At 40.4% G+C, this 144,179-nt stretch overlaps 1 protein-coding gene and 1 non-coding gene across 7 annotated transcripts; both read right to left on the minus strand.

Moving 5' to 3' along the window:
• Window positions 1-392: 392 nt before the first annotated feature.
• On the minus strand, window positions 393-76,254 carry LOC118914656 (interferon-induced very large GTPase 1-like). 6 transcript variants are annotated; one of them, XR_008999230.1, is made up of 5 exons: window positions 72,607-76,241; window positions 67,689-67,833; window positions 46,780-46,854; window positions 43,029-43,203; window positions 393-4,871 (listed from the first exon to the last, which is right to left on the minus strand). XR_008999230.1 is itself a non-coding variant. In XM_036889765.2 (3 exons), exons 2-3 carry the CDS (start codon window positions 67,708-67,710, stop codon window positions 51,731-51,733), a joined length of 7,317 nt encoding a protein of 2,438 aa, XP_036745660.2. In that variant the 5' UTR covers window positions 67,711-67,829; window positions 72,607-76,250; the 3' UTR covers window positions 51,581-51,730. The 6 variants fall into 6 exon arrangements, 2 of the variants coding, with proteins under 2 accessions (XP_036745660.2, XP_036745650.2); XR_005025708.2 differs by lacking the exon at window positions 393-4,871 and adding an exon at window positions 11,204-11,599; XR_008999231.1 differs by lacking the exons at window positions 393-4,871; window positions 46,780-46,854 and adding an exon at window positions 8,999-11,599 and having other exon boundaries at window positions 72,607-76,254.
• Window positions 76,255-97,940: 21,686 nt separating this feature from the next.
• Window positions 97,941-98,046, minus strand: LOC118914923 (U6 spliceosomal RNA). Its single transcript, XR_005025803.1, has one exon. It is a non-coding gene; the product is annotated as a U6 spliceosomal RNA (small nuclear RNA).
• Window positions 98,047-144,179: the final 46,133 nt, after the last annotated feature.

Consider the following 144,179-nt stretch of genomic DNA (forward strand, 5'->3'; position numbering starts at 1 on the left):
TGGAACTCCTACATTTTATTCATTGACCTCCTTAGGTGTCTGTGACTTCTATCTTAAGAACAGCTGATTATTGTGTAGGATAAATTCTAGCCGGAATAAGCAGGCAAAGAGAGGCAACAAAGGGCCAGGTAATTTATTTAAATACCCCCGGGTGAGGTTCTATGGCCTTCTTGCCAGAGGTCAGAGAAGTCACACCCGGTTAGGGAGGTGGGGCGCTTATAAGGGATTAGGAGGGGGAGGAGTGGGCAAACTATCTTAGGGGGGTGTTGAGAGGTATGATTGGCCAAAGGTGACATAATAGTCAACTAGAAACTTTTTTCCTTCTAAGAGGGAGGAGGCTGACATCCGGGTCTTGGCACATCAGGATGGAATTCAAGAAGAGCTGTCCCCTTTCCATATACGGCACGGACTTTGGGGTCTGGTCTGTTCTCCCCCTATGGCATCTCTCTGTTCTGTTTGCATGTCCTTGTTTTTCCTTTCTCCAGCCTAACATTGTACAAGTGAGAAAATGAGGAAGGCCCCTGTGAAAAAAGTGAAAAGAGCTCTATTTTTAATTTCAAGTGTAGCTTAGTAGTATCAAGTCAGCAGGGCTGTTAGGGGAGTTGAGTTGGTTCTCCTCAGTTCCTGTTGCTGCCACAACAAAGAATTGAAGGGCAGACACACAGTAGTGAAGTGGAGTAAGTTTTATTTGAATACACTCTATGGGAGGAATGGGCCAGAGTCAAGGCAGACAAAGGCAGGTTTACTTGAATAAAGCAGAGAGGAAGGGGAAACTCATTGACAGGGACCTGTAGGCTCAAATCAGAACTCTGAGTAAACCTTACTTACTTATCAGGAGTAGGACAGAGAGAGTGAAGACTTGTGCTTAAAGTCTGGAAAATAGAATGGAATGGCAAAGTGACAAAGACACCCCTGGAAGAGCACAGAGACAGAATGTAGTAAGTTGAGCAGTAAGAAGTCTTTTAAAAATACATACTCCAAAAAAGGGTAGTGCAGGCAACCTTAGAGGAGGCATGCTTAAGGGCTTTTTAGGCTTTCAAGAATGGGGCAAAGGGCAGGGGTGAAGGTTGTTGGGTGTAGGCTTGACTTCTGCTCTCATGATGTCTCTCTTTGGTGAGAGACAGTATGTCATTATCCATAGTCAGTCCTCCAGATAATTCCATAGGATAAACTTCTTGTTAGCTAAGATAGTGGCTACTCCCAAGCACTGGAAACATATCAGTTAAGACTGCTTGCCTTGCCTTAAGATAGATTGTTGGCTTATTACCAAAGAATATGTTAGGAATCTAACTTCTCAACTCTGCTTTTAAAATGGAATCTTAGTCTTAAGATGGAACTCTTCTTACTATGCTATTCATATCTCAGTATTTTTCATTATAGGAAGGAAAAGTTAATCATGATGCTTGTCCCATGTCTCTGCCCTATCTTATCTGTATTAGAGTAAATCTCAAGGTCAGCTCAGATTCAGAGCATGGGGAATGAACTCACATTGCAAAGGGCATTAACTCTGAGTGCTTTCTGGCTCTCTCGCTTTATCTGATTAACTCCAAGTTCTTGGTGGACCCCTTCCTTTCACCCTGCTCATATTTGTCTTCCTAACAGGTCTGGAGGGGAAAAGATTACAGGTTTTGTAGGCATCAGATACAATAAAATTGGGGATGAGAACATGGATCAAGATGGCATGATTAGGGCTTATCCTTAGTCCATCAGAGGCATTCATTTGTCAGGAAGGAGATTAGATTTTTTTTTTTACAAAAGAAATGTAGAAACAACAGTGAAATAATATTAGTTTTTGATATCCAAAATGGATTTTACCATGTATCAACTTTAGAACTGAGTGTAACTCCTGGGAGAAGAAATCCTGGGGCAAAATACCTCTAGAACTGAAATCAGTCAAAGGGAGAAATAAAATTTTAAACCCATTTATAACTTACAAACTGCAGTCGGGGGCTGTCTCTTTACTGCTTGGTTAGAAGCAAGCAAGACCTCCCTCTAACCTCTCAGGTTCAGATAAGCCTTGGTTGCTCAGGTAATTATCCATTGATATGGAAATGAGCTTGTCTCCACCCCTGAGGAATGCCTGTTGATATTCAGATGCACTAAAGTCAGGAGAGATATTCTGAAAATATTACAGTTTTACCCACAGGCCACCCCTCCATAAATCTTGCCTTAAAATCTACTCATTCCCCCTCCTCTGCAATGGTCCCTGGGTGAGAAAACTGAAGCATTATGACCAGACTAATGACATACAATAGCAACAGCAATAAAATGATGATAATCCTCAAGCCAGAGGATTCAGCTAGGTTCAAAGTTCTATGCAGGTTAAGTCTGTAGCTTGCCCATTCCATAGGCAAGCAATAGCTTAAGAGCAATCATCATGTGGCACCTGCCCCCAAGGGGTGCATCTAGACCACAAGGACTGTAGAATAAAATAACCTTAAGGGTGATAACATACATGTTTTAATGACACCAGCATAGGGAAATCTTGTCCATCAGGTAGGATACATGCAAGAGAGTGGTCCTGTAATAAAACAGTGGCAGGAATGGGATCTCATCTTGGTCTAGTATATCAGACGTTCACCTCCTTCCTTGTGGGAGTTACAGATGGATCAATATATAGGGCTATGGGAGGTACATGCACTGGCTATAAAGATAAAGCAAAACTTCCCCGCAAGATGCTCTTACCTCCTTTTGGGTACACTACCATGATCTTTGGGGGCCACTCTGCTGTTACTCCAGGAATACACATGAGGCAAGCTTCCAGGCCTTTTCCCCAAGGTGCCAGAAGGGACAGCCATCGCTGGTCCATGTGTCAAAATGTCCAGGGCCACGTCCATCGAACAGTGTCTCCAGGGTTTAACGTAGTAGGGGCTGGCAGCAGGATGTTGTGCTGGCCATATCCTGGCTTCAATAACTCCTCTTTGGTTTGCACATACAATTGTATAGGAGATGCAGCAAGGTGTATGAGCATACCGACATGGCTCAAAGCTCCTTTATGTGGCTTCTAATTCAAACGCCATAGCACTGTCCATAAGTGAACTGACCAGCCCCATAGACTCTTGGTGTCCAACTTCAGGCCACATTTCAACAAACCATTGGACCTCTCTGTCATGCCTGCTCTGGTAGGATTATATGGTACGTGAAATTTCCACTTTATTCCTGATGGCAGCACCCATCCTTCTAACGCATGTCCAGTAAGGTGGGTTCCTTGATTGCTCTCAATCACCTGTGGCTGGCTATAGGCTGCAAAGAGATGCTCTAGGCCCCTCTTGGTGGTTTGCTGATCTGCATGATGTGCAGGAAAAGCAACCAATAGTCCAGTAGCCATGTCCACCCAGGTCACGGCATATCAACATTCTTCTGATATGGTCAGAGGCCCAATATAGTCCATCTCCTACCTGACAAGAGGTATTGGCCCCTTTACTATTGTGCCATGTTGCTGCTGGACTTGGCGTAAGTCCCTCTTAGAGCACACGAGGGACTCCTTCCAGGCTCGGCTGACTTCTTCAAAGGTCAATGGCAAGCCCCACTGACGGACTACAGCCCACACTGTCTTTTGCCCCATGTGCAACAAGCACTGATGTAGCCATTGGGCCACATCAGAGGCAGGCTATCCTTCTAGCCAGCGCACCTGGGCCAATGTGTCTGCTTCATCATTCCCTGAGGATGCCAAAGGCAAATGGCCAGTCATATGATATACGGTAACAGTCTTAATATGACCAGAGGCCCATACATAGGTCTTGCTACAATTCTTGACCCCAAAGGGGCTGGTGACCAACCATCCAGTTGGCATGGTACCATGTCGGTAGCCACAGGGTCAAGCCCCAATAGAAAGCCCAGCTGCCAGTGCAGACAACTATAGGGGAGGGCTCCTGGGTGATCACGAGCCATACTGCCTGCAACTCAGCCCATTGGCTGCTCTTCCCCTCTCCATTCTCCATCCATATTGTTTCAGTCTGAGGATGGAAAGCTACAGCCCTCCACTTTGGGGGCTGCCCACAGCTGGAGCTATCTGTATACCAAGCATCTTCAGGTATAGGGGCTTTTCCCTCTTGATAAGGACTCTTGGCTACCAATGGCTCTAAAGCAAGTTCTTCCTGCTTTCCACTGGTATAGGTCACTGGCTCCAATAAGCATTGGAGTTCTTCACTTAAGGGGCTAGTATAGAGGGCACTGTGCTGCTGTAAACATGTACTCCATTTGGCCAGTGTAAGTGTTTGTGCCATGCCACTCCATGGCCTTTGGGTCCAGTCTCGCACCCACCTCACAATGGAATAGGTGGTTATTACCTTGGTTGGAGCTGTTCTGGCAATGGGCTCTGTAGCCAGCAAGGCGTGGTACACAGCAGCCAGTTGCTTCTCTATCTAGGTGTACTGGACCTCTGCTCCTTTCCATAGTTTTGACCAGAATCCAATAGTTTGGCGTGTCCGTTAAAGCCGCTGCCAAAGACAAAATATGTAACCATCTTCAGTTACATGAACATCAAGTTCACAGGGCCTTGATGTGTCCATTATATTCAAGTAATGGATTCTTGGCAGCAGTAAAAGCAGCTGCACATGTCTCATCCCAGTCTCACCTGATGCCCTTTCATACCAACCGGTATAAAGGCTTCAGAATTTGTGCCAAGTGCAGGATAAACACTCTCTGGTAGCCCAAAAGACCCCAAAACTCTTGTAATACTGCCACAGTGGTAGGGGTGGGGAGAGCCTGGACCTTGTCTGTGACTGTGTCAGGAACAACTTTAGTTTTACTCAACCAGACAACCCCCAAGAGTTTCACAGACAAACCAGGTCCCTGAACCTTGGTGCTGTTCACAGCCCATCCTTTTTCCCGTAGATGTTGCAACAGTCTAGGAACGGCTCCTTCTAAATCTGAAAGAGAATCAGATGTGAGCATAATATCGTCAATATAGCAATACAACCGCACCATTTGTGGTTTCTTCCATATGGCCAAGTCCTAGGCTACAAGTCCATGACAGATGGTGGGACTGTGGAGGTTTCCCTGTGGAAGGGCAGTGAATGTCCACTGCCAGCCTTCCCACTGAAAGCAAACTGTTCCTGGCTTTCCTGTGCTATGTCAATAAAGAAGAAAGCATTAGCAAGGTCTACTACATAATGATAGGTTCCCAGCTCATGGCTGAGGGTGTCCAGAATGTCTGCTACAGAGGGGAAAACAGCATGCAAAGGGGTTGTGACTTTATTCAATTCCCTGTAGTCCGTGGTCATACGCCAGGAACTGTGTGGCTTTTTCACTGGCTATACTGGGGAATTAAAAGGACTATCAGTGGGCTTTATGATGCCCACCTTCTCCAACTCCTGTAGTTTCTCCAATTTCCTTGTGCCCCCCAGGCAATTTATACTGGTTAGTATTTGTCACCTGCCGAGGTACAGGCAGAGCAACAGGTGGGTGCTTAGCATGTCCCCTCAGAACCGCCTTTACCACACGTACCCTCAGTCTGAATTCAACTGCAGTGGTCTGTAACCACAGGTCCTGCAGGATATCCACCCCCCAAATATATTCAGGGATGGGAGAAATGTTCGTGGTATTCTTCTTTCGGGGTAAATGCCTAATCCCCAGTGAGACTTGGGCTCTCTTCCCTCTAATTGCCTTACCCCATAGCCATCTATTACAGCAGGGGTGCCGGGAAACCACTCAGGGTTGCCATGAATCACAGAACACTCAGCTCCTGTGTCCATCAGTGCCAGGACACATTGTACATTCACAGGGGACCAATGAATTGCTAATTCTACACGTGGCCTCTGGTCCCCACCATGTCCCCCAAGGTGGGGATCTTGATCCTCCCCTCAGTCGAACCACAATACCCAATTGTCCTCCTGTTGGGGTGAGGGCCCAGGCAAATCCTGAGTACCGTCTCCCAAGAAGTTCTGCAGGGACACAGGCCAGGCATGAGGCCTTGACTCTGGTCTCTGTGTCCTGGACCTCAGTGGCTGGAACTGCTGCTCTGGCTTTCATTGGTGCCACAGTTCTAACAAGATTTTATTGGGCTGCCCATCAATTTTCCTTTCACTACCTGGGCCTTTATCAAATCAACCCACATCTGGGTCCGCAAGACCTTCATGGGGCCTTTTGCACCTCTCCTTTCAGTTGTAGCCTGTGCTTCCTTCTGTGCCGTTATTGTTTCATCCTCCCCCAGATCTGCTAAAATATGAGTAGCCTTACTTATGGGTTGCCCTATGTGGGGGTCAAAAGTAGCCACTATGGACCCTAAGAGAGATGTGGGAGCTGTATGCAGCATCAGTTTTCTCATTCCTACAGTGAACACCTCCTCTTCTGGGCCCTCGGGGTCCATATTATAGATGGTATTTTTCATACCTAATTCCTGCAGTACCTGTTGGAGCTCTGCATATATTTTCTAACTACTGGGTAAGTATGGTTAATTACCCTGATTAGGCCAAACTACCCTAATGGCATCTGTCAGGCATTCTAGGAGTATCTGATTCCCTGAGGCGTGATGGGCATTTTGCAACCGCTGCCAGAGGGAAGGGTGAGTTGTCAGGGAAGCCATTCTACTCATCTCAGTACCTAACATAACAATGTTTTCCACCCTCATATCCCAGAGACATCAAAGCCATGTAGGCAGAGATTCCAATGGCTTCTGCCTATACCAGATGCTCATGTCCACCAGCTCATCCTGGTTATAGGGATGGAGCATGGAGTGCTCCACAACCTGGGGAGGGGGCGGCTTCTCCCCCTGAGGAGCCCACAGTTGTTTCATTTTTATTTTCTTAATTACAGCTGGGTGGGCCTTTAAAACAGGAAAGGATGGTACCTCTGGTGGTGGCCTGGATAGCAGATCTGCCCATGGCCCCATATCCTCTTCTTCTCTCCCAGGCTTCTCCACCACGTCCGGGGCTGAAGGCACCACTCTTCCCTCCCCCTTCCCTACAGCCTCCTGCAACGCGGCTTGTCCTGCTGCCTCCCCCCTTGCTGCTGCTAAGGAATCTTCCAGAAGCGTGACCTGTCTTTTCAATAACTGCCTCTCTTCTTTACCAGCATCCCATAGGTTATTGCCCAGCTCCTCCAGGCAATGCGGAACTGTATCTCTCTCCTGCCTAAGTCCCTCTCTCTCCTCACTAACCCTCTTGATAATCGTCTCTTTCTCCTCAATAACATTTTCTACTATCTTGGTGAAAAGTGACCCTACAAGCCAGCCACTACACGGCCACCTAGGGTCTCCAAGCAGTCTTCCAACTCATGGAGGACTAAATCTGCAGGTTCCAGTGTTTCCACCCTTCCCCAGTTCTGGGGAATGCCCCAGCCCTCCAGGAGGTACTTTACCCTAGACTAGTTCCCCACTAGGGGTTCCCAAATTGGAAGCCCCACAGCTGGGGGGATAATAATAGGTGAAGCTGCACTCTCTGCTGCTGCAACCACTGGGGCTTCCCCACCATCCATAGGGGGGATTCCAGGCATCTCCCCACCAACTCTAGGGGCAGCCCTCCCAAAGGTCACATCCATTTTGACAGATTTTGGGTTCAGAGGTCCTGCCGGCTACCACCAGATGTAACTCCAGGGAGAGGAAAACCTGGGGTAAAATACCTCTAGAACCAAAATCAATCAGAGGGTGAAATAAAAGCAATTTATTGTTTACAAACTGCAGTCTGGGGCCATCTCTTTCCTGCTTGGGCAGAAGCAAGCAAGACCTCTACCTAATCTCTCAGGTTCAGATAAGCCCTTGGTTACCCCAGTAATTACCCATTGATATGGAGATGAACTTGTTTCCACCCCTGAGAAATGCCTTTTGATTTGCAGATGCACTAAAGCCAGGTGAGATATTCTGGAAATATTACAATTTTACCCACACTCAGTCACAGAAATGTAGTATGGAGTTGATGCCGGGGTTCCTGTTTGCGGAGTTGAAGAATGAACTTAGCAAATACTTAAGGGAGGAAAGCCAAGGAGAGGCTTTTATTTAAAGGTAAACTGAGAAGACAGAGCTCCTGGCTCATGCCAGGAGGGGACAAGGAATCCCAGGGTGGTGTGTTGTCTAGGGGATGGTGCATTGTCTAGGGGATTTATAGGCAGTTGAAGATTTTTGGGAATGTGATAAAGGGCTTAGGGATGTGGACTTTTTAAAAGTGGTCTTAGAGTTTGTCCTTGGTGATATATTTAGTCCCTTTTAGCATGCTAAAGTGAATCTTACACATGATTATAAGTGATTAGCATAATGAAAACATTGGCTGTGCTGAGATACTTTCCTTTATCTGGGGAATATTAACTGATCCCACTGAAGAATGATTCTAGAGCTTAATGTTTAATATGGAGTTTTTTAATAGGGGGTTTCCTTGCGTGTTGTTACACTGCTCTGACTGTAATTATCTTGCCTTGCTTTTTCCAGAGGCTCTCACCCTACTCTGACTACACTCACGGTCCCTGTCTTATAGTCACATGGTTGAATAGAGTGAGGCCCTGGGGTTTAATTTTACAAAGATGCCCTGTGTTTTTATATGCTGTGGACGCTCAGTTGAAACCCACTGGGCTGCCACAGTGTGTGGACTGCTGGGTCGACCTTCTCTGTGGAGGATGTAGAAATATACTGAAGGTTCTGCAGTTAGCAGAATCCTTGGTACATCAGTAGCAGCTCAGGAACATGGTCCTTGCCGAGAAAGTGTAGACTCCACATTAGCCAGCTCAGCAGCAGTATCCTGTGGTGTTTGGCAGGTAGATACACAAAGGACAGTGCTCCAGGGTCCAGCAGGTGGCAGCCACGACAACAGGAAAAAACAGCTTGAAAGATCTCTTAAGGCCAGAGATTGTAGGAGCAAGCACATTCTTTCCACTATACTTTTTGGAGAGAGATGCAGGAGAAGGAGAGGCTCTGGAGGTCCAGAAGGAAAATCCCGGAGTAAAGTACGAATGAAAGTGAAATCAGTCAAAGGGAGAAATAAAGTGGGAGAAACCCATTTATTTCTTACAACCAGTCGTCCCACGTGTCAACAGGGCTGCTGAAGAATAGAACCCCACCCAACCTCTCTTGTTTAGATTAGCCCTGCCCGCCCTGTAATTACCTATTGATATGGAGATGACTACTTCTCTCCACTCCTTGGAAACACCTATTGATATGGAGATACACTAAGGCCTGGCCAGAGATTCTGGAAATATTGCAATTTTACCCACAGGCTCTCTGAGTTATCAAGCATTATTTTGTCTACAGGGACCAAACAGTTCCTAAAAGTATATTTAAATTGTCAGAGTGGATTAACTTTAAACTAGATTGAAATTTTACTTTTTTTGTCTCTTAACCACAGAATGGGGATTTGGGAGAGATTAGATTATAGGCTAAAATAGGGAATAAAATATTTCTCTACCTCATTTGAGTTGTAGTATAAGCTATAGGATTCATCCTAAATTGCCCTTCTGCAAGGTCATTCAGATTTCTTCTTTGGATAAGCTTTTCAGAACAGGAAAGAGGACGATGGTGTGCATATCAGCTTTATTATTCTTCCCTCTCTTTCCTATCCTGTTTCCTGGTTTGTCCCCTATTTGGGAAAGTTGGGAGGGAATTTACACTTATTTCCACAGTCCACTTGCTCCTATGTAATGGCTTTTCTCTCTTGAGAATGCTCTCAAAGGCAGGAAAGTTTCCAAAAAATAACCCCATTCAGCAAACCTTTACTGAAGATTCAGTGAGTATAAGGTCCTGAGATGAATACAGGGTTTGTAAAGAAAAAAACCTATCCCTGGCTTACACACAGGGAGCAGAGGAAATAGGGAAATAAGTATTTAAACAAATCTGAACAATCATTCGAAGAAAAAAGCTGACACTAACTTATACTGACTCTTTCTTGGCCCATGTCTGTGAATCTCCGTGACTCCCAATCACTTATATTCTCTTCATCTTTTTGAGACAGAGACCATGGGCTTAGACAGAATAGGGTGAGGGCCTCTGGAAAAAGCAAGGCAGGATATTTGCAGTCAGAGCAATGTAACTACATGCAAGGAAATCCCCTACCAAAACTCTTGTGTTAAGCATTAAACTCTAGAGTCATCGTTCAGTGAGATCAGTTAATATTCCCCAGATAAAGAAGAGTAGCACATGTTTTCTTATTATGCTAATCATTTGTAATCATGTGTAAGATTCACTTCAGCATGCTAAAAGGCCCAGGCCTATGTGCTGTCTTTCCTCCTCCAGATCTGATGAGGTGATTTTGCAAACTGGGCAACTAATTTAGCATGCAGACCCAGCTGTAAACAACATAGTAAAAGGCAGGAAGGATTCCACCTTAAAGATAAGATTGCATTTTAACACCCAGAAAGTTTAAGAAGTAAGATTCTTAACTTTTTAGCAAACAGACAATACCTCAGCCCACCTTGGGGGCTGGGCAGGTGACCTTTTGATATGCTCCTAGACCAAGATGCCAGTATCCCAGGGAGAAATCAGAACAGTAAATTTCTTGTGTTAAGTTAATTTTTAATATTCAGGGACCACTTAACAAGTCCACACCCCTAAGCCTTTTATCTGGTTCCCAAAAATCCTCAACCGCCTGTAAAACCCCTAGACAACGTATAACTATGGGCTCACTTGTCCCCTCCTGGCTCACACCAGGAGCTCTGTCTGTCTTCTACTGTATCTCTCAGTGAAAGTCTCCCTGGCTTTCCTACCTTGACTGTTTGCTAAGTTCATTCTTTGACTCCGCAAACAAGAACCCTTTCATCATTTTGCCAACATTTCACTTTGCATTTCCATGTCACTTGTCACATTTTATTTTATCCTGTGGTCATTTTTCCCTACCAATCTGTGTACTTCTTTGGAACAAGATCAACATCTAATTCACTTTGTAAAGCTCTGGAGCCTGGCAAAACTTTCAATACACAGAAAATTGAGTGTGAAACAGTGTTAGTCTCAGGCTGTGCAAAGATGTACGTTTGAAGATGTTAGTTGCAATGCTATTTATTATAGTGAAAATTTAGGGACAGGTTTCCTACCAAGGAGACCCCTGGTTATTGCATATGAAGGGATACTGTAAGATAAATTCTAGCTGAAATAAGCAGGTGACAAGAGGCAACAAAGGCCCAGGCAGTTTATTTGAGTGCAATTCCCAGGTGATGTTCCCCGGTCTGGGTACTACAGGCCGGGGAAGTCACATCCGGTCAGGGAGGTGGGGGCTTATAAGGGGTTAGGAGGGGGAGGAGTGGGCAAGCTATCCTAGGGGGCATGGAGAGGTATGATTGGCTAAAGGTGACATAATAATCAACTAGAAACTTTTTTTCCTTCCAAGAGGAAGGAGGCTGACATCTGGGTCTTAGTTGGCACATCAGAAGGATGGAATTCAGGAAGAGCTGTCCCCTTTCCATATAAGGCACGGACCTTGGGGTCTGTTCTGTTCTCCCCCTATGGCATCTCTCTGTTCTGTTTGCATGTCCTTGTTTTTCCTTCCTCCAGGCTAACATTCCAGCCTTTTGGTCATAATGGGTGACGACTCGATCTGGCTACTTCTGGCTGACAAGGGGTGTCATGGGGGTTTGAGACTGGTATTAGGCTGAAGGAGGGGGTTCAGTGGGAAGAGGTGTGTAACGGTGAAGTAACATCTGGTTGGTGGCGACTTGGGTCATCTGGGTTAGCCACTGTTGGAGGAACCTGAGGACACAAGGGGCAACTAAGAGTAAACTACAAACTGTTATTAAGGGGCCCGGTAGGGGCATAAGCCAGGCTATTATGGGGGACTGGAATTCTGGATCGAGTTTACATCTCAATGACTAGTATTGGTATTTAGTATAGATAAGACTGCATTATTGAAACAATACTTTTCTCTAAAATCACCCTCATTTTTATTAGAAGTAGCCAGATTAAGAAAATAATTAATACTTGGCTCTATTATTTGCATAAGTGCAGCAAGAAGAGCGATTGATTACATAGGCTCTTTTAATATGCTTTACTGGAACTTTTTATAAGGAATTTCAGATTGGACTTTTAAAGGCTTCTTGAGGCCAGAAAGCTAAGCCAGACTTGCCATAGGTTGTGCCTGCAGTACCTGTACATTTGGGAGAATTTTTCTCTTCTTGAGGTTCCCAAGACATTCCTGAGGTTCCTGCACCTGCCAGGAAGTGACCTTCCTTACTCACCTGGTAAGGCTGCTGGGAACTCTGTAAGCAAGGTACCAGGCCAGTTCTTCTAAGGGGCTTTGTTGGCTTTATAAAGTCAGTCTTAGTTCCTTAAAGCTGTCTGTTCATATCTGAGTTTGCACACGTCTCTCAGATATGACGTTCCAGTCAAAGCCTTGGTAATATAACCAGTGTTTTTAATTGGTCCTCTTACAAGGAAAGAAGATTCTTATTGAACTTGTGCAAATAAACATACTGCCATGAAATATAAAAATAGTCACTGAGAGTTTTTAAATTCTGGAGGGATCAGGTAGAGAGAAAGATAAAGTTTCAATTCTGCTTATAAAGGCAGTTATTTACTAAACTGTTGTCAGTTTAAGAGAAAAAGCTTAAAACACTTTATCAACAACATTTGACAACAAAAAGCCACAAAATCATCTTCCTTAGTTTACTTAACCTATGTAACTAATACCTGTTCTGCTGAAATCTAATTTCTTACTAGTTTAGGAGTAATAAACAGTGAGTATAGATGACAAAAGATTTACAAATGATAATGGTTAAAGATCTGATGAGAGCTTACTGTAAGACAGTTGTCATAAGGAAATTTGGATATTTCTGTAACACAAAACATTCAGTAACAAGGTTTAGCATCATTCTTTTTGACAGTGCTTTTTAGGTAAATATATATCAGATAAATAAGCCAAATTAGCTAAGTATTTTCTCCAATGAGAAAAAGTTCCTCTGACATGTTCTGTGGGCCCTTTGGAAAATATCAGTTAACTAGAAGTAAAAGTACCTTTTTGAATTTGATTTTGGGAAGTTGTCAGAAGAAAGTTTCTTTGGCACTTGCTTAAATAGGATTTTAGGTTCCCATGAAGCAATACTTATCTATTTAACTAGAATGACAACAAAGTAGTTTAAAGGTAAATAAAGAAGGTTACACAGTTGTTAGCAAAGTTTAGTTTTTAGTCCTTTTAATATTAAGATCTGATTTTCTTAAATACTCCGACAACTCACTGAGACTTTAAGCATGAGAAACTACTTTGATTAAACAATTAGAGAACCCATTGCAATCTTTCAATATTAAGAGCAGACTAACAGTTAAGAAAACTTTGTCTTTTTTACCTGAAAATAAAATTCTAATTTTGCTGTGTACTTGATGCTGAGACTCATTTGCTTTAATTTTATATAGCATGACCATATTAAATTCTTCTACAAACTTTCTATACCTTTCTTTTTTCATTTAGAGTTCTCTCTGTAAAAACAGCTATACTTTAGAACAAAGTTATTTTCTTTTATCAAAAGACATATTCTTTAGGATGCAGAAATGTTTTCCTTATTACTTTAAGTAGTTTTAATTAGAACTTAAAACCATTAGGTACCTTAATTTTTAGTGAACACTGAGAAGCAGGCTATTGTAAACTGTTACATTAGCATTCTTTAGATTGACAAATCTATGAACATTTTATAATTTCTGTAACTATGAGCTTTACAGCACAATCTCTTACTAAACACAAAGTATATCTTCTTAACTTAGCAAAACTTTAAGGTTTTAGGTTACTACAAAGATTCTCAGGCTGTAGGTAGGTATATACACTGTAACACACAATTGAAAAGGTGTTCACTTGCCACACTTATTTAGTTCACTCATTTGTAACAACTATGCTAGATTACTTACAAGACCTTTACTGAATATTAGACAAAGCTAAGCTTTTAAGCATTTTATTCTTAAAAGATTTAGCAGATAACATCAACTTAAATGACCTTAGGTAAACTTAGGCAGCTGATAACCACAAGGACATGCCCACCTTAGCTAAACCCAAATTAGCATTAATGCTTAACTTTTTAAATCAGATTTTCTGGAAGTTTTAGAATGCCCAATTTTCACAAGTGCTTGTTTTTAAATCAATTTTTATTACTACCATCCAGAGGTAGGAAAATATTTTTCATCCACACACCTAGACACACAAACATGCAAACTGAGACACAATGACTGCAGTCAGCAACACCTCCTACACAAAAACATACACAGACAGACAAACCGATATAAAGACTTGAGACACTGATATCTAATTGCCTTCCCTCTCCTCAGCTTCCTGTCTGTGGCTTCTGGAACCAGAGGGTGGGAGGAGCGTGTTCTGGTGGGGAAAGAGGGCAGTGAGGGTGGAAGGAGAGGGGGTGGTGCAGCCACCGGAAGAGGAGAGCAGGACAATGGCATGGTTGAGAGTATAGGACTTTAAGATGGTGGTGACAGGTGTGAAGACAAAGGACTTAAAGATGCTGGTGGAGAGAGGGGGAGGGGATCACGAGCTGAGGGAGGTGGGTGACTGAGGTCTTCTGGTGGATCTGAAAGGGAAGAAGGACTGGGCAGAGTAAGAGACTGACAATTCTTAACTGGAGATCAGGCCAGGAGAACCTGAGTCATTGAACACTTAACATAAAGGTCTGGGCGGGAGCGCAAAGTCTAAAAAGCCTGCACATATGGGATTTCACCCTGCTCTCCACTCCGGTGGCAATAATTTGAGGAGGCCAAAATCGAAAGTTCCCTCAGGGGGCCAGCGAGATTGATTGTCCAAGGGATACTGAGGCCCAGCCTCAGAGCAAATAAAGACTAGCTTCCTTTTGCAAGCTTCCTGGGACAAATATAGAGTAGCCAAATTAGAAATGAGACCACACAATGGGGTCTGAGCCTCCGCTTTTGAGGGCTGGTTCCCCAGGGCTGTGCTACTCCTCAACTAATCCCGTTGAGAGGAGCGCCCAGTGTCCCAAGTGCACCAAGTCAGGGGAGACATCCTGGGGCCTGGATTAAGGATGTCTCCCACATGCACTGCAGGGCCAGGGGTGGGCCAGATGCCCACAGAGGGTGGGCCTGATGCCCAGGGGGCCGGATGCCCCAACCTGGATGTATCTACCATTTCTAATGGACTAGGTGAAACGGAGTTAGGAAGGGAAACAGACTGGGGGAAACTGAGGGACTCAGTGGAAAATAGTCCACACAGCAGAGAGCAGGCTGAGGTCCTGGGTCGGGGAAGGAGGGGGCAGGGCTGCCAATGGCTGGTCAGGGTCCCACGCTCACACTCCTTCCCGGGATTTCAGCACCAAGTGTAAGATAAATTCTAGCCGAAATAAGCAGGCGACGAGAGGCAACAAAGGGCCAAGCAGTTTATTTGAGCACAATTCCCAGGTAATGTTCCCCGGTCTGGCTATCACAGGCCGGGGGAAGTCACACCCGGTCAGGGAGGTGGGGGCTTATAAGGGATTAGGAGGGGGAGGAGTGGGCAAGCTATCCTAGGGGGTGTGGAGAGGTATGATTGGCTAAAGGTGACATAATAGACAACTAGAAACTTTTTTTCCTTCCAAGAGGGAGGAGGCTGACATCTGGGTTTAATTTGGCACATCAGAAGGATGCAATTCAGGAAGAGCTGTCCCCTTTCCATATAAGGCATGGACCTTGGGGTCTGGTCTGTTCTCCTTTTATGGTATCTCTGATCTGTTTGCATGTCCTTGTTTTTCCTGCCTCGAGCCTAACAGATACTATGCAGGCATTAAAATTATTTATTAAAATACACCATATTGTTGATCTTGAAAGATGTCCATAGCAGATTTTGAGTGGAAAAGGAGATTATAGGACAGTATGTATACTATACATACTAATGTTTGCAAAATTGTACATATTTAACTATATGTTCATACAACTGGAAGGATTGTATTAAGATGTTCACAGAAGTTCATCTGAGTGGTGGGATTTGGTGGGTTTTTAATTTCCTTTTTTATGTTTCTCCATATTTTTGAAAAATTTACATTGAATAAATGTTATTTTTTAAAACAACCAACAGTGATACATATACAAAATAGAATATTATTCAGTCATAAAAAGAAAATAAATCCTACCATTTGCAATAATGTGGATGGAGCTAGAGGGTATTATGCTCAGTGAATTAACAAATGACTTCGCTCATTTATGGAGTATAAAAACAAAGCAAAACTGAAGGAACAAAATAGCAGCAGACTCATAGACACCAAGAAGGGACTAGTGGTTACCAAAGAGGAGGGGTTGGTGAGGGTGGGTGGGGGGAGAGAGAAGGGGATTAACTGGCACTGTAATTTGCAATCACAATATAGGTAGGTCATGGGGAAGGCAGTACAGCATGGAGAGGACACGTAATGACTCTATAGCATGTCACTATGCTGATAGACAGTGACTGCAATGGAGGAGAGGGGTGAAGACTTGATCACATGGGATGGGTGAATGTTGAAACCACAATGTTGTTCATGTTCAACACTTATGGGCTTGAATGAATTGTGCCCACTTCTTTAAGTGACAACCTTGTGCAACTTCTTGGTGCCTAGGTGTTTGGAAAAGGGGACACACATCCCAGACTCTGGATGAGGATAGTTTTGTGACAATAGTGACTTTTACCCTACCTCTGTCCTTCCTCTGAAAGGGCTTTTGGTGTTAACCTGGGCTCAAGGCACTGCCCGGTATTCTGGTTATCTTCTCTCAGTAGGCTTGAGAGCTCTCTTGTTTGATGATCACTATCCTATCACTTAGGGATTTTCACATCCCTTCCAGAGTCACCTTTGCCTACCTTTTGTCTCCTTTCAGCCTCCTATGTCTCTATACTCACTAATCTGTGTCAATTCCATAATATAGTCCCTGCTGAAATGGAGCCTACAATGTAGCTCCTCAACTGTGCGGGTACATTAGAGTCACCTGGGAAGATTTAAGAAGTCCAGGTTCCCAGGTCCAATCTCAGAGATTCTGATTCAGTGGGCCTTTGGTAGGGCCCAGGAAACTGTTTTGTGAAGCTGGGTGGTTCTTGAAAGGGATAGAGGGAATAGATAAAAGAGGGAATAGATGAAAGAAAAAGAGGGGATGTGAACTCAACAGTCCAAGCAGGTTTGTTGCTGAACCTGAGAGGGACCCCCTCTGTCCTGACAGCAGAACAAAGGAAAAAGGGTCTCTAACAGGTCAAGAGGCTTTTTGTTGCCAGGGTTTTTGGCGGGCTCTTTGAAGGGAGGGGTGAGGGAAAATGTGGGCTTGTGGCTTGCTGACATGACCTCTGGAGAATGCTTGTAGCCTAGGGAAGATGACACCTAGGTCTCTCTGAGATGGTGGGTGGGGCTTATTCGAAAGTTGGTACCCAGGTCTGGATTCTATCAGTTCTAGTGTGTATCTAGGGTTGAAACCCAACGCAAGTGGGCAAAGCCAAACAATGAAAAAGAAAACAAAAAATTACAAAATGTAATAAATAAAAAAAGAAAACCAACAAAACTTAAAAAAATTCCACCAGAATCTGATTCTCTTTCTCTCTCCTATTCAAAACCTACAGTGTCTCATTGCATAGTGAGTGACTCCAAGGAATGTCTGAATGAATTTTTGGCAGGATATTTGGCAATGTCTGAATGAATATTTGGTTATAATGATTTCAAGGAGTGCTACTAGCATCTATTGGGTAAAGGCTAGCAACTCTGTGCTAAACATCCTGTAATGCACAAGATTACAGCCACAGCAAATTGTCTTGCCACAGAAGTCAACAGTGCTCAAGTTGATAAATCTATCAAAATTATTCTGGTAAGGCTCTTTACCACCATCTGGTGGTAAGAGAAGGGCCTGCAATTTCCATCTAGTTTCAGCAGGAATTTAGATGATTGAGCTAGGGCTTCAGAAACTAGGGCCGCCTTACGGATAGCTGCAGTTAGAATGGGAGGCAGGGCAAGAGTAGGGAACATTTGTGGTTGAGATGGTCTGTGATGCTCTTAGTAAGACCAGTAGTTGCTTGTGAGACTACCATTCTGCATTTGTAAATCATACATTAAGACTCCCAGTTTCCAGTTTCACTGTGGCTCCAGAGGTCCAGAAAAACTAGGTACTGAGGCAAGAAAAGCTTTGAGTAAACTATAGGTTTAACTTGGCAAATAGGGGTGGGGGGATCTGTAGTTTCACCCATCCGAGCCTCCCCACTGCATAGGATTATAAAGCTGCTTGGCTAGGAATAATTATAGCGTAGAGCACATGGGCCAAGGCAGTGCTCCTAGTTTTGGCTCTCATTGATACCTCCATCTCACTCCTCCTAAGCAATCTACCTTCAAGGCCTAGGCTTCTTTATTTGACAACACCCTTCTCACCTCACCTGCAAGGCCATGTAGAAAAGAAAACATTTATTCTTGCTCTGCTTATCTGTTCTACCTCTCTTTTTTTCACCTTTCGGTTGTTAAATTACCACTCAGTAATGACCTGCCCATTTGGCAGCTATGTCTCATGTTCCTCTCTACTGCTTGCAGCAGAGCTATGGGCCATTACTCATTTTTCGGCCTGCTGGTCATCTCTGGAAGGCTTGCATTCTTTCACCCCTTGATAGGCTGCTGCTCTCTTCTGACCAGTGCAGGAATGTTAGACAGCTCTTACTTCCTTTTTGCACTGTTGTTTTATTCTCCGAGACCCCATTGTTCAAATTCATTTAGATGTAGCAATCTTTAGCAAGGCCTTGAAGAGTGTTGCAGATTGCTTTCTTCAGAAGCAGATGCTGAAACAGTGTGAGGTGCCAGATGTTTGTTAGGGATCAACCTCTGTGACCGGAAGAGGTTGGAAGCAGATTTGGCACAGGAAGAAGTTGAACTGTGATTCAGGTCCCACCAACTTTTGTCAGCCAGGTGGTATGTGATAGGCAAAGAAGTTCTAGACTCTTCTTTTATATTTTCTGCCCCAGACTTGGAATCAGATATTTTTTGAAGAAGCCCTGGTTTCTTTCAGTGGAAGTTGGTATTTTAAGACACCAAGGCCGCAATCTGGGAACTATGCAGTATGAACCCATACTATTATGCTGGCACTAGGAGAGTGAAAGAGCAATAAGATTTGAAATATTTGGAGCCAGAAGCTGACCTCTGGAAAGTTCTTCCAATGTGTAAGAGTTATTAGCACAGGATTTGGTTCTCATTGATACTTAGTCAAAATGGAAGTTCTCTTATGTCAAGAATACACCTGAGAAAGTAACATTTAAAATGCATCAGACTTCTTTTTATATCTTTTTTTTGTTGAGAATCATGTGCAAGAGAATTCTTCAGAATTTCTGTGTATACAGGGCACACACACATTAGTGCTACAAATAATACAGCTGTATGAAGCCACATGCTTGTATACATTCCAACTATCACTAATAACAAATTTAAATACCATGATAGAAGAAGTACTATTTTTCTATCCTCACTATAGAAATCAATACAAAATCATTGATGTGTGAAAAGTATATAGCCAAAAATGAAGGCAAAAATTTCAGAGATCTACCAATCAGCTAATTAACACAAATACACTATTTTTGGATTTTATGGCTTATAGTTGTCAACTTTTTAACATATGTTGTTATAATTCCTTTTCTTCTAAGAGTATTTTTTTTTCTAAAAAAATTCCCTTTTGAAGCTACTTTTGGATTTATAATTATGTTTTCCGTTTTGCAAAAAGAGTCTTCTAAATTGTATACCCTTCAGACCCCTAAAATCTGTATCTGCTGTTGCATGTGCAGAGGCCTAAGTCTTGGTATGTCAATTTTTTTTCCAGTGACCTTTGCCTATATCTGCACCTTTATCTTTTCCTGTTGTTCCTTACTTTTCAAGTTCTGATGACACTGATTTCTTTGTCATTTCCAACCTGTAACTATCTGGCAGCTTCATTATCTTCCTTAACTTCCCTTCTTGGCCTAGAAATCATTTCACATCTACTTATCTTTCTGACTCCCTCATCTTTCAGGTCCTATCAGTCTCTTTTTCCCTTTGGATCTCCAATGTCCCTGCTCATTTTTCAATCACAGCACTTATACATCAGACTTATCTATGGGTTGGTTATCACACTAGACTGTAAGACCCTTGAAGAAGGTGACAGCAGCTGCTGCTTTTCCTTCTACTTTTTTCCTTCTAAAATATCTAATTTTACTCTCTTCTGTGTCACAGCCAGGAACTATTCTATTTGATTTTACAGCAATTACCTAATTTAATTTTCCTAACAACTCCCTATTGTAATACCCATTTTATAGTTGAAGAAATTTAGAGTTAGAGATATACCTTGCCCATACCCCAAAAGTAGTAAGTGGAAAGGGCCAACATTCAACCCCAGACCACCTAACACTAGAATCTAAGCCTTTAACCACTACCATGATGCTGCTTTTTCTTAATAAATGTTCACCTTTATTTCATTCTCTTGAAATCACCTTTAAATCGCAACATCTATATCATAAAATCTATAAATACTAACATCATGAGGAGACTTACCTATGATTTTATTTTGATAAGAAGGGACTAAGATGATTACTAGTTACTGTTACTAAGATCTGCTTCAGCCCACAGGACACTTATGACAAATGTATGGATTTTCCACACCAAGCAATTCTCTAATTCTCTGTGGATAACAAGTGGTGTCCTATAATTTAATTTAACTCTGACGCTAAGTATCTGGATTTAAAGCAGACCCCACAGGTTAAGGGTTTAGTCCCACAAGACTGCCTTCCATTTCAGATGCCAATTGCAAGTACAGTTGACCCTTGAACAACAAGGGTTTGAACTATGCAGGTCTATTCATGTTGGGAAGCATTTGGTTTGGAGATGCAGGGAAGTTAGAGAGCAAGGTGAAGAAGGAATTCATTAAAGTGAGAATAGCAGGGAATGGAATCTGCCTTGCAGGCAACAGAGAACAAGGGAGAACAGAGGGAGGAAAGGGAAGCTCATCAAACTCTTTCTCAGCATAGGGCAATTCTCTTGCCAACTCCTAAAGCCAGGGTCACTTGGCATCCAGTGTCCACTTGAATCTGCACAGTGTAGGAACTAAGTCTCTATGACCCCAGAATTTGGGGGTGCTGCAGAGCACTGGATGGAGTGAGATTATGTTCTGAGAACTTCTCAAAGGCAAAGAAAGGAGATTTTTAGGCAGGCTACTTAAGAGCATGATCATACAGCTGCAGTCCTGTCCAGGTCACCCAGGAGATGGGAATTTGTAAGCCCCAGTCAGAGTTCTCAGCACCTCTTCCCTACTTAATTGGTGTAGAACAGAGAGAGTGACACACTCAAAAGAAGAATGCAGGGAACTTCAGAGAGGAGTTAGACTACTAAATTATATATGGATCCTAGTCTATTTTATCATTTACTACCATAAAATCAACAGTAGGCTATTTGTAATTAAGTTTTGGGGGAGTCAAAAGTTAAACCCAGATTTTTGACTGCACAGAGGTCAGTACCCCTAATGCCTGCATTGTTCAAAGTCAACTGTAGTAGGTCTCTAGTTACCCACACTTCTGTCTGACTTGGCTTCAAATTGGGTTTTCCCAGGACCTCCTCCTCAGGTTCACATATTTGCTATAATGGCTGACAGAACTCAGGGACTCTCCCTACCAGCTCATTATAAAGGATATTAGGCTACAAATGAACAATCAGATGAAGAGTTACATAGGGGGAGGTCTGGATGGGTCCCAAGCACAGGAGCTTCTGTCTCCATGGAGTTTGGGGTGTACCACTCTCCTGGTATGTGGATGTATTCACCAACCTGGAAGCTCTCCAGATCCCTTTAGTTAAGCTTTTTTTTGGAGGTTCCATGACCTAGCAATGATCAATTAAATCATTGGCTATTAAATTATTGGCTACTAATAGCCTCCTGTTGATTTTATGGTGGTAATAAATGATAGAATAGACTAGTGTAACTCCAGGGGAATACACCTTCCCAGCCCTGGGCAAAATACCTTTGAAAGGGAAACCAGTCAAAGGGAGAAACCCGTTTATTGTCTTCAAGCAGTTGTCCACTTCTGCTCACCCGTCTTTCTCGTGACCCAGCTGCAAAAAAGGGCCCCGTGCAACCTCTCTGGTCTAGATATGCCCTTGCTCTTCCTTGTAATTACCTACTGATATGGAGATGGACTACTCTCCACCCCTTGGAAATGCCTATTGATATGAGGGAGATGCACTAAGGCCAGGTGATTGATTCTGGAAATGTTGCAATTTTACCCACACTAGTATATACATATAGTTAATGTATTCATAACATAGCTAACCTTTTCATAATTTTTTTTTTGTTATTTCTAGGCTATGTAGATTATCTGTGAGAGTTTTCAAATTGTTGCAAATCAGCATCCAGGTGGCTTTATGAATCCCTTTAAGTCAGGGTTATTTCAGAGGTTCCATGACCTAGGCATGATCAATTAAATCTTTGGCCATTGGTGATTACCTCAATCTCCAGTTCCTCTTCCCAGAGGTGGCGAGGAGGAAGCTGAAAGTTCTAACCCTCTAATCACAGGTTAGTTTCTCTGGCAGCGAGCCCCAGTCCTGAAGCTATCTAAAGGCCCATTCAGAGCCACTTATTAGCATCAACTCAGATATAGTTGAAAAGGGCTTGTTATGAATAATAAAAGAATCTCTTCTCACCCAATCATTCATGAAATTCCAAGGGTTTTGGGAGCACTGTGCCAGAACCTGGGCAAAGACCAAAGATATATTTCTTTTTATATCACAACATCTCACTAGTTTATAGCCAGATATAATTGGAAATTTCTCCTGGAAGCAGCCCATGATGCACCTCAAATACTGCCTCCTATTTCCAGCGGTGATTTATCTGTGTGGTCTCCTCCACTTGACCCTCTTCCTCCTTCTCTTTCTTTATCTGTGTATAACCTGTTCATGGAATGAGCTGGACCCTGTGTACATCATGCCTAATGCTGACCCTTACTCTAAAAAGCCCTATAAACCCCAAACCTTGCATCCTTAAGTGCACTTCCTCTCTGAGGTTGCCCACACTCGCCTTTCTTCGAGTGTGTCACTCTTTCTGTCCTACTTCAGATAAGTAGGGAGGGGCTACTGAGAGCTCTGATTTGGGCTTGCAAGTTCCTGTCACCTGGGTGACCTGGACAGGACTGCAGCTATAGATCTTATATAATCATTATATTCTTTTGTTTATCTCCAGCCTCTGCCTGCCACCATGTTATTTCAGATCTCCCTTCCCCATTCCTGAAAATATTCTTGGAAGGTACCAATAACTTGTCTAGTCACTTTGTTAGGCAGAAAAACAGTAAGTGCGAGTAGAAGGAGAATAAGGCCAGTAAGCCCACTAAAAGACACTCAAAGAGTTAACCAGATAAAACTAGAGAGCCAGAAAAGACTTACAGAGTTAATGAGTTAATCAGTTGAAGTTCTAAAGGCCAGGAGTAACTTAGAATGTCCAGATACTCCCCAGATAAAAAGTATCTGAGCACAACCCGTCTTCATTGTATCAATTAGATGATGCCATTGTAAAATTTACTTTAGCCTGTGAAAAGGTCCACCTTATTCTTTAACTTAACCTCTATGCTGTTTTTACCTCTTCTTCCAGCTCCTTAATCAAGTAACTTTGTAACCAGGGCAGGAGACAGCCCTGCTAAGTGTAAATAAACCTATGTGGACAAAGAATGTTGAAGTCTCAAATGAACATAGTCACCTAAATAACCCTATTTTAAGGCAAAACTCCAAAAGAATTATAAATCACCTGTGTACATCATGCCTTATGCTGACCCTTACTCTAAAAAGCCCTATAAACCCCAAACCTTGCACCCTTAAGTGCACCTCCTCTCTGAGGTTGCCCACACTCGCCTTTCTTCGAGTGTGTCACTCTTTCTGTCCTACTTCAGATAAGTAGGGAGGGGCTACTGAGAGCTCTGATTTGGGTCTGCAAGTTCCTGTCACCTGGGTGACCTGGACAGGACTGCAGCTATAGATCTTACAGATCAGCTTAGTAGCCTGCCTGAAAATCTCTTTTCTTGGCCTTTGGGAAGTTCTCAGAACAGAATCTCACTCCATCCAGTGGTCTGTGGCTCCCCCAAATCCGGGGGTGGTAGGGACTTAGTTCCCATGCTGTGCAGATTCAAATGGACATTGGACATCAGGTTACACTGGTTTTTAAGAGTTGTCAAGGGACTTGCCCTTATTCTGAGCAGCAATTCAATGAGCTTCCCTTTCCTCCCTCTATTTTCCTTTCTCTCTACTTTATTCAAATAAGCCTGCCTTTATCTATGTTAACTCTAGCCCACTCCTCCCTTGGAATGTATTCAAATAAAACCTTAACTCTTCTCCACTACTGTGTCTCTGCCCTTCAATTCTTTGTTGTGGTGGGGATGAGAACTGAGTAAAATAAACTCACCCATTGCCCCGAACAACTTGAGTGTTAGACTATCTAATGTCTTAGGCATTAAAGAAAAAGTACAGTCCAATCTAATATCAAAACTTCTGTCCCTCCTCAAATCCTAAGCTGCTCTCTTTGGTCACCCCTAACCACCTCCATCAAGTTCAGGCTTGATTCACAATTTTGTAGGATGGCAGTGGGGAAGGATGTCATGGCTTGTTTTCTTGTTTCACTGCTGTATTTCCTTTCCTCTTTCCAGTTTCATTATTTGGTTTGGGGGGGATGAGAGGTAAAGGGCAGCTGTAGTTTTTCTCTTAGCTGTTGAATAGTCCATGCCAAGGATACTCAAATCCTGCCTCTTGTGGTGTGCTTTTGTGCAGTCTGCAGAATGTCCCCATAGTCTTAATGACTGGACAGTACACTGTTTGCTTGTGAGTTTCCCTTAACCCCTTCTGACAGTACATTTCCAGTTGTCGAATTTCACCTAAAAGAGGTGACTCTTTTAGGCAGGATTCTTCAAAAGGATCCCATCTGTATCCCACATACCTTGGAGAGACTCAGTATCTTTGCTGAGCAAATTTCTGAAAGTGTGCTAACTTGTTCACCCTCCATGCTGGTGGCAACACTAAATGGACATGTGAATGTCTATAGCTCAATAAACCTGGGAGAAGGGAGAATGTCAATCGTTCCTCTGGCAAGGAAGCCCAGTCTGTGTATGTGGTTCTTTTGATCATCCTTTCAATTAAATAGAATATGGAAGTAAGAGGAGGAACCCTGTAGCAAAACTTGAGAGTCCCATTTTAAAATCATGCTACATACAATCTTATATAAATATAAAATTGAGAGTTATATCCTTACTTTTGTTGTCTACTAGTAAGTTTTATGGATGTGCCTAGCAGCTCTTGGGAATATTGGTATTTGTCCCATGTTCTCAGTAGATAGTGATGTTCTTCAGGACAGGAGTTAAATTTGTCTTTCTAATTTCACCATGCCTTGAATGGGGGAGTTTGTTTAAGAACATCTAATTTCACTATACCTTGAGCGGAGAAGGTTTGTTTTCTTACCTATGTACCCTCTCTTCCAAAAAAAGAAGTTGCCAATGGGTAGCAACAGTTCAGTGCTGGCTCAGTACACTGAGCTCTGTCTCCCTTTCATTAACAAAATGTATAGATATAGATGATTCCAGTTACTTATGAGTAGAGAGTATACATGGCATGATTTACATGAGTTAAGAATAGGGATTTTCTTAAAAACAAATAAACAAATCTACAGTTTCATGTTATAATAGTAAACTCATGTCTGTCAGTGTTCATAGTTTTGAACAATTGAAACTGAATGATTAAAGCAGATAAACCTACTGACTGGATCTTAAGAAACTCATAGAATCTTTAGGGTGTCTGGGAAAAGAGAATGGGCAGAAGAATGGGTGGCTGTGCAGCCAGAATCACAGCAAATATCTGCAAAAACAAAGCAAAACAAAAAACTGGTCTACCGGTGACAGTGCTTACGTTTACTACTGAATATGAGAGGCTGTACTTGCTCTGTGGATATTGCCTGTGCCACTGCTGCAACTGGCCCCCAGAAAATCGAAAGTGGCGCCACTGTTGATACTTTTTCAAGAAAAACATTTTCTACTGCATCTGCCTCTTTGAGTCACTGGATTCTGATACAAAAATCCCAGGTGGGGGCATCTGATTGGCTAATCCTACTTTATGTGCCAAGCCCTAGCTGGCAGGGGAGGTAGGAAAGTTAGTTTTTGACACTTTCTCTTCTAGGGGAAGGCAGGTTGGTCTTGCACCAAATACCTGAAGTAGAGAATTCCTGGAGCCTAGAAAAGAGACTCAGATTCAGATTCAGATTCAGACGCTGATTAGGTAAAACAAAACAAAACAAATATTCATTTTAAACTACTTAAATCTGAAGGAAATTTGACTCCAAAATAAGCATTTGGAATATATATTAAAGGATCATTTAAAATAAGTCTGAGTCTTTATTCAGAACAGGATTTGAAGAAATTATTAATAATAAAAGTTACCATTTACTGGAAAAGTTATTAAATAATTCTTAGATTGTCTTGTAGCACTACCATTACCATTACCAAGATAATTGTATAGGTTTTCTCTTTGAGTCTTTTAACATAGGAATTTATATGAAGGTACCCACTATTCTTGCTTTAAAATTCTGCTCTATTTTTCTTTCCAATTTTTTTAAAGCAAATTTTTCTGTATATGGGAGAGATGTGTGTGTGTTATTGTATGCTAGACATCCTTGTTCAATTGGGGTATCAGTTGAGGCTTATGGAATGAATTTGGAGGCCTCCATTCTTTTCTATTCTCCTATATAAAAAACCAATAGAAAGAAATTGCTTTAAATTTTTGTGGGCCTGATAGAAATTGCTTCAAAAACTACCTAGGCCTACTACCTTTTTTGTGAAGTGATCTTTGACTTTCCATTCTTTTCTCTGTTATTGGTCTCATTAATCTTTTTAAACCAAATTTTAAGCCCTATTTTATAATTTATATTTTCCTTGAAATGTATATATTTCAGATTCTAACCTATAGTATTATATCCTATCTCTCATTCCTAATATTTATATGTATTTCCCTTTTATTTTGTTCAGATTTTCCAAAAGATTTAGTAAGTGTATATTTAGTTTTTTCAGTGATGCAGCTTTTATTTCTGACACAGCTTTTAATTATATTCATTTTATTACATTAAAAATTTTTAAAAAAATAATAAATATATTTTATTATTTGAAAATCTTATCTTTATTTATTTATATAAATACATCTTCTTTATATATCTACAGGAACAAAATTTCCTGAGCTATCCTTCTATAACCCCTATATTTTGTGATATACTAAATGTATAATACTCTAGTTGTCAATCATTTATAAATAGTCTGTGGTTTCAGTTTTGATTTCTACTTTATATAAAGAGATATTTTAAAGTTTCCAAGTTGTTAATTGTTTTGGGGAATTTATTCTTGATGTTAGATAATGTAGCATCTACAATTTCTACATTTTGGGGCATATTGATATTTTGATGGCTTATTAATCACTTTTTCTTTAAATAGCTTTTTTATTATATATGAGATATAATTTATATACCATGAAGTTTACTTTTTTAAAGTGCACACTTCAGTGTTTGTTAGTATATTTAGTGTTATGTAACCATCATCATAATTTAATTTTGGATAATTTTCATCACCTCCAAAACAAACATCTATGTATAAGTTTTTGTGCAGCCATGTTTCATTTCTCCTGGGTATCAATGGAGGAATGAAATTGCTGGATCATATGGTAGCTCTTTAACATTTGGAGAAACTGACAAACTATTTTCCAAGTTACCAAAAATTCCCATTTCTCTGGGAAAACTACATTAATTTTACTTACTTTACAATCTTCTGCTTTAGCATTAACTGTGTACTTGGGTTAGGTCTGTGTTCAGCTTGGTTTCTTTCTTTCTGTTTGTTTTCTGCACCTATTTTGGTTACTTTCAGTTGGACTGACCTGTGCTGATAGATGGAATGATTATCCCCAGGGTATTCTCCCAATAGCAAATGCAGAGGCTAATTATGAGAAGGCAAGTGTACTCAGGTTGGCTGCTCTACTGTTGCCCAGGTACTTAGATTCTCTGTCATTGTGAAGGCTGGAGGTTAACCCTGATGCTGCCTCTGGAAGTTTTTCTTATAACTCTCTTTCTCTAATGAGAGAATTTTTCTTGTGGCTTTATCCCAGAATCAAATGCCACAGGTCTGATCACTGAGACTGGTTCAGAGCTTTTCTGCAGTTCTTTGATTTCCACCCTGAGCATACCAGGAGCACTCTTAACTCCGTGATCCAGCTATCTTTGATCTTAGGGTTTTTCAAGGTATTGTTGGGAAAGTTTACTTTAGACAAAACATCCTCTTCCATGTAGGTAAGTTCACATGTCTGTATATGTATCAACATATCTATATTGCATATATGCTGTGTTGTCAATACTTTACATTGCATAGCTATTTCTTAGACTTTTTAAGCCACTGGAAATCTTGTTCTAAATGCAGTTTGTTTGAGCCATATATATTAAAGAGATAGAAAATCTAAATAAAATAGTTGGCATGAAATAAATAGAGAAAGTTGTCAAACATTGCCTCTGTCTTTCTCCTCCTCTTACAAATGGAGTGGAATAATAAATTAATCAGGCTCAAGATTCAGGGAAAAATAGCACCAATGATAGAAGGACAATTTCCAAGTTAAAAAGAGAAGGAAAACTTCTAATTATTTTTACAAATACTATAGGTTAAAGTTTAGGGGCATTGGAATTAGGCTGCCTGGATTCAAATCATGGCCTCATCATCTAGTAGCAGTATGATATTAAACAAGTTATTTAACCTCCTTGTGCTTCAGTTTCTTACTTGTAAAGAGGGGATAAAGCTGTTGTCAGGCATAAGTGAGTTAATACATCTAAAATCCTTTGTTTGGCACAGATTAAATGCTTAAGAGATGTTTGATACTGTTACTGTGGTTGCTATTATTATTATTATAAGCTGACAAAGTCATTAAAAATATACATATTAATTTTACAAAAAATTAGGTCAACATTCTAATTACATTTAGCAAATAGAATCTGAAACATTAAAAAATAAAGTACACCAGAGCCAAATATGGCTTGTTCATTATTAGGAAATACTAATATTATTTTCTCCATGGGTACAGAAGATGAACTTCATAAAATTTATATACATTTATGATTAAAATTCTTAATAAAGTAGGACTAGGTAGATACTTTCATAGTATGGTAAAAATACATTTTTCACATAAGAAACTCATGTTATCTTTAAGTGAAAAATCAAAAGCATTTCCGCTAAAGCTAAGAAGACAAAGATACTCCCTACTTTACTATGATACTATGATCATGTATTTAACATTGTTATATTTACAAATTAATGAGATTTTCTAAGAAAAAAATGAGTTACACAAATGGAGAGAGAATGGGTGCCATGTTTACAAATGCTAAACTTGTAAATCTGTGAAAGCAATAAAATCGATTGAGAATTACTAGAATAAATAAAGCTATTCTGTTATTGCTTTCTAAAGTTAATATAAAAAACAATGAGTTTGTTATGTACAAACAATATCTGGTCAAAAAGCATAATAGAAAAGAAAATATCATATGCAATGGCAACTACAGAGACAAGAAGTTGAAATAGACTTAATGACAAATGTAGAACTGATCTGAAGGAATCTCTAAAGCTTTTGTGTGGTATATAAATGAAGACTTGAATAAATGAGATGTTTTTCTTAAGAGGCTTCATTACTGTAAAGAAATATATTTTTCTTAAATTTAATGTACATTTTAGTCAATCTCAATAAATATATCAAGATTGTTTTTGGAATTAGGTAAGTCTATATATTCAGAAAAATGCATGAGTAGTCAGAAAATTATGAAAAAGAAGATATGCAGGTGTACTAGCCTTGCCAGATAGTCACGAATAAAAGAAAACTTCATATTTAAAAAGAATTTGGTGCAGGTTCATTAATAGGCAGAGTTGGAAGTTCATAAAAGGATTCATATTTACTCAGTAATTAAACTGTTATTTAAAATTAGTGGCAAATAGATGGATTATTAAAAAAACACATGGCCACAATAAAATAAAATAATTTGCAGAAGGGTCAAATTTTAAACTCAAAAAGTTACTAAATGTTCTAGAAGAAAATAAGATCATTTATTATTATTCTTGTTGTTAGTGTTATTGTAACTGAGTGGAGAATGCCATTCTAAGCAATAAACAAAACCATATGCCACAAAGAAAAAGACCTATATATGTGATGATGTAAAATTTCTTTCTTTTTTCTTCCAGTTTTATTGAGAAATAATTGATATGCATCACTGTATAAGTTTAAGGCATACAGCATGATGGTTTGATTTACATATATTGTGAAATGATTAACAAAATATGTTTGGTATTTTATCTCCATAAAATAAAGTAGGACTCTATTTTATCCATTATCATGTATACATATAATAAAAAGAAAAGAAAGAAGAAAAAGAAAAAAAATTCTCTTCATGATGAGAACTTTTAGGATTTACTCTCTTAAGAACTTTCCTATATATCATAGAATTAATTTTGACTGATTATAGTTATCATGCACATTACATTTCTAGTACTGATTTGTCTTTTTTTATTTTTTATTTTTTATTTTTTTTATTTTTTATTATTTTTTATTTTTTTTATTATTGAAGGGTAGTTGACAACAGTATTGCATTACATTAGTTTCAGGTGTACAACACAGTGATTCAACATTTATATACATGATAATTCTAGGTACCAGGTATCACCATACCAGGTTGTTACAATATTTTGACTATATTCCTTATGCTATACATTACATCCCGGTTACTTATTTATTTTACAATTGGAAGTCTGTTTATATATATATATATATATGTATATATATATTTTGTGAGGGCATCTCTCATATTTATTGATCAAATAGTTGTTAACCACAATAAATTTCTGTATAGGGGGGTCAATACTCAATGCACAATCATTAATCCACCCCAAGCCTAATTTTCGTCAGTCTCCAATCTTCTGATGCATAACGAACAAATTCTTACATGGAGCACAAACTCTTACATAGTGAATAAGTTACATGGTGAACAGTGCAAGGGCAGTCATCACAGAAGCTTTCGGTTTTGTTCCTGCATTATGAACTATACACAGTCAGTTCAAATATGAATATTCATTTGATTTTTAAACTTGATTTATATGTGGATACCACATTTCTCTATTATTATTATTTTTAATAAAATGCTGAAGTAGGTAGATACGAGATAAAGGTAGAAAACAGAGTTTAGTGTTGTAAGAGAGCAAATGTAGATGATCAGGTGTGTGCCTGTAGACTATGTGTTAATCCGAGCTAGACGAGGGCAATAAACATCCATGTATGCAGAAGATTTCTCTCAGAACAGGGGGGGTGAGGTTCTAAGCCTCACCTCTGTTGATCCCCAATTTCTCACCTGATGGTCCCCCTGTGACTGTGCCTGTCTTAGGTTGTTCCTCCCTTGAGGAATCTTACCCGTCTCTGGCTAACCAGTCATCTTCCGGGGCCATACAGGGAAATGTTAAGTTGGTAAGTGAGAGAGAAGCCTTATTGTTTGAAAAGGTTAGCTTTTTACTTCTTTGGATATTTATGCCCTGTGGCTTCTATGCCCAGCATTTGTCTTGAGGTGTCTTTACCACTTGGAAGAATTATGATACTCGGTAAATTCGACATGTGGTACGAGTTCTATTTAAAGGTTGTGATTAGGTAGGAAGAAGAAAAGCTATAGAAGTAGCAGGCAGAAGAAAACCTGGGAAGATTGATTATTTCTTTGACATATCTTCTTGTAGAGTAACTTCAGCATGGATAGGTTTTAAACTACTAATTAAATTGTGCACACACATTAACATAATAGGAATATAGTTACCTAACCAAAGCATACCTGTAATTACCAGCCATCTCCAGTGAAACCAAGAAAACCAGTTAGGCACCTTAGGCATTTGTGAAAACTTATCTATGATATGGTGGACATTGTCCGACTGAACTTAAACAGTCTGAGAGAATTCAGATAAACTAGAACAACCCATTCCTGGGGACTGTTCATATCCCATATGTTCTTTTAACGATAAATAGTCTGTGGTTGTAAGATTTTGGAGTGCTACAATTTGCACTTCTCCTAATTCTTGGTTGAGTTCCAACAGTATAGATCCAGTCCAATTTTTGTTTTACTGTATGCACAGGCCAGCTTAGATATCTCCTTCATCATTCCCATGGCAAGTCCAGGAACTGGTGGGATGAGTGCATCTACACCTGTGACAGTGCGTGGATCTTTGTTGGAGTTTTTTTTTTTGCTGATCATCTTCTGTCATGAGTCTTCCTGAAAGTGCTGATGTTGGAAGTTCTTTTTCATATCGTATCTTAGTTCATTTTTGGGGTAGCCAAATTAGGCTTTGATCCTCTGTATAAACACAAACAGACCCTTTGCCTACACTTTTATATGCCCTTTATATCATTGTGTAGAACTCATTAGAGGTCACCACATAGGAACTGCTTTTTTTTTTTTTTTAATTTTTTTTTAAAATCATTAATCTACACTTACATGACGAATACTTTGTTTACTAGGCTCTCCCCTATACCAGGTCCCCCCTATATACTCCTTTACAGTCACTGTCCATCAGCGTAGCAAACTGTTGTAGAATCACTACTTGTCTTCTCTGTGTTGTACCGCCCTCCCCTTTCTCCCACCCCGCTATGGATGCTAATCTTAATACCCCTCTTTTTCTGCCCCCCCTTATCCCTCCCTACCCACCCATCCTCCCCAGTCCCTTTCCCTTTGGTACCTGTTAGTCCATTCTTGAGTTCTGTGATTCTGTTGCTGTTTTGTTCCTTCAGTTTTTCCTTTGTTCTTATATTCCACAGATGAGTGAAATCATTTGGTATTTCTCTTTCTCTGCTTGGCTTGTTTCACTGAGCATAATACCCTCCAGCTCCATCCATGTTGCTGCAAATGGTTGGATTTGCCCTTTTCTTATGGCTGAGTAGTATTCCATTGTGTATATGTACCACATCTTCTTTATCCATTCATCTATCGATGGACATTTAGGTTGCTTCCAATTCTTGGCTATTGCAAATAGTGCTGCGATAAACATAGGGGTACACTGGTCTTTCTCATACTTGATTGCTGCATTCTTAGGGTAAATTCCTAGGAGTGCAATTCCTGGGTCAAATGGTATGTCTGTTTTGAGCATTTTGATGTACCTCCATACTGCTTTCCACAATGGTTGAACAAGTTTACATTCCCACCAGCAGTGTAGGAGGGTTCCCCTTTCTCCACAGCCTCGCCAACATTTGTTGTTGTTTGTCTTTTGGATGGCAGCCATCCTTACTGGTGTGAGGTGATACCTCATTGTAGTTTTAATTTGCATTTCTCTGATAATTAGTGATGTGGAGCATCTTTTCATGTGTCTGTTGGCCATCTGTATTTCTTTTTTGGAGAACAGTCTGTTCAGTTCCTTTGCCCATTTTTTAATTGGGTTATTTGTTTTTTGTTTGTTGAGGCGTGTGAGCTCTTTATATATTCTGGACGTCAAGCCTTTATCGGATGTGTCATTTTGAAATATATTCTCCCATACTGTAGGGTTCCTTTTTGTTCTATTGATGGTGTCTTTTGCTGTACAGAAGCTTTTCAGCTTAATATAGTCCCACTTGTTCATTTTTGCTGTTGTTTTCCTTGCCCGGGGAGATATGTTCAAGAAGAGGTCACTCATGTTTATGTCCAAGAGGTTCGTGCCTATGTTTTCTTCCAAGAGTTTAATGGTTTCGTGACTTACATTCAGGTCTTTGATCCATTTTGAGTTTACTTTTGTATATGGGGTTAGACAATGGTCCAGTTTCATTCTCCTACATGTAGCTGTCCAGTTTTGCCAGCACCACCTGTTGAAGAGACTGTCATTTCGCCATTGTATGTCCATGGCTCCTTTATCAAATATTAATTGGCCATATATGTCTGGGTTAATGTCTGGATTGTCTAGTCTGTTCCATTGGTCTGTGGCTCTGTTCTTGTGCCAGTACCAAATTGTCTTGATAACTATGGCTTTATAATAGAGCTTGAAGTTGGGGAGTGAGATCCCCCCTACTTTATTCTTCTTTCTCAGGATTGCTTTGGCTATTCAGGGTCTTTGGTGGTTCCATATGAATTTTTGAATTATTTGTTCCAGTTCATTGAAGAATGTTGCTGGTAGTTTGATAGGGATTGCATCAAATCTGTATATTGCTTTGGGCAGGATGGCCATTTTGACGATATTAATTCTTCCTAGCCATGAGCTTGGGATGCGTTTCCATCTGTTAGTGTCCCCTTTAATTTCTTTTAAGAGTGACTTGTAGTTTTCAGAATATAAGTCTTTCACTTCTTTGGTTAGGTTTATTCCTAGGTATTTTATTTTTTTTGATGCAATTGTGAATGGAGTTGTTTTCCTGATTTCTCTTTCTGTTGGTTCATTGTTGGTATATAGGAAAGCCACAGATTTCTGTGTGTTGATTTTGTATCCTGCAACTTTGCTGTATTCCGATATCAGTTCTAGTAGCTTTGGGGTGGAGTCTTTAGGGTTTTTTATGTACAGTATCATGTCATCTGCAAATAGTGACAGTTTGACTTCTTCTTTGCCAATCTGGATTCCTTGTATTTTTTTGTTTTGTCTGATTGCCATGGCTAGGACCTCCAGTACTATGTTAAATAATAGTGGGGAGAGTGGGCATCCCTGTCTAGTTCCCGATCTCAGCGGAAATGCTTTCAGCTTCTCGCTATTCAATATAATGTTGGCTGTGGGTTTTTCATAGATGGCCTTTATTATGTTGAGGTACTTGCCCTCTATTCCCATTTTGCTGAGAGTTTTTATCATGAATGGATGTTGAACTTTGTCAAATGCTTTTTCAGCATCTATGGAGATGATCATGTGGTTTTTGTCTTTCTTTTTGTTGATGTGGTGGATGATATTGATGGACTTTCGAATGTTGTGCCATCCTTGCGTCCCTGGGATGAATCCCACTTGGTCATGGTGTACGATGGTTTTGATGTATTTTTGAATTCGGTTTGCTAAAATTTTTGTTGAGTATTTTTGCGTCTACGTTCATCAGGGATATTGGTCTGTAGTTTTCTTTTTTGGTGGTGTCTTTGCCTGGTTTTGGTATTAGGGTGATGTTAGCTTCATAGAATGAGTTTGGGAGTATCCCCTCCTCTTCTATTTCTTGGAAAACTTTAAGGAGAATGGGTATTATGTCTTCTCTGTATGTCTGATAAAATTCCGAGGTAAATCCATCTGGCCCGGGGGTTTTGTTCTTTGGTAGTTTTTTGATTACCGCTTCAATTTCGTTGCTGGTAATTGGTCTGTTTAGATTTTCTGTTTCTTTTTGGGTCAGTCTTGGAAGGTTGTATTTTTCTAGGAAGTTGTCCATTTCTCCTAGGTTTCCCAGCTTGTTAGCATATAGGTTTTCATAGTATTCTCTAATAATTCTTTGTATTTCTGCGGGGTCCGTCGTGATTTTTCCTTTCTCATTTCTGATACTGTTGATTTGTGTTGACTCTCTTTTCCTCTTAATAAGTCTGGCTAGAGGCTTATCTATTTTGTTTATTTTCTCGAAGAACCAGCTCTTGGTTTCATTGATTTTTGCTATTGTTTTATTCTTCTCAATTTTATTTATTTCTTCTCTGATCTTTATTATGTCCCTCCTTCTGCTGACCTTAGGCCTCATTTGTTCTTCTTTTTCCAATTTCGATAGTTGTGACATTAGACCGTTCATTTGGGATTGCTCTTCCTTTTTTAAATATGCTTGGATTGCTATATACTTTCCTCTTAAGACTGCTTTTGCTGTGTCCCACAGAAGTTGGGGCTTAGTGTTGTTGTTGTCATTTGTTTCCATATATTGCTGGATCTCCATTTTGATTTGGTCATTGATCCATTGATTATTTAGGAGCGTGTTGTTTAACCTCCATGTGTTTGTGAGCCTTTTTGCTTTCTTTGAACAGTTTATTTCTAGTTTAATGCCTTTGTGGTCTGAAAAGTTGGTTGGTAGGGTTTCAATCTTTTGGAATTTACTGAGGCTCTTTTTGTGTCCTAGTATGTGGTCTATTCTGGAGAATGTTCCATGTGCACTTGAGAAGAATGTGTATCCTGTTGCTTTTGGATGTAGAGTTCTGTAGATGTCTATTAGGTCCATCTGTTCTAAAGTGTTGTTCAGTGCCTCTGTGTCCTTACTTATTTTCTGTCTGGTGGATCTGTCCTTTGGAGTGAGTGGTGTGTTGAAGTCTCCTAGAATGAATGCATTGCATTCTATTTCCTCCTTTAGTTCTATTAATATTTGTTTCAGGTATGTTGGTGCTCCTGTATTGGGTGCATATATATTTATAATGGTTATATCCTCTTGATGGACTGAGCCCTTTATCATTATGTAATGTCCTTCTTTGTCTTTTGTTACTTTCTTTATTTTGAAGTCTGTTTTGTCTGATACCAGAATTGCAACACCTGCTTTCTTCTCTCTGTTGTTTGCTTGAAATATCTTTTTCCATCCCTTGACTTTAAGTCTGTGCGCGTCTTTGGGTTTGAGGTGAGTCTCTTGTAAGCAGCATATGGATGGATCTTGCTTTTTTATCCATTCTATTACTCTGTGTCTTTTGATTGGTGCATTCAGTCCATTTACATTTAGGGTGATTATTGAAAGGTATGAATTTATTGCCATTGCAGGCTTTAAGTTTGTGGTTACCAAAGGTTTAGGGTTAGCTTCTTTACTATCTTACTGTCTAACTTAACTCGCTTGTTGAGCTATTATAAACACAGTCTGATGATACTTTATTTCTCTCCCTTCGTATTCCTCCTCCTCCCTTCTTCATATGTTGGGTGTTTTGTTGTGTGCTCTTTTTAGGAGTGCTCCCATCTAGAGCAGTCCCTGTAGGATGCCCTGTAGAGGTGGTTTGTGGGAGGCAAATTCCCTCAACTTTTGCTTGTCTGGGAATTGTTTAATCCCTCCTTCATATTTAAATGATATTCGTGCTGGATACAGTAGTCTTGGTTCGAGGCCCTTCTGTTTCATTGCATTAAGTATATCATGCCATTCTCTTCTGGCCTGTAGGGTTTCTTTTGAGAAGTCTGATGATAGCCTGATGGGTTTTCCTTTGTAGGTAACCTTTTTTTTCTCTCTGGCTGCCTGTAATACTTTGTCCTTGTCTTTGATCTTTGCCATTTTAATTATTATGTGTCTTGGTGTTGCCCTCCTTGGATCCCTTGTCATGGGAGTTCTGTGTACCTCTGTGGTCTGAGAGGCCATTTCTTCCCCTAGTTTGGGGAAATTTTCAGCAATTATTTCTTCAAAGACATTTTCTATCCCCTCTTCTCTCTCTACTTCTTCTGGAATACCTATGATTCTTATATTGTTCCTTTTCATTTGATCACTCAGCTCTCTTAAAATTCTTTCATTCCTGGAGATCCTTTTATCTCTCTCTGCATCAGCTTCTCTGCGTTCCTGTTCTCTGTTTTCTAGTCCATTAATGGTCTCTTGCATCTCGTCCATTCTGTTTTGAAGTCCTTCCAGAGCTTGTTTTATTTCTGAATTCTCCTTCCTTAGTTCTTGCATATTTCTCTGCAAGTCCATCAGCATGGTTATGACTTTTGTTTTGAATTCTTTTTCAGGAAGACTGGCTAAATCTATCTCCCCAGGTTCCTTCTCAGGGGAAGATGTAGCAGATGCCGAAGCTGTCTGGGTTAGTCTTGTCTGGATCATATTTTTTTGCCTTTTCATGTTGACAGGTGCTATTGACTGTCAGCTGGGAGGGCCAAAATTTTCACTTGCTACTGGCCTTTCTTTACTGGGACAACTGCGACCCCTAGTGGCTTGTGTTGGGTAATTGCGTGTAGAGTGGGTCTTTGTGTCTTGCCTGGCCGGAAGGGAGAAATTTCCCTTTCTGTGGGCGGAATTTGTCTCAGGCTGCTTCTCTGCTTTCGCAGCGCCCGGTGGGGTAATGGATGGGGGGCTGCTTGACTGTTTGCCTCCGTGAGGGGTCTCAGAGCTGTTGCCCAGGGGTTTAGTGCACCCGGTTTTCCCTGTAATTTCCAGCTGCTGTACTGTGACCTGGGTTGTTTCCGTCAAGCTGTTAAGTCCCTGTCCCTTTAAGACTTTCAAAAAGCCCCCGCTTTTCTTTGTCACAGGGGCATCAGCTTCGGCACCCGCTCAGAGGTCTTACTCCCTGTTTCCCCAGTATCCAGGGTCCCCTGGGCACGTACTGTGTCTGCGCTCTTGCCCGGATGGCTGGGGCTGGGTGTTCGGCAGTCCTGGGCTCCGTCTCCCTCCCGCTCTGCCTATTCTTCTCCCGCCGGGAGCTGGGGGGAGGGGCGCTCGGGTCCCGCAGGGCCGGGGCTTGTATCTTACCCCTTTCACCAGTCGCTGGGTTCTCGCTGGTGTAGCTGCAGTCTGGCCACTGTCCTGCGTCTTCTGGTCTCTCTTTTAGGGCTAGTTGTGTTTGTTGTATTTTCAAAAGTATATATGTTTTTGGGAGGAGATTCCCACTGTCCTACTCACGCCGCCATGTTGGCTCCGCCCCCTGATTTGTCTTATAACAAGAATTTTGTACCTTTTGATCACCTTCTTCCAATCCCCCTGCCCCCACTGTCTACACATAACCACAAGTCTGATCTCTTTTTATATGAGTTTCATTTTGTTTTAGATTCCATCTGGAGCACTGTAACCGACTAATAACATACAATTACAACAGCAATAAAATTATGATAATCCTCAATCTGGAGAATTCAGCTAAATTCAAAGTCCTATGCAGATTTAGTCCATAGCTCACCCATTCCACAGGCAGTCAGTAGCTGAATAGGTAGGGAGTTCAGAGCAGTGATCATGCAGCAGCTGCAGCCAGGGGCCACAGTAGTAGGGGTTGGGAAAGCCTGGCCCTTGTCTATGTCTGCTTCTGAAATAACTTCAGTTTTACCCAACAAGACAACCCCCAAGAACTTTACTGACAAACGAGGTCCCTGAACCTTGATGCTGTTCACAGCCCATCCTTTCTCTTATAGATGTTGCAGCAGTCTAGGAACTACCCCTCCTAAATCTGCAAGAGAATAAGATGTGAGCATGATATCATCAGTGTAGTGATACAGCCACATCATTGTGGTTTCTTCCATGTGGCCAAGTTCTGGGCTACAAGTCTGTGACAAATGGTGGGACTGTGGAGGTATTCCTGTGGAAGGACAGTGAATATCTACTGCCAGCTTTCCCACATGAAGGCAAAATGTTCCTGACTTTCCTGTGCTATGTCAATAGAGAGGAAAGCATTAGAAAGGTCCACAACATAATAATATGTCCCTGGTTCATGACTGAGGGTGCCCATAAGGGCTGTTATAGAGGGGACAGCAGCATGCAAAGGGGGTGTGACTTTATTCAGTTCCCTGTAGTGCATGGTCATACACCAGGAGCCAATTGAAAGGACTATGAGTGAGCTTTATGATGCCCACTTTCTTCAACTCCTGTAGAGTTTCTCCAATTTCCTTGTGTCCCCCAGGCAATTTATATTGCCTACTATCTGTCCCCTGCCCAGGTACAGGCAGAGATAGAGATAGGTGCTGAGCATGTTCCCTTAGAACTGCCTTTACCACACGTACCCACAGTCTGAACTCAACTGCAGTGGTCTGTAACCACAGGCCCTGCAGGATATCCACCCCCAAAATATATTCAGGGATGGGAGAAATATACACGGTATACTCCTTTGGGGTAAATGCCCTATCCTCAATGGGATTTGGACTTTCTTCACTCTCATTGCCTTACCCCATAGCCATCTATCACAGCACAGGTCCTGGGAAAACGCTCAGGGTTGTCATAAATCAGAGAACACTCAGCTCCTGTGTCCACCAGTGCCAGGACACATTGTACATTCACAAGGGACCAATGAATTGCTAATTCTTCATGTGGCCTCCGGTCCCCACCTCATCCCCCAAGGTGGGGGCCTTGACCCTTCCTTAGTCAAACTGCAACATCCAATATCCTCCTGTGGGGGTGAGGGCGCAGGTGGATCCTGAGCACTGTCCCCCGGGAAGTCTTGCAGGGACACAGGCAGGACATGGGACTTTGCCTCCAGCTTCAGTGCCCTGGACCTCAGTGGCTGGAACCGCTGCTCTGGCTTTAACTGGTGCCACAATTCTAACAAGATCCTATTGGGCTGCCCACCAAGTTTTTCTTTCACTACCCAGCCTTTTTCAAATCAACCCACATCTGGGTCCTCAAGACCTTCACAGGGCCCTTTGCACCTCTCCTTTCAATCGTAACCTGTCCTTCCTTCCGTGTTCTTATTGTTCCAACCTTCCCTAGATCTGCCAAAGTACGAGTAGCCTCACTTATGGTTTGTCCTATGTGGGGGACAAGAGTAGTCACTAGGGACCCAAAGAGAGATGGAGCTGTACGGAGCACCAGATTTCTTGTTCCGACTTTGAACGACTCCTCATTGGGGCCCTGGGGATCTATATTATAGGCATTTTTCATGCCCAACTCCCGTAACACCTGCTGGAGCTCTGCATAAATTTTTCAGCTAGTGGGTAAATATGGCAAATCACCCTGATTAGGCCAAACCGCCCTGATGGCTGCTGTTAATCAAGCCAGAAGCACCTGATTCCTTGAGGTGTGATGGGCACTTTGCAACTGCTTGAAAGAGGGAAGGATGAGTCATCAGGGAAGCCAGTCTATGCATTTCAGAACCCAACATAACAATGTTTTCCACCCCCATATCCCAGAGACGCAAAAGCCATGTAGGCAGAGGTTCCGACAGCTTCTGCTGAAACTGGACCCTCATGTCTATCATCTCATCCTGGGTATAGGGGCAGAGCATGGTGCTTCACAACCTGGGGAGGTGGTGGCTTCTCCCCCTGAGGAGCCCATGGTTTTTGCATTTTTATTTTCTTAATTACAACCTGGCAGGCCTTTAATACAGGAGAGGCTGGTGCACCTGGCTGTGGCCTTGGCAACAGATCAGCCCTCTGCCCCACCCCCTCATCCTCTTCCAACACCTCCTCTATCGTCTCTGGGGCTAAAGACACCGCTCTTTCCTCCCCCTCCCCCACGACCTCCTGCAACACGGATTCTCTGGCTGCCTCCTCCATCACTGCTAACTTATCTTCCAAGAGCACGACCTGTCTTCTCAATAACTGTTTCTCTTTCTTAAGAGCATCCCATAGGTCATCACCCAGCTCCTCCAAGATGCTGAAGTGTGTCTCTGTCCTGCCGAAGTCTCTCTCTCTCACCTCAGTAACCCTTTCCAATATCTCGAGAAACACATCCCACAATCCCAGCTGCTACATGGCCACTCAGGGCCACTAAGCAGTCTTCTGTCTCACGGAGGGCTAATTCCACAGCTTCCAGTGTCTCTATTCTTCCCCAGTTCTGGGGAAGGCCCCACCCCTCTAGGAGGTGCTCTACCTTAGACCAATTCCCCACTAGAGGCTCCCCAATTGGAAGCTCCACAGATAGGGGGTTCCTGGGTAAAACTGCACCCTCCACAGCGGCAGCCACTGGGGCCTCCCCACCATCCACGGGGGAGTTCTAGGTATCTCCTCACCATCTCTAGAGGTAGCCCGCCCAAGGATTGCACCCAAGACAGATTTTGGGTTCAGAGGTCCTGCTGACTACTGCCAGATGTAACTCCTGGGGAAATATATTTTCCCAGCCTGGGGCAAAATGCCTATGAAACCAAAATCAGTCAAAGGGAGAAATAAACTGGGGGAAGCTGTTTATTTCTTACAAGCAGTTGTCCACTTCTGCTACCCCATGTCTCTCGTGACCTGGCTGCAAAAAGGGACCCCAGCCAACCTTTCCAGTCCAGCTATGCCCTCTCTCTCCCTTGTAATCACCTATCGATAGGGAGATGCACAAGGCCAAGTGAGAGATTCTGGAAATACTGCAATTTTACCCACACTCTCTTAACAACTTTCCTATATATCATAGAATTAATTTAAACTGATTATAGTTATCATGTTGTACACTACATTTGTCATATAACAGTAATTTTGTACCTTTTGATCACCTTCCTCCAATCCCCCTGCCCCCACTGTCTACTACATAACCACAAGTATGACGTCTTTTTATATGAGTTTTGTTTTGTTTTAGATTCCACATATAGATGAGATCACACAGTATTTGCCGTTCTCTATCTAACTTACTTCCCTTATCATGCCTTCAAGGTCTATCTGTATTGTTGAAAATGGTAGAATTTCCTCATTTTTTATGGCTGAATAATATTACATTGCATATTATCTATATATGTCTCACAACTGAATAGATGGTTGGGACTGGGTACTATATTCAGTAGTAGGGGCAGCGAGATGGGACCCAGGGATATATGGAGTGTTCACGGACTTGAATCAGGCAAGATTGTGTACTGAATTCCCTGGTCAGGTGAGGCCACCAGTTCTGCTTTGCAGTTGGGGAAGCAATACTCTGTATTCTCTGTTCAAGTGTATGTAAAGCTGTTGAATGGGTTATGCAGCTTCTCATGTGCTCTGGTTAGGTCCATGGTCAAACAGGCAGAAGGCTGTATTCAGCCATGAATGGGACTATGAATTAGAGTCCCTGCCTTTGCTCAGTGGGAGAAGCAGCTCTAAAGCCAGTACAGCTGTTTGTTGTCTTAGCTTAAGCTAATTGAATAGTACCAAGCTCTCTGACTGAACAGGAGCACTAGCATTGCTCTGCAAACTATCAGCTCTGCCCAGCTGCCTCTCAACTTGAGTTCTTCTGGGCCACACAGCTTCCAGGAGTTGTCACCAGCCCTTCTAGTCAGATGGGACTAGAAGACACTCTCCACAGTGGATGGGGCTGTGAGTCAGCTTCTTGCTGGACATGGGCAAACTAGACTCTACAGCTGGCAAAAGTCCTAGTTTGAGGATCAGAATCAGGTAGATCTCCACCTCCCTAGTTTCCTGCTCAGTGTGCCACCTGTTGGTTCTGCAGATGAGCAAAATCACTGGTTGGGATTATCACTTGGGCACTGCAAGTATGAGTCAGTCAGCCAACATCTATGTCCTGGTTGTCACAAGCCCCTTGCCTCTTCTCTGTCACAGATTCCTAGTGGTTGAAGATTCTCCTGAAATCCCCATGGAGCAAGGTCAGAGTGGGCCTTTCCACAAAGTGACCCACAGTGCTGGGGGCCTAGGTTGCTGGCTGTCTCCCCTGGATTTTCTTTCCCCACTGGAGGAAGCAGAGGCTCAGGGGAGACCTCATCACGTGGTGTGGCACTGGCCTGAGGGAGGGGCAATGTGGTCAATGTGTAGTATTTCTCTTACCTTTGTGATGTGGTCTGTTATGGTCTCTATGCTGCAGTGGGGCGTGGGTGTGTCAGCTTCACCACTGTGTTCTAGGATTACGTCAGGAGTGTCTTGTTCTTCTTGTGATGGGGAGTGAAGTCAGGAACACCCTATGTCACCATCTTGATGATGTTACTTCCCACAAACTATATTTCTGAAAGTTAAGAAGTAGAATATGAAAGTCAAGGGAAAGTTGTCAAATGGAAGTTAATATTTGTAACCTCTATGTGAGATAAAGTACTAATTTCTTAACATAAAAAGGTCTTACAAATAAATAAACAAAACCCCCCACAATGCAATAGAAAAAGAAGCAAATTACAAGAATGGTCAGTAGAAAGGAAAAGAGAGTATAAATAGCTTGTCAGTAAGTGAATGGATCCTAATACCATCAACAGATGACACATTTTAAAATGTGAGATTTTATTTTAATAAATTTGATAATGTAGTGGGGTTGGCGAGGGTGTGAAGAAACAGACAAAGGCAGAGTGTGGTAGATACTGCAATATCTAAAAAAAAAATTACTTACCCTATGATTCAGCAGTTCCACTTAAATGAAAACTGTTCTTCAGATATATTAATCATTGCAGTACTCTTATTTTTGTAATAGTCAAATTAGGAGATAGCCCTAAATCTCCATCAGTATCTGGTTAAATAAAAGTTTGTATATCACTGAAGCAATGAATAGAATAAAACAGCTATGTGTGTGTTGATAATGAGAGATCTCCAACATATTTTAACTAAATAAAAATGTAAGGGGTAATATCTGAATTCAGCGAAGTTGCAGGATACAAAATTAATATACAGAAATCTGTTGCATTCCTATACACTAACGATGAACTAGCAGAAAGAGAAATCAGGAAAACAATTCCATTCACAATTGCATCAAAAAGAATAAAATACCTAGGAATAAATCTAACCAAGGAAGTGAAAGACCTATACCCTGAAAACTACAAGACACTCTTTTAAGAGAAATTAAAGAGGACACTAATAAATAGAAATTCATCCATGCTCTTTGCTAGGAAGAATTAATATTGTCAAAATGGCCATCCTGCCTAAAGCAATCTACAGATTCAATGCAATCCCTACCAAAATATCAGCAGCATTCTTCAAGGAACTGGAACAAATAGTTCTAAAATTCATATGGAACCACAAAAGACCCCGAATAACTAAAACAATTCTGAGAAGGAAGAATAAAGTAGGGGGGATCTTGTTTCCCAATTTCAAGCTCTACTACAAAGCCACAGTAACCAAGACAATTTGGTACTGGCACAAGAACAGACCCATAGACCAGTGGAACAGAATAGAGAGTCCAGATATTAACCCAAGCATATATGGTCAATTAATATATGATAAAGGAGCCATGGATATACAATGGGGAAATGACAGTCTCTTCAACAGCTGTTGTTGACAAAACTGGACAGCTACTTGTAAGAGAGTGAAACTGGATCATTGTCTGAGCCCATACACAAAAGTAAATTCAAAATGGATCAAAGACCTGAGTGTAAGTCATGAAACCATAAAACTCTTAGAAAAAAACATAGGCAAAAATCTCTTGGACATAAACATGAGTGACTTCTTCATGAACATATCTCCCCAGGCAAGGGAAACAAAAGCAAAAATGAACAAGTGGGACTATATCAAGCTAAAAAGCTTCTGTACAGCAAGGGACGCCATAAGTAGAACAAAAATGCATCCTACAATATGGGAGAATATATTCATAAATGACATACCTGATAAGGGGTTGACATGCAAAATATATAAAGAGTTCATACACCTCAACAAACAAAAAGCAAATAATGCAATTAAAAAATGGGCAGAGGATCTGAAGAGACACTTCTCCAAAGAAGAAATTCAGATGGCCAACAGACACATGAAAAGATGCTCCACATTGCTAATCATCAGAGAAATGCAAATTAAAACCACAATGAGATATCACCTCACACCAGTTAGGATGGCCACCATCCAAAAGACAAACAACAACAAATGTTGGCAAGGATATGGAGAAAGGGGAACCCTCCTTCACTGCTGGTGGGAATGTAAATTAGTTCAACCATTGTGGAGAGCAGTATGGAGGTTCCTCAAAAAACTAAAAATAGAAATACCATTTGATCCAGGAATTCCACTCCTAGGAATTTACCCTAAGAATGCAGGTATCCAGTTTGAAAGAGACGTATACACCCCTATGTTTATTGCAGCACTATTTACAATAGCCAAGAAATGGAAGCAACCTAAGTGTCCATCAATAGATGAATGGATAAAGAAGATGAGGTACATATACACAATGGAATATTATTTAGCCTAAGAAGAAAACAAATCCTACCATTTGCATCAACATGGATGAAGCTAGAGGGTATTATGCTCAGTGAAATAAGCCAGGCAGAGAAAGACAAGTACCAAATGATTTCACTCATCTGTGGAGTATAAGAACAAAGGAAAACTGAAGGAGCAAAACAGCAGCAGAATCACAGAACCCAAGAATGGACTAATAGTTACCAAAGGGAAAGGGACTGGGGAGGATGGGTGGGAAGGAAGGGATAAGGGGGAAAAAGGGGCATTACTATTAGCACACATAATGTAGGGTGGGGGGCATGGGGAAGGCAGTACAACACAGAGAAGACAAGTAGTGATTCCACAGCATCTTACTACACTGATGGACAGTGACTGTAATGGGGTATGTGATGGGGACTTGATAATGGGGGGAGTCTAGTAACCATAATGTTACTCATGTAATTGTACATTAATGATACCAAAAAAAAATGTAAGGGGTATGCATGAGTTTGGTTCTTCAAGAAGCAGGTATCAAGATGGGACTAGATATATGTAACTCCAGGGAGAAAATCCCAGGGCAAAATAACCTTTGAAACCAAAATCAGTCAAAGGGAGAAATAAAGTGGGTGAAACCTGTTTATTCCTTACAAGTAGTCGTTCACTTCTGCTCACCCATGTCTCTCATGACCCGGCTGCAGAAAAAAGGGACAGGGACCCCACCCAACCTCTCCAGTCCAGATATACTCTTGCTCCCCCTTGTAATTACCTACTGATATGGAAATGTATACTTGTCTCCACTCCTTGGAAACACCTATTGATATGGAGATTCATTAAGTCCAGGCAAGGAAATCTGGGACTGTTGCGATTTTATCCACAACATGTTAAGAGATTTATTTGAGGAAATGCCTGTGAAGGATACAGGGGGAGAGAGCAATAATAGGCAAAGAAGGCCTTCAAACAACATTTTAAGTCTGAGAAAGGAGAAAGGGAAGGAAGTACTGGGTAAAAAGAGTGTCAGGTGACAGTGAGTTTAGAGAAGGTCCCGGCCAGGACTTTAAAGAATCCTAAGCAAAGATTGCTTTGCAGGCTTGGGCCTTGTCATGCTCAGTCATTGAGTAGGATCATCCTGGGAGAGGTGTGGCCTCAGTGTGAACACCATGGTAGATCCAAAAGGTGGCAGCTGGAGGCTGTGAGTCAGCTGTGTTCCTCACAACTGGTTCTTTTGAATGAGGTCTAAGTGGTGTATCTCCATGCCACTTCTTATGCCACATAGATTTACTTTTACAAACACATTTGGCCAACAACCTCTTCTTGAAGTCAGTAGACCCCTTTTCTTGAGGAAAAACTTGAAAGGGGAGAGTTAGAGGTGAACTATTGATTGCATCACTTCAGTTGGTCTTGGGAATGTAAACAAAGATAACTTCTCTCATTTCCACTATCAGTTCTAGATTTCTGAACTCACCTTCAGCTGTTGTGATCCAGACCTGTAGAACAGGTATTCCGTAAGCCTCTAGAGATGGTAGTTCTGATCAAGGCCCTGCAGTCAGGAAAAGCAAACCCACACCTGAAATAGGTATCTACCCTATGAAGATGAAGTGTTGGCCCTTCCAGGATGGAAGGAGTACTATGAATTTGCCACCACGTGTTCATTTAACTTCTTTGAGGACTAATGCCATATTCGTGACTCAGCATAGGTCTCTGTTCCTGGAGGTTGGACATTCAAGGCAGTAGCTGGATTAGCCTTGGTAAGTGGAAGTTCCTGTTATTGGGTTCATGCATAGCCTACCTACTGTCATAACAATTTCATTTGTGTTTCTGTCATGCCGATTCTTGGGAGTCTGATGAGGAAGAATAGGTAACATCAATTGATGAAGTCATTTTGCCAACCTGGTGCCTTTTTAGTAGTGGTTGCTTTCTGGTGGGCATGTGTGATATAAAAAATCTTCATACTTTGTGCTCACTGCCACATGTCCATCCACACGCTGTACCCAAGACCTCCTTATTTCTGATCTCTCTGTCCATTTCCTTTAGGACCTGGACTGGCCAGTCATCCTTTTGGCCACTGCATAGGAATATGAATATATTCTCACCTCATTCTGCTTCTATTTGCATAAGTCAATGACCAAAAGCAACATTTAAAATTTTTCCAGAAGGGAAGATTTTTCTTCTGTATTGCTTTTCAAGGCTGTTTATGAATGTGGCTTTAATGCAGCCACCATCCATTCACAGGATATACCCAATACCAAGTCAACCTGTTCATAAATCAAGCTTGAGCTTTTTCCTTTTCCTTCAGCTTTTTTAAGTGACCCCCATAAAATCATAGATTTGAGCTTGGGGAGGGGTCTTGGTGCAACCCATGGTAGGTGATACAGGGACCTGGGCTGGTTGTTCATATTTATTCATGCCTTTATTCCTACTCAAACTTGGTCTTGGATATACCATTTGCACCTTATGATAGACTGCTGCAGGGCCTTTCTGATTGTATATCTTGGTTGGTCCAACATAACCCAGCTCAAAATGAGCAATTTCAGTCACATGATCATGCTTCATGATCAAGTATTCCATAAACACCAGGAATCAATAGCAGATCAGGAGCTGTTTCTCAAAAGGCATATAATTCTCTGTTGCTGATGGCATGACCTTACTCCAGAATTCTGCATTATGATTTTCTCACTGGGGCTTACCATAAACCAAGCATAAGCAAACTTCTTTTTGTAATGGGCCAGATAGTAAAAGTTTTAGCCTTTTTTGGCCATATGTTTTTTGTTACAGTTACTCAACTCTGCTTGTGTAGTATAAAAACATTTTATAGACAATATGCAAATGAATGAACATGTCTTTATTTGTATAAAACAATTTTTACTGACAAAAGTGGCATGCCATGGGTCAGAGTTTTCTGATCCCTGCCACAAACAACACAGTGAATCTCTTACCAAAACTGACACCCTCAGCACCAAAGAGTGTGCTGGCTCATATGACACAGCAGTTGGTCAGTTTGTACTATAGCCTGAATATACTTACATAGTCCTTTCCTCCTCTGGACCCCATTCACAGCTGGCATCCTTCCTTGTCATCTGGTTTATGGGCCAGATGAGTATTCCTTGGTGTGGAATATGTTGCTTCCAGAACTTAGAGATGCCTACTAGGTGCTGGCTTTGTTCTTTATGGTAGGAAATGCATGATGCAGTTATTTGTCTTTTACTATTTTGATCATTGGGCCCCTAACATCTTTCATTATGTGTCAGGCCCCTGATTCTTTGTAGGGTTTATCTCTCACCCTCTGAAGCACATATCTTAATAAGACCACCAACTCACTAGCCACCTCTTGTTTCTCTTGCTTAATCAGCATGATGTCATCCATATACTGGATCAATGTAATGTTCTGTGGAATGTTCCCTATCTTTTTGGATTATGTTATGATAGAAAATAGGAGAATTAATAGAGCCCTGGGGCAAAACTATAAGTAAATATTTTAAATATTTTTGTCCATTCCACATGAATGTGAACTGTTTCTTTTGTTTTTTTGTCACTGAAATAGAAAAGAATTCATTTGCCAAATTAATGGCACATACATGTACCTGAGCCTTTATTAATCTGCTCTAGCCATGTTACCATGTCCAGTGCAGAACCTGAAATGGGGGCTACCGCTTGATTGAGGCTGGCAGTTTACAAAAATTTTTCAGGATCCATCTGATACTGCAGGTGCCAGACTGGCAAACTAAATGGAGATAGGATAAAAACCATCACCCCTTTAGATTTTTAGAGGGAGTGCTAATCTTGGCCATCTCTTTGGTTTTGATTTTTTAAAAGACTTACTATCTTGGCTAGGGTGGAGGGGAATTCTGAAGGTTTATGCTTAGCCTTTTTTATTATTATAGCTCTTACCTCATAGGACAAGGACCCAATGTGGGGATTAGTCCAAATGCCAAATTTGTCATTCCTTATTATAAACTTGGGGGCTGGGGACAGATCCTGAGTGGGTCTGTGGACCCAGTGGACTGGCTGTAAGCTTGACTTTAGCTAGGACCCCATTTATTACCTGGCCCCTATTTATTAATAATGATGATTTGTTTCTCTAGATGTCAGTGTCAACTCAGACCTTGTGTTCAATAATCCTCTTTCCCCAGTTATCGTTATCTGAGTAAATTACTGTAGGTTCTTTTAGGAACCATTACAGTATATACCTGCCAGTGCTGCAGGGTCCTTAATCCTGGGGACTTAGTCATCCTTTTAGTCAGTGAGTTTTGAGCAAGGGTATGTCTGTTTATCTGGGTGACCACCCTTACCTTCTGATCCTTTGTTCTTGCCTTTTTCTTTTTGTATATGGTAAGCAGCATTCTCACTGACTGTTTTTTTGCCCTTGGTGGACACCATGTTCTATTAATCACCTTTACAGCTACCTGTGGGTAATGGACTCGGCTGCTCCTCTAATCCTGTTGTTAGGGTGACTGCAACCTCCTGAGTTCTAGCAGTTAAGTGCTTGCATGTGATTTCTAGTACTTTAGAGCTCCATCAACCCCATAGATCTAATGAACCCTGTTCTAGATCATACTCCTACCATCACCCTTGACCTTTTGAGCATAGCCACCACTGAACTTTCTAGGAATTTTGCTACCCCTTTCATTGGTAAATTCCTAATGTCTTGGTGAATGATGTGTTCTTTGGGCTTTCCCATGAAATGTATCTCTCATAGGTGTCCTGCCTTTTTAATACAACCATTCTAACATGCTCATCTCCCTCTCACCTTTTAAGTTTTTCCTTTATCTTCCAAGAAACACAGGCATTTCTACTTTGCTCAATTTGGGCTTTAGATTTCTCTAAGCTTCTAAGAGCCTCCCTACCAGTGAGTTTGTCTTATCCTGAGGTCCTTGCCTAAACATTAAATCTCATATCCTGGGAAAGTGTACCCTAGTCAATGAATTCTTGGCATATCCAGTCTTATGTTCTAGCTCCCTTGATGAAGTACCCTGAAAATCCAGTCCTAGGAGTACTCCCTTGGCACCTGCTGATACATACACCTAGGTCTTGTGGCTCTTTTGGGGTATAATCTCTTTTCACCTTTTTCCAGTCTAGCAGGTAACCAGTTGGGTTCTTCCAGGATTTAACTATAATTATAGGCCTGCAGCCTGGAGAGGCAGTAAGGTAGCTCCTGAGAGAGGCACTTACTATGCTGAGGAGGAGAGTCTTCTGCAGTGTCCTCCCAGGCATGAGGACTGCTACCTCTTACTATGGAGGAATGGGCTTTCTTTGTAAGCTCTGAGGTTTCAGGGGGGCCTGCAGAGCTAAAATCCTTGGGAGTATCCACTGAGATGTCCCATCCCATTCTCTAGGTTCCAGGTTTTCCCAGTCAAGGCCCTCACCTTAGCAGAACAGACCTGCCTTGGCTGAGTGTCTCTGGATCTTTGACTCTAACTACTAAGTGTTCAGTCTGCTTCTTAAATGTGTTCATTCTTCCCTGCAGGAGATAAGGGCCTCTTTGTAAGCTACAAGAGTCATTTTAGGCCCTTACACACAGCCTTTAGTTATTTGTTAACTACTCTCAGTTTCTTGTTATTCTGTAGAGTGGCAACACAACTTTACAATAACCAGTGAACCTCACTGCCCTTGTAGGGACTGTTTCCCTTGTGTTTTTCAGATGTCCACTGGTAAAAGCTTCAGTGGTTTGATTACCATCTTGTGTGTGGGACTGTCTGTGCCTCTCATGCCATTCAGAATGGGTCCTCCTTGCCCGCTGGGTGGTAAGTGAGCCAGTCCCCAAACTCCATTTTAACTCCTGCCTCTTGGACCAGTTTAGTACTGTCTATGTAAGTTTGAGCTATTCAAGACACATACACTAAGACGGGATTTAGACATGTAGGAGATTTAATAGGAGACATGCCTGTGAGGGATAAAATGGTGGGACCAAAAGTAGGCAGGGAGTACCTTCAGATCACAATGCCAGTCTAACTTCAGTGAAGGAGAGAGGCAAGAAAGGATTAGGTAGGAAGTTTCAGATTGTAGTACAGTTCCGAAAATGTTGCAGATCCTGAGCAAAGATCACTTGCTGGAGGACCTCTGCAGTAGGTTGGAATAGGACAGCTTTAATCAGCCCACCATACTCAGTTTGGCTAGGGAAGCCCAGGGATGAGCAACATTTGTAGGTACTTTAAATGGATTTTGTTTGATTTTATCGTATAGCCATACATTTTAGTAATTTGTTTCTAACCCAGAAGGAATTGAGACAAAGCAAAATAAAATAAGTTCTTTCATAGGAAATTTTCAACTCTTGAAATATTAATTGATTTATTTTTAGAGGTTTCATTTGAAAGAAGGAAATGATGATGATTCTCACTGCAAGGAGGAGGTATTTTAGAATTGTTCAGGTGTTGTGACTCTTTTGTCCAGATATTAGGGCTCTTTTGTGTCATTGAGTTTTATTGTTTTTTCAAGTCATCAAGCACATCCTGCTTTGTGATTTTGGTCCATGCATCAGGGATTTTACCTTTATTTATAAATTTTTTCTGATATTTTTCTTCTAGCTTTGATCTGAAGTGACAGACAAACCATTTCCAGTATGGCTGGGTGGATGAATCTGGGGTGATGCTCCATGTGGCATACTCCCCTCCTGCCTGTCGATAGTTCTTATATGGGATTTTACAGTTATCTCTCAAAACCAATACACAATCACTTGCTACCAGATTAGTACAGTAATCAATGACAAAGTTGTCTGTTTTGTATAAATACCCTCCACTGACAGCCTGAGGACGGTGGAAGGGAACACTGTGGTCTCCTTCGTGTTTATGGATTGTGTTGGTACAAATTGCTTTACAACAGGGACACTGTTTCCAGCAGCCACAGAGATGTTCAGAGAGCATTTTCTCTATTTCAGGAACCATTTCATTGACAGACATACTCAAACAGTTCTGTTCTACTCTCTTCATTGCAGGATCCAAAGCTTCACTCATGGCTTCTTTGAGAAACTCAATATCTTTTATCTCCTGGTGTTCAATGCTTATCAAATCTTTCCGTGGAAAGATCAAGTTAGCCCCCAGGTGATCACAGAACAAATCCAACCATCCAGACACAGTGCTGCTCTTATCTTTAGCTATTGCTGTGGATTCATGAATAGCTGAAAGGATGGCATTCTTGATGTCATCTAAACTTATTTTTAAAAAAGTCTTTATTTTTTCACTTCCTTTGTCTGAACAGTATCTTTTAATATGTTTTTCAATGTAATTCCTAAAAAATGATTCTGAATTATGAAGGTACTGCCAGTAATTATCAAAACTTTCTTTTTCTGCCAGAGAGATAAGAATGTGCTTCTCCAGGTTAGCCCTGTTTCCATTGAATGCAGGGCAGGTAGCTCGCATGTCCCCAGCAATTTTAGGGGCCATTTTTTTCCATATGGTGGTAGAGACAGCAGGAGTGAGTTTGTGCCACAGAAAATCAACAAATGTTTTAATTGAGGTTGCTCCTTGACAAGAGATCTTAAAACTCATGAAGAAATCATCTTTTTTGCTTTCCAGGTAGTTTACAGGATCATTTGCTTTCTTGAATGCCTTGTGCATCTCCTTAAAATTCTCTGATGCTTTTTGGAACAAACACAATGATAAGTCAATTTCATATTTACTTGTAAATGTGTACCTTTCCTCATTGGGTGCAGATTTCGCCTCCTCATCTATTATTTTCAGGATTTCATGGAAATTACTTGGATTATAGTCACACTGTTGCATCCAAATGTTGTTAATAGTTTCATTAACTCTTGAAACAATGCGGCCAGTAGTCATATCTATGGATGCTTTGTCATGGTCCGTTAATTGCCTTGTAATTATGTAATATTTCATGTTCATTTTGACATGTTTGTCGTATTTGATTTGAAACTTTTCTCCAGATTTTTTCTTCAATATGTTCACCATGTTTGTCTCCTTTTTGAAATATTCCAAAAGGATGTTTTCAGAATCCACATCAATGTCAGGCTCTGTGACTGGAGGGAGAGTTGAAGATACAGCATAGACCCATTTTTCCCAAAGTTGATTGAATTTCTCATATAGTTCTTCCTCACTCAATTTTGTGCCCTTTACAGTTAAAGCCAACGTTCGGCTTTTTTCCAGTAGTTCCTTTTCATAACCTGACTTTTTGTTATCCAGTTTTTCTTGACTTTTTTTAAAACTAATGAGTTCATTGGCTTTTCTTTGGCTATCTAAAACAAGTACTTCTTTAAGGATTATTAGCTTATTTTCAAAATTTGCTCTCCATTGAACTAGTATTTCGCTATCTGGATCTTCATTAAAATATCTTTCAAGTTCTTGCTTGATAGCTTCATATTTTTCTGTAACTGGAGCCTCAAGTGTGCTTTTTCTGAATGTTTGGATTTTTCCATTCTGGATCTGGTTGATCAACTGGTTCTGCAAGCCCAGCACATGACTCCTCAGCTCCCAGGTCCAGTAGTTATACATGGTTTCCAATTTGCTCATGGCCATAACCTCTCGAGTATTCCTGAAACTGAAAATGAAGTTCTCATTAACCAGGGCTCTCCACAAATCTTGAACTCGGAATTTTACTTCTGATATCTTCATGATGCCTCCTCTAGATTCCTTTCTGGCAGTCAGAAGAATTCTACTTTTCAGTTCCTGGACATTGTGGCTGTAGCGAGGGTTGGGGGGTGCCATTGGGGGATTGCCATCCCAGAGGTGAGCAAAGTAGTAGATGTGAGTATTGACATCAAACTTAATGACATCACTAAAGCGGGTTACATCTGAGCACTGCTCTTGTTTAGCTGCTATGGCTGCCATTTCATCTAGTCTCTGCTCTAGTCGCCTTCGTCCTTCCATAGTTTGGTCTTTAGCTGTAACTTCCCCCACATTCTGATGGACAAAGAGGCAACTTGGAGAGATTTTTACTTGTTTCATCCTCAAAAAGGCTTGGACAACTATCTGTAGAATATCTTGCATTTCTGATGGGTTTTCCCCAAAAATATTGATTAGAGTCAAGTTTCCAAGTCCAATGACAAAGGTTGCCAGCTCATTGTCATGATTCTGGGATTTGTTGCTCAGTTCTGGGGCCCGAAGTCCTTCTGTGTCCACAACAAGCACAAAGTCAAAGCCGAGTTCCTCTGTGAAAGTCTCCTCCACCTTCAGGAGCTGCATGTAGGCCCCCCGGGTACACCTCCCAGCACTGACAGTGAACTGCAGCCCAAAAAGGGCATTCAGCAGGGTGGACTTCCCTGAGCTCTGTAGGCCAAGGATAGAGAGAACAAACAGCCGTTTGTCTCCAAGTTTCTCAGAGACCTTGTCAAAAATAGCTGCCACCCACCTGAGAGGCACATATGAAGCATCCCCATCCATCAGCTCAATGGGAACACCAGATATCATTAGATCTGCAGCAATCTGGGGAAGGGAGAGAAAGAGGTTATCTTTTGTGGAGGAAGCTTCTTCCAGAGCTTCATAGATCTGTCCAACTTCTCTGAGAAGTTGCTCAATTCCCAAGGTACAATCACTAATCTCTGTGGAAATAGCTTCTATCTCATTTTGCCATCTTTTAAGGTAATTGCTCTTTTGTGCCTTTTGCTTTTCTGTTTGTATCAGTGACCACAAAGACTTTTTCTTTTCATTCAGTTTTTCCAAGTGTCTTGCAGTCAGGTTATCCAAAAACATACTCAGCCATTGTAAGAAGTAGAGTTTGGTGTGAGTTTCTGAATGTTTTTGGATAATTTCAAGGACAGATTGCATTAATTCATTGAAAGGAAAGGCTCTGGCCAATTGTTGATGCCGTATTTTTTGTTTATCTGTTTCAATACTGCTCTTGTGTTGTTCAATGCTCCGATTTCCCTTTTCTCTCAGATGATAGAGTTCTTTGTCCTTTTTACACCAAAGGCGCCACAGTTGTCCCTGAAGTGGTAGTAATTTTTCTTTCATCTGAGATATCTTCATTTCTCCCAGTAGGGTCATTAGAATTTCTGCCTTTTCTTTGGCTTCCTTGCAATCTCTGTGGTCTTCATCAATAAGGAATCCTTGCTTACGAGCAATCTGGGCACAATCCTCTAAACTGAGAGCAGTGTCAGAGAGCTTTAGCAAATGTCTGATTGTAGTTGTGAGCTCCTCTGTTAATTCTGCCTGATTTCTGTTCCTGATCCCAATTTTTACTTTTTGACCAGAATTATTGGCCATGGTGTTTTCTTTGTCATCAAGCAAACAGATCAAAGGTTTTGATGACTGACACAGGTCATGGACCATTTTTCGGTTTTCTTTATTGTCATCAGAAGTTGATATGAGGACCACAATGAGAGAAGAGACCTCCTGCAGGAAGTTGAGTTGCTTCTTATATTCCTGTGCATTTCCATGAAGATTGGTGAAGGTCAAGCAGTTGCCAAATCTGTCCTCATCTTCTCCTCCAGGACAGAACCAGCAGATTTCCACCACGCCCCCCATCAAGAGATAGTCTTGGCTGCTCCCTCTGCAATGTCTGTGAAAAAAGATATCATGTTTACGTTTACTGAGAAGACAGTTCATGATCTGAGATTTGGAAGCAGAGAAGCCATTTCCAACTCTAATAAAGGACACAATGGGGGTAGAGACACGACACATCTGCTGATCCTTATAATTGTTCTTCTCCTTTTTTGTTAATTTCCTTGCTTGCTGCCAGCTTCTCCTGATTTGCCTGAGAGACCAGAGAGAGAATTCGATTTGAGATTTGCAGGGATTAGGTACAAGAAGGGGGAGGGCAAACTGACAAATGGAAAGTTTGGTCAAAATATATTGTCTGGCAAAATCATCTGCACAGTGAAGAATTGCCATCTGAATATCCATAGGGTGAATTAGGGATCTGGCAGTAGTGGCTGAAGGATTAGTGGGACTAACTCTGTCTTCAAAAATGTCTTCATATGGATCAAAAGTCTCATTTTTCTGACTTGAGGCACTTAGATAAACTTGATTCTCTGTGTTTCCATCATCTTTGAGGATCAGGTATCTCAGCCCATAATCTAGCATCAGTAGCTTTTGCAGGAAGTAGAAGGGAAGCTCCTGTTCAGAGTTGGGCTGGGTGTTATACACAGAAATCTTGCAGATCAGATGGAAGTTGGCTCTGCTCATTTTTTTTGGGTAGTAATGTTCTAGGCCTAGACGCTGGAGTAATTCCAGGAAGGCTTCATTTTCTATGACTTCCCATTTGTTATTTTCATTATCATGTGGGTTGTGGCTCTGTTTCTTTTCATGGAAGATACTTTGCAAATGTTTTCTCACCTCATCCATTTGCAATGAAGAGATGGTGACTTCATAATTTCCACCAATGAGCAATCTCAAGTCTTCTTCTAGGTTTTCCCAGTCATGATCTGCTCCAAGTTTGGTGAGTACATATACAACTTCTTTGGACAAAGACTGTCCCATGTGCTGTTTTATGAATGCCAAGCGTTGTGTTTTCTCCTCTGGAGAAACAGCTGTGACTCCAGCAGTCACTGTCAGACCTGTGAGCACCAGGAACGCCTGAGCCCTGCAGCTGCAAATATTTTTGAGTTCCTGGTACTTATCTTGGGCAGTTTGCATTTCATCCAGAAGAAAGTCTAACTCATCACATCCCAGGATATACTGAAAAGTATTGTTTGTCACATGATATCCTGCACCAGCTGCAATAGAAAGTATCAAGAGCTGTGTGTCTGGCTGCTCTGTTTCTTGAAGGTAATTCAAGAAGCAGCCAAGAGACAAGCTGACCTTATAAGTGGCCTTTCTTTGAGCTTCCTCCACTGTTTCTGGGGACTCAGATCTGGCCTTCACTTCCATGAGGTCATTCTGGGTTTCTTTTAAGATTTTAATTAATTCAGAAAATTGGGAGATATTGACATGCTCTTGCTCTGACTCTGACTGAAAGATCCACTGCATGATGGAATGAGCCTGAGGAAAATTTGTCACTTTGTAGACATGAGGATCCAAAAGGCTACACAACTGAGATTTAATAAATTTAGTTTTATAAATGGAAGACTTTTTGCAAAAGTTGACAGTGTTTACCAAAAAATTCTGCAGATCCCAATTTGTAAGGCATATGTTAATCCAAGTGTCATAACTCTTTACTTTTTGACTCAGCATTTGCATGAAACTTAACAGTTTTTTAAGCTGCTCTTCAGGATCAGATACCTCCCAGGATTTCACATCCTCTAGGAAAACCTGAGCCTCCCTCCCAGCACTCAGTAATTCTTCCCCATTCTTGATCTGGGCAGGGAGGCCAGTCAGAGCAGTGTAGTTGTCTTTCAGGAAGTTAGCTATCTGAAAAGGATGCTTAAAATCAGTTTTGTGGCTGGAAAGGATGATGTCCCAAATGGGAACCAGCTGAAACCCCTGGTCAATGACACACCAGGTTTGATTACTGGCAACTAGGCCAGCTTTCCACTGGAAGAGGCCATTAGCTTCTGGTGGGCCACCTGTCTGGGCCACAGATAATTGGACTTTGGTGTGGAGATTTGAGAAGGTTGTGCTCTGAGAGACTGGTTTTGAATGAGAGTCAGACACATCCAAACCTGCAGCAACTTTCATTCCAAATCCACTGTAACAGCCTCTTATATAAATACTGAGGGCCTCTGCTGACTGTTGTTTCACTTCTGCCAGCTGCTCACTTTGGAAGCCCTCTGAAATGGCTTTCCACCAATAGATTCCTCCCAGGTGCAGAGGGCCCTGGTTAGCATGGGAACCAAACCTGTGGAAGAAAGCTTCCGTCCTGTTCCTTAGCAAGGGGAGTCTGTCTGGGCCTGCTGGCTGGCCCAGCAGGTCTTCAATGCCTTTCAATTCTTGGAGAGCACCCTTGGAAAACTGGAGCTGATCAATGGGAAAATGGCAGGAGGCCAAAGGAATGTAGCTGAACTTGGTTGAGCAGAAATAAGAGTGCTCAGAATGTGATTGTTGGGTTTCCTTGGATTTTGAATGTTTGCTGTGATCCATACCAGCTTCTAAGCTAAATCCGCAACCTCCACCCTTTGCTGAAGCAGTTGCACTGAAGCCCAGCTTCTCTATGGTCTGGATGAACATGGATTCTGCTTGAGAAGATGTAAACTCCTTTGTTTCCATCCGTGTGCCCTGCTCAGGGCCAGAGACTGAGAACTCCTTGGGGACACCAAGCAACTCCTCTCTCTTCTCCATAAGGTCCTTTTGGTAACTGGTTTTGTAAATTCCCTGCAGGGCTAGCCCTCCAGATGCCCATCTTACCAGATCACTATCTGAGAGGTTTTGTCTGTGAGACAGTGTCCTATCCATGAGATTCAGTTGTGTCTGCATGTTTTCCATGACTTCTTTTAGGCACCTTTCGGGAGGTGGCCAGTACTCTTTGGGGATTTCCATTGCCTGCCTTAGCTGTGCTTCTTTTTCTCTTACTGTTTCTTCCTGTCGATGTCTCCCTTCTGACAACAAGTCTCTTAGCTCCTGTAATGCCTGCTGAGCATGCTTTTTCTTTTTCTTTATTATTTCTACCTGAGACTCCTGTAACTCTGAAAGGCTATTTGAATGTGATAGGTTAAGGAGCTTCCCCAGGGCTCTCTTCTCCCAGGGATATCGTGCCTGGGATTTCAGCTTCTGAAGGTCTTTTTCTTCTAGGTGTTGTAAGGCCTGGGCACAGGTCACACCCAGGTGTTCCTGCAACTTGGGCAGCCAGTACTCAACTGCCAGCCCTGCTTCTCTCAGCATCTCTTGGAGATCTTGCATCCTTTCGTCTCTGTGCAGGGGCTCATCAGGGGTGGGCTCTGCTGCGGCCATGGCTGTGGGAAGAAGAGACACTCAGCCTGTGTCATGACCTTAAGAAGTGTCAGCCACGTGCCCAAAAGGGTGAGTATACTTAAAATGCAAGGCTTTAAGGGTTTCTCATTCCCTCCTTTCATTGTTCCAACAAATATATTTGGTTAACACTTTATAAATTTCTTTTTTTGTGTGTATCTTTGTGAGTTTTCTCGACACGGATTGCCTTTTTAGTTGCTAGGGTGAGTTGCAACTTAATAGCCTGTCTTTGGTATTTCCAATTACACAGAATTGGTTGCATGTAACACATTAAACTGAGGGTTGAAGTTTGAAAATATGCATGAATTTGATAGCTTAATGTATACTTATTTTAATTAATTTATTAATTTTTTAAATTTTGGTATCATTAATCTACAATTACATGAAGATGATTATGTTTACTAGGCTCCCCCCTTCACCAAATCTCCCCCACATACCCCTTCACAGTCACTGTCCATCAGCATAGTAAGATGCTGTAAAATCACTACTTGTCTTCTCTGTGTTGCACAGCCCTCCCCATGCCCCACCCTCCCACACTATACATGCTAATCGTAATGCCCCCTTTCTTTTTTCCTGCCCTTATCCCTCCCTTCCCACCCATCCTCCCCAGTCCCTTTCCCTTTGGTAACTGTTAGTCCATTCTTGGGTTCTGTGCTTCTGCTGCTGTTTTGTTCTTTCAGTTTTTCTTTGTTCTTATACTCCACATATGAGTGAAATCATTTGGTACTTGTGTTTCTCCACCTGGCTTATTTCACTGAGCATAATACCCTCTAGCTCCATCCATGTTGTTGCAAATGGTAGGATCTGTTTTTTTGTTATAGCTGAGTAATATTCCATTGTGTATATGTACCACATCTTCTTTATCCATTCATCGACTGATGGACATTTAGGTTGCTTCCATTTCTTGGCTATTGTAAATAGTGCTGCGATAAACATAGGGGTGCATCTGTCTTTTTCAAACTGGAGTGCTGCATTCTTGGGGTAAATTCCTAGAAGTGGAATTCCTGGGTCAAATGGTATTTCTATTTTGAGCATTTTGAGGAACCTCCATACTGCTTTCCACTATGGTTGAACTAATTTGCATTCTCACCAGCAGTGTAGGAGGGTTCCCCTTTCTCCACAACCTCGCCCACATTTGTTGTTGTTTGTCTTTAGGATGGTAGCCATTGTTACTGGTGTGAGATGATATCTCATTGTGGTTTTAATTTGCATTTCTCTAATGACAAGCGACGTCGAGCATCTTTTCATGTGTCTGTTGGCCATCTGAATTTCTTCTTTAGAGAACTGTCTATTCAGCTCCTCTGCCCATTTTTTAATTGGATTATTTGCTTGTTTGTTGAGGTGTGTGAGCTCTTTATATATTTTGGATGTCAACCCTTTATCGGATCTGTCATTTATGAATATATTCTCCCATACTGTAGGATACCTTTTTGTTCTATTGATGGTGTCCTTTCCTGTACAGAAGCTTTTCAGCTTGATATAGTCCCATTTGTTCATTTTTGCTTTTGTTTCCCTTGCCCAGGGAGATATGTTCAAGAAGAGGTCACTCATGTTTATGTCTAAGAGATTTTAGCCTATGTTTTTTTCTAAGAGTTTTATGGTTTCATGACTTACATTCAAGTCTTTGATCCATTTCGAATTTACTTTTGTGTATGGGGTTAGACAGTGATCCAGTTTCATTCTCTTACACGTAGCTGTCCAGTTTTGCCAGCATCATCTGTTGAAGAGACTGTCATTTCCCCATTGTATGTCCATGGCCCCTTTATCGAATATTAGTTGACCATATATGTTTGGGTTAATGTTTGGAGTCTCTGTTCTGTTCTATTGGTCGGTGGCTCTGTTCTTGTGCCAGTACCAAATTGTCTTGATTACTGTGGCTTTGTAGTAGAGCTTGAGGTTGGGGAGTGAGATCCCCCCCCACTTTATTCTTCCTTCTCAGGATTGCTTTAGCTATTCAGGGTCTTTGGTGTTTCCATATGAATTTTTGAACTATTTGTTCCAGTTCATTGAAGAATGCTGTTGGTAGTTTGATAGGGATTGCATCGAATCTGTATATTGCTTTGGGCAGGATGGCCATTTTGACGACATTAATTCTTCCTAGCCAGGAGCATGGAATGAGTTTCCATTTGTTAGTGACCTCTTTAATTTCTCTTAAGAGTGTCTTATAGTTTTCAGGATATAGGTCTTTCACTTCCTTGGTTAGGTTTATTCCTAGGTATTTTATTCTTTTTGATGCAATTGTGAATGGAATTGTCTTCCTGATTTCTCTTTCTATTAGTTTATTGTTAGTGTATAGGAAAGCCACAGATTTCTGTGTGTTAATTTTGTATCCTGCAACTTTGCTGAATTCCAATATTAGCTCTAGTAGTTTCGGAATGGAGTCTTTAAGGTTTTTTATGTACAATATCATGTCATCTACAAGTAGTGACAGTTTAACTTCTTCTTTACCAATCTGGATTCCTTGTGTTTCTTTGTTTTGTCTAATTGCCATGGCTAGGACCTCCAGTACTATGTTGAATAACAGTGGGGAGAGTGGGCATCCCAGTCTTGTTCCTGATCTCAGAGGAAAAGCTTTCAGCCTCTAGCTGTTCAGTATGATGTTGGCTGTGGGTTTATCATATATGGCTTTTATTATGTGGAGGTACTTGCCCTCTATGCCCATTTTATTGGGAGTTTTTATCATGAATGGATGTTGAATTTTGTCAAATGCTTTTTCAGCATCTATGGAGATGGTCATGTGGTTTTTGTCCTTCTTTTTGTTGATGTGGTGGATGATGTTGATGCATTTTCGAATGTTGTACCATCCTTGCATCCCTGGGATGAATCCCACTTGGTCATGGTGTATGATCCTTTTGATGTATTTTTGAATTCGGTTTGCTAATATTTTGTTGAGTATTTTTGCATCTACATTCATCTGGGGTATTGTTCTGTAGTTTTCTTTTTTGGTGGGGTCTTTGCCTGGTTTTGGTATTAGGGTGATGTTGGCTTCATAGAATGAGTTTGGGAGTATTCCCTCCTCTTCTATTTTCTGGAAAACTTTAAGGAGAATGGGTATTATGTCTTCTCTGTATGTCTGATAAAATTCTGAGGTAAATCCATCTGGACCAGGGGTTTTGTTCTTGGATAGTTTTTTGATTACCGCTTCAATTTTGTTGCTGGTAATTGGTCTGTTTAGATTTTCTGTTTCTTTCTGGGTCAGTCTTGGAAGGTTGTATTTTTCTAGGAGTTGTCCATTTCTACTAGGTTTCCCAGCTTGTTAGCATATAGGTTTTCATAGTACTCTCTAATTATTCTTTGTATTTCTGTGGGGTCCGTCGTGATTTTTCCTTTCTCGTTTCTGATTCTGTTGATGTGTGCTGACTCTCTTTTCCTCTTAATATGTCTGGCTAGAGGCTTATCTATATCGTTTATTTTCTCGAAGAACCAGCTCTTGGTTTCATTTATTTTTGCTATTGTTTTATTCTTCTCAATTTTATTTATTTCTTCTCTGATCTTTATTATGTTCCTCCTTCTGCTGACCTTAGGCCTCATTTGTTCTTCTTTTTCCAATTTCGATAATTGTGACATTAGACCATTCAGTTGGGATTGTTCTTCCTTCTTTAAATATGCCTGGATTGCTATATACTTTCCACTTAAGACTGCTTTTGCTGTATCCCATAGTAGTTGGGGCTTTGTGTTGTTGTTGTCATTTGTTTCCATATATTGCCGGATCTCCATTTTGATTTGGTCATTGATCCATTGATTATTTAAGAGCATGTTGTTAAGCCTCCATGTGTTTGTGAGCCTTTTTGCTTTCTTTGTACAATTTATTTCTAGTTTTATGCCTTTGTGGTCTGAAAAGTTGGTTGGTAGGATTTCAATCTTTTGGAATTTACTGAGGCTCTTTTTGTGGTCTAGTATGTGGTCTATTCTGAAGAATGTTCAATGTGCACTTGAGAAGAATGTGTATCCTGTTGCTTTTGGATGTAGAGTTCTATAGATGTCTATTAGGTCCATCTGTTCTAGTGTGTTGTTCAGTGCCTCTGTGTCCTTACTTATTTCCTGTCTGGTGCATCTGTCCTTTGGAGAGAGTGGTGTGTTAAAGTCTCCCAAAATGAATGCATTGCATTGTATTTCCTCCTTTAATTCTGTTAGTATTTGTTTTACATATATTGGTGCTCCTGTATTGGGTGCATATATGTTTATAATGGTTATATCCTCTTGTTGGACTGAGCCCTTTATCATTATGTAATGTCCTTCTTTATCTCTTGTTACTTTCTTTGTTTTGAAGTCTATTTTGTGTGATACTAGTATTGCAACACCTGCTTTTTTCTCCCTGTTGTTTGCATGAAATATCTTTTTCTATCCCTTGACTTTTAATCTGTGTATATCTTTGGGTTTGAGGTGAGTCTCTTGTAAGCAGCATATAGATGGGTCTTGATTTTTTATCCATTGTTTTACTCTGTGTCTTTTGATTGGTGCATTCAGTCCATTTACATTTAGGGTGATTATTGGAAGATATGTACTTATTGCCATTGCAGGCTTTAGATTTGTGGTTACCAAAGATTCAAGGTTAGCTTCTTTACTACCTTACTGTCTAATGTAACTCGCTTATTGAGCTTTTATAAACACAGTCTGATGATTGTTTCTCTCCCTTCTTATGCCTAGTTCTCCATTCTTCATATGTTGTGTGTTTTGTTCTGTGTTCTTTTTAGGAGTGCTCCCATCTAGAGCAGTCCCTCTAAAATACTCTGTAGAGGTGGTTTGTGGGAGGCAAATTCCCTCAACTTTTGCTTGTCTGGGAATTGTTTCATCCCTCCTTCATATTTAAATGATAATCGTGCTGGATACAGTATCTGTGGTTCAAGGCCCTTCTGTTTCATTGCATTAAATATATCATGCTGTTCTCTTCTGGCCTGTAAGGTTTCTGTTGAGTAGTCTGATGATAGCTTGATGGGTTTTCCTTTATAGGTGACCTTTTTTCTCTCTGTGGCTGCCTTTAATACTCTGTCCTTGTTCTTGATCTTTGCCAGTTTAATTATTATGTGTCTTGGTGTTGCCCTCTTTAGGTCCCTTCTGTTAGGAATTCTGTGTGCCTCTGTAGTCTGAGCCACTATTTCCTCCCCCAGTTTGGGGAAGTTCTCAGCAATTATTTCTTCAAAGACACTTTCTATCCCTTTTCCTCTCTCTTCTTCTTCTGGGACCCCTATAATGCGGATATTGTTCCTTTTGGATTTGTCACACAGTTCTCTTAATACTGTTTCATTCCTGGAGTTCCTTTTATCTCTCTCTGTGTCAGCTTCTATGCGTTCCTGTCCCCTGGTTTCTCGTCCATCAATGGCCTCTTGAATCTTATCCATTCTGCTTATAAATACTTCCAGAGATTGTTTCACTCCTGTAATCTCCCTCTGGACATCATCACTTAGCTCTTGTATATTTCTCCATCAGCATGTTTATGATTTTTTTTTAAATTCTTTTTCAGAAAGACTGGTTAGGTCTATCTTCTTCTCAGGGGTTGTGATTTTGGTCTGTATCAAATTCTTTTCTGCCTTTTCATGGCGATAGAGATAGTTTGCAGAGTTGGCACAAGTGATGCTGGGAGAATGTCCCTTCTTGTTGGTTTGTGGCCTTTCTCTCCTGGGAGAACAGCAATCTCTAGCGGCTTGTGCTGGGCAGCTGCGTGCAGATGGGGCTTCTGCTTCTTGCCTGGCCGCTATGGAGTGTAGCTCTGCAGTTGCTGTGGGTGTGGCCTGGCTTGGGCTGCTGCTCTGATATGGCGGAGCCGCATCAGAGGGGAAATGGCTGGGAGGCTGTTTATCTCTGTGAGCGGCCTCCGAGTTGCACTGCTGCCCAAGGTGTTAGGGTGTCCAGAGTTCCCCATGATCCCCAGCTGCTGGGCTAAGTGTCCCAGAATGCTTCTGTCCAGCTGTGGGGTCCTTGTCCCTTTAAGACTTTCAAAAAGCACTTGCTTTTCTTTGTCCCAGGGGTGCCGGTTGCGGGGACCCGCTCACAGGTCTTACTGTCCTGTTTCCCTAGTTTTCTGCATCCATGCACGCACTGTGTCTGCGCTCTGGTGTGGATGGCTAGGGCTGGGTATTTAGCAGTCCTGGGTTCCCTCTCCCTCCCCACTCCAACTCCTCTCCTCCCGCCAGGAGCTGGGGTGAGGAGTGCTTGGGTCCCACCAGGCTGTGGCTTGTATCTTACCCCCTTCCCGAGGTGCTGGGTTCTTGCAGGTGTGGATGTAGTCTGGCTGTTGTCCTGTGTCTTCTGGTCTCTCTTTTAGGAAGAGTTGTATTTGTTGTATTTTCAAAAATATATGTGGTTTTGGGAGGAAATTTCCACTGCTCTACTCACATCGCCATCTTGGCTGGGACCTGGGACTTCTGATAGGAGCCCTCAGAAGGCTAAGGAGTCTTACCAAGACAGTATCCTTGTTCTCTGCCTGCAGGGCCCAGTGGAAGCAGAGTTCTGAGTGTCCTTTTCTATATTCTAAATTTATCATGAAAAAATATTTGTATAAACTAGTGCTTTGGGTGTAGCAACTCTAGCAAAGATTCACTGTAAGTACACTTGCTTTCTATTGATCCCTTTTTTTTCTCCCAGACAGTGCAGGCAAAGGTCCTATAAGCCTGTTGTTCAAGCCAGCCTCACAGACTGGTAAGTTCACGGTTCTCACCAGACTCGTATCTATTTAGACAAACTTTGCTGTGGGTCCCATAAAAAAAACTGGATGAGGTTTCCCTTCATCTTGTGCTATGTCTTAAAAGCCTGGCTTTCTGGCCAGTGAGAATATTCTCTATGGTCTTCACTGTTAGTAGATGCATTTATAGGTATGTATCTGGTGACCAGCCAGAGAGATCATGAATCTGAGAACAGAGTGACAAGAAGTATTCCCTTTGTCTCACTGTGCCAGCTCTCAGGGAAATCTGTTGTAAGAGGTCCTAGTCTGTAAGGGACCTCTGTTGTTGCAACATTCATTGTCTGGTTAGTGTCAGACAAGTCCCATTCCAGTAGCCCCTGCCCACTGTCGCAGATTAGGGGGTCTTGGTGACTAGAGGCATCTCATGTTCTTGTGGGAAATTGGAGACACCATTTTTGCTATAACATTCTTACTGCCTATGACAGTAAGAATGCCTATGACAAAGAAGGTCTTTGCTTTCTTAGGCTAACTCTGGGAGTGAACTTTCTCTTGGAGGTCTGCATCTTTTCCACTTTCTTTTGGGATGCCTCTTGTGTCTGTGGTTAAGCCATAAAAAGGCTAATTGGTTTAAGTCACTATTGAGATGACTATAAGGTCTTCTTTATCAGCGGCCAGACAGTGGATTCTTTGAATTGGAAAAACTTCTATATTTGAAAAACCAAATTTTACAGAATTTTCATCCAAAACAATTATCCTATTGGTACCTATGTAAAGACCAAATTAAAATAGAACACAAAAGAGTATAATGACTATTCTTAGGGATTCCCTTAGCAAAATGAAAGAACAGAAATTAGAACAAAAATTAATGTCCATATCCAATATAAATTCTCCTTTTTAAATCTGGCTCTTTCTCCTCAGCAAATTCCCTTAGCTTCCAAAACTACTCCACCATCTCCAGAAAGATCTTCTGAATACCCACCTCACTATTTTAAGTTTTTTTTTCCTACAAGATTTACAGAGAGCATTTCAATGTGACCACCACCCAGTTTGCACAGGTTACTCATATAAATGCTGAAAGACAGCAAATGAATTTAGCAGAAGCCCCAGAATAGGTGGTAGGGCTTGGCTCACTTTGGTATCCCTTACAACCCCTACTTTCAAGGGCTGCCAGCTTTGGGCCTTCTTATGCAATGTCCTTCATGGATGTATACTGGACCACCACTGCAAAGAATTCATGTCCCATGGACAGCAGCAGATCTTTTAAATTATAAACCCCCCCTTTACGTCCATTTTCAGAAAATCCTATAGAGGATTTAGTGACAATTCACAACCCCACTCATGGGGAACTTGATTAACTGCTAAGGGGTGTTCTTTCCACCCACGATTATTTTGTAGTTAACAGATAATCCAGAGCACTCCTGAGAACCCCCTACTCCCTAATCCAGAGCACTCCTGCTCCCCTCCCTACTAGGGGAAATAGATGACCAGAATTTCTCCCAGCCCTCCTACAAATATTCAGGAAATGGATCAGCTGGAGGCCAATGTTCAGGGGCTTTTCTCCCTAAGGTGAATTGATCCAAGGTTAAATTGTACACTAAAAAATGTATGTGTGGGGGCATTTGAAGGCCTTTTTAACACTTTAAACAGACTTTGTAAAGGCATACTGCATGAAACCCTGAAGCACCAGAACATAGAAATCTTTTGATTTCCATCTTTGTTGGAAATCTTCTCCCTGATATGAAGCAGCAGATTGAAGATAATGTAGTTGGATGAGCAGGTCAGCTCTTTGATATCACTTAAGCTGCTACCCAGTTCTTTGAGAGTTAAAAGCAACTGTCCTTATCTCACAAATACTTGTGAACCCATAAATGTAGCTCTATAAACAGTTCAAAGTCCACCTATCCTTACCATCCCCCAAACCTTCCCTATACATCTCAAAATGCCCACAGTTACTGTGAAAGATAAGGAATTTGGAAACAAAATGCCCTGCTCTTAAGAGAATGAAGGAAAAATATAAATAATAATTACCTGGATTTCTGATAGTAGACATATGTACCCTCAAACTCTTAGGAATAAACTTGCATTCTTTCTCTGTCTCGTGAAGATGTAAATATTGCCAGGTCTTTGAAGTATAAACACCCTAGGAGTGTTTATAACACACTGCTCACACTTGCTTGAGACTGAAAGGAAAAAAAAAAGGAGGGGAAAGAGGCTTTTAAAACACAAACTGCTATAGAAGCTCCCTAGCCTAAATCTAGTCTACAGCCTTCATAAGATTACTGGTCAAGGACAAACACAAATCTTAAAAAAGTCTTTTCCATAGATATTAATAAAAAACTTTAGCCTTATTAATGGGTAACCTTAATTTGTTCTATCTGACAGACATAATTTGAATTCAATTGTTATTTATAAACTAGTAAGTTTTGTACTGGTGTACCTGATACATGGCTAAAATTTTGGAATTGAAGCTATAGAGTCTCTTGTCTGTCTGTGTGTTTATGTATAACTATAGATGTATGTTATGTATATATGATATTTTTCTACCTCCAGATGGCATTGCCAAACTTAATTTGTAAAAAAAATTCTTTAATTGCCTTAAAGAAAAATAAGTTCTTATCAGATTAAATATTTCAAAACTCTCAGAAATATAATAGAAACTAACACAAATGCCTTTTAAGTTTATGTGACCTGGGATACTTTAAGTAAATAAAATCTAGGTTAAGTTTGTTGGTTTAGTTAAAACAGACATGTCTTCAGAGTTATCAAGATTAAATATAATGCAGACATACAACTTTTATTTTACCTGGTTTTATTAGTCAAGAAAGCTCATGTTATCCCAGTCACAAAATTTGTTGCCAATAAAATGACTTAAAATAATAGCTAGCTGCTGAATGTCTCATGAAATTTTCATGAGTAATCTAAATATAACTATTAATACAATTGAATTAAATAGATGTAAGTGGGATATAAGTTTGTAAATGAGCTCTTCAATAATAAACATGTTTTAGGCTATGTTTACTTCGGTTTCCCTAAAACTTTTTAGTAACTCACACCCTTTAATTTTGCTAAGTTAAGTTAAGTTATGGAAATTCATTGATTATCTAGATTATTTCTAAATAAGATAAAATACTGAAACATTAATTACTGAACATAGGTGTATCCACTTTTGGCTTCTTATTACAGAGAAACTAAAGATATTTGGACCTGTCAATGAACATGTCTTGTGCCATACTGAGGAAAAATTATGCTATTAGAAACTATATGTTTTTAGAAATTATGAAATGTATTAATAAATTTGCCAATATACAGAATGTTGGTGTAACAATTCACAATTTCTTACTTAGTTTTCACTAGAAAATATGGTTTCTAAGAGTTAGGAATCTAATTAACCGTATACAATTAAAACTACTAGAATAAGGGAAACAACTCTGACAAGCAAAGTAGGATGTTTTTTTGGCTAAGAAAAGGTATAAGGTAGGGAAAAATGTTTTTGTTAAGGGAAAAAGTAGTACAATGGTTGGTTGTTTCAGAAAAAGAAAGAGGAAAAGAAAGAATTAACTATATGGATATAGAAAGTGGTTTGTATAAAGTTACTAAAAATATGATATGTAATGTTATTAGTCCTAATTCCAGTTATCATCTTAAAATGTGTGTTACAGAAGTAACTAAATTTCCTTGTTAACTGTGTTAAAATGAACTCTCATCAGATCTTTAACCATGGCCATTTTTAAGTCTTCTGCTATCTGTAGACACATTATTTTACTCAAATGCTTTTGCAGAAGTGTTCCTGCAAAAGTGCTTCATCTTCAAGAATTCTTATGGAAAAGACTCTAACAAATACAGGTCTCTGATAACTTTCATTTCATACCATTGAACTAGAATTAGAAACTAATTGTTTCATAAAACAACGATCAAGATCAACAAAATTAATTATGTGGGACTGAATGAACTGATGAGGATGCTTATAATTTTTATGATTCTTTTTGTTTTAACTGTTGGTTCTTTTATATTATGTTTTTCCAGATTTAAAGAAACTTTTTTCTTTTTTCTCTTAAGCTATCAGCAATTTAGTAAAGTTTACCTTTGTCAATATAGATGAAATATTTATCTTTTTCTTTCTGCCTAATCCCTCAAGAATTCAGAAACTCTTAGTGAGTATTCCTATTTTCTTGGCAATAGAGTTATTTGCATAAGTTTAATAGGAATCTGTTCTTATAGGAGTACAATTGGACAGATTCATTTTATTACCAAGGCTTTGACTGGAATGTCAATTTCGAGAGAGATTTACATTGACTCAGATATGAACAGACAGTTTTAAGGAACTAAGGTTGACTTTATGGAGCCAATAAAGACTTTATGGAGCCAAAAAAAAAATTGGCCTGATACTATGCTTACAGGGTTCCTGGCAGCCTTATGAGGTAATTAAGGAAGGTCACTTCCTGGAAGGCCCAGGAACCTCTGAATATTTGGGGGACCTCAAAAATAGAGGAATTTGCCCAATCTAAAGGTATTGTAGGTGAAATCTGATGGTGAGTCCTTAGCTTGCTTCTTAGCCTTGAGAGTTTTAAAAATTCCAATCTGAGATTCCTTATGAAAAGTTCCAGAAAAGCAGACTTACAAGAACCTTTATGGTCATTAGCTATTCTTGCTGAATTTAGGTAAATGAACATGCAAATTTAATGAGTCTAGACTTATTAGCAAAACAAATTACTCTTTGATGATCTCCAGTAGACATGGGGTTGACTATAGAGAGAAAATTATGTTTCAATAGAAAACTATAGCACACCCTTGTAGATATCAGATTCTAGTCCTGTTTATTGTCTTTGAAGTTCTCTTTTCTACCTGTAAATTGAACTGGATCCTGAATTCTTCTAGGTTCCTTTAACACTTGGCTACAACTCTCCAAATGAACATTTCCAATTTTCTTCCACTTTCATGACTTAGAATCACTGAGAATTAAAACTGCCCTTTTCTGGAAGCCACACAGGCTAAAAATGGACAATGTGATATAAACTTCAGAGAAATCACTTTAATAGCTCATACTGAACAATCTTTGTACCTGTTGCTGTGTGGGCCACTCAGAAAGATCACCAGACATATTCAAACTGAAAACCAGGAAAACCTGCCATATCACCACTGCCTACTCTCACTTCTACTGAAGATGTTTAGAGCTCAACATCTAGAATCTTCTTGACTGGCTGCTTTCAAAACTCAGAAACTGGGATTATACTCTGCTCCAGTCATTAATCATTGTTTTTGTTTTCTTTCCATAGGAATGACTCATTAAATACCTGATTGCTTGTGCAATATAGGCCTAACTTTGGGAGCCTATCTGCATCATCACCTCTTAAAATGCGTTTAATAGAACTAATCAATTGTCAGGAAAGAGACTGGTTCAGTGAGATGCAGCCATCTACCAACTCAACTTCTGGACTGAAATTTCTTAGGGAAGTTTCAAAGGCATGATTGGGCGGAGTAGAATATGCCAACCCAAAATGTATCATTTTGGCATGTGAATTATTTTGAGCTGAAGGCAATTAAGACCACTTTCATCTCTTACTTAACTGCCCAAAAGAATTTAGATAAGGGTCCTGTGCCAGGAAAAGAGCTATTATCAGAGATAATTTTTTGTGTCAAAAAGACTTATCTGTATGGCATGGCAAGCATTTGTTTACCAAACGTTTACTCTTCTCATCTTCCTGTTAATTGTTTTCCTTTGCTTTAAAGCTCCTACCCCTTTCTCCTTAGCTCAGGAAGATATATAAGCCCCAATTGCTTGACTGCCTTTGAATCTTCATTTCTTTGTAGGACTCCTATACACATATAAGTAAATTTGGTGTTCTGCTGTTAATCTGTCTTATGTCAATTTAATTACTAGACCAGCCAAAGAATTTAGAAGGGAAAAATATTGTAGTGCAATCCCCTACAATATTGTAGCACATGAGCCTCTCCCCATCTTCTTTGCTCAGGGCTCTATACTATTAACCCAGCTCAAATTTCTCCTTATTTATGAAGACTTCCATTCATCTTTCAGGTCGAGTTGGGTTAGTACCTTTCCTCTCTGTGCTTGAAATAACATCCATTACTTACATGAATCATAATAACTATGTTAAATTTTTCCTGAGCCTTTTGCCTCTGGAAACCAGTGACAGTTAAAGAAATCCTCTCTCCTTTTGTCTTCTGAGAAACAGCTTAGTGAAAAGAACTACCCTTCCCCGTTTGACTTAAAATATAATTCACCAATCTCTCTCTTTTCATTTAAAAGGAGGCCAGATACAGACCCTTTAAATTCCCATTCTTTGCCTCATAAAAGATTAGCTGTGTTGTTTGTCGACACTGATCAATTAAAACAAAGTGTAACTTGACTAAGTATTAGTCAAGCTTCTCTTCTTTCTCCAGCCCCTGAACTTTGACCTACCTTCCTCCTGACCTAGCACACAACCCCTCCTTAATGAGCCCTCCTAAGGATTGGCAGACTTAGGAAAAAATATTTCCTGATTATCCCTCTCCTTCATATATTACGCTTTCCAGCTTAGTTGACTCCTCTCCATAAAAGAAAATCCCTTTCTGCCTGGCCTCTGAGGCTCTTGCAGCTCTGTGGTTGTTTCCCCCTATTGCTATGGTCTCCTTCCCCTTATTGCAATAATACTTTCAAATAAGGTCTCTTTTTACCTAGGTCTGGATTTATTTTTATTCAGTAACACAAATCACCAAATTGTTTAATTGTCTGTTTAGATAATGTATTCACTTTCCCTCAGATTTGTAGCTATTTTTTTGGAACAATGACAATGCCAGATTCATATTTGTGTTCTTACCATGTCTTAATCTGCCTCTGCTTCTGACTGTTCCCGAAGCTATTTCCATCAAGTTCTGTTTCCATTTTAGTCTCTGAGTCTGTAGTTCTCTCTCTCTGCCTGCCCCATTTCTCTCCTTCTTCTTCACCTACCTGAGTCCTTGAGGTCAAGCTCCTGTCTTCAGGTTTCTTGAAAGAGACTGTAGAAGGTAGAGTATGTTCCTTCCCTGAGTCTGGTAGGATGGTGACTCATCTCCAGTACAGACTCTGGCTCTCTGCATGGGAGGGGAACGTGAATTTATACTTTAGACAGGAAGTGAAAAACTGGTTTCACTTCTGTTTTTATTGGTTGTTTTTTAAAAAAATTCAGTAGGGTGCAGCAAAAGCAGTTCTGAGAGGGAAGTTTATAGTAATAAATGCATGTATTGTGAAACTAGAAAGATCTCAAATAAAGAATCTAACTTTATACTAGAAAAAGAGGAATGAATTAAGCCCAAAGTTAGCAAATTAAGCTCAAAGTTAGAAGGAAGGAAATAAAAAAAGAGAATAGAAATAAATGAAATGGAAACCAGAAACACAATAGGAAGGATCAATAAGACTAAAAGCTGATTCTTTGAAAAGATAAACTACAAAAAAGAGCAAAGATGCAAATAAATAAAATTAGAAATGAAAGAGGAGACATTACAACTGATACTACAGAAAAACAAGAGGGTTATGAGAGTACTATGAATAATTATGTGCCACCAGATACATAACCTGAAGAAATGGATACATTTCTAGAAATACACAACCTACCAAGACTGAATCAGGAAGAAATGGAAAATCTGAACAGATTAATATTGAGTCAAGAGATGGAGTCAGTTATCAAAAAATTCTCAACAGAGAAAACTCCATGACCAGACAGCTTCACTGATGAATTCTATCAAACATTTAAAGAAGAATTAATACCAATCCTCCTCAGACTCTTTGAAACCATCAAGGAAGAGGAATATGTCTGAACTCATTCTATGAAGTCAGAATTACCTTGCTAGCAAAGTCAGATAAGGATACCACAAGAAAAGTAAACTACAGACCAATATCCCTAATGAATATAGATGCAAAAATTCTCAACATATGAGCAAACTGAATTTAAGAACACATTAAAAGGATTATACACCATGACCAAGTGGGATTTATCCCTGGGATGCAAGGATGGTTCAACATATGCAAGTCAATAAATGCAATTCATCATATCAATAAAATGAAAAATTAAAGATAAACATCATATAAATAGATGCAGAAAAAGCCTTTGACAAAATATAATATCCTTTCATGATAACAACACTTAATATTGGGTGTAGAAGGAACATACCTCAGTGTAATAAAGGCCATATTCAACCAACCCACTCCTAACATTATACTAAATGGAGGAAAATTGAAAGGGTTTCCTCTGAGATCAGAAACAAGACAAGGTTGCCCACTCTCACCACTACTATTCAATATAGTACTGGAAGTCCTAGCTAATGCAATTGACAAGACAAAGAAATAAAGGATATCCAAATTGGGAGGGAAGAAGTAAAATTGTCATTATTTGCTGACAGCATGGTCTTATATATAGAAAATCTCAAAAAATCATTAAAAAAAACTGTTGGAATTAATCAAGTTTCAGTAAAGTGGCAGGTTACAAAATCAACTTACAGAAACCAGTGGCATTCCTTTACACTAATGAAGAAGCACTGGAAAAAGAAACAAACAAAAGTATCCCAATCAAAACAGCATCAAAAGTGATAAAATATTTAGGAATAAATCTAACCAAGGAAGTGAAAGAATGTACAATGAAAACTCTAAGACTTTTCTGAATGGAACCAAAGCAGACACAAACAAATGGAAAGATGTTCAAAGATCAGAAAAATAAGTCTTCTTGTTTAAATGGCCACACTAGTCAAAGCTATCTACATACTACACACAATCCCTATCAAAATACCAAAGGCACTCTTCATGAAGTTAGAAGAAACAGTCCTAAAATTTGTGTGGAACCACAAGGACCTCAAATAGCCAAAGTAATCTTGAGAAAGAAGAATAAAGCCAGACACATCTGGTTTCAAACTATACTACAAAGCCATAGTAAGAAAAACAGTCTGGCACTAGCACAAAAATAGACCCACAAAGCAATGAAACACAATAGAAAGCTTAGAATTCTATCTTGGCATATATGGTCAACTAATATTTGACAAGGGAGAGACAGCACTCAATGGGGGAAGGATAGTCTCCTCAACATGTGGTGCTGAGAGAAACTGAAGAAACACATGTAGAACAATGAAATTGGACTCCGATTTCACACCTTCACAAAAATTGACTTGAAATAGATCACACTTAACCACAACATCTGATACCATAAAACGTCTAGAAGAAAACAGAGAAGATGATCATTGATACTGGTTTTAGCAATGATTTTTGGACATGATGCCAAAGGCAAAATAAATGCAAATAAAAAGCAGAAATCAATAAACGGGACTACTTCAACCTCAGAAGCTTTTATATAGCAAAAGAAACAATTAACAAAATGAAAAAGAAGCCTACGGAATGGCAGAAAATTTTTGCAAACCTTATATTGGATAAGGGGTTAATATCCTAAATAAATAAAGAACTAATACAACTTAAAAACAACAACAATAACAAAAATGGGCAGAAAGACTAAAACGACATTTTTCCAAAGAGGACATCAAAATGGCCAACAGGCGCATGAAAAGATGCTCAACATCGCTAATCATCAGGGAGATGCAAGTAAAAAACCACAATGAGCTATCACCTCATACATGTTAAAATCGGTATTATCAAGAAGACGAGGGAACAAGTTCTGGCAAGAACGGGGTGAAAAGGGAACCCGTGTACACTGTTGATGGGAATGTAAAATTAGTCCAACCACTATGGAAAACAATGTGGACTTTCCTCAAAAAATTTAAAATATATCTACCATACAATTCAGCAATTCAATTTTGTGGGTCTGCCCAAGGGAAATGAAAACAGCATTTCAACAAGATATATGCACATCCATGTTTATAGCATTAATCACAGTAACCAAGATATGTAAAAAACCTGAAGGCCCACCAACACATGAATGGGTAAAAAGATGTAGTATATTTACACAATGGGAATATTATTCAGCCTTGAGAAAGGAGGATATCCTGCCATTTGCAACAACATGGATGGACCTTGAGTACATTATGCTAAGCAAGATAAGTCAAAGACATCACTGTATGATATCACTAATATGTGTAATCTAAAAAAGTCAAGCCTGTTTAAAAAAGAAATCCAAGAGTGAAATGGTGGGGATTAGGGGATGAAAATGGGAGATAAGACTGATGGTGTATAAGGATACAAATGTGTAACTAGTAGTAAATAAGCCGTGGAGAGCTAATGAGTATAGACAATAATATTGTGCTATAATGATATAATGTGATAAATATTGATTCAATGGCAATTATATTACAATATATAGATGTACCAAAGTAATGTGCCATACATCTTAAATTTAGTGCTATACACCTTGATTTTACAAAATGTAACATGTCAAATTTATCAATTAAAAAATTCAGCTGATTAAAAAATATCCTGTTCATTTATTTATTTGTTTATTTATATTACTTATTTTAAACCTGGGTTTAAAAATAACCTCAACAAGAAGACTAAAGTTGATCTGTGTGCCTGTGTTGTGTGTGTTTATGCCAGTGGTGGTGATTGGGTGAGCACAAGACAATGAACAGAGCAGAAAAAGCATGGGGAAAGAATTTGGGAGAAGAGACATGGGCACAATGGAGGTTATTCCTCAGGGAAAGTGCTTTGATTGCTTTGCTGTTGTAGTTCTTAAGTCACCAAAGAACAAAGAGAGAAGCATGCTCCCAGTGCTAAAGTAACATAGTTTTTATTTCCTATAAAAGACATGCTTTTGCTAGAATTACCTGTTTTTCTAAAGTGATTGATATGAAAATTAACAAAGTTTACAACATCAGGTTAGCTGGTTTGGATGATTCAACACTAATGTGAGCTAAACTCTTAAAAGTATATTGTGTGCTTATGGTGAGAAAGAGAATTTCACTGTTCTCTATCTTTTATATTACAGCTTTTCAGTAATGTTATTGCTGAGAGTTTTCCTTCAAACCTAAATCCCATATAAAGGATTTTGTCTGTTCATTATTATTTTTCTCCATGATCTAATTAATTATAATATTGCTTGTAGATCAGTATCTTCTGCCCATTGTTCTTCTATTTCAAACTTTATGTCTGATATACATGTTCTTCCAGGTGAACCTCAGACTCACTTTTTTTTCAGTTCCTCCAGAAATCCTACTCACACCATCCCTTATTTCCCCTCCCATTCCCAGTACACATGCCTACTTCCACCTTTCTGGATCTATACTGAGTGATCTGTGCTGTGCTTTCTTAGCACCTATTCCATACTCTTATAATGCTCCTATCACATTGTGCTGCATTGTAACTGTTAGCTTGTTTATATGTCTTCCATCCCCCCAAACCTCAAATTTCCACCTTCCTATGCTCCTCCCACTTGTGGGGGATTATTCCTAGTCCCAGACACAGTACATGAAATATATAGGTGAGAAATATATGATGCTTAAATAAGGAAATCAGCATATCTATCTGAGCTTGTTTCGTCAGATATATGTGAGAATATTAATAGTTATTTCAGTGAGTTACAGGAGGAACAAAGAGGATGTAAGTGGGCCTGGCAGAGTGTCTTACCAATAAGACTTATCTTTTCTTGTTACAGATATGTTGTTATATGTGAGCCTCATGGTTACCACAAGCTAAAATCTATACTAAATACACAAAAAGAGAGAAAGGAATGTAAGTATACCATTAAAAAAAGTCATCAAACCACAAAGGAAGAGAGTAAGAGTAGAGAAAAGGAACCTAGAGGAACTAGAAAAATAGCCAGTAAACAATTAACAAAAATGACAACAAGTACATATCTATCAATAACTACTTAAATACAAGTGGACTAAATTCTCCAATCAAAAAACATAGAAAGGCCAAATGGATAAAAAAACATGATCCGTCTATATTGCCTACCAGGGACTCACTTTTGATCTAAGGACACACAGAGACTGAAAGTGAAGAGATGTAAAAAGACACATCTAAAATATTTCTGCAAAAAGAAACCAAAAGAAAACTGGAGTAGCTGTACTTACATAAGACAAAATAGACTTTAAAACAAATACTACCATATAAACTCAGACCCAAATAGATTTTTATTAGTTTTTCTAACAATGTCCTTTATAGTGAAAGAATCCAGTTCAGAATCACCTGTTGCATTTAGTTGTCACATCTTTATCACTATAGAATATGCCCTCAATCTTTCTTAGGCTTCCATGACATTATAGTCCAGTTATTTTCTACAGCGTCCCTCAATTTGGGCTCACTTGATATTTCCTCTTGAATGGATTCAGGTCATGCGTCTGGCAGGAATATCATGAACATCACTGCTGTAGTATTCTCTTTCTATCCTATTAGGTGGCACACAATTTTAGTTTGTCCCACTTGGACCACTTGTTTGGTTAAAGTGGTGACTTTCAGGCCATTCCAGTGCTCTTTTCACCTTTGTAATTATTAAAAATTTTATGATAAAGTCAAAAAACAACAAACACTGTAATAACAGACAAAGATGGGCACTACATAATGAAAAAGGGGACAATCCACCTAGAGGATATAATATTTGTAAGAACTTACGCATCCAACATAGGAGGACCTAAGTATATAAAGCAAATATTAACAGACCTAAAGGGAAAAATAGACAGCAATGTAATAATAGTAGGGGATTTTAATACCACAGTTACGTGAATGGATAGATCATCCAGACAGAAAATCAATAAGGAAAGATCAGCTTTAAAAGACACATTAGATGGGGTGAACAGATACATGCAGAACATTCCATCCAAGAGCAACAGAATACACGTTTTTCTCAAGTGTACATGGAATACATTCCATGATAGATCATATGTTAGGCCATAAAACAAGTCTTAGTTTTTTTTTCTGGCAGCTTTTTACAAATTTTAAATGTCCACCTGGAGATGGTCACAAAGAGCCACAACCCACACATGAAAAGTGTTTGGAGGCCAGGCTACTGTTGTCCCTTCCTTAAGGCTTTCGGCTTATTAGGGAGGAAAACCTTTCTAAAGGGGAAGAAAATTCTAAAAATTGAGGCTGAGATGTGAAATTATAGACCCAATGGCTTCCTGTTCCATGTCTGGTGTTTTCTCACTTTTCTCTTACTTGCTAAACAGAGGAAGGCTACCTTTCCTTTGACAAGAAAAAAAAAGTAAAAAAGTAAATAATTTCCTCAAGAAACACACAAATTTTATTATTGTTACTTTATAGTTCAATGTAAAACCCATTGATCAACTGAAATATCGAACCAAAACTACTACATGTTTGAATTTTTAGGTCCAGCAACATGTATGAGTTTTATTTTTATATTAAATTTTTAAATAATTTACTGTTTATATCCAAGGTTTCCATAAACACCTTGCTTCTATCTTCTGCCTACAAGCATATCTTCTGATAGTGAAGTCTAACAGTGTGGAAATTATACCATTTTGATAAAATGCATATTGGCTACAGTTTTGTTTTGCCATAGCAATCAGAATAAATAAAATATAAATTTTATTCTGAAACTCTTTAGTCATCTACAAAATAGAGTCTGGAGCAATTTTTTTTGCATTTATTGTAGAATTTAAGAAACACAAAAAACGTGAAATAATGTTGAATAGCCAAAACACAGATTTCACTTTGTTCATCTGTTTCAGCATTTAACTGTTCCTTTACATTTTTCAGTTTCAAATCTTTTGTATCTATGACAGTTTCTTATGAGTAAACAATTACTTAAAACTTGAATTGTCGGAATAATATGTAATGTAAAATTGTGTCCAACTACCAGCCACATGCAAATCCACTATCCCAGTAGTCTTATGGGATACTAATGCTTTAGGTTAAATAATTTTCCTGTCCTTCCGTGGTAAAAATAATAGGTAAATGGGAAAAGAATTTTATTTTTTTTAAAAGATAATTATTTTTTATTGAAGGGTAGTTGACACACAGTATTACATTACATTAGTTTCAGGTGTACAACATAGTGATTCAACATTTATATACATGACAATTCTAGGTACCAGCTATCACCATACCAAGCTGTTACAATATCTTGACTATATTCCTTATGCTATACATTACATCCTGGTTACTTATTTATTTTATCATTGGAATTGTGTACTTTTTTTTTTTTTTTGTGAGGGCATCTCTCATGTTTATTGATCAAATGGTTGTTAACAACAATAAAATTCTGTATAGGGGAGTCAATGCTCAATGCACAATCATTAATCCACCCCAAGCCTAATTTTCGTCAGTCTCCAATCTTCTGAAGCATAACAAACAAGTTCTTACATGGAGAACAAATTCTTACATAGTGAATAAGTTACATGGTGAACAGTACAAGGGCAGTCATCACAGAAACTTTTGGTTTTGCTCATGCATTATGAACTATAAACAGTCAGTTCAAATATGAATACTCATTTGATTTTTTTTTCACTTTTTTCTACTCAATTTATTTACTTACTTATTTATTTATTTATTTATTTTTAGATAATAATTTTTTTATTGAAGGGTAGTTGACACACAGTATTACATTACATTAGTTTCAGGTGTACAACATAGTGATTCAACATTTATATACATGACAATTCTAGGTACCAGCTTTCACCATACCAAGCTGTTACAATATCTTGAGTATATTCATTACATCCCGGTTACTTATTATTTTACCATTGGAAGTGTATACTTTTTTTTTTTTTGTGAGGGCATCTCTCATGTTTATTGATCAAATGGTTGTTAACAACAATAAAATTCTGTATAGGGGAGTCAATGCTCAATGCACAATCATTAATCCACGCCAAGCCTAATTTTCGTCAGTCTCCAATCTTCTGAGGCATAACAAACAAGTTCTTACATGGAGAACAAATTCTTACATAGTGAATAAGTTCTTACATGGTGAACAGTACAAGGGCAGCCATCACAGAAACCTTTGGTTTTGCTCATGCATTATGAACTATAAACAGTCAGTTCAAATATGAATACTCATTTGATTTTATACTTGATTTATATGTGGATACCACATTTCTCTCTTTATTATTATTATTTGTAATAAAATGCTGAAGTGAAAGGTACAAGATAAAGGTAGAAAACATAGTTTAGTGTTGTAAGAGAGCAAATGTAGATGATCAAGTGTGTGCCTGTAGACTATGTGTTAATCCAAGCTAGACAAGGGCAATAAAACATCCACGTATGCAGAAGATTTCTCTCAGAACGGGGGGGTGAGGTTCTAAGCCTCATCTCTGTTGATCCCCAATTTCTCACCTGATGACCCCCCTGCGACTGTGCCTGTCTTAGGTTGTTCCTCCCTTGAGGAATCTTACCCGTCTCTGGCTAACCAGTCATCTTCCGGGGCCATACAGGGAAATGTAAAGTTGGTAAGTGAGAGAGAAGCCTTATTGTTTGAAATGGTTAGCTTTTTATTTCTTTGCATATTTGTGCCCTGTAGCTTCTATGCCCAGCATTTGTCTTGAGGTATCTTTACAACTTGGAAGAATTATGATACTCGGTAAATTTGATATGAGGCACGAATTCTATTTAAGGGTTGTAATTAGGAAGGAAGAAGAAAAGCTATGGAAGTAGCAGGTGGCAGAAAACCTGGGAAGATTGATTATTTCTTTGACATATTTTCTTGTAGAGTAACTTCAGCATGTATAGGTTTTAAGCTACTACTTAAATTGTGCACACACATTAACATAATAGGAGTCTAGTTACATAACCAAAGCATACCTGTAATTACCAGCCATCTCCAGTGAAACCAAGAAAACCAGTTAGGCACCTTAGGCATTTGTGAAAACTTATCTATGATATGGTGGATATTGTCCAACTGAACTTGAACAGTCTGAGAGAAATCAGACAAATTAAAACAACCCATTCCTGGGGAATGTTCACATCCCTTATGTTCTTTTAACAGTAAATAGTCTGTAGTTGGAAGATTTTGGAGCGCTACAATTTGCACTTCTCCTAATTCTTGGTTGAGTTCCAACAGTATAGATCCAGTCAAATTTGTTGTTTTACTGTATGCACAGGCTAGCTTAGATATCTCCTTCATTCCCATGGCAAGTCCAGGAGCTGGTGGGATGAGTGCATCTACAGCTGTAGCAGTGCGTGGATCTTTGTCGGGGTTTTTTGATGATCATCTTCTGGCATGAGTCTTCCAGAGAGTGCTGATGTTGGAAGTTCTCTTTCATATCGTATCTTAGTTCATTTTCGGGGTAGCCCAATTAGGATTTGATCCTCTGTATAAACACAAACAGACCCTTTGCCTACACTTTTATATGCCCTTTTACCCTTGTGTAGAACTCATTGGAGGTTACCACACAGGAACTGCCTTTTTTTTTTTTTTGGTGTCACTAATCTACACTTACATGACGAATGTTATGTTTACTAGGCTCTCCCCTATACCAGGTCCCCCCTATAAACCCCTTTACAGTCACTGTCCATCAGCATAGCAAAATGTTGTAGAATCACTACTTGCCTTCTCTGTGTTGTACAGCCCTCCCCTTTCTCCGACCCCCCCATGCATGCTAATCTTAATACCTCCCTACTTCTCCCTCCCCCTTATGCCTCCCTACCCACCCATCCTCCGCAGTCCCTTTCCCTTTGGTAACTGTTAGTCCATTCTTGAGTTCTGTGATTCTGCTGCTGTTTTGTTCCTTCAGTTTTTCCTTTGTTCTTATATTCCACAGATGAGTGAAATCATTTGGTATTTCTCTTTCTCCGCTTGGCTTGTTTCACTGAGCATAATACCCTCGAGCTCCATCCATGTTGCTGCAAATGGTAGGATTTGCCCTTTTCTTATGGCTGAGTAGTATTCCATTGTGTATATGTACCACATCTTCTTTTTTTATTATTATTATTTTTATTTTTATTTTTTTAGATAATTATTTTTTATTGAAGGGTAGTTGACGCACAGTATTACATTACATTAGTTTCAAGTGTACAACACAGTGATAAAACATTTATATACATAATTCTAGGTTCCAGCTATCACCCTACCAAGCTGTTACAATATCTTGACTATATTCCTTATGCTATACATTACATCCCGGTTACTTATTTATTTTACCATTGAAAGTCTGTCCTTTTTTTTTTTTTTTTTTTGTGAGGGCATCTCTCATATTTATTGATCAAATAGTTGTTAACAACAATAAAATTCTGTATAGGGGAGTCAATGCTCAATGCACAATCATTAATCCACCCCAAGTCTAATTTTCGTCAGTCTCCAATCTTCTGAAGCATAACAAACAAGTTCTTACATGGAGAACAAATTCTTACATAGTGAATAAGTTATATAGTGAACAGTACAAGGGCAGTCATCACAGAAACCTTTGGTTTTGCTCATGCATTATGAACTATAAACAGTCAGTTCAAATATGAATACTCATTTGGTTTTTATACTTGATTTATATGTGGATACCACATTTCTCTCTTTATTATTATTATTTGTAATAAAATGCTGAAGTGAAAGGTAGATACAAGATAAAGGTAGAAAACATAGTTTAGTGTTGTAAGAGAGCAAATGTAGATTATCAGGTGTGTGCCTGTAGACTATGTGTTAATCCAAGCTAGACAAGGGCAATAAAACATCCACGTATGCAGAAGATTTCTCTCAGAATGGGGGGGTGAGGTTCTAAGCCTCACCTCTGTTGATTCCCAGTTTCTCACCTGATGACCCCCCTGCGACTGTGCCTGTCTTAGGTTGTTCCTCCCTTGAGGAATCTTACCCGTCTCTGGCTAACCAGTCATCTTCCGGGGCCATACAGGGAAATGTAAAGTTGGTAAGTGAGAGAGAAGCCTTACTGTTTGAAATGGTTAGCTTTTTATTTCTTTGCATATTAATGCCCTGTAGCTTCTATGCCCAGCATTTGTCTTGAGGTATCTTTACCACTTGGAAGAATTATGATACTCGGTAAATTTGTTATGAGGCACGAATTCTATTTAAGGGTTGTAATTAGGAAGGAAGAAGAAAAGCTATAGAAGTAGCAGGCGGAAGAAAACATGGGAAGATTGATTATTTCTTTGACATATCTTCTTGTAGAGTAACTTCAGCATGTATAGGTTTTAAGCTACTACTTAAATTGTGCACACACATTAACATAATAGGAGTATAGTTACATAACCAAAGCATATCTGTAATTACCAGCCATCTCCAGTGAAACCAAGAAAACCAGTTAGGCACCTTAGGCATTTGTGAAAACTTATCTATGATATGGTGGATATTGTCCAACTGAACTTGAACAGTCTGAGAGAAATCAAACAAATTAAAACAACCCATTCCTGGGGAATGTTCACATCCCTTATGTTCTTTTAACAGTAAATAGTCTGTAGTTGGAAGATTTTGGAGTGCTACAATTTGCACTTCTCCTAATTCTTGGTTGAGTTCCAACAGTATAGATCCAGTCAAATTTGTTGTTTTACTGTATGCACAGGCTAGCTTAGATATCTCCTTCATTCCCATGGCAAGTCCAGGAGCTGGTGGGATGAGTGCATCTACAGCTGTAGCAGTGCGTGGATCTTTGTCGGGGTTTTTTGATGATCATCTTCTGGCATGAGTCTTCCAGAGAGTGCTGATGTTGGAAGTTCTCTTTCATATCGTATCTTAGTTCATTTTCGGGGTAGCCCAATTAGGCTTTGATCTTCTGTATAAACGCAAACAGACCCTTTGCCTACACTTTTATATGCGCTTTATACCCTTGTGTAGAACTCATTGGAGGTTACCACACAGGAACTGCCTTTTTTTTTCTGTTTTGTTTTGTTTTTGGTATCACTAATCTACACTTACATGACGAATATTATGTTTACTAGGCTCTCCCCTATACCAGGTCTCCCCTATAAACCCCTTTACAGTCACTGTCCATCAGCATAGCAAAATGTTGTAGAATCACTACTTTCCTTCTCTGTGTTGTACAGCCCTCCCTTTTCTCCTACTCCCCCATGCATGCTAATGTTAATACCCCCCTTCTTCTCCCCCCACTTATCCCTCCCTACCCACCCATCCTCCCCAGTCCCTTTCCCTTTGGTACCTGTTAGTCCATTCTTGAGTTCTGTGATTCTGCTGCTGTTTTGTTCCTTCAGTTTTTCCTTTGTTCTTATATTCCACAGATAAGTGAAGTCATTTGGTATTTCTCTTTCTCCGCTTGGCTTGTTTCACTGAGCATAATACCCTCCAGCTCCATCCATGTTGCTGCAAATGGTTGGATTTGCCCTTTTCTTATAGCTGAGTAGTATTCCATTGTGTATATGTACCACATCTTCTTTATCCATTCATCTATTGATGGACATTTAGGTTGCTTCCAATTTTTGGCTATTGTAAATAGTGCTGCGATAAACATAGGGGTGCACTGATCTCTCTCATACTTGATTGCTGCATTCTTAGGATAAATTCCTAGGAGTGCAATTCCTGGGTCAAATGGTAAGTCTGTTTTGAGCATTTTGATGTACCTCCATACTGCTTTCCACAATGGTTGAACTAACTTACATTCCCATCAGCGGTGTAGGAGGGTTCCCCTTTCTCCACAGCCTCACCAACATTTGTTGTTCTCTGTCTTTTGGATGGCAGCCATCCTTACTGGTGTGAGGTGATACCTCATTGTAGTTTTAATTTGCATTTCTCTGATAATTAGCGATGTGGAGTAACTTTTCATGTGTCTGTTGGCCATCTGTATTTCTTTTTTGGAGAACTGTCTGTTCAGTTCCTCTGCCCATTTTTTAATTGGGTTATTTGTTTTTTGTTTGTTGAGGCGTGTGAGCCCTTTATACATTCTGGATGTCAAGCCTTTATCGGATGTGTCATTTTCAAATATATTCTCCCATACTGTAGGGTTCCTTTTTGTTCTATTGATGGTGTCTTTTGCTCTACAGAAGCTTTTCAGCTTAATATAGTCCCACTTACTCATTTTTGCTGTTGTTTTCTTTGCCCGGGGAGATATGTTCAAGAAGAGGTCACTCATGTTTATGTCTAAGAGGTTTTTGCCTATGTTTTCTTCCAAGAGTTTAATGGTTTCATGACTTACATTCAGGTCTTTGATCCATTTTGAGTTTACTTTTGTATATGTGGTTAAACAATTGTCCAGTTTCATTCTCCTACATGTAGCTGTCCAGTTTTGCCAGCACCATCTGTTGAAGAGATTGTCATTTCACCATTGTATGTCCATGGCTCCTTTATCAAATATTAATTGACCATATATGTCTGGGTTAGTGTCTGGATTCTCTAGTCTGTTCCATTGGTCTGTGGCTCTGTTCTTGTGCCAGTACCAAGTTGTCTTGATTACTATGGCTTTATAGTAGAGCTTGAAGTTAGGGAGTGAGATCCCCCCTACTTTATTCTTCTTTCTCAGGATTGCTTTGGCTATTCGGGGTCTTTGGTGTTTCCATATGAATTTTTGAATTATTTGTTCCAGTTCATTGAAGAATGTTGCTGGTAGTTTCATAGGGATTGCATCGAATCTGTATATTGCTTTGGGCAGGATGGCCATTTTGACGATATTAATTCTTCCTAGCCACGAGCATGGGATGAGTTTCCATCTCTTAGTGTCCCCTTTAATTTCTCTTAAAAGTGACTTGCAGTTTTCAGAGTATAAGTCTTTCACTTCTTTGGTTAGGTTTATTCCTAGGTATTTTATTATTTTTGATGCAATTGTGAATGGAGTTGTTTTCCTGATTTCTCTTTCTGTTGGTTCATTGTTAGTGTATAGGAAAGCCACAGATTTCTGTGTATTGATTTTGTATCCTGCAACTTTGCTGTATTCCGATATCAGTTCTAGTAGCTTTGGGGTGGAGTCTTTATGGTTTTTTATGTACAGTATCATGTCATCTGCAAATAGTGACAGTTTAACTTCTTCTTTACCCATCTGGATTCCTTGTATTTCTTTGTTTTGTCTGAATGCCATGGCTAGGACCTCCAGTACTATGTTGAATAACAGTGGGGAGAATGGGCATCCCTTTCTAGTTCCCGATCTCAGAGGAAATGCTTTTAGCTTCTCGCTGTTCAATATAATGTTGGCTGTGGGTTTATCATATATGGCCTTTATTATGTTGAGGTACTTGCCCTCTATTCCCATTTTGCTGAGAGTTTTTATCATGAATGGATGTTGAACTTTGTCAAATGTTTTTTCAGCATCTATGGAGATGATCATGTGGTCTTTGTCTTTCTTTTTGTTGATGTGGTGGATGATGTTGATGTACTTTCGAGTGTTGTACCATCCTTGCATCCCTGGGATGAATCCCACTTGGTCATGGTGTATGATCCTTTTGATGTATTTTTTAATTCGGTTTGCTAATATTTTGTTGAGTATTTTTGCATCTACGTTTATCAGGGATATTGGTCTGTAGTTTTCTTTTTTGGTGGGGTCTTTGCCTGGTTTTGGTATTAGGGTGACGTTAGCTTCATAGAATGAGTTTGGCAGTATCCCCTCCTCCTCTGTTTTTTGGAAAACTTTAAGGAGAATGGGTATTATGTCTTCCCTGTATGTCTGATAAAATTCCGTGGTAAATCTATCTGGCCCAGGGGTTTTGTTCTTTGGTAGTTTTTTGATTACCGCTTCAATTTCGTTGCTGGTAATTGGTCTGTTTAGATTTTCTGTTTCTTTCTGGGTCAGTCTTGGAAGGTTGTATTTTTCTAGGAAGTTGTCCATTTCTCCTAGGTTTCCCAGCTTGTTAGCATATAGGTTTTCATAGTATTCTCTAATAATTCTTTGTATTTCTGTGGGGTCCGTCGTGATTTTTCCTTTCTCGTTTCTGATACTGTTGATTTGTGTTGACTCTCTTTTCTTCTTAATAAGTCTGGCTAGAGGCTTATCTATTTTGTTTATTTTCTCGAAGAACCAACTCTTGGTTTCATTGATTTTTGCTATTGTTTTATTCTTCTCAATTTTATTTATTTCTTCTCTAATCTTTATTATGTCCCTCCTTCTGCTGACCTTAGGCCTCATTTGTTCTTCTTTTTCCAATTTTGATAATTGTGACATTAGACCATTCATTTAGGATTGTTCTTCCTTTTTTAAATATGCTTGGATTGCTACATACTTTCCTCTTAAGACTGCTTTTGCTGTGTCCCACAGAACTTGGGGCTTAGTGTTGTTGTTGTCATTTGTTTCCATATATTGCTGGATCTCCATTTTGATTTGGTCATTGATCCATTGATTATTTAGGAGTGTGTTGTTAAGCCTCCACGTGTTTGTGAGCCTCTTTGCTTTCTTTGTACAGTTTATTTCTAGTTTTATGCCTTTGTGGTCTGAAAAGTTGGTTGGTAGGATTTCAATCTTTTGGAATTTTCTGAGGCTCTTTTTGTGGCCTAGTATGTGGTCTATTCTGGAGAATGTTCCATGTGCACTTGAGAAGAATATATATCCTGTTGCTTTTGGATGTAGAGTTCTATAGATGTCTATTAGGTCCATCTGCTCTACTGTGTTGTTCAGTGCTGCCATGTCCTTACTTATTTTCTGCCCGGTGGATCTATCCTTTGGGGTGAGTGGTGTGTTGAAGTCTCCTAGAATGAATGCATTGCAGTCTATTTCCCCCTTTAGTTCTGTTAGTATTTGTTTCACATATGCTGGTGCTCCTGTGTTGGGTGCATATATATTTAGAATGGTTATATCCTCTTGTTGGACTGAGCCCTTTATCATTATGTAGTGTCCTTCTTTATCTCTTGTCACTTTCTTTGTTTTGAAGTCTATTTTGTCTGATATTAGTACTGCAACCCCTGCTTTCTTCTCACTGTTGTTTGCTTGAAATATGTTTTTCCATCCCTTGACTTTTAGTCTGTACATGTCTATGGGTTTGAGGTGAGTTTCTTGTAAGCAGCATATAGATGGGTCTTGCTTTTTTATCCATTCTATTACTCTGTGTCTTTTGATTGGTGCATTCAGCCCATTAACATTTTGGGTTACTATTGAAAGATATGTACTTATTGCCATTGCAGGCTTTAACTTCGTGGTTACCAAAGGTTCAAGGTTAGCCTCTTTAGTATCTTACTGCCTAACTTAGCTCACTTATTGAGCTGTTATATACACTGTCTGGATATTCTTTTCTTCTCTCCCTTCTTATTCCTCCTCCTCGATTCTTCATATGTTGGGTGTTTTGTGCTGTGCTCTTTCTAGGAGTGCTCCCATCTAAAGCAGTCCCTGTAAGATGTTCTGTAGAGGTGGCTTGTGGGAAGCAAATTCCCTCAGCTTTTGTTTGTCTGGGAATTGTTTAATCCCACCATCATATTTGAATGATAGTCGTGCTGGATACAGTATCCTTGGTTCAAGGCCCCTCTGTTTCATTGTATTAAATATATCATGCCATTCTCTTCTGGCCTGTAGGGTTTCTGTCGAGAAGTCTGATGTTAGCTTGATGGGTTTTCCTTTATAGGTGACCTTTTTCTCTCTAGCTGCCTTTAAAACTCTTTCCTTGTCCTTGATCTTTGCCATTTTAATTATTATGTGTCTTGGTGTTGTCCTCCTTGAATCCTTTCTGTTGGGGGTTCTGTGTATTTCCGTGGTCTGTTCGATTATTTCCTCCCCCAGTTTGGGGAAGTTTTCAGCAATTATTTCTTCTAAGATACTTTCCATCTCTTTTCCTCTCTCTTCTTCTTCTGGAACCCCTATAGTACGGATATTGTTCGTTTTGGATTGGTCACACAGTTCTCTTAATATTGTTTCATTCCTGGAGATCCTTTTGTCTCTCTCTATGTCAGCTTCTATGCGTTCCTGTTCTCTGATTTCAATTCCATCAATTGCCTCTTGCATTCTATCTATTCTGCTTATAAACCCTTCCAGAGTTTGTTTCATTTCTGTGATCTCCTTTCTGGCATCTGTGATCTCCCTCCGGACTTCATTCCATATCTCTTGTGTATTTCTCTGCATCTCTGTCAGCATGTTTATGATTCTTATTTTGAATTCTTTTTCAGGAAGACTGGTTAGGTCTGTCTCCTTCTCTGGTGTTGTCTCTGTGATCTTTGTCTGCCTGTAGCTTTGCCTTTTCATGGTGATAGGAATAGTTTGCAGAGCTGGGACGAGTGACGGCTGGAAGAACTTCCCTTCTTGTTGGTTTGTGGCCCTCCTCTCCTGGGAGAACAGCAACCTCTAGTGGCTTGTGCTGGGCAGCTGCATGCAGACAGGGTTTCTGCTTCCTGCCGGGCTGCTATAGAGTTTATCTCCACTGTTGTTGTGGATGTGGCCTGGTTTGGGCCTCTGCTCCAAAGTGGTGGAGTCGTGTTGGAGGGGGAGCGGCCTGGAGGGTATTTATTTCCTTAAGGGGCCTCCCTGCTCCCTGCAGCCCAGGGGTTAGGGTGCCCAGAGATCCCCAGATTCCCTACCTCTGGATTAAGTGTCCCACCCTGCCCCTTTAAGACTTCCAAAAAGTACCCTCCAAAACAAAACAACGACCACAAAAAAAAAAAAAAAGTGGCCTCTCATTTTTCTTTATTCTCCGGCGCCAGCCTCGGGCATCTGCTCACCAGTCTTGCTGCCCTGTTTCCCTAGTATTGGGGTCCGTATCCCTTTAAGACTTCCAAAAAGTGCTCACCAAAACAAAACAGCAAAAAAAAAAAAAAAGAAAAGAAAAAAGGTGTCTCGCTTTTCTGGTGTCCTCCGGCGCCCAGCCTCTGGTGCCCACTCACTGTTCTTGCTGCCCTGTTTCCCTAGTATCCAGGGACCCGCACATGCACTGTGTCTGCGCTCTGGCCCGGATGGCTGGGGCTGGGTGTTCGGCAGTCCTGGGCTCCGTCTCCCTCCCGCTCTGTCTGCTCTTCTCCCACCGGGAGCTGGGGGGAGGGGCGCTCGGCTCCCACGCGGCCGGGGCTTGTATCTTACCCCCTTCGCGAGGTGCTGGGTTCTCTCAGGTGTGGATGTGGTCTGGATATTGTCCTGTGTCCTCTGGTCTTTATTCTAGGAAGAGTTGTCTTTGTTATATTTTCATACATATATGTGGTTTTGGGAGGAGATTTCCGCTGCTCTACTCACGCCACCATCTTGGCTCCGCCCTCCAGGAAAAGAATTTTAAACTTGCACTCCTGGGTGTTTGATTGCTAATTAGCTTATAAGGTAATTTACAGTATAGCTAACACTTCTTACATCGTAGAATTGGTGATTCTACTATGGGAAGGAAACCAAGGCCAACAGAAAAATAACTTGGCCAGAGAATTGGCTATAAAGGGGTCTGGAAGTGCATTTTCTTATTTTTTTGTCTAGGTATTTTTAAGATAAACTGCTTAAGCATTAAGACAGTGCTGCTTGTAAGATTCAAATATATCATAGAACTAAAACATAACTTCATATGTAAAGGATATATTCACCTTTTCCCCAAAATCTGTTATTTTTTAAAAAATATTTTTTACTGAGATATAGTTTTGTATAATATAATCTTGGTTTCAAGTATATAATACAGTGATGCAACAGTTATATCTATGTTAGTAAATGTTTACCCCAATTACTGTAGTTATACTGTCAACATAGTAAGATATTATAGAACTATTTACTGTATTCTCTATGCTGTACTTTCATCCCCATGACTAATTTATATTATGATTAATATTTTGTGCCTCTTATCTCCTTCACCTCTTTCACCCACCCACCCACCGCAACTCCTTCTCCATTGTAACTACCAGTAACTTCTCAGTGTCTATGAGTTTATTGCTGTTTTGTTTTGTTTTTAGATTCCACATACACAGGGCAAGGTCTGTCTTGGTGGGTCCTGAGTGCAGTACCTGCTTTCCCCTTGGAGTTGGGGTGTGTCACACTTTCAGGATGTGTTCACCAACCTGGACACTCTCCAAATCCCTTCTCTACCTATCTTATTTCACTAAGCATAATACCATGTAGGTCCATCCATGTTGTCACAAATGGCAGGATTTCTTCTTTTTTTTTAATGGCTGAATAATATTCCATTGTGTATTTGTACCACATCTTCTTTATCCATCTGCTGATGGACACTTAGGTTGCTTCTGTAACTTGGCTATTGTAAATAGTGCTGTGATAAAATAGCTGTGCATGTATCCTTTTGAATCAGGGATTTTGTTTTCTTCAGGTAAATTCCTAGAAGTGGAATTACTGGGTCAAGTCTTAATAAATTTAAGAGGATTGAAATCATATCAAGCGTCTTTTCCAACAATGATGGTATGAAAGTAGAAATTAATTAATGAAGAAAACTGGAAAATTCACAAATATGTGGAGAGTAAACAATGTGCTACTGAACAACCAATGGGTGAAAGAAGAAATAATACTATGAGACAAACAAAAATGGAAATAAACTATATTTATGGGATGCAGCACAAGTAGTTCTAAGAGGGAAGTTCATAGTGATAAATGCTTACCTCAAGAAACAAGAAAAATCTCTAATAAACAACCTAAGTTTACACCTAAAGAAACTAGTAGATAAAGGAGAACAAATGATGCCCAAAGTTGGTAGAAGGAAATAACCAAGATTAGAGCTGAAATAAATAAAATAGAAATTAAATAGAAAATAGAGATCAGTGAAAATAAGAGCTGGTTCTTTGAAAAGATAAAATTGCCAGAAATGTTTATTTTTAACATGAATATTTGTTCAGAGATTAATGAATGTTCTTTGTAAACTGTTTTCTCTAGGCTTCCATGTTTCTTTTAAGTTCCATTTGAAAAATTCTAGGCTTATTCTGAATAAACTGAGGGTAAAGGAATTTACAGAGACCTCTCCAGGGCAATAGAGAGAGCCAGGGATGAAGGGGCTCCTGCAGGGCTAGGACTCAGGTGAGGCAAGAGAGGTGCCCAGGGTGCAAGGGAACTTGAGAGTGAGGGAGTGCTTAAATTTTGCACTCTGTCTACGCCCTTCACTTGCCTCATCCTCGTTCCAGCCCTACTCTCAGCTTTCATTAAATGTTCTGTGGAGTAGGCCAATCCACCTCTAATGCATTGATTCAAGGGAGAAAGGCAGCTAAGACCCCTGGGTCTCTCCTGCCTGGCATTTCCCAATGATCCTTTCCTTCCAGCTGGCTCATCTTTAGCTAAGAGACTCTATCTGTTAGGGTACTCTGTTACCCTCTTCTGAAATCTGGTGGGAGATACTTGCCAACAAAGAAAGAGAGGGAGAAAAAGGGGAGAGGTCAGATAACCCAGGTGTATTAGGAAAAACTCAGTCTTCTTTTGTTTCAACACCAGATGTGGGGCTTTTTCCCACACCAAGCAATTCTGTGACACCAGCCTATGTCCTACAATTGTACTCAATTCTAACACTACTTACTCTGATATATCCCAATATATCCCAAGGTTAAGGGCTCAGTCCCATGAGACTTCCCTCTGCTTCAGATGCCAATCAAAAGTAGTAGGTCCCCAGGTTACCCACAACGTCCTTGTGACTTGGCTATAAATTGGAAATTCGCACAACCCCCTCCTAAGGTTTGATTAATTTGTTAGAGCAGCTCATAGTACTCAAGGAAACACTTTCCAGTTTATTAAAGGATATAATAAATAATATAGATGAAAAGCCTAGTGAAGATAAACACAGGGCAAGGTCTGTCTGGGTGGGTCCTGAGTCCAGGACCTGCTTTCCCCTTGGAGTTGGGGTGCACCTCCAGTATGTGTTCACCAACCTGGACACTCTCCAAACCCCATATTACTGGGATTTTTACGGAGGCTTTCTCACACACAGTCATGATCTATTATTAGCTCAATTTCCAGCTCTTCTCCCCTCTCTGGAGAATGGGGTGCATAGCACTGAAAATCCCAAGCTTTTATCATGGCTTTGTTTTTCTGGTAACAAGCCCCCATTGAGGAGCCATCCAGGAGCCCATCTGAAGTTACCTCATTAGAACAAAGGATGCTCCTAGTGCCCCTAACACTTGGGAATTTCTAAAGGTTTCAGGAGCCCTGTGTCAGGAACCAGGATAAAGACCAAATATGTATTTCTTATTATAAATCACAGTATCATACGAGAGAAAGACACAGAAGCGTCAGCTCGTGCCTTAAGCGGGCTTCTCTCCCTGCCTCTTGAGGCAGTGCCCCCGGCAGCCAGCAGGGCTTTGCTTGCCAGAGGAGGAAGAAAGGAAGGGCATTCTCCTTTTCTCCTGTGAACTCTGAGTTTTTCCTGCTTCGGCTGTTTGATCATACTTCCATCCTACTCACTTCAGAAAACATGAGTTTCTGAGCAAATTGTCAGGTGACATGATCCTTGTAGATGACAGGGATATGAGAATTTGGGCTGATTTGTCCAGGTAAGAGACAACTATTGTTATGTATTATATGGAAAATGGATTCAGACTCCTTTCTCATGCCTTTCTGTATGATCTTGGGTCTGTATAATCTCTTTTTTTCATCTTACCACTTTTCATTGTATTGATGAAATGAGATAATTCCAGTGCCTAACCTGAAGTAGGGGCTTCAAAAATTAATTCTTTCCATCTCTTCCTCCCATTCAAGTCCTGCTTAAAGGACCCTCTACTGGAAACCAGGAAAAATTTCTTTTCCACTTATGAGGGTTGGTATTGAGAAGAAATGATGATAAAACGATCTCCTCCCTCGTTTCTCCTTAGCAGACTTTGTGCTGTCTAGGTTTAGCTAAGCCTCCACATTTGTTCACTATTGTGCCATGTTATCTTGGGGCAGCCTAACAGCTGGTCAATAAATTACGTATGGGGTGAAAGTCTCTTTTCCCCAGTCCATGTACGAGAACACTTGGCTGCAAGATTTTTCTCTCTCTTACAGGAAAACGCCCTTGAGTCACACAGTTGAAAAAAATCACAAGAGTTATGAAGAATAACATCGCACAGATATGTGGCCAATAAAGATGATCAGCTTCACAGTGATGGGGGAGATGCAGAACCAGACCACACTTATATTTCATATTATACTTATTTGACTGGCAAAATTAAGGAGTATAAGAATATCAAGTGTTGCAGAGAATGAGGGTCAACTGGATCTTTTATATATTTTGCTGGTGGAAATGTAAATTGGCAAAACCTCTTTGTAAGAACAGTTTGTCTTTATTTTGTAAAAGAAAATGCTCTACAGTTCTACTCCTAGATCTATATCCAAGAGAAACCCTGGCATATTTGTACCAGGAGATATGGCCAAAGATGTTTGTAGCAGCATTGTTCATAAAAGCAAAAAGTTGGGGAAACAAAACAAAGGTCTGGGGGAGATATATATTCTAGCATATTTACATAATGCAGTATTATTACACAATAGTAAAAAAAAATTACCTGCAGCTACACAGGAAGGTATGGGTGAATCTTAGTGATAACATCCTATGTGAAAAATATAAATCCAAGATTATAGGTCACTTAAAGACTCTTACTAGAATGTTAAAACTCAACAGTATGTATTTTAGAAATAAATGTATGTGCTAAAACTATATTTTTAAAAGCAAGGGAAAACACAAGTTTTAGGGTAGTTTTTATGTCAGGGGTTGAGAGACAGGAGAAAAGCTAAGGAGGAAGGATGGAGGTCATTGCCAGTGGTCTAGTTAATGAGTGCCATTCTTTTAAGCCAGCCATCGGACCAACAAACCTGTGAGTTCCTGAGGCAGTCTGTCTACCTTGGAGTCTCCTTTGTCTCTGCATTGTTTCATACATATTCCTTATTTCTCCTTTTTTTATATTTTCTAAATTATCCAGATTATATTACTTTAATAATATAAATATACAAAAGCTTTTTTTATTAAAAATATCTAGGAGTTTCCATAAGTGTCTCTAACTACCTTGTTCAGTGATGAGTATGGATCCCACACTGATTCAGCCTTCATAGGGACTCTGCATCTATGTGTGTACTTTGCGTGTGTGAGAGATGTGAAGAGATAACCAGTGGTATTGACGTCTGTTGCTTCTCCTGTTATAAAGCTCTTGTCATCTGTCAAACAAAGTCATTCTGACTTTTCTCTATCTTCTGCTACTGCTCTTTCTCTACCTTTTTGTGCCTTTGCACCTCCTCATCTGCCTCAAGTTTCTGCCTCACTACACTGCATCTTCTGGGTGATGTACCTCCAGCCTTCCTTTCTCTGTCTTTTACCTATTAACTCAGCAAATATTTATGGAACATCTTGGAACCTCTCCCATATGCCAGGCATAATGGGCTTGTGCAATGACCATTAGGAAGTTGGACTTAAGTCTCAGCCCTCCTGGAGTTCCCAAATTCGATGGGGAGAAAGACATTAAATGAGCAATTGAAACACAAAACTTCAAGTTTTGTGCTCTGAAAGAGGCAATAGAAGGTCTTTTTGTGAAAACCTTAGAGGAGGCATAACTCTGACATGAGATCTTAGGGAGGACTTCCTGGAAGATGGAATGAGACCTGAAAAATGGAAGGAAATCTAATGAAGGGAAAGAATGAGGGGAAAAAGCTCAACAGAGGCCACTGTATTTATGAAAATAATATGCCTCATTTGAGGACTGAATGAAACACAGTGTAGCTAGAGCATGTTGGTTGATGAGGAAAGTAGATAGAATAGAGTGGGAAATGGGGTAGATAATGCATTGCCTTATAGCTGTGTTACATAGAACTTGGACTTTATTCTGAGGATAACTAGAATCCATTGGAATGTTTTCAGCAGCAGAATGACATCTTTAGATTTGTATTTAGTGGAATATTGGAGCGTGCCTGCCCAGCTCTTCTTTTAATTTACCCCTGACTCTGGTGAAGTAATGAGCCAGGTGGCCACATTTCTAGCAGGTGACTGCTATTCCAGAAGCCACCACAGATGGTATCAGAGGTGTATATCTGACTTGAGATAACTAGTTCATGCTGGAATGAGACAGAGCCTCTCTCTTGAGAATTTAAACAGAGATATAAAATAATCACACAAGATTGCACTTAGGAACTAGAAGTAGAGTTGGATCCCTGTGAAAACTGAAGTTATGCAAGAACCTTGCAGAGTCAGTTCTTTATGCTGATGGAGCAAAGAGGCTGAGATTAAAGACCTTGAGGTCCTATAAAGGAAGAGTGAGGTCCAGCTGTATTTTCTAAGGGTGTCATAAAATTAGTCTGTATCATTTAAATACATACCTTTAATTCTTGAGATGGTTTGAGTGCATTCTTTTTTTTTTCTCTTTCACAATTATTCTTTCCTAAGCGGTTTCCTAAGAGGTTTTAGAAAGAGCAAAGAACAGAGAATATGTTGGGTGGAATGCATAAGTGGAAATAGAGGAACCAGGTATATGGCTGTTGGGTTAAACCTAGGCAGGAAGTGATGGTGCTTTGGAATAAGACATGAGCAATGGAAATTGGGGGAGAAATGGTTTATTAAAGAGAAATTTAGGAGGGAGAATAATCAGGACTTGATAACTGCTTGGATATTGAGGATGAGATGAAAAAGAGGAAAGAGTTCAGGACTGCACCAGGTTTTTATCCTAAGAGACTAGGTGCCATTCACCGAGGTACCCAGGATTTCTTCTGTACCTCCAAGCCCATAGCTACTAAAATAGCTACACTTGGAAGCTTTTTGTTGTTTGAGTTAATGGCGTGATTTAAAAATTACATTTTGTATGGTTTCTTACAGGCAAACAATTTTGTAAATATAGCTTATATACAGATAAGAAAGAATAAATTAGGGGACATTTATTTATTGACATGCACATTTACTTATATCATGAACACAATCATCAGACTGTTGTCAGTGAACAAATGCAAAAACAAATTTATTAAAGTCTGGGATCATTTAGGTCTTGTTTTTCTCTTCATTGATAAGTAAATTAGCTTTTAGCCAGCAAAGAGGCAAATCTAGGCAGCCTGCCCTTGATCAGGTTGCTGGGAATCATCAAAATTATTTATTGATTATCTGAAAACCTCTGTGAATTTAATTATGGAGTATTTGTGACAAGTGGTCTGTCAATGTCATTCTATTGTCACCAACTTCTTAGGCCATATTTATACCTTTTGCATCAGAATTTTTTTATAACAAACTTGAACTTTTTGTTAATTATAATAATTTGGTTGTAGATGTTATTGTCTTTTCTAGGTAGGGAATCATACTATCTGCAAATAATAGATATTTTGTTTCTTTTAATTCTTAGTGCTGTAATTTTTTATCTTTTTCTTACTATGGTCACTAGGGTTGTGATTCAGTGTGGAATAAGAATAGTGATACAGGGCATATTTTGATGCTCTTGACTTTAAAGAGAATATTTTTAACATTTCACCATTAAACATAATGTTTGCTCTATGTTTGTGGTAGATGTCCTTATTTAACACCTTTCATTGTATTCTCGGTACATCATTTTATGAATCTGTGTTGAATTTTTTTCAAATTAAGTGATGATTTTTATTGCTTGGAGCACATAGACAAATTTATGTAACCAGGGCAGAAGCTGTGGATGACTTATATTTCCAGTTGGGGAGGAAGTCTTGTTTGGTTTTATAATATCAAGCAAGCTGGTGAATATGGCTCTCTTTCAGAATCAGAAAAATATGAAATTCTTCACAAATTTGCATGTCATTTTTGCAGGAGGGCCATGCTAATCTTCTCTGTGTCCTTCCTGTTTTGGTAGTCTGCTGCCAAAGCAAAGCAAGTACTGTGCTGAATTTTCATCAGATATTTTTCTGCATTTCACTTTATGTCTTGGCTTTGACTGGAAGGATCAAATTTTGCTTATATCTCTTTTAATCTCATTTTCAGCTGTGGTTACTTGATTTTGTAGGTTTTAATTGTGATATTTCTGAGATCCATGGATTGTAACTGCCCTGATGGGTTGGTTTATGGTTTGCATCTGCCTGAGTCCCAGAGGGTTCAATGTACAGGGACATTTTCTATTTTAACATATCAGTTTTGAGCTAAACCAAGAAGACTACACATCTACATGTCACACAGGCTTGAAGTTTCAGCTCCTAACGGGTGATCTCATTACACATCCATGGTCCTAGGAAGGCAGAAAGTATCTTCACTTTGACTTCACAGGGTATAGTATTTCCTAATCTCCTTTAATGTGGGATGAGGGGAACGTTCTTGAAAGCACTGGTCTTCATATGGGGAATCAAATCTAACCTTCCCAATTTGTAGTGGTCTGAAGACTCACCTGCACTCTTACATTAGATTACATTAGCATTGGTTCCAGACTTCAAATACCTGTGTGTGGGCCACAAATCCTCATGGCCTATAGAATTAATAACTCATATTTGACACTCGCTATCTGGTTTTCTTACTCTGTTTCTGGGATTGGAAGTCTCACATTTTTTCCCTTATTGCTCAATTCCGTAGTTTCTAATCTTTTGTGCATAATTTCCATTCATTTGAATTGAGAGGTTGAGTAGTTCGGTCTATTTGAATTAAGACCAAAAACACCATCACAGTTCAAACCTGTGAACTCACAACCTAATTTAGGAAAAAAATATTACCAATATACTTGGCCAACCGTATACCCTTCCACAATCACCTGCCTCTTTCTCCCTCATCCCCAGAGGATTATTTAGTCTCTCTTCTGTTATTTTAATCTAATTTAGCATCATCCTTGCCTTCTACCCACTAGAAGTGAGTAGTAATGTCCCTGGCTCCACTAGTTGTTACACTAAAAAATGTCTATGGACATTGCCAAATATCCCCTGGGGGGGCAAATTGCCCCAGTTGAGAACCACTGTTCTCAGCTATTGAATCTCTTAGTTGTTTGCAATTAAACATAAAAAAAAGTCTTCTCATTACAGGGCTTTATTCCAGTGTCCTTTTTCCTTTCCAGCCTGGAGTTAGTGCAGTGTAGTATAAAGAGCACAGGTTTTCATGCTTGAAACTTTGGAGGCCATGTCTTAAGAAATAACTCTGCAAGGGTGGCAGAAACGAAGCTCACAGTCAGTTCTACTCACAGGATTTATGAAACATTCAAAAGCATAAGAGACTTGCAGAGCCAAAGGACATATTTGAGTTAGTTTGGCTGCTTGGCATCCCCCTTACTTATATTATGGGAAATGTGCACAAGTTGGTCAGTGCCAAGTGGGGAATTCACCAGGTATAAAATGCACCCAAGAAAGGTACATACACCAGATTATTTATGGCACTCAGCAACCCTTGGCCACACTCCCTGAAACAACTTCCTTATAGAGGAAAAATAGTGATTCTGTCACTCAGTAAGCCACATTATCCAGAGTCAAATATCTGAAATTTTTGCTACACCATATTTTGCCATCTTTTCTTGGCATCTACACCACAGATAATTCAACATCACCTCATTGGCATTTGCACTGTAGGTCCTAGAAATTTTTAATGTCTAATATCTAGTTTTATGGACAAGATTTGCTATGTTTACCTCAGCCCCAAACAATTAACTTTGGATTTTTGCTGTGAAATTTATTAGGGGATAGGATGATAGTGCATTTGGGTTGGATTTTAGAAATGGGAACCACCTGAGTATTAGAGTTCAGTGACTGAATTATCCTTTCTCAGGACATTTCTTCCACATCTACCTCCCATATCTTCCTTCCAGGTTCTCAGATTAGTCATCTGGAAGAGAGATAAAGGAAAAGGGATGACTTTGCCATGCACTCTCTAGAGGCATGAATGAAGGTCAGGCTTGTGCAAATTCTCATTTCCCTTAAAGTCATTCCCTCTGTTTTTCTTACCCTTAAGTGAACATTCATTTTGTCCCAGTACCTTGTTTGTCTCTGGACCTTCAAGCCTAGACTAAGGAAATAACAGGTGTATTTCAGTCCTTGCTCCATGGTCCTCCCACTTCTTTCTCGTTTTCTCTCCCAGGAACTCTTCCATACACAGATGGGGGATAATAAGAGTAAATAATTATCTTTTCTAAACATTTCAGTAAATCTTAACTGATCACCTAAGTGTGAGGCCCTGTGTTAATAAAACAGAAATATGTGTGAAAAAACTGGCCATTGCCCACACAATCTGTATTTTTTAAAAATTATTTTTATTTTGGTATCATTAATGTACAATGAGCAACATTATGGTTATGAGACTCCCCCCATTATCAGGTCCCCATCACATATCCCATTGTAGTCACTGTCCGTCACTGTACTAAGATGCTATAGAATCACTACTTATTTTCTCTGTGTTATACTGCCTTCCCTATGCACACCCCTATATTATGTGTGCTAATTGTAAGGCCCCTTTTTACCCCTTATCCCTCCTTTCCCACCCATCCTCCCCAGTCCCTTTCCCTTTAGTAACTGTTAGTCCATTCTTGGGTTCTGTGAGTCTGCTGCTATTTTCTTCCTTCAGTTTTTTCTTTGTTCTTATACTCCACAGATGAGTGAAATCATTTGGTACTTGTCTTTCTCCACCTGGCTTATTTCACTGTTGTTGCAAATGGTAGGATTTGTTTTCTTCTTATGGCTGAATAATATTCCATTGTGTATATGTACCACATCTTCTTTATCCATTCTTCTACTGATGGACACTTAGGCTGCTTCCATTTCTTGCATATTGTAAATAGTGCTGTGATAAACATAGGAGTGTCTGTGTCTTTTTCAAACTGGGCTGCTGCATTCTTAGGTTAAATTCCTAGGAGTGGAATTCCTGGGTCAAATAGTATTTCTATTTTTAGATTTTTGAGGAACCTTCATACTGCTTTCCACAATGGTTGAACTATTTACATTCCCACCAGCAGTGTAGGAGGGTTCCCCTTTTCTCCACAACCTCACCAACATTTGTTGTTTGTCTTTTGGATGGTGGCCATCCTAACTGGTGTGAGGTGATATCTCATTGTGGTTTTAATTTGCATTTCTCTGATGATTAGCAATGTGGAGCGTCTTTTCATATACCTGTTGGCCACCTGAATTTCTTCTTTGGAGAAGTGTCTGTTCAGCTTCTCTGCCCATTTTTTCATTGGATTATTTGTTTTTTGTTTGTTGAGGTATGTGAGCTCTTTATATATTTTGGATGTCAACCCCTTGTCGGATATGTCATTTATGAATATATTCTCCCATATTGTAGGATGCATTTTTGTTCTACTGATGGTGTTCTTTGCTATACAGAAGCTTTTCAGTTTTATATAGTCCCACTTATTCATTTTTGCTTTTGTTTCCCTTACCCGGGGAGATATGTTCATGAAGAAGTTGCTCATATTTATGTCCAAAGATTTTTGCCTATGTTTTTTTCTAAGAGTTTTATGGTTTCATGAATTACATTCAGGTCTTTGATCCATTTTGAGTTTCCTTTTGTGTATGGGTTTAGAAAATAATCAAGTTTCAATCTCTTACGTGTAGCTATCCAGTTTTGTCAACACCAGCTGTTGAAGAGGCTGTCATTTCCCCATTGTATATCCATGGCTCCTTTATCATATGTTAATTGGCCATATATGCTTGGGTTAATGTTTGGAGTCTCTATTCTGTTCCACTGGTCTATGGGTCTGTTCTTGTGCCAATATTGAAAGAAAAGGAGCGACACACAGCAGCAATTCACCGGAGAATTCTGCTTTATTAGGGAAAGGTGCTGGGTTATATAGGAAGGGGCATGGGGTGATTGTGGTGTTACTTCTACGGGGCTGGTGGCTATTGGCTAGGTGCTAGGATTAGGGGGGCGAGGGGTGATTGGGCTTCAGGTGGCGCCGGCGGGAACCGAGGACCCAGAAGAGAAGCAGGAGGTTCACCATCTTAGAGGTGGGGGCCCTTCATTCCCCCCTTTCTCCTCTATGGGGTTGTGGACGTTGCTTTCTCTCTGACTGCTTCCTGCTGAACGGGGGCGGAGAAGGGAGTGAGGGCTTGAGGACAGGGAGGAAAGGGTTGATAGGACTCCCCACAGTAAGGACGAGTAGATGTGGACTTCTTCAGGTTGGAAATCAATGAAGGTTCCCTGTAACTATAGGTTGAGGACTTGTTGATTCCAATGGTGCCAAGAGGATACGGGTGCCAGAAGCCAGGCGTCTGCGGCCATTGTTTCCAGGAACAGTTTCCAGTGGAGAGGGGTCCATCTCAGCGTGTGGTGAGGAGGTTACGTGAGGGTGAGGGATCTTCTGTGGCTAAAAGCTGGTAGTTCCTGAGTAAAAGCTGGTTGAAAGTCTGATTAGAGATTTTACCGACTTGGGATTTGATAAACTTTACTATACAAGGTAAGAAGAGACAGGCGAGAAGAATGATTATTATAGGGCCTGCAATGGGCCACAGCCAGGTGAGGAAGGGGTTTGTTAGTATTGAAGTGAATGGGTTGGAATTGGAAGCAGAGTGGAGGCTGGAGGCAAGGTTGGTGAGTTTGGTAATGTCAGTTTCTACAATGCTGGAGTCGTTGATGTAATAGCAGCACTCTTCCTGAAGGAAGACGCAGGTGCCGCCCTTCTCGGCTGTAAGCAGATCTAAGGCCCGCCAGTTTTGAAGGGTGACCTTAGCTAGTGAAGTGACCTGTCTTTGGAGAGAGGCCAGGGAATCGGCAGTGGATGTCAGGGCTCCCTCAAGTTTGGCGTTGAGATCTCTAATTGCCCATAGACAGTGACCCAAGACTCCTCCCGAAAACCCTGCCCCAATGGCTGAGGTGGTCAAAGAGATACCGACCATGATGGGAAGGAAAGCAGCCCTTTTTGTGCGCGAGGGCAAGGGAGGTTGGAGCTCAAGAAATTCTGCCATGCTGTAAAGTGTAAGCTGTGGGATTAGGGTGATGAGAATGCAGGGTATATTGGAGTTGGGAGGCAGTGAGTTGAAAAGACTGCCATTGCACCAAAAGAAGTGACCTGGTTGCGTAAAAGTCTTAGAGCCGGAGGTAGGGGTGTAGATAGAGAGACAGTGAAGTGTGCTGGAGTGGGGAGGGGTTGGGTCTACACAGTGGTGGATGGTGAGATTATCTGCGTATTCTGGTTCCCATAGGGGTATGTCTGCCAGGGGATGGAAGGGTTGTCCTTCTGCATGGAAGGAGTAGTTGGAAATATTAAGGGGCATGGCGGCCAACAGTGGGCGCTGTGGTGATGCACACAAGAAACAATTGGTGGTGTTGAGGGTGTGGTTGAGAAAGATGGTGGTGTCTTGAATGAGCTGTAACCAAGAGTAGGAGCGGGGCTAAGAAGATGAAGAGGTGCCATCAAGAGTTTGGACAATAACTTTTTCAGAATGTCCGATGTCTGATGCAACTTGAGAGGTCTGGGAATGAGAGGGAACATACTCTCGAGAGATATGAAGGGTACCGTGGGGGGTCGAGGACCCCCCATAGTAAACTGAGGCTGTGACTCCGGTGGCCCATCGAGAGTTCCAGGGATCTGGGATTGATAAGGAGAATGAGCTGTTGGGATATTTTATGAAATGGTTGGAGGAGTAATACTGTGGGTACCAGGAGTTACCCATGTAGTGAATGATGCAAGACCAGTAGGGACATCCCCTGTAGGTGTCTGGCCATCACCTGCAACAGGCTTGTTTTTGGTCATAGAGGAAGCAGAGGTAGGGAGAATAAAGGTAGCTGCTAGGGAACACTTCAGTGAAGGGAGGAAAGTGGAGGTATAAAGGCTCAGAGCAACCTTTCAGAGAGCAGTCTGATGTGGCAATGAGGGTAGTAACTTTTGTTTGATGCTGTGTGTAAGTCTGTCTGACTTTGAATCGCCATACAAAGGAGGCTGGGGTGGTGGGGAAGACAATAGGAATGAGGAAAAAAAGCGAGAGAGCAGTAAAGGAGGAAAAAGTCATGATTCAGGTATGGATGGCAAAGGGGGTGAACAGGAGATGCGGAGTTTCAAGGGATCAGAGGGATGAGGCGTGGTAGAGTAGACAGCGTCTTGGGCTGTATCTGAAGGACTCTGGATTGTGACCGATGGGTCTTGAGTGTCCAGAGAAGGTGGGTCCTGGGTGTTTGGTTTCAACCTGGAGATATGAATCCAAGGGGTGACAGAGTTATCAGGCAGTAAGAGCTTGGCGGCCGAGGGGGTGCAGAGAATAACTGGGTGTGGACCTTCCCATTTTGGGGTGAGAGAGGGCCGATCCTCTGGCGCCTTATAAAACACTAGTTGGCCAGGCTGTAAGACAGGAGGATTTTGGGAGGCGGATGGATCAGGAAGGAGCCAATCCTGATATTTCCACAATTCCGTGTGGAGGAGAGAGAGTAGCGGAAGGGCCATATTGGGATGAATCGGTCCTTTGTGGGAAGGGAGCCCTGGGGGTAGAATTGGGTGGCCGTACATGATCTCAAAGGGTGACAAGAAGGAAGGTTTCTTTGGGAGGGCCCGAATGCGGAGTAGAGCTAAGGGAAGTAGGCGAACCCAGTCAAGGTGTAGTTCTAGAGATAGTTTGGTCAGGATGTCTTTTAGAATCCTATTGGCTCTTTCTACTTTTCCCGAAGCCTGTGGTCGATAAGGACAGTGTAGATGCCAGGGGAGTGAGAGCGACTTGGAGAGGTTCTGAATGATTTGGGCAGTGAACTCAGGGCCATTATCTGATTGGAGGGAAGTGGGCATCCCGAACCTAGGAAAGATCTGGGTGAGGAGGATAGAGGCAACTGCGGACGCTCGTTTGTTAGTGGCGGGGAAAGCCTCGACCCATCCTGAAAATGTATCTACTAACATGAGTAGGTATCTGGTATGCCGTATGGGGGGCATGTTAGTGAAGTCTATTTGCCAATCTGCGGCAGGGACATTACCCCATGCTTGATGAGCCGGGAAGGGTCAGGCCTTGAGGGGGGTATTAGGGTTAGTGCATTGGCAAATGGTGCACCTGTGGGCGATTTGGTCAAGTAGGGTTTTGTCTTCAGGAGAGAGAGAAAAAAAGGATTGTAAGAAATGGATTAAGGATTGGGGGCTAGGATGGAACAGATCGTGTAATAGGTGGAAGAGAGACTCTCTGTCCTGGGAACAGAGGGTGTCTTGTGATAAGGCTAAAACCGCAGGGGCAGACGGATCACTGTCTGGTGCTTCTTCTGATAGGGCAATCGACAGGGCTACTCTGTCAGCTTTATTGTTACCTCTTGTAATGGGGGAGTCATCCTTTTGATGTGATTTGCAGTAGACTATGCCCAGTTGGTGTGGGAGTTGTGAAGCCTCTAGAAGTTTAGTAATTAAGGCTGAATTAGTGATAGAATTTCCTTTTGTGGTGAGGAGGCCTCCCTCATTCTTTCCATACTGCCGCATGAGACAAGAGAATGTGGAATACGTATTTGGAGTCAGTGTACAGTGTGAGAGACGTGTCCCGGGCCAGAGTGCAAGCTCTGGTGGCTGCAATGAGTTCGGCCTGTTGATTGGTTGTACCAGGGGGTAGGGCTTGTGCCTCAATGATGTCTTCGAGGGAGACTACTGTGTATCCTGCGTATGGGTGCCCTCATGTTTAAAGGAGGACCAATCAGTAAACCAGATGAGGTCGGAGTGTGAGAGGGCTCCTTCAGAGATCATGGAGTGGCATGGAAGGAAGTTGTGAAGGGCTTCCAGGCAATCTTGTGAGGGAGTATGAGGAGAGTAGGGTAGAGGAAGAAGAGTGGCCGGATTCAGGGGCGGGCAGGGGAGGAAAGAAATGTCTGGATTTTGGAGGAAAGAGGACAGTAAGGTCAGGAGTCTGGAGGGAGGGAGAGTCTGTAAGCTTTTGTAGGTTAAGAGGTCTTTTAGGTGATGTGGGGACAGAATGGTAAGGGGTGCCCCGAATGTCAATTTATGAGCTTCCTTCTGCAAGTGCTGTCCAGCTGCTAATGCCTGTAGGCAGGGGGCCCATCCCCGAACTGTGGGGTCTAATTGCTTGGAAAGATAAGCTACTGGGGCAAAGGATGGGCCATAATATTGGCCTAGGACTCCTAGAGATTGACTGGACCTCTCATGAATGTATAATGAGAAGGGCTTCAACAAATCAGGAAGATGGAGAGCTGGGGCTTCCACAAGGGCTCAACGGAGCTTAATGAAGGAGTGTTGGGGTGAGGAGGATAATGGTTCTTCAGGGGGGCCCTTGCTGAGGTCGTGTAGGGGTCTTGCCAACAGGGAGAAGTTAGGGATCCACGCTCTAAAATACCCAGCCAGGCCTAGAAAGGAAAGGATTTCTGTCTTGGGTTTGGGAACAGGCAGGTCAGAGAGGAGCTGTTTTCTGTCTAAGGTAATGGACTTTCTTTGTTGAAATAGAAGAAATCCGAGGTAAGTGACAGAAGGGGAAGAGATTTGAGCTTTGACAGGGGATACCCGGTAACCTCTGGAAGCTAGAAGGTTAAGTAGGGAGGCAGTGTCAAGTTGAGTGTCAAGTTGAGAGGGACTGCAGAGTAGAAGATTGTCCACATATTGTAATAAGGTGGACTCGGAGTGATCATGATGAAACTGTTTGAAGTCCTGAGCTAGGACCTGTCCAAAAATATGGGGACTATCTCGGAAGCCTTGTGGCAAAACTGTCCAAGTGAGTTGTTCAGAATGTCTTGTGTATGGGTCCGTCCAGGTGAAGGCGAAAAAATCTTGGGAGGAGGGGTCCAGTGGGATAGAAAAAAATGCATCCTTGAGATCTAGGACTGAGAAGTGGGAGGCCGAGGCAGGGATCTGCGATAAAAGGGTATATGGATTTGGGACTAAGGGATGGATAGGGACGATGGCCATGTTGATGAGGCAAAGGTCTTGGACAAGGCGGAAAGAGCCGTTGGTTTTTTTAACAGCTAATATGGGGGTATTAAATGGGGAGTGAGTGGGTCTGAGGTAATTTTTGTTTAAAAGATCTTGAATGATGGGTTGAAGGCCTATGAGGGCTGAAGTGGTTAGGGGGTATTGGGCCTGACAGATATACTGAGAGGGGTCACGTAATTTGATAGAGGCAGGAGGACATAGAGCCATGGAGGGGCTTGTAATGTCCCAAACTTTGGGATTTACAGGGTGTATGAGGGCAGACCTGGAACTTTCATTGGGTAGAGGGCTGTCGTCGGCTATGAGGGCCATTAGAAAGGGAGTACTGGGGGCTATGGGAGTGGATATAGTTATGGAAACATGGAGGAGAGAAAGGATGTCCCGTCCTAGTAAGGGGATGGGACACTGGGGCATAACCAGGAAGGAGTGGGAGAAAGGTATGGGATTGTCCTGGATTGTGCATAAAAGGGGAGGGTTTAATGGGAAAATCTGTTTACCTCCTACCCCGACTATAGGAGTAATGGCAGGCGTGGTAGGACCCCAGTATTCCTGCAAGACTGAGAAGGTGGCTCCTGTATCTAGGAGGAAGGAGATGGGGCAACCGTCTACTATTAAGGTAACCCTGGGCTCCTGGTTGGTGATGGAAATGGTTGGGCGAGGAGCCCCCGGGCCCCATCAATCTTCTTCTGCCAGCCCCACTACGGCGGGCTTAGGATGGGAGTTGTTAGTCCAGCCTCCCCTTCAGGTGGCTGGGCAATCAGACCCCCAGTGGCCCTTTTTGTGGCATCTGGGGCATGGGGTGGTAGGAGATCTGGAGGAGGGGCACGCCCTTGACCAATGTCCCTCTTTTCCATACTTGAAACAAGCTCCTGGGGGTGCTTGTTTGTAGAGGGGCACCCAGGTTGTGGTTTTATCAGCTGGGCCAACATTTGGAAATTGGCCTGATCAGCCTTTTGTTTACGGTGTTCTTTCTCCTCCTCCCGGTTATGGAAGACTTTAAAGGCCACTGTTAGGATCTCAGTCTGTGGGGTAGCGGGGCCCTGTTCTAACTTTTTGAGTTTAGCTTTAATGTCGGGGTAGCTTTGAGCTAGGAAGTATGTCATAAGGACATGTCTCCCGTCAGGCGTTTCTGGGTCCAGGCTGGTATACTGTAATAGGGCTTGAGTGAGTCTGTCTAAGAACTCAGAGGGAGTCTCCTCCCTCTTTTGAATTATGTCTTGGAGATTTTGAAAATTGACTACTTTACGAGCTGCCTTTTTCAGACCTGCTATTAGGCAGGAGGCGAAAATATCTCGAGAGTGGAGACCCACGGCGGTGTTATAATCCCAGTGTGGGTCTTGTTCGGGGACAACGGTAGGGCCAGGGGGATAGGTGGGGTCAGTCCTGTGGGTTTCGGTGGCGTGCATTTGGACAAAGTCCCAAACTTGTCTACGCTCTTCAGGAAGGAGGGTATTGGCCAGGAGCATGAAAATGTCATGATGTGTGAGGCTGTATGACTGGAGGGTCCATTGAAACTCCCTGATATATGTCATGGGATCAGTGGAAAAGGAACCTAGGCATTTCTCAAGTTAGGCTAAATCTCCTAAGGAGAAAGGGACGTGAACACGCACGATGCCTTCGGATCCTGCTACCTCCCGGAGGGGGGCGATAATTTTGGGAGGCCCTCGGGACCGAGTCTGAGGAGGTCTGAAGGGTTCTGGCTCAGTCTGTTGGGGGAGAAACAGGTGATGGGGGCAAAGAAGTGATAATTTTGGGAGGCCCTCAGGACCAAGTCTGAGGGGGACTGAAGCATTCAGGCTCAGTCTGTGGGGGAGAAACAGGTAATGGGGGCAAAGACGTAGGAGGCTCCTGGGACTTAGTTAGAGGGGGCTGGAAGACTCAGGCTTGAACTGCAGGGGGGTGAGGTGGGGGAGGAGATGGTGGTGGAGGAAGGGGGAGGGGCTGTTGTAGGAGAGGAGGGGGAGGCGGCAACGGGCGGAAGAGGGCAGAGGGGTTGTAGGAGGGGGAGGGGCTGAAGGGGGAAGCCTGTATGGCGGAGGTTCGTCGGCTGGGTCAAAGGTAATCGAAGAGGGACTGGGAGTGTGTGGAGGGGAGGGAGACGGCTTGCAGGCTAGGAGAACTTGGGGCGGGGAACAGGTGGTGCAGAGGCCGGAATTTTGAGCTAGGAGGCGAAAAGCTTCGATATAGGGAATCTCCTTCCATTTTTTCAGGCGCTGGCAGTAGTTAAAGAGATCGCTAGTGATGTCAGGATCAAGAGATCCCCCTGCGGGCCATTGGTTGTGATTGTCTAGGGGGCATGTCGGCCAATCTTGGGAGCAGTATTTACGGAGAAGTTTTGGTTTTATATCAGGCATCAGGGAGGGGGTGGCTAGATGCTTGAGCAGGCATTCAAGAGGTGAACTTCCAGGGAGGGATGAGGAGGCTCCCATGGCTAAAGGACAGAGAAGGAGACAAACAGGGGAAGACGAACGGAGACCCTCGGACTGGGAGCAGACCGCACGGAGACAAAGGGCGTCCCCGATGATCCTTGGTAGTCTGTGGAAACTCGTATACGAGTCGGTTTCTTAGGAGGTGTGGTCGTCACCCAGACTTCTCTAAGAAGGCAGAGTGCCGGAGTCCGAGGTACCTAGTACTAGGAGTTTTCAGCGGAAGGAATTTTCGGCGGAAGGAATGGAAGGAGGAGGGGGGGGAAGGGAGCGTTCTCATCCGCAAAGGAGTCACCTCGCTTATGGCTGTTGGAGGAGGGGCCTGAGGGTCCGCCGCAGCCGTGAAGGCCTAAGGCGGGGAGAGTTCCCTCCTTGTCCCCGAGCGTCAGGGCCTTGCCGGACGATCACGGTCAATGGCGCTGCGATAGCTCGGGGAAGAGCCGCCCGCTCCGGGGGAAAACTTACCCAAAGGCCAGAGAGGAGTGGTGAGTGTGAGGAGCCAGCGCCGGAAAAAGAGGACGAGGGCAAGCTGCTGCTGGTGTCGGGGGGAAGACGGGGCCCAGTTGGGGTGTCCCGTCTCCCGGGTTTCGGCACCAATGAAAGGAAAGGAGCGACACACAGCAGCAATTCACCGGAGAATTCCGCTTTATTAGGGAAAGGTGCTGGGTTATATAGGAAGGGGCATGGGGTGATTGTGGTGTTACTTCTATGGGGCTGGTGGCTATTGGCTAGGTGCTGGGATTAGGGGGGCGAGGGGTGATTGGGCTTCAGGTGGCGCTGGTGGGAACTGAGGACCTGGAAGAGAAGCAGGAGGTTCGCCATCTTATGGGTGGGGGCCCTTCAAATACCAAATTGTCTTGATTACTGTGGCTTTGTAGTAGAGCTTGAAGTTGGGAAGTGAGGTCCCTCTGCTATATTCTTCCTTCTTAGAATTGTTTTTGCTATTCGGGATCTTTTGTGGTTCCATATGAATTTTAGAACTATTTGTTCCAGTTCATTAAAGAATGCTGTTGGTATTTTGATAGGGATTGCATTGAATCTGCAGTTTGCTTTAGGCAGGATGGCCATTTTGACAATATTAATTCCTCCTAGCCAAAAGCATGGGATGAATTTTCATTTATTAGTGTCCTCTTTAATTTCTCTTAGGAGTGTCTTGTTGTTTTCAGGGTATAGATCTTTCACTTCCTTGGTTAGATTTATTCCTAGGTATTTTATTCTTTCTGATGCAATTGTGAATGGAATTGTTTTCCTGATTTTTCTTTCTGCTAGTTCATCGTTAGTGTATAGGAGTGCAACAGATTTCTGTGTATTAATTTTATATCCCACAACTTTGCTGAATTCAGATATTAGTTCTAGTAGTTTTGGAGTGGATTCTTTAGGGTTTTCTATGTACAATATCATGTCATCTGCAAACAGGGACAGTTTAACTTCTCCCTTGCCAATCTAGGTGCCTTTTATTTCTTTGTTTTGTCTGATTGCTGTGGCTAGGACCTACAGTACTATATTGAATAAAAGCGGGGAGAGTGGGCATCCTTGTCTTGTTCCTGATCTTAGGGGAAAAGCTTTCAGCTTCTCACTGCTAGGTATAATGTTGGCTGTGGGTTTGTCATATATGGCCTTTATTATGTTGAGGTACTTGCCCTCTATTCCCATTTTGTTGAGAGTTTTTATCATGAATGGGTGTTGAATTTTGTCAAATGCTTTTTCAGCATCTGTGGAGATGATCATATGTTTTTTGTCCTTCTTTTTGTTTATGTGGTGGATGATGTTGATGGATTTTCAAATGTTGTACCATCCTTGCATCCCTGAGATGAATCACACTTGATATAGTGTATGATCCTCTTTGTGTATTTTTTTAAAATTTTGGTATCGTTAATCTACAAATACATGAAGAACATTATGTTTACTAGGCTCCCCCCTTCACCAAGTTCCCCCCGACATATCCCTTCACCCTCCTACACTGCTGGTGGGAATGTAAATTAGTTCAACCATTGTGGAAAGCAGTATGGAGGTTCCTCAAAATGCTCAAAATAGAAATACCATTTGACCTAGGAATTCCACTTCTAGGAATTTACCCTAAGAATGCAGCCTTCCAGTTTGAAAAAGACAGATGCACCCCTATGTTTATTGCCTCTTGATGTATTTTTGAATTTGGTTTGCTAATTAATATTTTGTCAAGTATTTTTGCATCTAAATTCATAAGGGATATTGGTCTGTAGTTTTTTTTTTTTTTTTGTGGTGTCTTTGCCTGGTTTTGGTACTAGAGTGATTGATGCTGGCTTCATAGAATAAGTTTTGGAGTATTCCCTCCTCTTCTATTTTTTGGAAAACTTTAAGGAGGATGGGTATTATGTCTTCTCTGAATGTCTGATAAAATCCAGCAGTGAATCCATCTGGTCCAGGGATTTTGTTCTTGGGTAGTTTTTTGATTACCAATTCAATTTTGTTGCTGGTAATTGGTCTGTTTAGATTTTCTGTTTCTTCCTTGGTAGAAATGACATTCTTATTTTGTTTCCTATCTCAAAAGGAAAGCTTTCAATATTTTAAGTGTGAATACAAGTATAATGCTTAAGTATAATGTTTAATGTAGAATTTTACAAATGTTTTATCAAGAGAAAAAGTTTCTTTTGCTTCTATTTTAAAATTTTTTATTGACAAATGTTTGTTGAACTTCAGCAAACACCTTTTCTTCATCTATTGAGATTATTTTTCAATTATTCTCCTTCATCGGATAATGTGAATCATACTGATTGTATTTCCAGTATTAACTCAGTGTTTTATTCATGAAATAAACCCAACTTGGCTATCATGCATAATCTTTTGCATTAGAATTATTATCCATGTGTGGGACTACACAATCTGTATTTTGGCAGTGGTAAGGAAACAGATATGCAAGTAATAATGAAGTTACAAGATACTAAGTACAAGAGTTGAGGAATGTACCTCATGTAGGAACAGTGAAGAAAAATCATCTAACTTTCCTATCCTGTCTTTCCAAGGCCTGTTCAAAGGCTACCTCCTGGTAAGAATTCTTTAATGACCAACCAGTTATGTTCTCTCACTACTTGACCAGTTAACAAGATTTTCCACTTCATACCTTCCATGTCACTTACCACATTGTATTTTACATATAATACCCACTGTATTGTGAGGCAATTGAGAACAAGATCCCTGTCTATTCCATTTTATGCATAGTTACACTCAATTTGCAAACTTATCATTTAGAAAGCCTGTCATAGCTGTAAGCTCTGTTCATATTCAGTTTGTTTGCTGGGAATGATGTGAATAGGAAGAGGCTAATAAAATCTCCAGATGATTTCTCCAGAAATGAACTGATCAGTTTTGCATCTCTTATTTTGATTTTGGAGCTGAAAAAGACAATCATTTATTTCTGGTTGTCTGGAAGATGTCTTCAGTCGTCCTGGTCCAAGCTGATGTGTGAGAACCTCACCATGTGCTCTTGGCCCTGCACTTCAGTCGGCATGACCAGCCACTCTCTGTTGGTCATAACGTTAATAAGCATTGGAAATTCAATGTTAGTTTGGTCTTCAGATTAAGATATTGACATTATATTATCAATATAATGAATAACAGTACTTTTAGTTGAATCAAATCCAAGTATTTTCTCATCATGTTGTGGCAACAAACAGGAGAATTTAAATGACATTGTTTGGAGCACAGTATATGCTTCCTGGAGGCCACCTTGCATGGATGGAACTTGGTTTTGTTTTTCTCTTAAAATAGAAATCGAAAAGAATCATTAGCCAAACTGACCATAGAATATCAATCTCCTTTAGTTTGTTGTGTGACTTAAATTGTTAATGCCATATGGGGCATGGCTGATGTTTTATTTGTGGGGTACTACTTTATTAAGTTCCCAGGATCCATGCTCTTCTCTCATAGGCCACACTGAAATCTAAACAAGGAAATCTTGGATACTTATGCACCTGCATGTGACATTCTTTTTTTATTGGAATGTAGTTGATATACAATATTATATTGGTTTCAGATACACAGCATAGTGATTTGATAGTTATATACATTACTAAATGCTCAGTAAGTGTAGTCACCCAATTATCATACTAAGGTATTAGACAATATTATTGAATATATTCTCTATGTTCTACTTTCATTCTTGTGGCTAATTTATTTTATAATTTGAAGTTTGTACCTCTTAAGCCCCTTTACCTATTTCACCTTTCCCCCCCCACCCCTCCCCTTTGGTAACCAACAGTCTGTTGTCAAAATTTTTGGGTCTATTTCTTTTTTGATGGGAGAAAAGGGAACCCTTGTACCCCACTGGAGGGAATGTAAGTCGGTGCAGCCACTATGGAAAGCAATGTGGAGGTTCCTCAAAAACCAAAAATAGAAATACCATATAACCCAGCAATTCCACTGGGAGTTCTACCTGAAGAAAGCAAAATCACTAATTTGAAAAGTTATATGCACACCTATGTTTATTGCAGCATTGTTTACAATACTGAGATATGGAAGCAACCCTAGCACCCATCAATAGATGAATGGATAGAGAAGATGTGTTATAATAGACACAATGGAATATAACTCAGCCATATAAAGAAGGTAATCTTGACATTTGCAAAAACATAGATGGACTTAGATGCTATCATGGTAAGTGAAATAAGTCAGACAAAGACAAATACCTTATGGTTTCATGTATATGTGGTATCTAAGATGCATCTAACCCTAACCTGAAAAAGACAATCCTAAGGATATGTTAGTTGCCAGTGCATAAGTATACAAGATTTCCTCATTTAATAGTTTTTTCCATGAATTGACTTTTGTAAATAATGCTGCAGTGAACATGTGGGTGCAGCTACCTTTTCAAGTTAGTGTTTTTGTTCCCATTAGATAAATACTCTGAATTGCTGGATCATATGGTAGTTCTATTTTTAATTTTTTGAGGAACCTCCATACTGCTTTCCATAGCGGCTCCACCAACTTACACTCCCACCAGCAATGCACAAGCGTTCCCTTTCCTCCACATCCGTGCCAATACTTGTTATTTCTTTTTTTTTTTTTTTGATAATAGCCTTTCTAACAAGTATAAGGTGAAATTTCTCTGTGGTTTTAATTTGCACTTCCTTTATGATGAGTGATGTTGAGCACCTTTTCATGTACCTCTTGGTCATCTGTATGTCTTCTTTGGAAAAATATCTGTTCAGATCCTCTGCCCATTTTTTAATCAGATTATATTTTCTTCTGTTGAGTTTGAGTACTTTATATATTTAGGGTATTAACCCCTTATCAGGCATATGATTAGCAACTATTTTCTCCCATTTGGTAGGTTGCCTTTTCATTTCCTTGGTGGTTTCCCTTGCTGTGCAGGAGCATTTGAGTTGATATAGTCCCGCTTGTTTATTTTTGCTTTTGGTGTCACATCCAAAATCATCATCAAGACTGATGTCAAGGAACTTAGTGCCTTGTTTTCTTCTAGGAGTTTTATGACTCCAGGTCTTACATTCAAGTCTTTATTTTGAGTTGATATTTGTGTATGATATAAGACAGTGATCCAGTTTCATTCTTTTGCATGTAACTGTCCAGTTTTCCCAACACCATTTATTGAAGGGACTGTCCTTTCTCCACTGTGTATTCCTGGCTCCATTGTTGTAAGTTAATTAGTTATAAATTATTTCTGGGCTTTTTATTCTATTCCATTAGAGTTCAAATTTCTTGATGTTCCCCCTCTTTCAGTGTGCATATATTTTTTTATTTTTTACAAGTTACTGTATTTATTTTAAAAGTGTACAATTTATACTATAAAATTGGGTGGGGCACAAAAACAAATTACGTTTTTCTCAGTATGTTCTATACATACATAAATGCCTAGAATGAAGTCTCAGACTTTAAAAAAATAAATACATATAATTAAAAAGGGGATAGGGAGCATGAAATGATTGCTACATGTTTAGTTTGCCTGTGGCAAGACATTCTAGAATAGTTTCGAGTCATAAGGGCAGTTTTTCCAAGTGTCATTGGGTTCTTAACACTCATCTCTCCAGGGTTGTCCCGGGAAAAACTCCTTTGGCTAGAACCTGCACTTCCTAGAGCTGCCCAGCAGGGGGCGGAAGCGCCATGAGCTGGCTGCCCTGGCAAAATGTTTGGTGACCTGGAATTTAGGGCTGGGTGGGCCTGTTTGAGCAGCAGACATTTGGATGCTTCTCAACCATTAAAGGATGATTATTTTTAAGTTTTCCTGCAGAGTAGCACATTCAAATATATACTCTTGGCTGCATATTTTTAAAATTCTGAACATACATTTGAGTTCAGGGTAATGTCATTTATTTTCCTTTTAAAAATAGAAACAGCCCAATTAATTTTTTTATTAAAGAAGTAAAATATACTCATTACACTTTAAGTATAAAGTGTAAAACTAATAGTTTTATTATCTGGAGAAAATTTAATGTATTTCTTTTCTAGACTTTTTAAAACATAAAAAACCACTTTACCAAAAAGGCCACCATATTATACATATCATTTTATAGCTGTTTTTTTCAGCCAGATCAATAAGATCTCACTCATAGGCATCTTTTAAGGGCTTAATAGTTTTTTTCTTTTCTTTTCTTCTTTTATTAAGGTATCATTGATATACAATCTTATGAAGGTTTCACCTGAGAAACACTGTGGTACTACATTCACTCATATTATCAAGTCCACACCCCATTGCAGTCACTGTCCATCTAAGATGCCATAGAGTCACTGTTTGTCTGCTCTCTGCTATACTGCCTTCTTCGTGCCCTGCTATATTATGTGTGCTAATCACAATACCCCTTAATCCCCTTCTCCCTCCCTCCCCACTTGTCCTCCCCACCTCCTTTCCCTTTGGTAACTGCTAGTCTCTTCTTGGAGTCTGTGAGTCTGCTGCTGTTTTGTTCCTTCAGTTTTGCTTTGTGGTTATACTCCACAAATGAATGAAATCATTTGGTACTTGTCTTTCTCCACCTGGCTTATTTCAATGAGCAAAATACCCTCTAGCTCCATCCATATTGTTGAAATGGTAAGATTTGTCTTCTTCTTTATGGCTGAATAATATTCCATTGTGTATATGTATGACATCTTCTTTATCCACTCATCTACTGATGGACACTTAGGTTGCTTCCATGTCTTGGCTTTTGTAAATAGTGCTGTGATAAACATAGGGGTGCCTATGTCTCTTGATTCTGGGATCTTATTTTCTTCAGGTAAATTCCAAGGAGTGGAATTCCTGGGTCAAATGGTACTTCTACTTTTAGTTTTCTGAGGTACCTCCATACTGCTTTCCACAATGGCTGAACTAATTTACATTCCCACCAACACTGTAGGAGGGTTCTCCTTTCTGTGCATCCTCACTAGCATTTGTTGTTCCTTGTCTTTTGGATGTTGGCCATCCTAACTGGTGTGAGGTGATATTTCATTGTGGTTTTAATTTGCATTTCCCTAATGATTAGTGATGTGGAGCATCTTTTCATGTGCCTGTTGGCTATCTGAATTTCTTCTTTGGAGAAGTGTCTGTTCAGATCCTCTGCCTATTTTTTAATTGGATTATTTGCTTTTTGGGTATTGAGACATGTGGATTCTTCATATATTTTGGATGTTAACCTCTTATCAGACATGTCTTTTAAAAAAATTATTATTATTTTTTATTATTTTTATTATTTTTAAATTTTGGTATCATTAATCTACAATTACATGAAGAACATTATGTTTACTAGGCTCCCCCCCTTCACCAAGTCCCCCACCACATACCCCTTCACAGTCACTGTCCATCAGCATAGTACGATGCTGTAAAATCACTACTTGTCTTCTCTGTGTTCCACAGCTCTCCCCATGCCCACCCCAACCTATACATGCTAATCGTAATGCCCCCTTTCTTTTTCCCTGCCCTTATCCCTCCATTCCCACCCATCCTCCCCAGTCCCTTTCCCTTTGATAGCTGTTAGTCCATTCTTGGGTTCTGTGATTCTGCTGCTGTTTTGTTCCTTCAGTTTTCCTTTGTTGTTCTCCTCCACATATGAGTGAAATCATTTGGTACTTGTCTTCCTCCACCTGGCTTATTTCACTGAGCATAATAACCTCTAGCTCCATCCATGTTGTTGCGAATGATAGGATCTGTTTTTTTCTTATGGCTGAATAATATTCCATTGTGTATATGTACCACATCTTCTTTATCCATTCATCTACTAATGGACATTTATGTTGCTTCCATATCGTGGCTATTGTAAATAGTGCAGCGAAAAACATAGGGGTGCATCTGTCTTTTTCAAACTGGAGTGCTGCATTCTTGGGGTAAATTCCTAGAAGTGGAATTCCTGGGTCAAATGGTATTTCTATTTTGAGCATTCTGAGGAACCTCCATACTGCTTTCCACAATGGTTGAACTAATTTACATTCCCACCAGCAGTGTAGGAGTGTTCCCCTTTCTCCACAACCTCGCCTACACTTGGATGGTAGCCATCCTTACTGGTGTGAGGTGATATCTCATTGTGGTTTTAATTTGCATTTCTCTGATGACAAGTGATGTGGAGCATCTTTTCATGTGTCTGTTGGCCATCTAAATTTCTTCTTTAGAGAACTGTCTGTTCAGCTCCTCTGCTCATTTTTTAATTGGATTATTTGCTTTTTGTTTGTTGAGGTGTGTGAGGTCTTTATATATTTTGGATGTCAATCCTTTATCGGATCTGTCATTTATGAATATATTCTCCCATACTGTAGGATGCCTTTTTGTTCTATTGATGGTGTCCTTTGCTGTACAGAAGCTTTTCAGCTTGATATAGTCCGACTTGTTCATTTTTGCTTTTGTTTCTCTTGCCCGGGGAGATATGTTCATGAAGAAGTCACTCATGCTTATGTCCAAGAGATTTTTGCTTATGTTTTTTTCTAAGAGTTTTATGGTTTCATGACTTACATTAAGGTCTTTGATCTATATCGAATTTACTTTTGTGTATGGGGTTAGACAGTGATCCAGTTTCATTCTCTTACATGTAGCTGTCCAGTTTTGCCAGCACCATCTGTTGAAGAGACTGTCATTTCTCCATTGTATGTCCATGGCTCCTTTATCATATATTAATTGGCCATATATGCTTGGGTTAATGTTTGGAGTCTCTATTCTGTTCCACTGGTCTGTGGCTCTGTTCTTGTGCCAGTACCAAATTGTCTTGATTACTGTGGCTTTGTAGTAGAGCTTGAAGTTGGGGAGTGAGATCCCCCCACCTTTATTCTTCCTTATCAGGATTGCTTTGGCTATTCGGGGTGTTTGGTGGTTCCATATGAATTTTTGAACTATTTGTTTCAGTTCATTGAAGAATGCTGTTGGTAATTTGATAGGGATTGCATCGAATCTGTATATTGCTTTGGGCAGGATGGCCATTTTGATGATATTAATTCTTCCTAGCCATGAGCATGGGATGAGTTTCCATCTGTTAGTGTCCCCTTTCATTTCTCTTAAGAGTGTCTTGTAGTTTTCAGGGTATAGGTCTTTCACTTCCTTGGTTAGGTTTATTCCTAGGTATTTTATTCTTTTTGATGCTATTGTGAATGGAATTGTTTTCCTGATTTCTCTTTCTATTAGTTCATTGTTAGTATATAGGAAAGCCACAGATTTCTGTGTATTAATTTTGTATCCTGCAACTTTACTGAATTCTGATATTAGTTCTAGTAGTTTTGGAGTGGAGTCTTTAGGGCTTTTTATGTACAATATCATGACATCTGCAAACAGTGACAGTTTGACTTCTTTACCAATCTGGATTCCTTGTGTTTCTTTGTTTTGTCTGATTGCTGTGGCTAGGACCTCCAGTACTATGTTGAATAACAGTGGGGAGAGTGGGCATCCCAGTCCTGTTCCTGATCTCAGAGGAAAAGCTTTCAGCCTCTAGCTGTTCAGTATGATGTTGGCTGTGGGTTTATCATATATGGCTTTTATTATGTGGAGGTACTTGCCCTCTATGCCCATTTTATTGGGAGTTTTTATCGTGAATGGATGTTGAATTTTGTCAAATGCTTTTTCAGCATCTATGGAGATGGTCATGTGGTTTTTGTCCTTCTTTTTGTTGATGTGGTGGATGATGTTGATGCATTTTCGAATGTTGTACCATCCTTGCATCCCTGGGATGAATCTCACTTGGTCATGGTGTATGATCCTTTTGATGTATTTTTGAATTCGGTTTGCTAATATTTTGTTGAGTATTTTTGCATCTACATTTATCAGGGATATTGGTCTCTACTTTTCTTTTTTGGTGGGGTCTTTGCCTGGTTGTGGTATTAGGGTGATGTTGGCCTCATAGAATGAGTTTGGGAGTATTCCCTCCTCTTCTATTTTTTGGAAAACTTTAAGGAGAATGGGTATTATGTCTTCTCTGTATGTCTGATAAAATTCCGAGGTAAATCCATCTGGCCCGGGGTTTTTGTTCTTGGGTAGTTTTTTGATTACCACTTAAATTTCTTTGCTTGTAATTGGTTTGTTTAAATTTTGTGTTTCTTCCTTGGTCAGTCTTGGAAGGTTGTATTTTTCTAGGAAGTTGTCCATTTCCCCTAGGTTTCCCAGCTTGTTAGCATATAGGTTTTTATAGTATTCTCTAATAATTCTTTGTATTTCTGCAGGGTCCATTGTGATTTTTCCTTTCTCTTACTGATTCTGTTGATGTGTGTTGATTCTCTTTTTCTCTTAATAAGTCTGGCTAGAGGTTTATCTATTTTGTTTATTTTCTCAAAGAACCAGCTCTTGGTTTCATTGATTTTTTTCCTATTGTTTTATTTTTCTATATTTGTTTATTTCTTCTCTTAACTTTATTATGTCCCTCCTTCTGCTGACCTTAGGCTTCATTTGTTCTTCTTTTTCCAATGTCGATAATTGTGACATTAGGCTATTCATTTGGGATTGTTCTTCCCTCCTTAAATATGCCTGGATTGCTGTATACTTTCCTCTTAAGACTGCTTTTGCTGCATCCCATGGAAGTTGGGGCTTTGTGTTGTTGTCATATATTGCTGGATCTCCATTTTAATTTGGTCATTGGTCCACTGATTATTTAGGAGCATGTTGTTAAGCCTCCATGTGTTTGTGAGCCTTTTTGCTTTCTTTGTACAATTTATTTCTAGTTTTATACCTTTGTTGTCTGAAAAGTTGATTGGTAGGATTTCAATCTTTTGGAATTTACTGAGGCTCTTTTTGTGGCCTAGTATGTGGTCTACTCTGGAGAATGTTCCATGTGCACTTGAGAAGAAAGTGTATCGTGTTGCTTTTAGATGTAGAGTTCTATAGATGTCTAATAGGTCCATCTGTTCTGCTGTGTTGTTCAGTGCCTCTGTGTCCTTACTTATTTTCTGTCTGGTGGATCTGTCCTTTGGAGTGAGTGGTGTGTTGAAGTCTCCCAAAATGAATGCATTGCATTGTATTTCTTCCTTTAATTCTGTTAGTATTTGTTTCACTTATATTGGTGCTCCTGTATTGGGTGCATATATGTTTATAATGGTTATATCCTCTAGTTGGACTAAGCCCTTTATCATTATATAATGTCCTTCTTTATCTCTTGTTACTTTCTTTGTTTTGAAGTCTATTTTGTCTGATACTAGTACTGCAACACCTGCTTTTTCTCCCTGTTGTTTGCATGAAATATCTTTTTCCATCCCTTGACTTTTAGTCTGTGCATGTCTTTGGGTTTGAGGTGAGTCTCTTGTAAGCAGCATATGGATGGATCTTGCTTTTTTATCCATTCTATTACTCTCTGTCTTTTGATTGGTGCATTCAGTCCATTTACATTTAGGGTGAGGATTGAAAAATATGTTCTTATTGCCATTGCAGGCTTTAAGTTTGTGGTTACCAAAAGTTCAAGTTAGCTTCTTTACTACCTTACTGTCTAAGTTAACTTGCTTATTGAGCTATTATAAACATAGTCTAATGATTCTCTATTTCTCTCCCTTCTTATTCCTCCTCTTCTATTCTTCATATGTTGGATGTTTTGTTCTGTGCTCTTTTTAGGAGTACTCCCATCTAGAGCAGTCCCTCTAAAATACCCAGTAAAGGTGGTTTGTGGGAGGCAAATTCCCTTGACTTTTGCTTGTCTGGGAATTGTTTAATCCCTCCTTCATATTTAAATGATCATCGTGCTGGATACAGTGTTCTTGGTTCAAGGCCCTTCTGTTTCATTGCATTAAATATATCATGGCATTCTCTTCTGGCCTGTAAGGTTTCTGTTGAGAAGTCTGATGATAGCCTGATGGGTTTTCCTTTATAGGTGACCATTTTTCCCTCTCTGGCTGCCTTTAGTACTCTGTCCTTGTCCTTGATCTTTGCAATTTTAATTATTATCTGTCTTGGTGTTGTCCTCTTTGGATCCCATCTCTCAGGAGTTCCGTGTGCTTCCGTAGTCTGAGCCACTATTTCCTCCCCCAGTTTGGGGAAGTTCTCAGCAATTCTTTCTTCAAAGATATTTTCTATCCCTTTTTCTCTCTCTTCTTCTTCTGTTACCCCTATAAAGTGGATGTTGTTCCTTTTGGATTGGTCACACAGTTCTCTTAATATTGTTTCATTTCTGGAGATCCTTCTATCTCTCTCTGCGTCAGCTTCTATGTGTTCCTGTTCTCTGGTTTCTAGTCCATTAATGGCCTCTTGCATCCTGTCCATTCTGCTTTTAAGTCCTTCCAGAGATTGTTTTATTTCTGTTGTCTCCCTCTGTGCTTGCTCCTTTAGCTCTTGTATATTTCTCTGCAGCTCTGTCAGCATGTTTATGATTTTTATTTTGAATTCTTTTTCAGGGAGACTGGTTAGGTCTGTCTCTGCAGATCCTCTATCAGAGGTTGTCTGGACTATTTTGGACTGGACTAAATTTTTCTGCCTTTTCATGGTGATAGCGGTGGCTATAGGCAGGTTGCAGGTATGTCAGGTGGGAGAAGAAAGTCCTTTCCTGCTTGTTGGATGCCTTGCCCTTCTCCGCTGCCTGTGTTGGTTACCCACACTCCTGGAACAGCCACCGGGTTAATCCTCTAAGCTGCTGTGGGCGGGGTCTCCGTCAGAGCAGCACAGAGCCCTGCAGGGAGTGGCAGGCACAGCAGGCGCACTTCTCCATGATAGCAGCACCCCTGCCTGGCAGCTATGTGTCGCCAGTGGCTTTTGGGTCTGGTCTTGGTGGCTGTGCGTAGGGCTGGGATTCCGGTTGGCTGCTGGGAGCGCGGCTGCTCCCTCTGGCACTGCTGCAAGTGCGTGCTGGCCTCTCCTGTGCCCCTCTGGTGCCGCCACTGCTGGCATGCATGGGCCGCTCCCAGGTCCCTCTGGCCCCGTGGTCCCCGGCACATGCAGGGCGCTCCTGGACCGCTTGGTTGTCACTGCCGTGGGCTTGCGCAAACCTCTCCCGAGCCCCTGTGGTGCCACAGCTCACGCGGACCTCTCCCAGCCCCCTCTGGAGCCATTGCCACTGGCGCGCATGTGCCACTTCTGGGCTGCTCAGTTGCTGCCCCAGCAGGCTCACACGGGCTGCTCCCAGTCCCCTCTGGTGCCGCCGGCATATGTGGCTGCTCCCGGTGTCCTCTGGTGCTGCTGCCCCCAGCGCGCTGCCACTCTCCCACCACTGGGCCAGTGTGTCAGGGTCCGTGCCAGTTGGGGGAACAACTGGCAGGCTGCTTAGTGCCATGAGGGGCTTCAGAGCTGTGCTTCTGCCCAGGGGGTTAGGGTGTGTAAGTTCCCCAGGATTCCCAGCTACTGGCTAAGTGTGCCGGGACGACTTCATCCAGCTGTGGGGTCCTTGTCTCTTTAAGACTTGAAAAAAGCACTCGCTTTTCTTTTGTCTCAGGGGTGTTGGTTGCTGGGACCTGCCCGCAGGTTGTGCTTTTCCGTTTCTCTAATATCCAGCACCCTGTGCACCTTGTGTCTATGCTCCGGGTGTGGATTTCTAGAGCTGGTTGTTTAGCAGTCCTGGGCTTTCCCTCCCTCCCTGTTCTGACTCCTTTCTTCCCGCTGGGTTCTGGGGTAGGGGGGCATTTGGGTCCCACCTGGCTGTGGCTTGTATCTTACCCCCTTCATGTGATGTTGAGTTCTCACAGATGTAGATGTATCCTGGCTGTTGTACTGTATCCACTGGTGTCTCTTTTAGGAATAGTTGTATTTATTGTATTTTCATAAATATATATGTTTTTGGGAGGAGATTTCCACTGAACTACTCATGCCACCATCTTGGCTCCACCCCCCATTTTTAAATTAGATTGTTTGCTTTTTGTTTGTTGAGGTGCGTGAGCTCTTTATATATTTTGAATGTCAACCCTTTATCGGATCTGTCATTTATGAATATATTCTCCCATACTGTAGGATGCCTTTTTGTTCTATTGATGGTGTCCTTTGCTGTTGTTTTTGTTATTTTTAAGAAATATTCCATTTAAACTTTTGGCAAAACACTAATTTGAAGATTTATTTATAGAATCATATACTAATCCTAAAACTCCTAGAGAACATGCAAACTATACTGTTCAATTTGTTAGGTTTAATTATCCACATCCAGAAATGCATATTCCAGAAAGCAATGCAATAGAGGAAGAGAAAAGATAGATGTGCTTATCCCAATTCATAAGACAGCAGAAATTCCTTGCACCAAAGAAAATCAGTTGGTGTTTTGGTAGGTTTTGTAGGACAACTTAAAATTAGTAAAATATTCTTCTGTTTTGCCTTCTATGTATAAGGCAGAGTCATTTGCTCTCTTGAAGGCAATGCACATCTTTTTAAAACTGTTGCTTCTTGGAATAGCTGTAGGGCAGGTTTTAATTCATTATCAGTTTGTGAGCATGAATCTGGCTCCTTGAGATGCAGCCTCAGCCTCGTTATGGATAATTGACAGAATTTCATGCAGTAACTAGAACTGTACTCTCATTCTGTTGTTCTCTTATGCGAATGATTTAATCAGTTTAATAATTAGAGCTGTTGTCTTCTTTCTGATGTTTTTCACATGCTTCTGCAGAGGGTCCATAAACTTTTGAGAGGTGATAACATGTTTAGAATAATTGATGGAAAATGTTTTCTTTGTATCATGATACCTAATTATGTTCAAAATATTAGGATGCTGTTTCAAATGCTCCAGGAAAATGTTCTCTAGTTTGATATCAATATCAGGACCGTCAATAGTGGGGAGTGTGTGGGTGGCAGTACACTGGAGATGTTCTCTGACCAGATCTTGTTGAACAAATCTCTCAGCTCCTTATTACATAATGCTTTCCCTGTGGAGGACACAGCCATTCCTCTGAATTTTTTCTAATAACTTACGTACAAATTTTACTTTTTGCTCCTGTGAAAGGTCTTATATTTCTTCCCACTAAATAGATCCTCACATTTTCTTATAGTTTCTACTATAAGCTCCTCTTTAAGATTCTTCAAATCATCTTCAAACTTTTCTTTTCACTAAGCAAATATAGCTCTCTCTGTCTTGAAAATACCTTTCAAGTTCCTGCTTAATGGCTTCATAGTTTTCCACAACTCAGTTCTCAGTTGAGCGTCTCTTGATCTCTTCAACTTCTCCATACTGAATGTGGTTGGTCAGGTGACTCTGCAAGTCCAACACATGACTTCTCAGCTCCCTGGTCTAGCTTTTGTTAATGTTCTCCAGTTTATTCATAACCATGAATTCCCAAGTGTTCTTGAACCTGCATATGAGGTTCTCATTCACTAAGGCCTCCTATAAATCCCATATCTTGACTTTAAGTTCTGATATTTTCAAAATACTTCTCTGGATGCTTCTTTGGCATGCATAAGAATCCTGCTTTTCAGCTCCTGAATATCGTGGCTATAGTTGGGAGTAGGAGGGGAGAAACTTCCCAGAGGTGAGCAAAGTAGTAGATGTGAGCTGTGACATCATACTTAGTGACATCACTGTTTGTGTTAGGCTGTAGTGTCATTTCATCAACCTCCCTTGTAGTCACCTTCGCCTTTCCGTACTTTGATTTGTATATACAATTTCTTCTATGTTTTGATGGACAAACAGGAATCTTGGGGAAATATTCAGTTGTCCCATCCTGAGAAAGGCGTGGATTGCTATTCACAGAATATCTTACATTTCTGATAGAGTCTTCCCAAAAATATTAATTACAGTTAAGTTTCCAAGTCCAGTGACAGGTTGCCAAGTCATTTTCTCATTTGGTGCTTTGTTAATGAGCTCTGAGACCCACAGTCCTTCTGTGTCCACAACAAGCACAAAATCAAAGCCCATCTCTTTCTTCCACTTTCAGGAGCCATATGTAGGCACCCTGAATACACCTCCCAGCACAGAGACTGAACTGCAGTCCAAATATTGCATTCAGAAGACTGGACTTTTCAGAGTTCTGCAGGTCAAGGGCAGAGAGAATAAATACCCATTTGTCTCCAACTTTTTCAGAAACCCTGTCAAAAATAGCTATCACTCACTTCACAGGCATATAAGATTCATCTGCATCCATCACTTCAGTGGGAGACCCATTTACCATTAGGTCAGTAGGGTGTTTGGGGAAGGGAGGGAAACAGTGTATTTGTTTGAGAGGAAGTTTCTTCCAGAGCTTTGCAGCTCTGGTCCACCTCTTTCAGGATGGAGTTCCCGGGGCAGAGTCACTGATCTCTTTGGAAACAGCTTCTAGCTCAGTCTCCCAGTGCTTGAGGGAGTCTCTCTTTAACTGCTTCTATTCTCTGTTTGTACCTGAACCAGCAGGGAATTGTGCCTCTGGTGGACCTTTCCTTCCTTTCCTGAAGCTAGCTGCTGCATTAACGTTCTCAGCCCCTGCAGAAAGTAGACTCCTTGCAGGTCTCTGGTGAGACTGAAGACTTTCAAGCAGGGACTTCATCAGGTCATTAATGTTAATAAATTTGTGATACTGTTCAAAGGGCATTTTCTGCTTTTCCCTCTCAATCTCATTCTTGTGTCACTCAACACTCCTGTTTCCTTTTGCTCTCAGGCAATGGAGTTCCTTATTCTTCACACCAATCATGCCACAGACCTCCCTCATGAGGTAGTAACTTCTCCTTTTTCTCAGATAATTTTATTTTTCTCGAGATGTCCAAAGGGTGCCTGCTTTTTTTCCTGTGTCTTGGCAGTCTCTATGGTCCTCATCAATAATAAATTCATACTTCCTAGCAATGTTGGCCGAGTTACTCAAAATGTAGGGAGATCAGACTTCTTCAGCAACTGTGTTAATGGAGCTGTAATTTTATCATCGAATTCTATCTTATTTAGATCCTTGATGCCAATTCTCACTTTGTGAGCAGAATTCTCATCCATAATATTTTCTACATCTTTGGGGGCTTTGGGTGAATTTCACAATTCAAGTAGAAGGAATCTATTCATTACATCAAAATCAGAAGCTGACAGGAAGATGACAGTGACTGAGGAGACCTGCAGGAAACTAATCTCCCTCTTAGGTAATCCAGCATTTCCATGGAGATGCGAAGGTGAAGGCAGTACAGTTTTCAAATCTATCCTCAGAACCACAGCTAGGCAGAACCAGCAGATTTCCACCATAGTTTCTACCAACGGACATCTATTATATGTCTTCTCTAGAATGATGGTGGATTTGTTATAGGTGTGAAGGAAAGTGAAAACCCAAGGGTGCTGTAGTAGGCAGGATTCTAAGATGCCCTCATGGTGTACATGCCCTGTTTAATTCCTTTCCCTTCAGTGTGGGTAAACCTATAAACATGATGGGATATCACTTTGTGATTATTTACTTTATATGGCAAAAAGGAGGTTTCCTGGATAGGCCTGACTTAATCAGGTAAGCTCTGAAGGAGACAAGAAGCAGCAACAGTGTGCTCCTGCAGATCTGGAAGAGAGCATGTGGTGAATTGTCAGTGTGAGCCACGTGCCTAGGGGCTGAGAGTGATCCCAGGTGATAGCCAGCAAGAAATTGGGGACTTCAGTACTACCTCTGCAAGAAAGCTTAATTCTTCTAACAAACTAAACAACCTTGGAAGAGAAACCTCAGCTCCAGTGAAAACTATAGCATGGCTGACATTTTGATTGCAGCCTTTTGAGATCTTGAGCAAAGGACCTAGCTAAATGATGCCCAGGCTACTGACCCCTGCAAACTGTGAAATAATAAATTGGTGTTGTTTTAAACTGCTGGGTATTTTTTTTATAAATTGTGTCAACAAGAAAGGTGTGGTCAGCCATATTAAATGCTTCTGAGAGATCAGGAGAATAAGGATAGGGAGTTGATCATTACATCTTCTAAGATAGAGTCATTGATGACCTCAATAAAAGCCATCTCCATGGAGGGGGAAAAAGCCTGGTAGAAGAGTGTAAAGAGAAAACTTGAGATGAGGAGTTGGAGTCAGATATACTTTTTTGCTCTTAATACAAGCAGAGGAAAGGGCAGGGATGGACTGTGTACTTACAGAAGTTTTGTTTATGTATTTGTTTTAGATATTGGTAATATCAAGGCATTTGATAGGAATGATCAAGTCAAGAGAAATTTTTTGAATGTATTAGTTTCCCATTGCTGCTATAAAAAATTGCCATAAACTTAAAGTCTAGAAGTAGCTTAAAACAGTAGAAATTCATTGTCTTATATTTCTGGAAGCCATTAAGTCTGAAGTTAGACTTATGGGGCTAAAATGAAGGTGCTGGGAAGGCTGGCTCCTTCCAGAACGAGCCCCAGGGGATAAACCATTCCTTACTTCTATCTTATGCCAGTATTCCCTGAGTTGTGACCTTATCATTCCAATTTCTGTTTCTATGCATTGCTTTCTCCTCTTCTGTAGTAAAAATTCCATCCGCCTCCCTTTTACATGATTACATTAAGGGTTCTTCTTGGATAATTCAGGATAATCTCCCCACCCCAAGATCCTTAACTTAATTACCTCTGCAAAGTCCCTTTTGCCATGTAAGGTGAAGTTTACAGGTTCCAGGGATTAAGATATGGATATATTTTGGGGAGAGTCATTATTCAACCTACTGAGAAAGTAATTGCAAGAGAGAAGAGAAGGAAATTCAAGTAGGAAATTATGAGAGTTAGAGGTAGGACTGTGTTAAGAGGGATAGAGACAAAGATACAAAATTAAAACCTATTGAATGGTTTTTAAATAGAGGGACTTTTAAAAAATTTCTTGTGGAAATGGAAGTATAGAAAGTCTTGAAGGCGATTCCTATGTTTATACTTAACTGGGTAATTTACTGCAGAGGCTACAAGGTATAGGGCAGATCTGAGGATGGAGGAAGATGCTTAATTCAGTTTTGATATCCTGAATTTGAGATTAATAAAATGGTTAACATGGGTGCTTTGGGTTTTCCACATACTCTTCTATACTTAAGTCTATTGTCTAATACTTAGGACAACTCTAGGAAGTAAGAATTATTAAATTTTATGTATTATTATATTTTATTATATTTTATGGATGAATCAGAGACATAACTTGTTCAAGGATCTATGACACTCTGATTCTAGAACAAATACTCTTAACTATGACATTAGTATCCTAGTGCAGATGCCTATCAAGATGGTTACACAGTCCAGAGTTCCAGAAATCTGTGTGGGTTTAAGATTTAGATTAAGGAATCATCAGCATATGGATAACAGTCAAAACCATAAAAATTGATGTAGTCACTTAGGGAAAATATGTTAAGAGAGAGAATTAATAGGCCAAAGGCTCTATTTATGAAGAGCTGATATTCATCTGTTAAGCTGTAGGAAGATTATCAATTATTAAATATTGAACTATAGTGCTTTCTTACTGGTGACAAGTAGACTCTTCTCTGACTCCATGTGTCCTGTTATCACTCTGGTTTCTCAGGCTCCAAGGTACCTTGGGCAGACTGTTCCAAGGAGGAATATCCACTATTTTATTTTATTGAAGTACCATTAATATATAATCTTGTATTGGTTTCAAGTTTACAACACAGTGGGTCAGCAGTTACCCATATTATTAAATCCTCAGCCCCACAGTGCAGTCATTATCTGCCAACATAGGAAGATGTTACAGAATCATTGCCTATATTCTCCATGTTGTACTACCATCCCTGTGACCAACTTGTATTATGATTGAGAATTTTTGTGCCCTTTTATCCTCCTCACCCTCCTCACCCACCCACTGCAACCCCTCCTATATGGTATAATCACCTGTCACTTCTCAGTGTCTATGAGTCTACTGCTGTTTTGTTCATTGTGTTTTGTTTTTATATTTTAAAGATAAGTGAAATCATATGTTATTTTTGTTTCTTCACCTGGCTTATTTCACTTAGCATAATACCCTCTAGGTTCATCAATGTTGTTGCAAATGGCAGGATTTCTTTATTTTATGGCTGAATAATATTCCATTGTGTATATGTACCACTTCTTCTTTATCCATTCATCTTTTGATGGACACTTTGGTTGCTTCTGTATCTTAGCTATTATAAAGAATACAGCAATAAACATAGGGGTGCATGTATCTTTTGAAATCAGGATTTTTTTTCCTTCAGGTAAATTCCTAGAAGTGGAATTACTGGGTCAAATGGTATTCCTAGTTTTAGTTTTTTGAGGGCTGTTTTTTCCCCATTGTATATTCATGGCTCCTTTATTGTATATTAATTGACCATATATATGTGGTTTTATATCTGGGCCTCTGTTCTGTTCCACTGACTATGAGTATATTCTTGTGCCAGTACCATACTGTTGTGATTATTGTAACTTTGTAGTATAGCTTGAAGTCAGAGAGTATAATCCTCTCAGCTTTGTTCTTCTTTCTCAGGATTGCTTTGGCTATGCAGGGTATTTTGTGGTTCCATATGAATTTTAGAAGTATTTGTCTTGGTTCATTGAAAAATGTTGTTGGTTTCTTGATAGGGATTGTATTGACTATATAAATTGCTTTGGGCAAGATGGCCATTTTAGTAATTGTTCCTATTCTTGAGTATGGGATAGATTTCCATTTATTTGTGTCTTCTTTAATTTCTCTCATCAGTGTCTTACAGTTTTCAGAGTACAGGTCTTTCACCTCCTTGGTTAGGTTTATTCCAAGGTATTTTATTCTTTTTGAAGCAATTGCAAATGGATTTGTTTCTGATTTATGTTTCTGCTAGTTTGTTGTTAGTATGTAGGAACACAACATATTTCGGAATGTTATTTTTGTATCCTGCAACTTTGCTGAGTCCAGTTATTAGTTCTAATAGTTTTTTTGGTGGAGTCTTTAGGGTTTTTTATATATAATATGTATCTACAAATAGTGACAGTTTAACTTCTTCCTTACCAATTTGGATGCCTTTTATCTCTTTGTGTTGTCTAATTGCCATGGCTAGGACCTCCAGTACCATGTTGGATAAAAATTTATTGATTATTTAGAAGCATGTTGTTTTGCCTGCACATGTTTGTGGGCATTTTTTTCTTCATGTAATTTATTTCTAGTTTCATACCATTGTGGTCTGAGGAGTTGCTTGATACTATTTCAATCTTTTTGAATTTATTGAGACTCTTTTCGTGACCTAATATGTAATCTATTCTGGAGAACATTCCATGTATACTTGAGAAAAATGTGCATCCTGCTTCTTTGGGTAGAATGTTCTGTAGATATGTTAAGTCCATCAGATCTAATGTGCTGTTCAGTGCCTCTGCTTCCTTATTTATTTTCTCTCTGGTTCATCTGTCTATTGATGTAAATGGTGTATTAAAGTCTCCTCATATGAATGAGTCTGTTTCCCCCTTTAATTTTGTCAGTATTTGTTTTACATATTTAGGTGTTCCTATGTTGGATGCATAGATATTTATAATATATACTCTCGTTGGAGTCATCTCTTATCATTATGTATTGTCCTTCTTTATCTCTTGTTACTTTCTTTGTTTTGTCTGATATAAGTACTGTTTTGTATCTGTTTTGTCTGATATAAGTACTGTTACTCCTGCTTTTTTCTCTCTATTATTTGCATGAAATATCTTTTTCCATCCCTTCACTTTTAGTCTATATATATCTTTATGTCTGAAGTGAGTCTCTTTAGGCAACATATAGATGGGTCTTCTATATGTCTTTTGATTGGTGCATTCAGTCCATTTACATTTAAAGTAATTATTGATAGGTATGTACTTATTGCCATTTCATTAATTGGTTTCTGATTGTTTTTATAGTTCCTCTCTGTTCCCTTCTTCCTCTAATACTCCCTTTTGTTATTTGGTGGTTTTCTTTAGTGTTATGCTTGGATTTCTTTTCTTTAAAATTTTTTGTGTATCTATTATAGGCTTTAGGTTTGTGGTTACCATAAGGTTCATGGATACCTTACCTAACGATATGGCAGTCTATATTAAGTTAATGATTGCTGTATTTCAAACACAACCTAAGAGTATTTCTTTCTTATTCTTCTTCCTCCTCCACACTTTAAGTATTAGGTGATACAATACACATTTTTTGTGTATTCCTTGACTGGTTTTGTGTATAGTTGTACTACTATTGTTGTTTTAATTTTGTACTTGCTTGGTACATAATTGGTCTACTACCTTTACTGTGGTTTTATTTTCACTATTAAAAACTATTTAGGTTTAAGAACATTTCCATCTACAGAAGTCCCTTGAACACATCCTTTAATGCTGGTTTAGTGGTTGTAAATTCCTTCAGCCTTTGTTTATCTGGGAAATTTTAAATTTCTGATTCAAATTTGAATGATAATCTTGCTGAGTAGAGGATTCTTGGTTGAAGGTCCTTCTGTTTCAATACATCAAATATTTCATGCCACTCCCTTCTGGCCTGTAAAGTTTCTTCTGAGAAGTCTGCTGATAGCCTGATGGGGTTTCCTTTATAAGTAACTTTCTTCTCTCTCTGGCTGCTTTCAGTACTCTCTCCTTATCCTTAATCTTTGCCATTTTAATTATTATATGTCCTGGTGTTTATGGGGTTCCTTTTTCTAGGGCTCTTTGTACTTCCAGGACTTGACTGTCTGTTTCCTTCCCCAGATTGGGGAAGTTTTCAGCAATTATTTCTTCAAAGAGACTTTCTACTCCTTTGCCTCTCTCTTCTCCTTCTGGTACCCCTATTATGCTAATATGGGTCCATTTGGAATTGTCACATGGCTCTCTTAGCATCCTCTCATTTCCAGAGATCCTTTTATCTCTCTGTTCCTCAGGTTAGTTGTTTTCCTATTCTCTAATTTCCATGTCATTGTTCATCTCTACTTGCAGCAATCTGTTATTCACCTACTTTAGTTACTGTATTCTTCCATTCTGAGTGACTCTTTTTCAACTCTTCTCTTTGGTGAGTCCTCCCTGAGATCATCGGTACTTTTCTGTAGATCAGTGAGCATATTTATGACTGTTACTTTGAAATCTTTATCAAAAAGATTGGTGATCTCTGTTTCATTTAGCTCTCTTTCTGGTCTTATCCTATAGTTTTGTTTGGAACATATTCCTCTGGGTCTTCATTGTGTCAGGGTTTCTGTGTTTCTTCCTTCATATTAGGTAGATATACTATGCTTCCTGGTCTAGAGAATAATGGCTTTATGAAGAAGGCATCCTGTGATGCCCAGAAGCTCAAGATTCTACTCTCCAGTGCCTGGTTCTCCTTTGTGGTGGAGCCCCAGTTGCTGTTGGTAGGCTATCGGAGGGGCTGCTTTCCTCTCAGCCAGCAGTGGTTTCAGTTCACCACAGTGGCATTTTGACTCAGCCAGCCCTTTGTGAGCTGAGCAGTGGTGCAGTGTTAGGGTGCATGGTGTGGCATTGGGGTGAATGTTGTGGCATTGGCCTGCATGGTGCAGGAGTGCACAGGCATGAAGTTGTGTAGTGCCAGGGTGTACATGTGTATGGCACTGAAGCTAGTGGTGCACAGTTGTGCAGTGGTAGGGTGAGCAGTGGCTGGGCACATGGGCATGCAGCAGTGAGGCTCACAGATGGGTAGCACCAGGCTGAGCTGTCAGCAAGAAGGAGGAGTACTTGGAGCTGACTCCCGTAGGCACCTCCCCAGTTGGACTGAGACAGAGCCAAGAAAACTGTAAAAGCTTTCCTCTGCCTGCCAGGCAGCAAGTTCTGATGCTGCTGGGCCAAGAGACTTGGGGGGGCAGGAAGGTGGCGTGCAGGGAATCACCTTGGTGCTGAGCTACAGTGAGGGGGATGGAGTGTTTGGGCCTCCTGTGTGTGCTGAAACTGTCAGGTTAAGGGAGGGATGGGAAAGTATGGTCCACCTGTTCTTTCTCCTGTGGAGAGGGCTCTTTCCAACCCTTGCCCCTCTGGCACCTTTCCTGCTGCTGGTAAATCTTTCAAACTGCTAGTTCTGCTTTGGGTCTCAGCGGGACTGACGGAGCATGCGTGCTTCACAAGTAGCAGGTGTCTCAGCCTCTCAGAGTGCTCCAATTCTCCCTGGTGTCCATACTAAAGCACATACTAAAGCCCAATTCAGTACGGGCTTATGTTTCCTGAGCAGATCTTCAGGGCCAGGTGTGCAGTGTTCCTGAGTACTTATCCCCTCCCCACTCCATTTCCCTTCCTTCCTCTGTGAGCAGAGATGTGAGAAGGGCTGGGGTCCTGATTGATTGTAGCTCTGCCATTTTATCCTTCTCTGTGTGGTATTCTCTTCTTCACCAGGTGTAGGCGGTCTGTTCTGCAGTCTTCAGGTCATGTGGGGCTTAGTTGTATTTTCTGTGGTTGCTTCCTTGCTGTGTGTGTGGGATGATGTTACTGTGTTGACTTCCTACTCCACGGTCTTTCTTTTCCTATTCCAAGTTCTTAATCATTAATTTTTCTAGGAGTTAAAAAAAATGAGAAAGGCTTACATTTCTACAGTTTAGTTGCCCTTGAAATTTGTAAAACAGCTCAGGAGAGTCACAATTATTATAGACCTAGAACCAGTCAGTTACTGTGTAGCAAACAGTGACAATCTCATGGTTGACACAGGGATGAGTTCTGAGGTGATGGCTTATATAATCTGTGAATGTAAGCTGATATATTTCACATTATTGGGAAGAGCAAATGGAGTTTGTTTCCTTTCCAAAAACATTGTTTCTTTGTAAATCTGAATGGCCGTGATCTTGACATTTAGTCCCTGGGATACAGCACCGGTCTTGCTGGTTTAATGCAGACCTGTCTGTCTGAACAGATTAATGATCTTGGGGGCACTGTTTATTATGTTCAGATCAAATATCCCACCTCTGTGTCCTCAACTATTGGTAATTCTGAAAAGGCATAAAGGAGAGTCTCTCTTATTTCCATAGCTTCTCCCCCTGAATAAAGTTTTTTTCTGTGAGGCAATAGGGATTATTATAATGAACAAAGACAATGTAAGATGTGGTTCTAGATGAATGTTCTGTGTGCCTGTAGGCTTCCCTGCATCTCCCCAAACCCCACTTCCATCATCCCTTTCCCAACAACTGGTGTATGCTTATGTACATGTGCTGTGTGTGTGTTTGAGATGACTTGGCAAGTTGCAGCTGCTTCTTGGCACTGGAGATGTCCAGAGAAAGCTTCTTTAAGTCTTACCAAAACTTATTGGAAAATCAAGTCTTGGAGGTATGCTCAGTAATCATTTGAATTCAGAACCTTCTGGCCCCTTAAGAATTCAGGGAGGGCTTGCTGTTTCTCATTTATAATCACCTTTTTTCTTCTTTGCAACCCTCATCCAAGCTCCAAGAGAAGTAACAGCCAAAGATCCTGCTAGTTCTCAGCCTGAGTTTAATCTGGTTGGAGTGGACCCAATTCTTAACTGATTTATTTCCTAATTCTTCATTGCAGAATTCTGCATTCTCAGAACTTAATGCACTAACATTGTTCCTGCAAGGCTCAATTTTGAGATCAAGGCTTTGGAGGTTCCAGCAAACCTAACAGATAGAATTGGATTGTTTGTGGACTGAAGTGAGCCTGTGAGAGTTTTGCTATCTTGCCCATAATAATGTTTTATTTTATAGAGAAAATCTTTAACTTTTTTTCTGAGGATTTTTAAAATCAGAGAAACACCATTCCTTCTTCTCCTTACCTCCTCCTTATTTTCCTAAACTCATTTTCTATCCTAGTTCTCTTTTCCTTGCATTTAAAGCTCCTTTTATTGCTTTCCCTCCTCTTTTTAATTTCAACATTAAAGAAAAGGGCACCCCAGCTTGAATAAAGCCTAGATGCTGAAACCAGAGCCCATTAGGGGATTTATGACAACATCAGTACAAAAATGCTTGAGGAACGCAAGACCTCACTCTACTCAGTCTAAATATAAACTGGTAATTAGTTTTTTTTCCCATTGGTGTCATTAATCCACAATTACATGACCAACATTATAGTTACTAGACACCCCCTATTATCAAGTCCCCACCACATACCCCATTACAGTCACTATCCACCAGCGTAGTAAGATGCTACAGAATCACTACTTGTCTTCTCTGTATATGCTGCCTTCCCCATACCCCCCTGCTACATTATGTGTGCTAATCATAATGCCCCTTTCCCCCCTTATCCCTCCCTTCCCACCCACCCTCCCCAGTCCCTTTCTCTTTGGTAACTGTTAGTCCATTCTTGGGTTCTGTGAGTCTGCTGCTGTTTTGTTCCTTCAGTTTTCCTTTGTTCTTATACTCCACATATGAGTGAAATCATTTGATACTTGTCTTTCTCTGCCTGGCTTATTTCACTGAGCATAATACCCTCTAGCTCCATCCATGTTGTTGCAAATGGTAGGATTTGTTTTCTCCTTATGGCTGAATAATATTCCATTGTGTATATGTGCCACATCTTCTTTATCCATTCATCTACTGATGGAAACGTAGGTTGCTTCCATTTCTTGGCTATTGTAAGTAGTACTGCGATAAACACAGGGGTGCATATGTCTTTTTCATATTGGGCTTCTGTATTCTTAGAGTAAATTCCTAGGAATGGAATTCCTGGGTCAAATAGTATTTCTATTTTGAGTTTTTTGAGGAACCTCCATACTGCTTTCCACAATGGTTAAACTATTTTACATTCCCAAGCACCGTAGGAGGTTTCCCCTTTCTCCACATCCTCGCCAACATTTGTTGTTGTTTGTGTTTTGGATGTTGGCCATCCTAATTGGTGTGAGGTGATATCTCATTGTGGTTTTAATTTGCATTTCTCTGATGTCAAGCGATGTGGAGCATCTTTTCATGTGCCTGTTGGCTATCTGACTTTCTTCTTTGGAGAAGTGTCTGTTCAGATCCTCTGCTCATTTTTTAATTGGGTTATTTGCTATTTGTTTGTTGAGGTGCATGAGCTCTTTGTATATTTTGGATGTGAACCCCTTATCATATATGTCTTTTATGAATATATTCTCCCATACTCTAGGATGCCTTTTTGTTCTACTGATGGTGTTCTTTGCTGTACAGAAGGTTTTTAGTTTGATATAGTCCCATTCATTCATTTTTTTCTTTTGTTTCCCTTGCAGCTTTATTGATATATAATTGATGTATTATGCAAGTTTAAGGTATACAATGTGTTGATTTGATACATTTACACATAGCAAACTGACTACCACCATAACATTAGTTAAAACCTCCATTCAACTTGATCTTTAAACTTTAATACTACTAACCAAGTTTCCAGAAAAGACAAGTAATATATTAGTGCACTGGTCAGAATAAAGCTCAGGTGCTGTAGTCAATGCTGAGAGCAACACTATTTGTCTCTGATGAATTCTTCAGGGACCAGTTTGTTCAGACTTTGGGGTGGGTTCAGATACATGTGATCATCAAGGTATTTTCCTTTCCTGGTAAGTAAGATGTATGTTTTGGTAGCACTGGATGGCACAGGGAAGTGTAGAGGCATTAAAATTGGGAATGAGGAGACTAGGTTAGCAAAGTGCCCTGAAAAGGAGATGGGAAAGGGTTTTCAGGATTAACTTTGTAAGCTGCTGAGAGTGGAAAGGATTGGTTCATGGCTAGGAAATGCTACTTTCCGTAGTTCCAGAATGAAAGAAGGAAATAGGAGAAGCCAAGATGGCAGTTTGAGTAGGGCAGTGGAAATCTCCTCCAAAAACCATATATATATTTGAAAATGCAACAAATACAACTATTTCTAAAAGAGAGACCAGAGGATACAGTACAACAACCAGGCTACATCTACATCTGCGAGAACTCAGCATTTCATGAAGGGAGTAAGATACAAAGCTGCAACCCGGTGGGACCCAAGTACTTCCCCCACCCCAGCTCACTGGCAGGAGGAAAGGAGTTGAGGAAAGGAGTCAGACTGGGGAGGGAGTGGAAAGACAGGACTGCTAATTAACCAGCCCTAGTAATATGCACTGGGAGCGCAGACACACATTGTATGTTGTGCTGGATATTAGAGAAACGGAAAAGTAAAAACTGAGAGGGGGTCCCCACAGCTGGCTCCCCTGGGACAAAGGAAAAGCAAGTGCTTTCTGAAAGTCTTAAAGGGACAGGGAGGGACTTAACAGCTGGATGAAATCTTCCCAGTACACTCAGTCCAGCAGGCTCAGAATCCTGAGGAACTTCAGGCGCCCTAACCCCCTGGTTGGCAATGCAGCTCTGAAGTGCCTCATAGTGATAAGCACCCTGCTGTTTGTTCCCCCCAGCTGTTGTGACCCTGCCACAACAGTGAAGCAGCCAGAGAGTGGCCCCGCCCACAGCACTTGCCCCCAGCAAGAGAGTCTCCCCCCAGCATGCAGCTACCCAGGCAAGACCCAGAGGCTGCTGCCGGCATGCAACTGCTGGGCACAGACAGAGGAGGGCAGGGCAAGATGCAAATGGGTGCCATTCTTGCAGGAGAGCACACCTGGCGCATCTGCCACTCCTTGCAGGGCTCTGGGCTACCCTGAGGGCTGTCCCACCCACCACAGCTGAGGGGATCAACCCAGAGGCCGCTCCTGGCATGCGGGCAACTGACACAGGCCGTGGAGAAGGGCAAGGTGACCAGCAAGCAGGAAGGGACTTTGTTCTCCCAGCTGACACATGTGCCACCTGCCTATGACTACCTCTATCACCATGGAAAGAAGAATCTAGAAGATCCAGTCTAGAATTACCCAGACAACCCCTGATAGAGGGCCTGGGGATATAGATATAACCAATCTTCCTGAAAAAGAATTCAAAATACAGGTCATAACCATGCTGATGGACCTGCAGAGAAATATGCAAGAGCTAAAGGAGGAAGTAAGGGGGGAGATTACAGAAATGAAACAAACTCTGGAAGGACATAGCAGACTGGATGAGGTACAAGAGACTGTTAATGGAATACAAATCAGAGAACAGGAATACAGTGAAGCTGAGGCAGGGAGAGATAAAAGGATCTCTAGGAATGAAAGAATATTAAGAGAACTGTGTGATGAATCAAAATGGAACAATATTCACATTATAGGGGTACCAGAAGAAGAAGAGAGAGAAAAAGGGATAGAAAGTGTCTTTGAAATAATTGCTGAAAACTTCCCCAAACTGGGGGAGGAAATAGTCTCTTAGACCATGGAAGCCCACAGATCTCCCAACACAAGGGACCCAAGGAGGACAAAAGCAAGACATATAATAATTAAAATGGCAAAGATAAAACAAAAGGACAGAGTATTAAAGGCAGCCAAAGTACTACTTACAAAGGAAAACCCATCAGGCTATCATCAGACTTCTCAACAGAACCCTTAGAGGCCAGAAGAGAATGGCATGATATATTTAATGCAATGAAACAGAAGGGCCTTGGACCAAGAATATGTATCCAGCACGATGATCATTTAAATATGAAGGAGGGATTAAACAATTCCCAGACAAGCAAAAGTTGAGGGAATTTGCCTCCCACAAACCACCTCTACAGGATATTTTAAAGGGACTGCTCTAGATGGAAGCACTCCTAAGGCTAAATAGATGTCACCAGAGAAAATAAAATCAGAGCAAATAAAGCAGACGAACCAAATACTAACTAAAGGCAAAAAATAAAATCAACTATTCACAAAAGCAGTCAAAGGAGACACAAAAGAGTACAGAATAAAACACCTAACATATAAAGAATGGAGTAGGAGGAATAAGAAAGGGAGAGAAACAAAGCATCACCAGACTGTGCTTATAATAGCTTAATAAGTGAGTTAAGTCAGACAGTTAGATAGTAAAGAAGCTACCCTTGAACCTTTGGTAACCACAAATCTAAATCCTGCAATGTCAATAAATACATATCTATCAATAATCACTTTACATGTAAATGGACTGAATACACCAATCAAAAGACACAGAGTAATAGAATGGATAAAAAAGCAAGACCCATCTATATGCTGCTTACAAGAGACTCATCTAAAACCCAAAGACATACACAGACTAAAAGTCAAGAGATGGAAAAAGATATTTCATGCAAACAATATGGAGAAAAAACAGGTGTTGCAATATTAGTATCAGACAAAATAGACTTCAAAACAAAGAAAGTAACAAGAGATAAAGAAGAATATTACATAATGATAAAGGGGTCAGTCCAACAAGAGGATATAACCATTATAAATATATATATATGCACCCAATACAGGAGTACCAACATATGTGAAACAAATACTAACAGAATTAAAGGAGGAAATAGAATGCAATGCATTCATTCTAGGAGTCTTCAATACACCACTCACTCCAAAGGACAGACCCACCAGACAGAAAATAAGTGAGGACACAGAGGCACTGAACAACACACTAGAACAGATGGACCTAATAGACATCTACAGAACTCTACACCCAAAAGCAGCAGGATACACATTCCTCTCAAGTGCACATGGAACATTTTCCAGAATAGACCACATACTAGGCCACAAAAAGAGCCTCAGTAAATTTAAAAAGATTGAAATTCTACCAACCAACTTCTCAGACCACAAAGGTGTAAGACCAGAAATAAATTGTACAAAGAAAGCAAAAAGGCTCACAAACACATGGAGGCTTAACAACATGCTCCTAAATAATCGAAGGATCAATGATCCAATTAAAATAAAGATCAAGCAATATATGGAGACAAATGACAACAACAGCAAAGCCCCAACTTCTGTGGGACACAGTGAAGGCAGTTCTAAGAGGAATGTATATAGCAATCCAGGCATATTTAAAGAAGGAAGATCAATTCCAAATGAATAGCCTAAAGTCACAATTATCAAAACTGGAAAAAGAAGAACAAATGAGGCCCAAGTCAGCAGAAGGAGGGACATAATAAAGACCAGAGGGGAAATAATTAAAATTGAGAAGAATAAAACAATAGAAAAAAATCAATGAAACCAAGAGCTGGTTCTTTGAGAAAAAAACAAAAGAAATAAGCCCCTAGCCAGACTTGTTAAGAGAAAAGGAGAATCTACACTCATAAACAGAATCAGAAATGAGAAAGGAAAATTCATGATGGACCCCACAGAAACACAAAGAATTATTAGAGAATACTATGAAAAGATATATGCTAACAAGCTTATATATATAGGATAACCTATAAGAAATGGACAACTGCCTAGAAAAATATAACCTTCCAAGACTGACCAAGGAAGAAACAGAAAATCTAAACAGACCAATTACCAGCCATGAAATTGAAGCAGTAATCAAAAAACTACCCAAGAACAAAATTGCCAGGCCAGATGGATTCACCGCTGAATTTTATCAGACATATAGAGAAGTCATAATAGCAATTTCCTTAAAGTTTTCCAAAAAATAGAAAAGGAGGGAATACTTCCAAATTCATTCTATGAAACCAACATCACTCTAATATCAAAACAAGGCAAAGACCCCACCAAAAAAGAAAATTACAGATCAATATCCCTGATGAACATAGATGCAAAAATACTCAACAAAATATTAGCAAACCAAATTCAAAAATACATCAAGAGGATCATACACCCATGATCAAGTGGGGTTCATTTCAGGGATGCAAGGATGGTACAACATTTGAAATTCCATCAATATCATCCAACACATCAACAAAAAGAAGGACAAAAACCACATGTTCATCTCCATAGATGCTGAAAAAGCATTCGACAAAACTCAACACACATTCATGATAAAAACGCTCAACAAAATAGGTACAGAGGGCAAGTACCTCGACATAATAAAGGCCATACATGACAAACCCACAGCCAACATCATAGTGAACAGCAAGAAGCTGAAGGCTTTTCCTCTGAGATTGGAAACAAGACAGGGATGCCCACTCTCCCCACTGTTATTCAACATAGTACTGGAGGTCCTAGCCATGGCAATCAGACAAAACAAGGAAATACAAGGCATCCAGATTAGTAAAGATGAAATCAAACTGTCACTATTTGCAGATGACATGATATTGTACATAAAAAACCCTAAAGACTCCACTCCAAAACTACTAGAACTAATATCGGAATTCAGTAAAGTTGCAGGATACAAAATTAACACACAGAAATCTGTGACTTTCCTATACACTAATGATGAGGAAGCAGAAAGAGAAATCAGGAAAACAATTCCATTCACAATTGCATCAAAAAGAATAAAATACCTAGGAATAAACCTAACCAAGGAAGTGAAAGACCTATACCCTGAAAACTAGAAGACACTCTTAAGAGAAATTAAAGAGGAAACTACCAAATGAAAACTCTTCCCATGCTCTTGGCTAGGAAGAACTGATATTGTCAAAATGGCCATCCTGCCTAAAGCAATCTGCAGATTCAATGCAATCCCTATCAAAATACCTACAGGATTCTTCAATCAACTGGAACAAATAGTTCTAAAATTCATATGGAACTACAAATGACTCGGAATAGCCAAAGCAATTCTGAGAAAGAAGAATAAAGCAGGGGGGATCTTGCTTCCAATCTTCAAGCTCTACTACATAGCCACAGTAATTAAGAAAATTCGGTACTTGCACAAGAACAGACCCATAGACCAGTGAAACAGAATAGAGAGTCCAGATATTAACCCAAACATATATGGTCAATTAATATATGATATAGGAGTCATGGACATACAACGGGGAAATCACAGCCTCTTTAACAGCTGGGGTTGGCAAAACTGGACAGCTACATGTAAGAGAATGAAACTGGATCACTGTCTAATCCCATACACAAAAGTAAATTCAAAATGGATCAAAGACCTGAATGTAAGTCATGAAACCATAAAACTCTTAGAAAAAAACATAGGCAGAAATCTCTTGGGCATAAACATGAGCAACTTCTTCCTGAACATATCTCCCTAGACAAGGGAAACAAAAGCAAAGATGAACAAGTGGGACTATATCAAGCTGAAGGGCTTCTGTACAGCAAAGGACATCATCAATAGAACAAAAAGACATCCTGCATTATGGGGCTATATATTCATAAATGACAGATCTGATAAAGGGTTCACATCCAAAATATATAAAGAGCTCACACAGCTAAACAAATAAAAAGCAAATAATCCAATTAAAAAATGGACAGAGGAGCTGAAGAGATTCAAATGGCCTACTTCTCCAAAGAAGAAATTCAAATGGCCTACAGGCACATGAAAAGGTGCTCCACATCGCTAGTCATCAGAGAAATGCAAATTAAAACCACAATGAGATATCACCTCATACCAGTGAGGATTGACACCATCCAAAAGACAAACAGTAACAAATGTTGGTGAGGTTGTGGAGAAAGGGGAACCCTCCTATGGTGCTGGTGGGAATGTAAATTAGTTCAATCATTGTGGAAAGCAGTATGGAGGTTCCTCAAAAAGCTCAAAATAGAAATACTATTTGACCCAGGAATTCCTCTCCTAGGAATTTACCTTAAGAATGCAGCAACCCAGTTTGAAAAAGACATATGTACCCCTTATTTATCTCAGCACTATTTACAATAGCCAAGAAATGGAAGCAACCTAAATGTCCATCAGTAGATGAATGGATAAAAAATATGTGGTACATATACACAATGGAATATTATTCAGCCATAGGAAGAAAACAAATCCTACCATTTAAAACAACATGGATATAGCTGGAGGGTATTATGCTCAGTGAAATAAGCCAGGTGGAGAAAGACATGTATCAAGTGATTTCACTTATCTGTGGAGTATAAGAACAAAGCAAAAACTGAAGGAACAAAACAGCAGCAGACTCACAGAACCCAAGAATGGACTAACAGTTACCAAAGGGAAAGGGGCTGGGGAGGATGGGTGGGAAAGGAGGGATAAGGGGGGAAAAAAAGGAGGTGGCATTACTATTAGCAGACATAATGTAGGAGGGGGCATGGAGAGGGATGTGCAACACAGAGAAGACAAGTAGTGATTCTACAGCATCTTACTACGCTGATGGACAGTGAGTATAATGAGGTATGTGGGAGGGACTTTGTGATGGGTGGAGTCTAATAAACAATATTCCTCATATAATTGTAGATTAATGATACCAAAGAAAAAGAAGGAAATAATTACCAGTAGTTTGTGGCACATCCATCATTGGAGTGATATCTACAATTCATTAAAGTTCATAGGTGAATTGCCTTGTTTCATTCAAAAGCATATTTGATGAATTTTGGTGGTTGTTTTTGTTTTGTTATTGTTAACCCTTCAGGAAATAAGAATTACTTCCTCATTGCTGTATCTGCAGCATTCTAATAATTACTAATCAAATTCATTTATTCATCCACTCATTTAGTAAGTCATTACTGAAATTCCCCCACATGTCAAGCACTGTTATATGTGCTATGGATAATGGTGTGCAATGATATTGATGCTGGGATTCTTGTTCACAAAGCTGAAGAATGAGCTTCACAAACACTCAAGGTAGGAGAGCAAGGTACAGGCTTTTATTTAGAGATAAAGTGAAAGGACAGAGCTCCCAGCTCATGCTAGGAGGGGACAAGAGAGTCTGTAGTGGTGTGTTGTGTAGGGGGTTTTATAGGCAGTTGAGGATTTTTCAAGAACATTAAAAAAAGGCTTAGGGGTTTGGACTTGTACTACCTGCCCTGGCCTCGGGGTGGGCTGGGTTATAGTCTGATTGCTAGGGCTGACAGCAGAGTCACTGGTTATGCTGATACCCTTGCAGAACACTCAAACATTCCAGGCCAAGTT

This window comes from Manis pentadactyla, chromosome 9, assembly GCF_030020395.1.
Source record: "Manis pentadactyla isolate mManPen7 chromosome 9, mManPen7.hap1, whole genome shotgun sequence".
Taxonomy (NCBI): Eukaryota; Metazoa; Chordata; class Mammalia; order Pholidota; family Manidae; genus Manis; species Manis pentadactyla.

Coding starts and splice junctions, on each gene's coding strand:
- LOC118914656 (XM_036889765.2), bottom strand. CDS start 67,710: ATGTCTACTATCAGAAATCCAG. Junction 59,026..67,688: donor GTCTACTATCAGAAATCCAG/GTAATTATTATT, acceptor TTCTTCCCACAG/CCATGGCCGCAGCAGAGCCC.